This window comes from Nothobranchius furzeri, chromosome 5, assembly GCF_043380555.1.
Source record: "Nothobranchius furzeri strain GRZ-AD chromosome 5, NfurGRZ-RIMD1, whole genome shotgun sequence".
Classification (NCBI taxonomy): Eukaryota; Metazoa; Chordata; class Actinopteri; order Cyprinodontiformes; family Nothobranchiidae; genus Nothobranchius; species Nothobranchius furzeri.
The window spans coordinates 26752525-26896703 of NC_091745.1; the positions used below are offsets into that span (position 1 = coordinate 26752525).

A 144179-nucleotide genomic window follows, 5' to 3' on the forward strand; every position below is an offset into this window, starting at 1 on the left:
ATTCACAGTGAAGTCTGAAACCTTCTCTTCAGATACTGCCTCTCTAACATGCGGGGTCCCACAAGGTTCAGTTCTAGGGCCTCTACTATTCACATTCTATATTCTTCCCCTAGCTGGCATCATTCAGTCTTTCCCAGACATCTCCTACCACATCTATGCTGATGATATTCAGCTCTATATGTCCTTTATGCCACACCAGTTGGACAGGCTGGCCACACTTGTACTCTGCCTGACCCAGATCAGTAACTGGCTGTCCAGCAACTTTCTTGTCCTAAATGCTAACAAGACAGAGACCCTGATCGCTGCTCCCCCGGAACTTCAGCCAAAAATCGAGCAAGAAATTGCCTCTTTTTGCCCATCAGCCAAGGCCAACATTAGAAACCTAGGAGTTATTTTTGATCCAGCTTTAAGTTTAGACTCACACGTCAAAACCATCTCCCGCTCTTGTTTCTTTCAACTGAGAAACATTTCAAAAGTCCGTAAACTGGTTTCTACTGCAGATCTGGAAAAAATCATCCATGCCTTTGTGTCATCACGCTTAGACTACTGTAACACTCTTTTTACTGGTCTCAGCAAAACGTCCCTCTCACGCCTTCAAGCCATCCAAAATGCAGCAGCCAGACTCCTAACCAAATCCAGCAGACGAGCTCACATCACTCCAGTTTTACAGTCCCTCCACTGGCTCCCGGTAGAATATAGAATTCAGTTTAAAGTTTCAGTCCTGACCTATAGAGCTCTTAACAACCAGGCTCCAAGCTACCTATCTGAGCTTTTATCCCCACACACCACCTCTCGGAACCTCAGATCCACATCTGAAAACCTCCTGGCTGTTCCTCGAACCAGACTGAAAACCAAAGGGGACAGGGCCTTTCAGACGATTGCCCCCAGACTTTGGAACAGTCTACCTTCAAATCTCCATCTCTCTAACACTGTAGAGGTCTTTAAAAATCATCTAAAAACTCACCTTTTCATCTGGGCGTTCCCTCCCTAAATGTTTCAAAAAGATGGCTTTGTTCGGGTTCACACCTTCACTTTGTTTTTACTCATGATTTTATTTTCTACTTTATCACTGCTATTGTTTTTCTGATGTTTTTATTGGTTAGAGGTATTTGCCCTGATCTTTATCATGTTGTACAGCGCTTTGTGATTTATATCTGTGAAAGGCGCTATATAAGTAAACTTTTACTTACTTACTTACTTTCTCTTTTAGTACCGGGCAAGAACCTTGTCACTGAGTTCTGAACAAGTTGAATGCGGGCAAATGCACCTGAGCTCACACCAGCACACACAGCATTAGTCAAGGTGTGACAATATAAATGCATGTTAAACTGTTGTTGAAATGTCCTGCAAGAAAATCTTTGTATAAAAATGAATGAAAAAAGCACATCGTATCTGATTTATTACAAATTAATAAATGAAGTGGCCTCTTAATATTTTTCAACGGTCAGGAAGCAATTGGATCATTATTTTTTTTTTACTTTTGGTTTCTTCAAACCACCCACATAATAATAATAATAATAGCCTTTATTGTCATTGTACAGGATACAACGAAATTGGAGTGCCACTCCCTTGGTGCACAATACAATAATACTTCTAAATATAAAAGGTCCCCTAAAACAAAACAATAGTAAGTACAATATATACCGAATAGCACAATATATACAGAATAGCAGCTACAATATCATGTAAAAAATGGCATTAGAATAGCCGCATAATAGTTGACGGTGACCTGCACCCCATGCACCCCACAAGCACACCCCCCAAAACGAGATTTTGAGTTCTGGCCTTGATGTCGTCACAAAGGCAGGATATGCAGTACCGTTTAAGGACAGCGCAGAGCAACGCCCCTAAATTCAGTTGAGTGCCATTGTCGGTACAAGATCTGCTCGGGTGCAAAATTGGCTCGGGGTCCGTCGACTGCCGATGACGTCTAAGTAGTTGATTGGCTGAACATGAACCTTACCAATGGCGGTTTTAAACGGGGGCCCACAGGGGCATGGGCCCCTGTAGAACCGGCCCTGGCCCCTGTTATGGCCCCTTGCTGAAGAGATCGGAATTTTTTTTTCCCGCGCCGCCTCGGAGACGTGAACTAATGCGCTGCAGCGTTTCACACGGAGCCTTTAAAGCGCAGCACACTCTGTGGACAGAACTGTTTACCCGGTGGATTTTTGAATAAAAGATTAAAAATAGTTTAAATGGGACCCGAAGAAGTTCTTGAGCACGACTAACGGAAAAGACGCTAAGAGACGAAGGTAAGCAATACAGTTTATTTTCCTGACATCAGTGTTTTGATCGTAGTCGCGCGTTTCTGTCATTTACTGTTAAGTTCCTAACTGAGTCTATCCACAGTTAATACTGATGTGTTGTTCCTTTGTAACATTAACTGTAAAATAAACATGAAGTTGCTGCATTTAAGCCTTAGACACGTTGAGATTCACAGTATTCATTTATCTATGACTTTCTCGCAGCACTGACTGGAAGCATCAGCGGGACGTTTTGTCCTTTTTTACCGCTGTTAATAAAGAACAGCATAGACAGAGAGAGGATGAAAGTCACGAGGGAGCTGAGAAGCAGGATGAAAGAGAGGAGGAGGAGTTGGTTGGAGAGGAACCAGAGAGGTCAGAGGCTGTCCACCCTGAGAGTGAAGAGGAAGATGTAGGCTGTGAGGGAGAGAGTGAGGAGCAAAAAGAGGGACATCTTCTGTCATGTGCACCGTGTACACTACCGTCAGGTGTGTGGGTGTTGAACAACCCCTCTGTGATTGCAGCTCATATTGTGTGTAAAATGCATTTGAGGCATGCTGACACTGGACCAACATTTCTGTTGTTTATATTTAATAAATAGATAAAATAAAACTCTGAATTAACTTATTATGACTTTTATTCTCATGCTAACATTTATTTTCTTTCAGATATCAGCAAGTGCAAGGATGACCCACCTACTCAGCCTCGTTTGAGGACATTTCCAGGGACATTAATAGGAGACAGAAGACGCAGCTTTCAGCCAAGCTGGTATGAAAGTAATCCTTGGGTTGAATATTCTGTTACTATGGACTCTACTTATTGTCATGCATGCAGACATTTTAGCTCACCAAGTAGTGCAGGAAGTGTGTTTGACTCACCATGTGGATTTAGGAACTGGAAAAAAGCAACTGAGAGAGGAGGGGGGTTTTCAGTACACGCAAAGTCTGAAAGGCATAAGGATTCAATGATAGCGTGGAGGGACTACCAGAGGGCTGTGAAAGCTAACACAACATTGGCTAATATACTCGACAAGGACCACAGTAAAAAGGTTAAAGAAAATCGTGAGTATATCAAAACAATTGATGAAGTGATTTTGCTTACGCGCGCGCGCGCGCGCGTGTGTGTGTGTGTGTGTGTGTGTGTGTGTGTGTGTGTGTGTGTGTTGACTACAAAAAGCAAATTGTATTGTGCAGATATTTTATTTGTTTGAATGTTTATTCTTCATATGTACAGTTCATATAATCTTCAAATAAAGTCACAAACTATAATAATAAACTAGAATTATTTTTTTTACTCAAATCTCATGTTACTGTGAAGCATTCAGAATTGTTATCTGAGTACCATTAAAACATGCCAGTTTTACTTTCACAAGTAAACCATTACTACATTTGCCGTAATAGTTTACTTGTTCATTGTCTTTTTATTATGATATTTTTTTCTTGTGCCCCCATGAAAAAAATACTGGCCCCACTGTGGCCCCCCTGGAAAATTTGGTCTAGAACCCCCCCTGAACCTTACGGAATTACATAATCACGTTACGTTGGTCCAGGCAAATCTTTCTGTTGGAAACATGGACAACTTTTACAAAGAAATCCATCATTACCTCTTTGAAAATGCACTTTTAGCATAGAGCTGCATGTATATTAGGGCTGAACGATTAACTGCATGTGCAATTAAATTGCGATGTGACAAAAGGAGATTTTCTAATCGCAAAGGCAGCAAGTGGTTAGCGCAATGCTAATATACATGGAAAAACCCATAGGAATGCTACTGCTAATATCACCGATTACGTTCTTACAAATTATGAATTAGAAACGTGCCAAATGATTACATTTGGAGTCTAATAGAAAGTAAAACTACCATCAATCAAATAAGTACAGACGGGTATTTTAGTAAAGCCAGAAAACTTTTAACTCCAGAGTTTTGGCTAGCAGCTATGAACGTACCTGAACTACGCATGGACAAGACGTCAAAAACTCTAAACACAAAATACTTCAATAAACGGGACACACTTCTTTCCTGCAAATACAATTTCACAGGTGTTGCTAATACCTATGATTCTTCAAGGGACGTGCTCAAAGAGGAGTTCAACATTATGAATAAAATATAGTGTTTTATTTTACAAATACCATTATAAACACAAACTCACGTTTTAAGAAACATTATTTTAATAACGAAACTGCTAAATTCTTTCCAACAGTATAGATGTGTAGTGTATTTTGTCCGAGTGGGTTTGCCGTACTTTGACGTCATCGGCAGTCGAAGGACCCCGAGCCGATTTTGCACCCAAGCAGATCGTGTACCGACACAGTCATTACTGAAATCGGGAGAACAGAAAAAGGTCGAAGCGAGTTTCACATGTGAGCTGCTCAGTTGTTGACTGTCAAACTCCAAACATAAATGTGTCTGTTTTACCTAAATCGGATCAAGCTACCAGGGACCAGTAAATTCATTTTATTTTTATCGGTGATGTTCGCAAAACTCTCCCGACTAGTCTCGGTGTCTGTGCTAACCATTTGAAGCCACAATGCTTTATAAATTTGTGGTCGTTTCAACACTGAGACATTCTCCTGAATACTCTGCTGTGCATGCATGCCAGGACATTGTCCATCACAGGTGCGTGATTTTGAAAAGAGATACTAAAGCGAAACCCACGGTGTCAACACCTTTGCTTCCTTCCACCAATCAATGCTCCCCCATTTGCATTATTATAATGTCCGTCCGGCACAGCCGAACTATCACGTGTGCTCTCGCGGGAAATATGTCCTTTACAAAAAGGATCAGAAAAGCACTTTTTTATTTATTTTTCCAATACAAATTATTTGTATGGCCTAAAATATACATGTAGCTATCCATGGTAGTACTGGTGAGGAAAAGGAGACGGAGCAAACTTAACCTCTAAAATTGTTTCATGGAGTGTGCAATGGATCCAATTTCTATTTTATTCTTGAATCAACTCTAAACAACTTGAAAACTAATATAACTGCCTGCGTGCTCAACCGATTGGTAGAGCATTTCTAAAGCCCCTACATCACAAAAAAGCAATAAATGAACTTAAGAAAAAAAAACATAATTAAACTTAAAAATATGGAGTTAGTTTGAGGAAAAGGTGTCACATTGAGAGCAAGGAGGTGGGTAGGACCCAAGATGCAGATTACCCCAGATGACACAAGGCATTTTAAAAAGTAAATCCTTTTATTAGGATGATAAACAAAAATCCAAAAAGGGCAGGAAGCCAAAAACCAAAGTCCTGAACAACAGGAGAACAAAAGCTCACATAGAGCACAAAACCTGGAGAGGAGACGCCAAAGCTCACATAGAGCACAAAACAATGCTGACTACAACAATGGACCGACAACAGACAGAAATGCAGACAGGGTTAAATACACTGGGGCATGATGGGAGGCAGATAGGCTGCAGGTGTGTGGGGAGAGGATCCAAGTGAAAGCAATTAACTAATCAGGGAGGAACCTAACTTGACCTAAGAGTAAAAAAACCTAAAGACAAGATGAGCACGCAAAATTAATATTCTAGGGGGAAGGGAAACTACAAAAACCTGTGGGAAACATAGTAAAGAGACTATTAAAATGAGAAGCTGAACCTATAAAAAACTGCAGAGGGGTGACTGGGGAAGACTGAAGGAACACAGGACCTGGGAGGGATGATCTAGAGGGCTGCAAAACAGGAGACACATGAGGAACACAAAGAGACACAAAAGAGATAGAGACAAGGATACATGAAGGCGCTATAAGACACAAAAGGAGAACCTAGAGAGGGATGGAGACACAAGGAGACACATGAGGGGGGACGCAGACGCAGACCATGACAAAAGGCCCATCTTTTGGTATGCCTAAAAATTGTCAGATTATTCCAGCATAATCCTTCTTCACTACGTGCATAATCCTTAATTTACTCATGTTGTGATGTTTACAACTTTCACTTTAACTGCAAGACTAAATATAACCCAGAAGCAGGAATGTGTGGGCTGCTTCTGGGTTCATTACTCTCAGGAAGTCCACAGAATGTAGTTAAAAGTCTTCAGCTTGTCCAAAATGCTGCAGCTAGAGTTCTGATGAGAATTAAACAGAGAGATCATATCTCTCCTGTCTTAGCTTCCCTACATTGGCTACCTGTTAAATTCAGAATAGATATTAAGATCCTCCTTCTCACATATAAAGCTCTTAAGTATCAAGCTCCATCATGCATCAGTGATCTGATTGTTCCATACGTTCCTAACCAAGCACTTCATTCTCAGACTGCAGGTCTACTGGTGCTTCCCAGAATATCTGAAATTAGGATGGGATGCAGATCTTTTAGTTTTCAGGCTCCTCTCCTGCTTAACCAGCTCCCAGCTTTAGTCCGTGAGGCAGACACCTTGTCTACTTTCAAGACTAGGCTTAAAACATTTTTATTTGATAGGGCCTATGGTTAAAATCTGATGTTAGCCTAAATCTGGACGAGTGGGGGAGTAGAGGGAGGTGGAGTGTACAGTCGGTAAAGACGGCTCTCCCTTGCCCTGACTCCAACATGCCTCCATCTAAATAGGATAGATTATCCAGAGTTATCTCTGTAGTTACGCTGCTATAGGCTTAGACTGCTGGAGGATACACTGACCAATTTTCACACTCTACTACTTTCTTCTACAATCTGCTCTTTAACTGTATTATTTCCTGCTATTTCAGTTGTTAACTTTATTTTCTCTCTAAGTGTTTTTCTCCCCAGAAGAAGCTACAACGATGTTCTGCTGAGCTGTGGTGCCCTCATGGAGGGGGCCATCGTCTAGCACACTGCTGCTTAAACATTCTCCCTCTCCTGATAATAACTTTTTGCTTTCCTTGACGTTGGACGTGTTACTGCTAGTTTACCCGTTTAATTATAGATTCACTAGGATAAATACAATTAAGTTTATTTCTCACCAAATAGAATATTGACTAAGAAATTGCAATGTAACCATAGACACATTGCTTGGTGTGTGTGTGTGTGTGTGTGTGTGTGTGTGTGTGTGTGTGTGTGTGTGTGTGTGTGTGTGTGTGTGTGTGTGTGTGTGTGTGTGTGTGTGTGTGTGTGTGTGTGTGTGTGTGTGTGTGTGTGTGTGTGTGTGTGTGTGTGCTCTGTCTTCTTGATCCCCAGTGAGTCGTGGAGGATGGCTGCTTATACTGAGCCAGGATTCTCTGGAGGTTTCTTCCTGTTAAAAGGGACTTTTCCTCTCCACTGTCGCTGCATGCTTGCTTAGTATGAGGATTGCTGTAAAGCCACTGGGTTCCTTATATAGGAAACATTTTTTCTGATTGGCTTAATGAACTGACCTGGATTGGAATGTTTATTATGTGAAGTGCCTTGAGACGACTCTTGTGTTTTGGCGCTATATAAATAAACTTGAATTGAATTGAATTGCTCCCTGGTCTTTACTACCTCTTTTAAAAGTAAATAAAAACAGGATAATTCTGTGTAGGTTTGTGGGCAGGCAGAGATGTGCTGGTGCAATGATGATGATGATGATGATGGTGCTGGTGGTGGTGGTAGGAGGCAGGAAGAGGCAGCTGCTGTTCAAGAGGATGGCCACTCAGAGGATGAGTGGAACAAGGCCTTTCAGAGGATCTCTGAGTCAGAACAAATGGGGAGGCGTCGGATATTATTAGGAAGGTGTGCCTGCTGCCCTCCTGTTGGAGCTGAAATAAACGGCTCTGTTGTTTGGACTTAACACACACCTGCCCTGGGTTGTTTCACCAGCTAGTAGAGCAAAAGAGGATGTTTGATACAATTAACCCGGTAAGTCCACAAAAAAAGTCCCAACTCAGAAACATTCTGCGCACCACAGATGCAAATTCACAGCCAAGAAGAGAGAATCTGAACTAACTGCAGTTAATCATCCCATCACCTTGTCCTCAGGTACATTTTAAACACCTGAAACAGTGAAAATCTTTTGTTGAACAGAAAGCTGAAAACCTGCTTTGTTATTCTGAGGCTCCACACATTCCCTATTATCTCAAGTGAAACAGCCACACTGCATTTACTCTCCGGTTTGAATGCACTTAAATCAACGGCTGAATGTATAGCGCCTGAACGTAAATGTCACATTTTTGAAGCTTTGTGGAAAACAAAAAGGCAGAAAGAAAAATGTTAATGAATTGTCTGAGGAGCAGAAGATCAAAGAAGCCAAACGAATTTCATATCACACCTGAAGACCTGGCATTTAATTAAAGTGGCCTGAAAAATGGCTGCTTGCTTGGCTGACAACAGTTTCTCTTGAAGCAAATTAAAGAAATCAATTACTGCCGTGTGAAAGTGTAATGCCAGCACACTGTGGAGCCCCACAGCGCCACAATGAGACACCAGGCCAAGAGGAGAGAAGCGGCGGGGAGGAGGAGGGGGAGGGCTTCAATGTGCCACATCTGACGAGCTCGGCTGCAGAGTTTATCACGTCAACCTGTTACAGGCAACAGAGCCTGAAAGGGCCCACGCGCTGGAATGAAGCCGCAAATCAGCAAAGCTGCCTCCACAAGCCAGAGCCTCCTCCACCGCATTCCCAGCTTACTCATCCTCTCACCTTCTCCGAGTCTCACACGAATGCCCAGCTCACACATAGAGCACATATGCTGCAGTTAGACTGCTTTAATAGATAACTACATAATGAAGGTTGACTAAAAATGCATCATTCCTTCCAGCTATGTGAAGGAAAGGGACTCTGGAGACCAGTGACCATCAGAAACTTCAAATGTGTCGGAAACAAGAACCGTAAAAACCACCAGAATCTGTTTAGTGTTTGTTTTTATGACGCTGTTGTTCCGCTGCAGTGTGGTTGTTCTGCAGACTTACAAAAGGGGGCAGCATTTCATCCTGTATACATGACTCCAGAAAAACAACAAAGAAATGATCTCCTTACATAAAAATCAACAAAAAAAAACATGCTGATTTGTTCATTTCTGCTGTCAATAGGAGCATTTTAACATGATGACGTGAGCAGAAAGATGAGCTTTAAGAGCGGCTCAAGAAGCCACCTGCAGAACGACAGACTTTCAGATTCAGAAACCATTTAACTGATTATCTCTGAGAAAATAAATATCATAGGCATTTTAGATTGTTGTTTAGAGTTCACCCCTTCTAACTATTGTGCTGTTTTTAATCTTAATTTGTTTCTTATGTCAGAAGTCTTGCTTCCTTCTGAAGTCATCTTGCTATCTTGGATCCCTTCAGCACATCAACCACACATTTAAGGCAAGGCAAGGCAGCTTTATTTGTATAGCACAGTTCAAACACACAGGCAACTGCAGTGTATAGTGAGATTTTTACCATTAGAAAATCCCAAGAGTCTAATGTTTCAGTCATTTTGGACGAAAGGCTATATTGAAACATAATTCATGTCCAGCTGGCTGCGGGATTGTCTGTTTTTCTCCTTAAAAAAAAGTAAGGAGGGACGTAACTACTGTTTACCATCAGTGAGTTTAGGGTTGCCACTTCTCCTACGAGCTAATACTGTAACACCCATCCATCCATTTTGGGCCGCTTATCCTGGGTCAGGTCGCGGGGGCAGTAGCTTAAGCAGGGAGGCCCAGACTTCCCTCTCCCCAGCAACTTGGGCCAGCTCCACTGGGGGAATCCTAAGGCATTCCCTGGGCAGCTGAGAGACAGAGTCCCTCCAGCGTGTTCTGGGTTTTCCTTAAGGTCTCCTCCCGGTTGCACATGCCCGGAAAACCTCACCAGGGAGGCGTCCAGGAGGCATCCTAATGAGATGCCCGAGCCACTTCAACTGGCTCCTCCTGAAGTGGAGGAGCAGCGGGTTTACTCCGAGCCTCTCCCGGATGACTGAGCTTCTCACCCTATCGCTAAGGGAGGGCCCAGATATCCTGCTAAAAAAACTAATTTCAGTCGCTTGTATCCAAAATCCCATTCTGTCAGTCACTACCCAAAGCTTGTGACCATAGGTGAAAATGTGTTTGGTAAGCTCAGTGACCCTTGACCTCCATACACAGGTGAGTCTAATTATGAGAGAGTATTTAAGGACCGATTGTAACTTTCCCTCCTCTTTAATATTCTCTGAAGAGCAGCAACATGGGGTCTCACAACAACTCTCACATGAGCTGAAAACAAAGATGGTTCACCATCTAGGTTTAGGGGAAGGATCCAGAAAGCTGTCTCAGAGATTTCAGCTTCTGTTTCCACAATTAGGAACATATGGAGGAAATGGAAGACCACAGGCTCAGTTCAAGTTAAGGCTCCAAGTGGCAGAGCAAGAACAATCTGAGAGAAACAGAAGTGAAGAATGGTGAGACCAGTCAGAGTCAACCCACAGACCAGCACCAAAGACCTACAACATCATGTTGCTGCAGATGGAGTCACTGTGCATCGTTCACCTATTTGGTGCACTTTACACAAGGAGATGCTGCATATGAGAGTGATGAAGAGGAAGCCTTTTCTCCACCCACAGCACAAACAGAGCAGCTTGAGGTCTGCTAAAGCACATCTGGACAAGCCAGCTTCATCTGGAATAAGGTGCTGTGGACTGATGAAACTAAAACTGAGTTACTTGGCCATAACCGATCCTGAAACGAGCACACCTGGAATCCATAATTCATGCTTTTATCATCTCCCGACTGGATTACGCAAATTCCATTTTAATTGGTTAACCTGCCTCCGCTCTTAACAGGCTTTAGGTCGTACAGAACACGGCAGCCAGGCTTTTAACAAACACCCCTAGAAGAGACCATATCACACCTGTACTGGCACAGCTCCACTGGCTACCCGTAAACTTCAGAGTCAAGTTTAAAATCCTGACTTTTGTTTTTAAGGCCCTGAACTGGTCTGGCTCCGGATTACCTGTCTGATCTTGTCACTTGTTATGTGCCAAACCGGGCGTTGAGATGTGCTGATTGCCTGCTGCTTCGCGTTCCAACAATGAAATACAAAACGCGGGGGCAGCGTGCTTTTGTCTACGCTTCTCCGACACTCTGGAATGCTCTTCCTCTTTCAGTGAGGCTGGCACCATTCCTCCGCCATTTCAAGTCGCTACTTAAGGCTCACTTTTACAACCAGGCATTTTTAAATCCCTGACTTTTATTATTTTACTATGTGTCTTTTTATTGACCACGATTATCTGCTTTGTTGTGTATTGTATTGTTGACCGTGTATTGTTTTATATTGTGTTTTTACTTTTTATTCTGTACAGCACTTTGGTCGGCTGCCATGCCGTTTTTAAATGTGCTTTATAAATAAAGTTGGTATGGTACGGTATGGTAACAAGGAGCGTTACGCATGGAGGAAAAAGAAGTAAGTAAGTAAGTAAGTAAAAGTTTATTTATATAGCGCCTTTCACAGATATAAATCACAAAGCGCTGTACAACATGATAAAGATCAAGGCAAATACCTCTAACCAATAAAAACATCAGAAAAACAATAGCAGTGATAAACGTAGAAAATAAAATCATGAGTATAAACAAAAGAACACAGCATTCCAAGAGAAACACCTGCTACCTACAGTAAAACACGGTGGTGGTTCCATCATGCTGTGGGCTGTGTGGCCAGTACAGGGACCAGGAATCTTGTTAAAGTTGAGGGACAAATGGATTCCACTCATCAGCAGATTCTGGAGACCAATATCCAGGAATGAGTGACAAAGCTGAAGCTGCACCGGGGCTGGATCTTTCAACAAGACAACAACCCTAAACACTGCTCAACATCATGCAGAGGAACAAGTAGAACATTCTGGAATGGCCATCTCCGTCCCCATTTTTTTTATTGTAACAACAAACGATTTATAAAGGAAAATCATGAAGATTAACAAGTCTGCCCAAATTTTGGCATCCCAAAATTGTATTTGAAGAGGTTCAGGCCAGTAAACCTTGTGAGAGTGAGTGCTGTGACATATTCATGCTCACAAGGAGGCTGTGTTCTCCTTCAGTTAGCCACCAGGTAAGCTAAGCTAGCTGCTGGAAATTTACATCTGAAGATGAATCCCGCCAGCAATTCATACCTGGTTTTCTATTTCTATATTTTATCATAGTATTTGTAAGACAGCATGGTTCTGCCCAGAGTCGTGCAACACAGGTGGCCTGCAGTGTGGCTTATCATGCCAGGTAGGAAATGTCAGGACATTGAATTTTTTGAGAACCCTGGCCGGGAGACAGAAAACCTTTTGAGGGCAATGCGATTTTAGCTTACTCTTTCCAGAGGAACGTTCCACAATAGTCCACCAAATTCCCCTGGTTCTCCACTGCTCTCCCCTACTAACTCGTCCACTATCATTGGCCTCTCCTTCCATCATAAATGGCCTGTATTTGTATAGTTCCTTAGGGTTCTACAACCCCCGAAGGTGCTTCACAACACAATCAGTCATCCACCCATCCACATGCTGGTGGGGATGAGCTACAATGTAGCCACAGCTTCCCTGTGGCACACTGACAGGTGTGAGGCCTGCCACACACTGGCACCACTGGTCCCCTCTCACCATCACCAGCAGGGAAGGCAGGTTAAGTGTCTTGCCCAAGGACACAACAGCAGCATTCTCTGGTGGGATCCAGGCTTGAACCTGCAACCTTATGTTTATGTTTATGTTTATTTATTTGGCAGACACTTTTATCCAAAGCGACTTACAATTTATAATCTATAGGGGATGTTGTGATCTGTGGGGCAAACCGGAGTACCCGGAAGAAACCCACGCATGCATGGGGAGAACACGCAACTCCACGCAGAAAGGCCGCAGCCGAGTTTCGAACCGGCACCCTTCGTGCTGCGAGGCAACAGTGTTAGACTGCGCCACCAAGCAGCCCCGTAACCTTCAGATTACTGGACAATGCGCTTTACCTCCTGAGCTACTGCTGTCCCTAACTACTTAATTATCAAAAAGTTAATTATTCAAAAACTTCTACACCAGTTAGGTTTAAATAACTTTTTGCCAGCTGAAAGCTAGGCCCATGCAGTAGTTATCCATAGGAGGCTCGTATCTATTTGGCAGTTAAATCCAGATGGTGACTTTTTTTGGCCGGGCAATGTATTAAGCTTTGATTACAGCTAAAACACCCTTAGCTGTTATTCTGGTGAGCATTGATTTTATCGTAGGGGCATGCTACATGAAGGTTTTACAAGACAACACATTCATCAAAACCTGTAAACAAAACATTACGTTTTATTTAAGTCAGTGATTCAGCTGCTGAAGAAAAAGCTGTTGACCTTAAAACTGTCTGGAATAACTAATTGGTTTTCATTCAAACACAAATCCTATTCACCTCACATGAATAGTTAACATTTGAAAAAACAGTTAACCGTTCTGTTTTAAAAGTTTACTTGTTTTATATCGGTCCAGACAGTCAGATCATAACGGTAATATAAAACATTAAATACATTTGTTCAAAAGAGATGCACCAAAAAACAAACAGGAGAATCTGCCAAAATTTAACACAACTGGCTTTCTGGAATGTTCAAGTTGAAAACCAAACTAAGCTAGAACGGTTTTATAGTCGGCATCGGTTCAAAACTTCAACAATTTTTCATGTAATGTGTGTGTATGTGTGATTTTTCTCCATCTGTAAATGCATTATTTTGAGCAGCAATAAAATGCCCAAATTGTTTCCCGGTCTGTGAAATCACTTTTGATGTACATTAGTTTAATGACTGCAAGTCAAACTTTAAAGGTGCAACATGTAAGAATGAAGCAAGGTTGACAAAGTTAATTTCTCTACTCTGTTCCACAGGTTTCATGGCTGCTGTCAGTTGCAGATCAGCACCACAAGATCATAGATGGCAAGACAAGACGAGCCCTACACAGTAAATTGATAACTAGATAACTACAATGCCATATCTGGCGTCAAGCCGGGCGGACACTGCAACTTTTTCACTCGTAGCGTCCAGCTCCAGCTCAAACTGTAAGACTTCCTCGCAGAGCAAATCTCAGGAGTCATGTGCTCACACTGCATGAGTTCTCAGATGTGACCTGACTGCTCACACTGTATGTCTGGTAGCAACACGTCAGACCTACAAATTTGCTAAAAATAGCAGTGTTTACACAACATGCCAGACGTTTTTGTGTTGTTATTAGTGTCTGCTGTCCTACAGGAGTTCTGTAGGAGGACACACAGGGATTTATGGGGGTTTGAGGAGGAAAACAAAGGAAAGAAAGTTAATCAAGGTTTTATCGGTTTAGTTTGACAAAAACTTGACAAACATGCTTTCTTGACAACCCTTGTCATTGAGTGCAAAAAAAACGTGTATAAATAAAAACGATGACTTGTGTTAATTGGGAAATAGCTCGCGAGCCGTATTGGCGCATGTTTGCGTATGTGTCATGACAGGTTCTGGTACTTTTAGGGTCACAGCTGCTCTCAGCGCCGCTTCTTCAACAGTGCGATACCTTCAAGAGGGACGAGCAAAATATCCAACACGGCAAAAATTCATGCAAGCTTACGATTGCTGATCGGGAACTGGTCACGTGGTGTTAATCGCCTCTCGTAACCCCCTGTTTACTACACAGCGCTCAGCGCAAGGCTCACCTCGATCAAGTAGATTCTTGCACGAGGGAAAAATCGGCCGAAAAGAGTGAAAAAGTAGTACAGTGTATGCCCGGCTTTAGACCTCTTGGGCATTTTACAGTAGGGAGCACTTACTACCATTATTAAGGTAATATTTCTCCAGCATTAGAGGACATTTTGTTTGCCATCTTGTTGTTAGCTTGCTTGTTAGCTTGGCTCTGACGTGGCAACCTCATGGTCTCACTGATTGTTAAAAGAGACTACATCCCTCATTCGTTTCGTTGTTGTTGTTTTGTTGTTGTTTTTTTTTACGAGCTCTCAGCTGGCTGAGAATACAATTTGTTTCAGTGTAACACTCATTCCAACATGATTGAGACGTTTGATGATTTTCTTATTGTTTTATTGTCGGATTCTTACATAGTGCTCCTTTAATTTTCCAAACTGTAATTCTCAAGTTGATTAGAAATTTACTAAAGGGAATTCTGTTAATTGGTAAATGATTAGAAATCTGTTTTAGCCCTAAAAACCCAAACTGATGCATTTCAGAACCTCAACTTTTAATGATCTGAAATCACATGTATAGTTATGATCAGGCTGTCAAGTCCCTGTTAATGACCAGAACTCCTATTTTCTGATTACAGTTAAATAACTGCAGGTCACACAACCTGTGAGGGTAATGAATAAAGAATTATCACCTGATGGACTCTTGAAAGGTTGATAGATAATAATCACACGCTACAGCTGCGGTCCTTCGAAGGAAGAGCTACTATATTATGAAAATATTTGTTGTCACTTTCCCGCTGCTCCATTTTAATAATGTATGTCATGTGTGCTGTGCTGAGCAGTTCAGGTGGAAATGGCTGCAGCCTCTCTATATGTTAATCTCACTGTTATCAAATCAATGTCAACGCACATTACAGCAGCAGTATTCATACACCGGCTTTGCTCGACTCTACAGACTGAAACTCAAGGTCAGCATCAGTTTGACGAAGCGCTGACATCAACATTAATGCTACCAACAATCACACTGGCTTTGAAAGACAAGGAATGCTATTATTTATTTATTTGCTTTTTAAAAGGGAAGCTCGGTCTGTTTGTCTCTTTGCTGTCATCACGTTCACCACACTGATACAAACTTTAACATTAACACATAAATCAAAACTCCTTGGTTTCAGCCAGGCTTCCTTACAAGTGTAAAAAAATGTCTTGACTGCAAACATGATAAATATGTTCATATTTTAAATGTTTTGGGGTGTTGGATGTTGCTATATGAGACAATGTTTTGGTACTAACTTGACTTGTGTGTGTGTGATATTAATTGTCCAACTGCTATGGAAGCATTTTGCTGTAACCTCATCACATCTGCATCACAACATTTTTCTCCATCACAACACATCAATTAAAATCCGTTCTAACTTCATTTTGAGGTTATCAATTCACTCTGCTGTGTTTTGCTAATCTGTGATTGGCCGTCACTGCCAGGGGTGTGGCAAGCTTTTCTAAAGTGTGGGGGATGTTGAGATTACTCAGATATATAGTGCATTACTAATTGAAATAATTTTGAACGCAATTTTTAAGTTTGATCAATCAATCAATCAATCAATCAAAGATACTTTATTAATCCCAGAGGGAAATTAGAGTTTCAGTACACACAATTCAGAGATCAGACATACATGGGCAAGACACATGACAAGAATTGGTGACTGAATTGGTGATGTTTTTCGTCATTCATTTAAAAGCTTTAATTTACTTACTTTTTTTGTTGTTGCTTGTTTTGTACGAAGCTGAAGTCGGTTCCCCGTTTTTTTAGTTTCCAACTAATAAAGGTCAATTTCAACTGTTATTTGAAGGTTGATCAGTCTGAACTCTTGAAATAAATTTAGCCTACTATTAATAAACATCGACCTGTAGTGCTGAAAAAAATGTGCTGATAATATTATAATCCAAACTCATAAATAATTGAAGAAAGTTGCATTCTTAGAACAGTCACTTGTCAACTAAAGTTTTCACAAATTTCATGGATTTTGCTGTTAATGTGGAATAATGTGGACCTGGTTTGAAGAGTTTGTAGTTTTGAGCTGGATCCAATCTACGATATACCTGCGAGTTTAGAACATCGAGGCTTTCCTGATAAATCCCTGCTTGACAAAGCGCTCCTGTTATTCAATGACTTGTTGGCTCCATGCTCAGGTGGATTCAGTCCTCTCTAATTGAAGTGAGGAGTGGCAAGGGAGGCTCACGTGCATCTACAGACAGCCCCTGTTGACTAATGCTAGAGAAATGAGAATGGAAGAAAAGGATAGAGCCTCATTTTTCTCCCAGACGGAGCAAGAATTATTCATTCATGTCCACGAGGACTACAAAGATATCAGAACTAAAATAGAGGCCGCTAGTTGCTTAATTAAAGCCATGTAGCTGGCGCTATTTAGTTAGAACGCTCTGCATTTACCATGTTTTCATGGCAACACTGCAAGTCCACTTAAGCTCTTGTTTCTCCACATATTTTATTCAAGTTTACATAATTTATGTGTCGTTTTCTTGTTCTGTTCCAGAGTCTGGATGTTTGTAGACCAGAGGACTTTGTTTCTGCTGTGCAGCTGTGAGTTTAAAGCGTCGACATATATACTGGTGTAGGGTTTGGTAAATTCAGTGCTTTAAGAGCTCAATATATATATTACCTCTACTTTTGACCAATAAAGCTGTGATACTCTATCTAAATATAGAATAGCAACCCTGCTTGGTCTTTACGGTGTTTAATCAGAAGATTCTAGGATTCTTTATTTATTAGGGGATTGTCAACACTTCGTTTTGAGTCAGAAAAGAGTCAGGTTTATAAAAGTAAGAATTTATTTTACCAACAATTAAAACATGACAAGTTAACTAACATTTACTGTGACGGATGGAACTAGATGTGATGTATGAACCTATGTGTGAATGCGATGTTAGTCAGAACTTCCGTATCTAGGAGAGCGGAGATATAGATGCAGAAGAATTTGGGTTGCGTTAAGCTATGAAGTTGATTATTATCAAAAGCACATCAGACGCTATCTGTGTGTCTACTTCACCTGTTCTGGAGACCCTCTTAGTGGATCCGAAGGTCAGAGAGGTCGGATGACCTCTGACACCGAAGGTCCAGTAGATTGACCACAGCACCGACTTCTCCAGTCCAGAGATGTCTCAGGTCACGACAGATGGATGGAACCGCGCGTCTGGGACTCTGAAGGAGTCTAAACAATACCAGCTTGTTCTGCAGGAACTGTTTGGTTTATCAGCTTCGCAGATGCAAAAAGGTTTGACGACGTGTCAAAAGCTTTGATGGTTAAAGAGGGTTTCTGCATCAGATGGCCGGTCTGAAGCTTTCTCTAGAACTAAGGAATCACCAGAGTGATCTGGTTTTAATGTTTTCATGTTATGATCTGTGTAGCCAACCAGAGGTTGACAAGTTTGAGGAATATTACCAAGAGTCTCAGAAACATGGCTTCTTTGATACGGAGGCTCTGATCTGGGTAGAGGACTATTTATGTGTCAGAGTTTAACTTTACCTTACTTTGTTCTTGTGTGAGTGCAAATGGTGATGACCTTGTCATATTAACATGCTGAAACATATTTCAATCACTATAATCATAACATAACATTCATTTCAAACTTCAATCATTGAGCACAGATTAATGAAACATTTCATTATATTATAATTATTATAAGTAGCAATAAACAAACATTTATTTAATATTATCTAGCTTATAAATTGTAGAAGTTCATATCTGATTTAGGAAATCTGGGCTGCGAGTGTTCCTTATATGGAGGCATGAAGAGTCCTGAAAGACTGGACCTTGCAGAGAGAACATTATCGTTGAAATTTATCTGTGTTCAGAGCTGCAGGCTCTGAGCTCCAGCTGGTGGGATGAAGGCAGGCTGATTTAAAGGGGACACATGCAGTCTTGTGTCTCCTTTTTGACCAGATGTTGAATGGTCAAACTGTACCTAAAAACTGACCATTGCTGGATGTTACACTGGACTATGTCTTTCCATAAGCTTCAATTATAAGTTTTGGAGTCAAAATGGGAGGTGGCCGCCACCGCCATTTTGACCGTGCCAAAGGTTCCATCAAACCTAATTCCAAAAAAGAGAAAAGAGGTGGAGCTGAGGGTGGGCCTGTAAGACTGGGATCAAATGATGACACCCGTTGAACTGAAACAATGTAGCTACAAGCTAACTCAAAGCTAACGCGGAGGTGGGAGCTAAGGTAATGGAGGTAGCTACCTAGCAACAACCGGAGTTAACTGTGCACAACACCGGAGGTTCTAAGTCAGAGATACGCCGGGCTGGCCGCTGGGTAAAACCGGGTGGAACACAGAGGTCTCCTGAGAGCTCCACGAGCCGGCAGCCACGTAGCAGACAGGCACCGCTGCGATCAGAGATGCGCCGAGATGCCGCTGGGTAGAACCGGGTGGAGAACATCGGTTTCCATCCGAGAGCTCCATAAGCCGGCATCCGTGCAGCAGACAGGCGCCGCTGCAGTCAGAGATGCACCGAGCTGCAGCTGAGGTGAGGGGACCATACCGATAGTCAGAACCCAGCTCCACCAACATGTTATATTTCAACCCATTTTCAAAAATACAGCGTTATGTTAAATGCACTGGGTTTACCCTATTACGTTTCAATTTCATGGTTAAACAGCACATGTTAACATCTAAGCTCAGCTAGTGCAAGAGCAGCAGTGACCTAAAATACATTAATATAATTTTACCAAAAAAAATGAAGTGGAGACTCCTTGGACGTTCTATTTGCCATGAACTGAACTAGAGGACCCGTGATGACACCAAACACTGTAAGACATTTTAAACAGTCTTTATTAGCAGGAACAATGAGGAGGCGTTACCTGAGGAATACTCAGGTAAGAGCAGAGTCGAAAGCAGGCGTGGGTCGAAGCTAGATCAGAACTAAGCAGGTACAGGGAGCAGGCTGGAGACGTGATCGTAGACAGGCTAGGGTCGTGATGGCAGGTAGAGTTGTTGGTGATGCTCAGGCGTGGAAACGAGGTCAAGGAACTGTGATCAGGCAAGAAGGAAGGCTGGAAGATTTACTGGCAAAAGCGTTCAATAATCTGGCACTGAATGGTAGGATGGCTGGTTCTTAAGTAGCAGGGGAAGCAGGTGTGTGTGATGAGCTGAGGAGTCAGGAGCAGGTGCAGTGGATGAAACTGATGAGATGCAGGCTGGGATTGCTGTGGAAACAGGGTTTGGCTGGTGCTAGATGAGGGGACCACCTGTGAAGCATGCAGGCTGATGAGGTGAATGATGGTGCATGGAGGTCAAGACATGGCAGGATCACTACAGAACTCCCCCCACAAGAGCGGATCCCAGATGCCCACAGGAAACCAGAACAGGGCGGGAGGAGGGGGACCAGGAAGTTGGGCCAGAAAGGAGAACAGAAAGAAACCAAGAACATAAAAGAGGGCCCAGTAAAGGGCCCTCGACAAAGCAGAGTTCAGGAGGGTGGCGCTGAGGCGGGCGAATGATGATACATGGCTCTCTGGCTCGGCGACGAGGCAGGGGTCGGAGGACCCTTTGAGGTCGGCAGTGACGAACCAGGGACCAGGAGGCTCTGGAGGGCCGGCGGCGATGAGGCAGTGGTCAGAGGGCCCTTGGGGGCCGGCGACGACGGGCCAGGGACCAGGAGACCCTGGGGGGCCGGCGGCGACAAGGCAGTGGCCAGAGGGCCCTTGGGGGCCGGCGGTGATGAGGCAGGGACCAGAGGACTCTGGGAGGCCGGCGGCTAAGAAGCAGTGGTCAGAGGACCCTTGGGGGCCGGCGACGATGAACCAGGGACCAGGAGACTCTGGGAGTCCGGCATCGACGAGGCAAAAGCCGGACGGCCCTGGGAGGCCGGCATCGACAAGGCAGAAGCAGGAGGGTCCTTGGGGGCCGGCGGTGAAAGGCAAGGACAGGGCCGGAGACGCAGACTTGAGTGGAGGCGCTGGAGTTACCGGAGGCGCCAGAGGCAGGAGGCGCTGACATGGCTGGAGACTGGTCTGCCAACTGGACTGGAGGCGGAGCCGCTGCAGGAGGGGCCGCCGACCTGACTTGAGGCGCTACACTTGGCGCTGACTTGACTTGAGAAGCTAGACTTGGCGATGGCTTGACTGGAGGCACCGGCTTGGCTGGAGACGCTGATTTGAGTGGAGGTGCTGAAGGCCGGACCTGGCGCCGACGTTGTTAGGTATTTTTATTTATTCATCTTTGTTGTGAAATCTTTTCTTAAATGTGTTGGGAAAAAACCTGACCTTACTTGTTTTTATGTTTGGGTGTTTTCAGAAACTCCTTTCTGCTTTAGGCATTTTGATCCAGTATCTGAAGTTTTCTTTTGTCCTGTGCATTCTAAGACCAAAGTGTTTTCCATTAGTTAAAAAGCAAACTGGTCAGGTAGGAAAATTAGCTCAAATCTAGAAACTTCTCTTGTGATTGTGGAATTTGTGGGTGTGAACATTTTGGATTCAATAAAAACCCCTCCATGAGCTCCCGGCTCCTTTGTGAGAGGAAAATGGCTTCCGTGTTGTATGGTCTGATTCTCTCACCCTCTACAGAGTTTACACTTTGCAGAGTTTGTCTGTTTAATAGGTTTGTTACAGTTTACTAAATTTAAGAATCTAATCCCTCTGTGTGGGTGTTCTGACTTCCTTTAAGGTAATTTAAGTTTAAGGTAATATAAGAACAATGCTAAATTAAAATACGCAACATAATAGTGAATAATGCTAAAGTAAATTACCGAACATAGATTAAAATTACCTATCATGATAATAGTGAATAATGCTAAAGTAAATTACCGAACATAGATTAAAATGACCTATCATGATAATAGTGAATAATGCTAAAGTAAATTACCGAACATAGATTAAAATTACCTAACAAGTGGTGGAGGATGCAGGCACAGCAGAGCCTTTCGGTGGGAGATTGCCTCTGGAGAGCCGGCCAGCTGAATTGGACATTATCAACGCTCTTCCAGCTTGCTTTACTAGATCAGTAAACAAAATAACTTGGACAAAATGGGAAATTTTATATCTAACACCCGTTCTAGCAGTCAGAATAAAGATAAACCAAAAGCTTCTAAAACAGGCCCACAACTCGTCCTAGAAGTAATTGATAACATTGAGGAGGAAGTGGTCCTCATCGGGCCGCTCACAACCACCTGTTTGTTGGAGCTGCGGAGGTCAAGGTCATCTTTCATGTGACTGTCCATCCAATCTAAATAGCCCAGATAACAGATCAGGCCCACAAAGCACCCCAGCCAGGAAGGGAAATCGGAGGAAGATTTCTAAACAGAGGCAGAGGTGCAATTCACAGGCCCGATCACAACAGCCGATTTGCTGGACCTGTGAAGGTCGAGGTCACTTCTCACGCGATTGCCCCTCACATTAAACAATTTATTATTTTCCTGTTAAAAATAGATTTTCCAGGGTTTTTGAGGATTTGTGATTAACACTCACCATGTCACCAACCAGCTATTTAGCTCCGCAGGCGATCTTCTGCCTACGGCTCTCGCTTACCGGACTCAGGACGCCACGCAGAGGGAGAGTAAGTACCTGATTTAATAGCACCCTTTTACTATCAATCGGTTGACAGTGTGTTTCATGTTTGTGGAGTATTTGCCATTCTCGCACGAAAGACGTTTCTTGCCCCAGCATGAGGACTGGAACTGTAGAGTCGCTGGACCATAGCCTGCTAGATTTACCTCAAAATAACCAGCGCTGCGTTAAAGCGGCCTGCCGTTGGCACAGGCACACACTCCTTTTGCAGTTGCTGACAGGAAGGATTTGACAGATTCTGTTTAACGCTGTTTACTTTGAAGTGCGTTGAGTTATGCAACAAGGACATGTTGGACTCGCGACCCAACGCGTTTGTTGCTGCATCAAATAGGTACGTGAGATGTACGCTGATGTAGATAGATGATGGCAACTTGCCTGCTTGTGGCACTGCGATAGGAAGCGATGTGCAGCCACATTAAAGCGGATAGCAATATTAAACTGAGAGACAGAATTAAAAGAGGTAAAAAGCTAGAAAAGGGTTGTAATGTGAATACCCCCACAACGAATAGGTGGGTTGTAATTTGGTGGAATGTGCAAACCACTGCTGAAATCACACTGGGGTTTAGCTTCTACGCAGACTGTTATAGTTTAAGATCTGAGATACAAAAATGCAATAAAAACAGTTCTGTGCAGGACAACCACACGTTTTTTTAAATATTTCATGGTGCACAGAGGTTAAATCATCATTATAATTGGCTTAAAGAATCCAAACCGTTTTAAAATTCACTCCTTGTCATCCTGTGCGTCTGCTGACTCATTGTGTTTCTGTGTGTGTGAAAGCTGTCGTGTAGGTATGATGACTCAGAACTTCAAGGAATGTTGTGTGTGTGTGTGTGAGACAACTGCAGTTCTGAGCATCAGTGTGTGTGCATATCTGAGTTTTTGAATGTATGAAACCTGCAGGTTCTTCTAAGTGTGATTGTGTAGCTACAATTTTGACTGTTTGTCTGGTTATGTGTTGTACTGTTCTGTCTGTTTGTCTGTTTGTCTGTCTGTCTGTCTATCTGTTTTCTGTCTGTCTGTCTGTCTGTCTGTGCATGTATGAGAATGTCTGTCTGTGCATGTATGAGAATGTCTGTCTGTGCATGTATGAGAATGTCTGTCTGTGCATGTATGAGAATGTCTGTCTGTGCATGTATGAGAAAGTATGTATCTAAAGGTAATTCTGAAACAGTGTGTTCAGTTGTGTGTGTGTGTGTGAGTGTGTGTGTGTGTAAAAAAGAAAGCTGTTTATCACCAGCAGGGTAGCTACAGAGGGAAGTTTAATCCCCAGAGGGATGGACGTAACAGCAATCAGAGACAGTGGTCCTCACTAGACCACTCACAGCCACTCGTTTGTTGGATTTGTGGAGGTCAAGGTCACATGTCATGTGACTGTCCCTCCTAGTCAGATGGCCCAGATAACAAGAGCCCAAAGAGGCAGGGGTTTCCAAACATAGAGGAGCCGACCTAGCCATGAGCCTGTCAATCATCAGGCTGCCTATTAAATCTTCTAGGCAGAGACCTCATGTCAGCATTAAAAATCTCTATTTTCCCCATAAAGGATGACATGAGAACGGTTTGTGTGGCTAAAAGATTGCTGTCATCTCCATGGGTGTGTGACTGCTGATAGAATCTTTGAAGTGATAAACTGACTTTGTGGTGTTAGCGGATGAGTAAGAAGTTTAACTTAAACCAGATCCCTGCAATTTATTATTTTCCTGTTAGAAACTAGATTTTCCAGGGTTTGTGGTTGACACTAATAGATCACGTAGGATTTAGGCCTAAATAGTTCCCTAATGCCCCTTTGTATATTTCTCTTCTGTGATGAATGAGTTACAGAATTAGAAGGTGCCTTTATTATAAAGTATGATTTGGTATTAATGTGGTATAAAGCCCCATGAATAGTTTTTGCTTGGATTTTTCATATGATGTATAACTGTAAAGAAGGTGCCTTATTGCCATTTTAAAGTGATAAACTCTTTTCCTTTGTGCAAATTCTAACACAGATATGGTTTTACCAGATTCAAGTTCCTGTGAAGGCAGAGTAGCTGGGAGGCCTAATCTATGTCCACAGATGCCTTCTGCTACTGGATTTAATTTAAGAATGTGGTTTTGCTTCGGGATGGTCTCTGTTTTCAATTGGTAAGGTTCCTTCATGGATTGCAAACCTTAGCTCGGCAATCTGTTTTGTTTCATTGGTCAGACTAAGTAAATATGGTGTAATTGTAACATTTGTCATTTTCTTTGGAGAAGTGAGCTACTTTTATGAGACATATGAAAAGCTTGGTTTAAAGTACTCTGACTCCATCCTATGTTCTTTTATTTGCAGTTAATTGTATATTGGGTTTATCTTTACTTTTTACTTTCTGGGAGTGCGAATTTACCAGATTTCAGGGGGTGACAACCAAAAAACCCGGGTATTAAAAGGTTGTAGTGCCTGTTTGCATACAAAACTACAGTTTGGGCATTCCAAAAATAATGGTTGTCATCGTTTGAATCTCCCTGGTTCCCCGATATTCTGTTAAATCTTTATTTGATTTGTTTTTCAAAGTCTGCTGCTGCTGAAGTCAGTCCAGCTCAAGACTGGTTGAGCTGCTTGCTGAACAGTTAATCAGATAAGTGTTTTCTGGCTCTGAGCAAACAAAGGTTTGTCTCAGATCTTTATCAGTAAAGGACAAAAGATACAGAAATGTTCTGAGTTCTGACCCAGTCACTAAACTTCTGAGTAAGGACGTTTTGCTTGGTGTAAATTGTGTTTTAATACTGCTATAATAAGGGTGAGTTGCCATTTCTGTTTAACCTTTTGCTTGTTTGATAAGCTAGGCAGATATATGGTACTTCAAGGGTTAGTGAGTAGTTAGGTTTATTCTTTATTATTTTGGCCTCTGGCTTACCCTGAAGCAAAAGCAGTGATCTCAGCCTGGAATACATAGATTTCTTAGGGTTAATTGTTAAAGCTCTGTTCCTTTCTTTTGCTGAATAGTCTTTTCATTTTTAATGATTTTGTGTTATAATCAGTTACTGTTGTTTGAGTTTATTCATTTTGATTTTCTAACTCCTGGATTGATATATTTACATCTTTTCTTTTACTGTGACTGTTGTTTAAATGTTTTATTTTGCCTTTAAGTTGCCTGATCTGTGAACAAGTAAGAACATCCTGATGTAAGATTTTGCTTTTATTTCTTGGATTCTTGTCATAAGCAGAATCTTTGCCAAGGTGAGATATCTGGCTATAATGGTTTGACTTACTGTTTTTACAGAAAGGTGTTTGGCTTTTTCATAAACCTAAAAACTTCTTGTTAAATTAGTCTTATCAATCACTTATTGGGTTACATAAACTAATAGTGTGGGTTGTTTAATGCAGCATGGAACATGAATTGATGAATGTACTTTGCTGATGATTATATGAGTTGATTCCAGCTTAGAGATGATACCCGAATGGACTATGTTGGTAAATTTCAGGTGAATTTTGAGCCCCATTAAATTCAAACTGGACTGGACAAAAAGCTGAATGGTTGTTGTTGAAGATGTCAAAAAGCCACAATGACTCTTTTGCGCTTTCTCACTGCAGGCCATGGAACCAAGGACTTTGGGGTCCTGTTGCATGTGATACCACCACAAATGAGGCGTCAAGGTCACTCTTCTCATCCCTCCTACTGCTGCATACTGCTGAGAGGGCCACTACAACTGATCATCATCGGATGGGATGCATGCAGGCTCGCCAGGACGGCAGATAAGTAAACGATCTGCCTTCAGCTTGCAGGACCAATCCACCATGTCGCTGCTGATGATGGGGGATCGCACTTTGCTCTGAAACTGCCCCTCAGCATCTGATGGAACGAAGGAATAGCAGCAGTTGGGAGGAACAACGGAATCGACATCTGGTGTTTGAGACCCCTCCTGGGTCCGTCCACACGACACTGTGACCTGCCTCCAACGACGTATCCAGTACCCCAAATCTCCCGTCTGGTTTCATGGCTCTCTGTCCAAAAGACATCCCCTCACCATCTCTCAGAATGTCTCTCTCTCTCCTGTCACATCGCAGGTTGGCTCCCTGCCCCCACTTCACGTTGCGTGAAGATGGGCGTCCTTACGAGGACATTTGAGCTGAAGAAGGAGAGTCTGGGTCTGTGATGACTCGTCTGTCTCATATCGACGAAAGGGCAACACCATTCTATGGAAAACATTGTTTTAACATCAACTTTCCCCCTCTAGCAATTCCAAGGAATCGACTGAGTTTGCTGGTATCTGATAATTCATATGAACTCGTGTTCAAGTTTCTTGCATCTGTTATGGTTATCTTAATAAAGCTAGGCACACAGGATAAAGTAGATTTTGGTGTTTGGGTTATTGTTAAGCTAAAATCATTGTCTTGATTCATAATTCATGCTCATTGATTATTGGGTTAGTGACATCTTACTCTGATTTGTTATAACAACAAAAATGAACATCGGGAGGGATTGTTAGGTATTTTTATTTATTCATCTTTGTTGTGAAATCTTTTCTTAAATGTGTTGGGGAAAAACCTGACCTTACTTGTTTTTATGTTTGGGTGTTTTCAGAAACTCCTTTCTGCTTTAGGCATTTTGATCCAGTATCTGAAGTTTTCTTTTGTCCTGTGCATTCTAAGACCAAAGTGTTTTCCATTAGTTAAAAAGCAAACTGGTCAGGTAGGAAAATTAGCTCAAATCTAGAAACTTCTCTTGTGATTGTGGAATTTGTGGGTGTGAACATTTTGGATTCAATAAAAACCCCTCCATGAGCTCCCGGCTCCTTTGTGAGAGGAAAATGGCTTCCGTGTTGTATGGTCTGATTCTCTCACCTTCTACAGAGTTTACACTTTGCAGAGTTTGTCTGTTTAATAGGTTTGTTACAGTTTACTAAATTTAAGAATCTAATCCCTCTGTGTGGGTGTTCTGACTTCCTTTAAGGTAATTTAAGTTTAAGGTAATATAAGAACAATGCTAAATTAAAATATGCAACATAATAGTGAATAATGCTAAAGTAAATTACCGAACATAGATTAAAATTACCTATCATGATAATAGTGAATAATGCTAAAGTCAATTACCGAACATAGATTAAAATTACCTAACAGACGTGGCTGGAAGCGCTGACTTGGCTGGAGGCGCCAACTAGGCTGGAGGCGCCGGAGGTAGTGCCGACTTGGCTGGAGGAGTCAGGTACACTGGAGGCAAAGTCTCTGGAGTGGACGGGGACGCTGGAGGCAAAGTCTCTGGTGAAGACAGAGACGCGGGCAGAGCCTCTTGGACAGGCGGAGTCCCTTGGATGGGCAGCGCCGGGACCACCACTGGACCTGGATGCAGTGTGGCCTCTGGGACCACCGCTGGACCTGGATGCGGTGCGACTCCTGGGATCACCACTGGACGTTGATTTGGTGCATCTTCTGGGACCAACGCTGGATGTGGATGCGGTGCAACTCCTGGGATCACCACTGGACGTGGATGCGGTGCATCTTCTGGGACCACCGCTGGACCTGGATGCGGTGCAACCTCTGGAACCACCGCTGGACGTGGATGTGGTGCAACCTCTGAGACCACCGCTGGACGTGGATGCGGTGCAACGCTTTTTTCCTCCTCTCCTCCCTATCATATCCTTAAGGCTCTTTGTCTGTCCTTGGGTGTACGGAGCTTCTATATTTTTTCTGGAAACTGGAAATTATTAAAAATGGACCTGGTCAGCTGGTCTCTCAATGCGATTGACAAAATTTTCTCAACGATGACAATGGGAGAAGGGGCTCCCGGGTGCCGCTCTGGGACAGATCCAGCTGGGCACATCATGGACTTTTGGAAACAGTGGAACCTGAATTGCCTATCTCAGCTGTCTGTAGAGGATTCTGAAGACGTCTGGATATTTGTGGTGTTGGTGTCTGGTTTCCTGCTCTTTGGCCTTGAAGGTAACCTGACTTACCGGAAAATTAACGAGCTGGCGAGGAATATTGGCTCACTCCCGGAGCTCAGAGATGGATTGCACTGCTCTGTGAATTCACAGACTCCTAAAGTTGTCGAGATGAGTCATAAGCTTGGAACTTTGGCTGAGATTCATGCATTGGCACAAAAGATGGATTCCATCAAGGAGCGTGTGGACAAAGGATATAAATATTCAGCACTCATATTACACACCAAGGTAAAACCATTACGTATGTCATTTAAATCCAATATTACCATGACATGTGTGACCAGAATAAATAGATAGTCACCAATAAAGTATTTCCTTTTATTTAAGTATTATGATAAATGATAAATGGACCACACTTGTATAGCACCTTCCAAAGTAAGGACTCCAAAGCGCTTAACACTACAGTGTATCATTCACCCATTCACACACACATTCACACACTGATGGTGATGAGCTACGATGTTGCCACAGCTGCCCTGGGTCGCATTGACAGAGGCGAGGCTGCCAAGCACTGGCGCCACCGGTCCCTCCGACCACCACCAGCAGGCAAGGTGGGTTGAGTGTCTTGCTCAAGGACACAACAGCAGAATTCTCTGTCCGAATCCGGGATCGAACCTGCAACCTGTTGAGCTACTGCTGCCCCAATTATGTTATCAGCTGTAAGGTAGTTTAAGGCTATTAACAAAAGCTCACATATATTATACTTACTACCGTATTTTCCGGAATATAAGTCGCTCCGGAGTATAAGTCGCACCAGCCATAAAATGTATGATGAAGAAGAAAAAAACATATATAAGTCGCACTAGACTATAAGTCATATTTGGGGGGGGGGGGGGGGATTGTATTATTTTTCTTACAAAATCTGAGACCAAGACAAGTACCACTAACAATAACAGAATAAACAACCAGGGCGCAGCAGCGCACCATGGTCTCCAGCAGAGGATGGTGGTGTTTCAAACTCTCCTACCGGGCAGGGAGAGCTCATTCCTGGGTCGGAGCTGTCCGGCCCGCAGCAGCTCGCCACAGGCTCCAGCAGGTGATGGCGGGGCAGAGGAGCTTAGTCCTGTTCCAGAGTCGGCCTGCAGCAGCGCAGTACACATAATTTGGTATATAAGTTGCAGGACCAGCCAAACCATGACAAAATATGACTTATAGTCCGGAAAATACGGTAATAATAATTCTGACGTCAGGGGCAACATCAGTTGAATGAAACGCTCCTGGTGGCAAATGAAGTTTAAATACAAAAAAATGTTAAAATGTAAATCTAATTAGAACTCAATTTTAAAAGTTCAAACCGGTCCTGACATGTATGCTGCCAGGGAGAAGGCAGGAACATGCAGCAGTGCCTGGCCCAGGTTCAGGGGCCTCAGGTAGACCTTGGCTCCTCTGCTGTCCCATCACAGGGGAGGGGGAAGTCCAGGAGGGGGAGGACCCAACCTTACCTGGATGTCCTATGTCTTTTATTATCCGGAAGTTGTGCAAATGCAGGGATGGGCATAGATATTCTGCTGGGGTGGGCTGGGTTGGTGCCCTTGGACTCCGTGAGGCTCTGTGATGCTGCTGTTTTGGGCCCTGGCAGGATGAGCTGGGGTCTCCATGTCCTGGGTGGCATTTTGACAACGGAGGTGCCTATTGGGGCCAGTGGGGGAGCTGGCTCCCTGGAGGGCTAAGCCCAACCAGCTATTCCTCCCCATCCCTGCATATTTCTCTCCTCCTGCTCCCTCACATCATCACACAAACATGCACATAGGACCTCAGGGCGTGGACAAGTCAGGGAGTGCATGTTTGGACCCCATTTCCGCATTCCTGTGGCAACCTGTCCCCCAATTTTATTTGCACCTTATACACTTCCACCAACGACATTCCACGCAAACACACACTTAGGGCCTTGGGAGTGAGCACATCCAACGGCACTTGGCAGGGGGATTTCTCAGCCTCATCCCAAGTGCCGGTGCCCACTTCCAATTTTAAACTGCACTTAGACACTGAGGGCTGTGGGTGCATGTGGGGTGGTGCGGTGGCATCAGCTGGCATAAGCCGGACGATGCCCGCACTGCCCGCTCACCACAGCCATGGAATACACCTCATCAACACTCACTAACACCATATTGGAGCAGGCGGAGGGAGACTAGGGATCTTAGCACACTTCTGTTGTCGCTTGGCTTCCTGGGGCTGGAGGCTAGGAGGGAGATCCGGCCGTCTGGTTGGGGTCTGGGGTGGTGGGTTGCTGTGCTCAGCGTTGGGCGGGGGAGCCTGCTCATCAGCACCCCAGCAGAAAGGGTTGAACTCTGGGAAATGGTAATGGTTGTACCCCATGTGCAGCAGTACCGGGACCAGAATTAATGGGGTGTGTATGGGGAGCATGAGTGGGTGTCCGGCGTGCATTTTTGTAAGTCTTTGGTTGTATGTGTATGTGTGAGCATGAGGGAGGGAGTGTGTGACTGTGTTTGTGTATGACTGTATATGTCAGGTGGGACCTTTGACTCCTCCCCTCTCCTGGGACTTCTTTTGATGATATAGATCTTCGTCTCCCCTCCCCCTGCCACACCTGGTGTGGAATGCGGTGCCTTGGTCTGCCTGAGTGTTCGTGGCTCCCGGGTCAGGGGGTTTAAGATTTTGGCGTCTGCCTGACCAATCCCGGTCGCTGCCTGGTGGGGTCTGGGTCCCTGGGCTCTGCTGGGTCCCCGGCGTGGGTGGTCGCCCCTGGGTCCCGGGTCGCTGGGTCCCAGGCTCGGCCGGTTATGGGGTGGGAGGCTGCGGGCGGGCCAGTGGGCTTGCCGCTGATATCTCCCGGGACTCTGCCGGTTGCTGGTTGTGGCCCCCCGGGGCAATCCTCTACTCCTCTCGAGGGGCGCGGGGTTTTTTTGGTCACAGCTCCCTGGGGTTCCTGTGCTCTGGGGTAGCTCATGGATCTCTGGGACTTGGAGCTCCCTCCGTCTCCTGCACATCTTTAGGGGGCAGATCAGTTGACGCAGTGATAGCTTGATCTTGTTGTATTGTCGACGTGTCCCATTTTTTTGTTTGCTTTTTTTCTTCTTCTCTCTGTCTGCAGGTCTAGAAGCAGACTCTTGTTCATCATTAATAGTTTATTTCTGTCCCCCCCCCCCCCCCCTCCTTTTTTTTGTCCCTTCCTTTCTCTTTCACCTCTGACTCCGTGTCTGGTCGAAATTACAAAGCATTCAAAAACAATAACAATAAAGTTTTAAGTATCAGGCGTGGCATTAAAAGCAGAAGCTTTGATGCTCCACCTGAGAGTAAATCTGTAAGGCTTGTTACCAGCATTCAGACATCAATTCTGTTTGCTTCACAGCTAGACAGGACACGTGGAAAAAAAATTTAATAAAAAAAAATTTGCCATCAAAAGCAAAGCCGCAGCTGCTGTTACCGCTGTGGGCTAGCGGTGTTGCTAATTCACCTCTTCGTTGTTGCCAGCTACCAAACAGAAAAAGGTGCCGCAACATGCCTCGTCCAATCATATTTACAAAGCTTCACTAAACCTAGCTGTTAGCCATGCAGCAGGTCTGTTTTCCAGCATGTGAACAGATTTCCTTCTCAACCCGCTGGGAGGTTGTGAGTTCTTCCCCTTCATAATGGTCAAAGTCTTTATGATTTATAACAAATTAAATATTTCTTTAATTATTTTTAGCTTCTTTTGTAAATCATAATATGAAATACAAATTGCATATTGCACCTTTAATGCAATCATGCATCTGCTATTTTAAATAACAACAAAGTAAACATTTATGTAGAATGTGGAGGTTTAGGATACCCTTCACTTACCTTTTTTACCTCTACAACTCTTGAGTAAACAGATTAACTCGTCAGGTTTTAAAAGTTCTTTCAAGCTAATAAAAAATTCCATTAAACTGTAACAACAACACTGATTCCACTGTCTCTGTATTGCTTTACATCATCCCAGTCTTTACTAGAGTCATGATCCCATGATCAAAAATAAATTACAACTGAAACATCCACAAATATGTCAAAAAAAAACACCCATTTCTGCTTCAGAAAAATACTTTAGTGATGACTAAAAGTTGGACTTCAACACAACAAACAGATGAGATCACAGGGGTCATGGCCATTTGTTAGCCGGTTGTCCATCACCTTTTCTGAGATTCCTTGGCAGGAAACATAAGACTCTTGCAGCTGAGAGCAGGGAGAGTTTACTGATCCATAGCAAACAGTTTAACAATGAGGTAATTGGCTTGATAACGAAGATGGATGCTGTGAATCTGTTAATCTTCTGAAAGCTCATTCACTTTCACAATGTTGTATTGTTTTTATGTTGTCATCTGAAACAATTCTGGGTCTAATTTGAACTGTTTGTTTCTATGTTCTCTCAATAGTGACTCTCCGTGTTCTTCTATATTGAGACTTTAGAACAGTTGTTCCTAAGAAAGCACCCTGACAATCTTCATGAAGAAGGTATATGAACACAGGAAGTGTTTTTGGAGAAAAACAAGAAAATGCAAGAGATAATACTGCACAAGGACATTTCTTCAACTATTGTGTTCACCAGAAAAAATGAATTAAAAATTCTATAAATTTTTAATCATTTATTTATAAAAATTATATAAATGTTTGCCCCATCAATTCAAATCACTTTGCACCAAATCACGACAAGAGTCACAAGGTAAGCATTCCATACAGTTTGGCCCATTAAGCCTATCAGCCAAAGTCAGTCTTTACAGAAATTCTTATAATAAGCAAGCATGTAGCAACAGTGGAGAGGAAAACTCCCTTTTAACAGGAAGAAACCTCCAGATCCTGGCTCAGTATAAGCAGACACACACACACACACACACACACACACACACACACACACACACAATATATATATATATATATATATATATATATATATATATATATATATATATATATATACATACCAAGTGGTGTTTCTATTGTTACATTGTAATTTCTTAGTAGATACTCTATTTAGTAAGATAAACGATATTCATCTTAGAGAATCTATAATTAATTCAACAGGTGAACTAGTAGTAGCACATTCCATGTCCTCTTTGACCTCTGCACAAAGGTACTTCATGCACACCTGATTAGTGCTCACGACAAACTTTTTGGTGCACATAAACTTGTGAAAAACTTGGGGAAACTAGTGTGCATCAAATAATCGTAGCTGTAGAAAAACAAGTGAAATGTCACAAAACTCATACTATTACGGAGAATAGCTGCTAGGGAGTAAATAGCAAGTTCCTGAAAATTAAATATACAGGAGTGTTATCCAAAACCTCAAAAGTAAATGAAATTACTTCAGTCACTTTCTTCTGGTGGACTCAAGAAACCAATTTAGATGTATGTTTTCTCCTTGTCTCATCAGAGGCTTTTGAGAAAAGGGACTTTTAAGCTTCTGACCCACATAATTACCTCAATAGATACAACACAAATGTGCAGGATGAAAACACAAGCAGATTCAGCTCTCATGGCCTACATTCAACTATGACTCTTATTTTTGTATCTAAAGTTAAAGTTAAAGGCCCTTTAGTTGTCACACACACTGATGTGTGTGCGAATTTAGTTCTCCGCATTTGACAAATCCACTGGGGGAGCCGCAGACACAGCTGCGCTCAGGAACCATTTGGTGCTTTAACCCCCCAATCTAACACCATAATGCCAAGTGTCAAGCAGGGAGGCATTGAGTCCCATTTTGTAGTCTTTGGTATGACTCGACCAGAATTTGAGTCCCGATCTACCGGTCTCAGGGCAGACACGCATACCACTAAGCCACTGAGCCGGTCACTTAGATCACTTACATCTACGTCGCTTACAGTGAAAATCTTCTACTACGAATTATTTCACAGTTTTATGACTTCTGGTGATTCTCTGTTGATCTCAATCATAATAATTCATGACCCACAGTGGGGTACCAACCCAGACTTTGGGAACCATGGTGTGGAACAGGGATTTCCAAAGTGTGGTTTGCGCACCCCTGGGGGTGTGCGAGCTGCCGCTAGGGGGTGCACGAGGTGAAAAGTGTAATGGCTGCGGAGCTCAGAGAAGTCTGTCATATGTCACCATTAGCGTAGCCAGAAACTTATTTGTGGGTGGGCCTAAGAAAAAGTAAGTGGGCCCAATCAGTGTAATTGAAAACAAGTATATTTTTGCGCGCGTGTGTGTGTGTGTGTGTGTGTGTGTGTGTGTGTGTGTGTGTGTGTGTGTGTCCTCCACTGTGCCCTAGCTTCATAATAACAATGCGCCGAGCTTCAGCACTCTGGCCTGCGCACGCTGATATTTTCCGTATTTGATCATTTTTAACGGTGTTGGAGGAATCTGAAGGTGGTGAGTCATTCTGGCAGATTGTAATTAACACCTGTCTCATGCAGGTGTTCTGACATTGTAAACCTCACACACAGAACATTGTGGATGTAACAAAATAACAAGAAATTATTCCCATTCAGGCTATTACCAGCGCACTGAATGTCTGAAGTTCAGAGTGCGTCTGTCAGAGGTCAGACGCGTTCCAGCGGAACCACGGCTCATGGGTGCACAAGTGAGCACATCTGGGCTGGGCAGAAGTAATTTTACAACATTGGTTTGAATAGCGCCAATAATGAGACGCGGTGACTTGAGCGGCTCATGGAGCTGTGCCGCGCGCACGCACACACACACACACACACACACACACAGATTCAATAAGCGTGCACGCTGCGCAAACTCCGGCGCGCCGTCAGACTGAAGGCAGAGATGAGCGCTGCCGCCTCCGTGATAAAAACTTTTAAGAGGTTTTATAACATTTTTCATTCAAGGTCAAATTAAGATATTAGCTTCTATTTTGGGATGACGTATTAAAGTCGGGTCCGCTCCAGCCAGTGACTCCTCATGAACCTGACCACAAGTCCTGTTACTGCAGCATTTATTCCAGTCCGCGTGGCAGCGGATCGCAGATTCAGCCACACCATAAAACAGCAATAAGTCGGTCTGAGGCAAAAGTGAACCTCGTGGCTTTTCCATATTTTCCCCTATAGACAATTGATTACGCACAAGTAGGTGATCAGCTCAGGTTTACGCAGAGCAGAAGGAAGGAGAGCGCTCTGGCCGCACAGCTTAAACGTTCCTACTTTAAGAAAACCGTTAAATTGCATTGTTTATGTGCTACCTGGGCACCCTAAATATTTATTTAAAATTAAATCAAAGGAAATTCTAATGGTATCGAATGCTTATTAATTACTATTTAAAAAATGAAAGTGATGGGGAAAAAGGTCGATCATATTTTTTTAACCCTGTCTGTTTAGCTTGACGTCTGACATATATATATATATATATATATATATATATATATATATATATATATATATATATATATATATATATATATATATATATAGCCATGCCCTGATGTGGGGGCTGGGGGGTGCGTCGGCATGGTCGGGACATAGAAGGGGGTGCACAGCTAAATAAATTTGGGAACCATGGTGTAGAATGTTGATCAATGGTTGCAAGATTTATACTTATATTTTAAAAAATTGGTGCACCATTTCAGAGACACATTGGTATATAAGTTTATACATAAAATTTTCTGAAATAAACACACACACACACACACACATGCTCTGCTGTGTTTTGCTAATCTGTGATTGGCTACTCTTGTGTGTTTTCGACTTGTTTCTTTCTCACACTCCTTTCTATGTTCTATTGTTCGTGTGTTGAGTTGGCGTCCGGTTTCTCCTACGTATGTTTTATTGCAGAGTTTGCATGGGATTTCGTAAACGACTCCACATTTAAGTTCAGCTGATATTTTGTCTTTTGGGTGTACTAGTCTGTTTCTAACTGTTGTGTATGGTTTTGTTGGTGTGTTTATGTTGTGTTTTTTCATTGTTGCTGTTATTTTTTCTGTTATGCCTCTGATGTATGGTAGGGTTATCACTGGTTTTGGTTCTTGTCTTTCTGGGTTTCTGGTTCTTTGCTTTGGTTGTTCTTTGCTTTCTGTTGTTGTTTGTTGTTTTCCTTTGTTTATTGCCCATGCCGGGTATCCGCAGGTCTTTAAAGCGTGTTGTATGTGCTTGTCCTCTTGTTTACAGTCTCTTTCTTCTGTTATTATGTTTGTTCGGTGATATAATGTTCTGATTACTGACATTTTGTGTATGGTGGGGTGTTCTGATGTCCATAATAGATATTGGTCTGTGTGTGTTGGTTTCCTGTATGTGTTTATGTTTAGGGTCCCATCTGTCTGTCTGGTTATTTTCATGTCCATAAATGCTACTGCCTTCTGTTTCTGACTCATATGTGAACTTTATGCTGCCCGTGTCGTCAATGTTATTCAAGTGTTTTGTTAGTGTTTCTGTTTGTCCAAAACAAGAAGCAGAAAGCGCAATAAAGAAGTCAGCCGTAACAGATCACTGCATAAGAGAAAACCGTGTAATGGACTGGGACAACACAAGGATCATAAACACTCAACAACAGAAATACAAACGATGGATAAAAGAAGCTATCGAGATAAGGAGACGTGGATGTGGGACCATGAACAGAGATGATGTGGTTTACATATTGGATCGTGCATGGGACTGCATCATCGGCGAGGAGAGAGCGGGCAGCAGAGGAATAAACAGAGCAGGAAGTGACGCTACCATTAGCGTCAGCTCTGAGGAAGTTTGCAATCGGCAAATGAAACTGTCAGCAAGGTAAAAAAAATACATTGTCTGTGTTATAAAAAATAACTAAAAATGGAATTAGAAACTGGACATACAGTAGTAAGAACATACCAAAGAAATCAAGGCTATTTTTTTCCTGACTTTTCAATACATTTTATGTACCGTATTTTCCTGAGTAAGTCGCACCAGCCATGAAATGTATAATGAAGAAGAAAAAACATATATTAGTCACACTGACTTATAAGTCACATTTTGGGGGGAAATTTTATTATTTTTCCTACAAAATCTGAGACCAAGCATTTCACATTGCAAGACAAGTACCGGTAACAATAACAGAATGAACAACCAACTGTTGCATCAGCGGTATGCGCAGCAGCGGTATGCGCAGCAGCGTGCCACGGTCTCCTGCAGAGAATGCCGGTGTTTCAAACCCTCCCAGCGGGCGGGGAGAGTTCCTTCCTGGGCTGGAGCTGGCCCGCTGCAGGTGATGACGGTGTTTGAAACCCCCCCAGCGGGGCAGGACAGCTCATTCCTGGGTTGGACCCGGCCGGCAGCAGCTGGGTATACATAATTTGGTATATAAGTCGCAAGACCAACCAGCCTATGAAAAAACGTGCAACTTATAGTCATTATGTTTTCGAGGGCGCAATGACGGTGCATCATGGGCGTCGCACCCGTGGGGGATGTGGGGGATTCAACACCCACACTTTTCCAGCCGTTTTGCTCACCTCCACACCAGTCTGGTTTCTCTACGTCGCACTCACTCTGCTTGCCTCATCTCCTTCTTCCCCTCTCTCTTCTGACAGCCGATGTCGGGTTTCAATGAGAAACAGGAGAGGGAGGGACGGAAGAGCTCGACTGAATTCATAATTTTACATCTTGACATTAACTGTACAAACTCTCAGTTTGATACTGTGAAACACAATAATTTGCAGAGGTTTATGACAGACGTGGCGCCAGGTTTTCATTTTTGGGTGGGCCACGGTAATTCTGGACGGACCTTAATAAGCAGTGACTTAAGTGAAGGCAGGTCGCGCTAGAAAATTTCATTTAAAAAGACGTCATAAAAATTTTTCTCCCGTCATTTTTATTTCTAAAATATGAAGAAAAACCTCACAATTTAATTTTCATTCATTTTTCATTAATATGTAGTCTACACCTGTGCGTTAAGTGGACCATCTTCCAGTAAAAGCTAAGCATCCAGCCCACCTCTCCAAATGCGTAAAATGTGCATCAGTCGCTAGTTAGGCGCGCCGCGCGCACCGTCAGCTATGTCAGCCCAGACATGAGCAGAGCAACTAGAGAAAGAATAGAGGATGATTGTGTCTGGATGTGGATGGAGATTACATTTTACAGCAGCCTGATCATCATTTAAATACGTAAACCATCACCTGTCTTCTAGTCCACGCTATCAGTATTATTTTAATTGGTGTGTGTGTGTGTTTGTGTGTGTTTGTGTGTGTGTGTGTGTGTGTGTGTGTGTGTGTGTGTGTGTGTGTGTGTGTGTGTGTGTGTGTGTGTGTGTGTGTGTGTGTGTGTGTGTGTGTTTTCCACTTCAAACACTGGTCTAACCAACCAGACCAGCGTGTCCAGTAACATATTAATGTTACAATTAAACAGTTTCACTTCATGTAGGCTAGGAACATTTCACCTGCCGTGGCCCGACCGCTTCTGCTCCACATGAACTTTGTGCGTGATCAAATGTCTCTACAGGTGCTTTCTGAGCTGAAGAGGCTATTCTGCCTCAGACTGGATGCGTCATGCGTCTCCATATTAGAGACAGGAACAAGCACTGTTCAGCCAAAGTTTCATAATCAGAGAACATTTTTCCAAGTGACACATCCCTCAGAGACCGGCTTTCCAGACCACTTCAGTGGGAGGAAATCTTACCGCATGCGCCGTGGTTCTGCGCTGAGAACCCCTCTACAGATCTTCAGCTCACTGTCCACCATGTGCGCTCCGAGCCGCGCTGAGCACAGTGTCCATTATAAATCTCTGATGTTCTGATGGGAATCATTTCTTGATTGATTTAGTTACCTCCGCGATGTGCGTAACGATTAAAATGTCACCTCATCTGTGTGGCATCAGTGTGCGTCGGGGTAATTCTTTCAAAACAACCAACATCCTTGAATTTATCTGTCAAAATAAAAGTCAAATGGAAATATCTGTAACCTGCCATTTAACTGTTTTGCCTTCTTGTGAAGATTGTTGCAAAGAGAAACAATTAAACTTGATTAACCCCAGAGCCACGTGCACTGCACTGTACTTCCTGACTGTAAATGAGGGGAAAACGATTTAATCGGATCCTTTTCTTTTCAACATGGTTTAATGTAAAGTTTCATTCAGTACAAACTTTAGTTACACCAATCTAACGAGACAGAGCCTGGATTTGGATTCTGAACAGTTTAAACATGTTTAAAACGCGTGACACGTCTAAAATTCGCACCTGCTCAGCTATAATGGAAACTAAACTAACAAGATGAGTAACATGAAATTATTTTAGGTACAGACAACACCCCCCACACTTTTGAAAAGCTTGCAACGTGTCTGGCGGTGCTGTAGACAACAGCGGCGTCTTGACCAGTCACAAGCTTGCGTTCTCCGTCTCGATGGACGGATGTTTAGAAAAAAGGGCTTGACTACGTCCGTCCTGGTGAGCCTGTCGGAGAACACTTGAAAGGACGGATAATGGCGTTGCATGCGTCCGTTCCGACGCAGATTCGGAAGTATGAATTAAGCTTTAGCATTGAAGTTGAGATAAAATATCTGCACCCAAATGTACTTCAAAGTCTTCCTGAGAGTAAAAGATGTTTTCTGTCGTTGGCTGTTAAACTAATCCCCTTTAAGACCTCGCCGTCACAATCTACAGAATGTTCAACAGATAAAAAAGAAAAACACATGACTTTCTCTAGCCATGAATATCAGACACAGATTTAACAAAAGCAAAGAAAAAGATGGAAAAAATAAATAGTTGAAAAAACTTTGAAAGAATTTCATTGTCAGTGAAAATACAAAAAAAGTACAAAAATAATGTAGTTACAGTATTTTAAACATGTTGAGATGTGGAAAATATAAAAGTAAAAAAAAAAGCTGATGATCATGATGACTAGCATAATTCATGTCCTTTGTCTACTTTCAGATAGAAACAAAAACATCAACCAGCCAGTTTCGTCCCAACATGTCAGCTGGTAAATGACCATAATGATCATTTTGTTACTTAAACCCTTGAATTTTCAAATAGCAGATGGTTTGAATTTATTATTCTAACATCTTATTGTTTGAAGGTAACAAGGTGAAACTACTCAGCGAGCTCCTCCATCATGGCAGCGATTATCTGTGTTCAACAAGCTGTTAACATGCTTTTTCAGCAGCAGTTATTTACAACATCAGTGGAGACGGTGCACGGGAGTTTGGAGATTTACACTTGCACATAACCCGATAATAAACCATTCGTGCATTAAAAGTTTGTTTGCACACAATTCAAAACACATCGATTTCAGCGTGCTGGCACGACCCTGATGGTTTCCTTCCAGTCACAGCAGGGAGCAGAGCCGGCTCGATTCTAACTCCAGAGCGAGCAGAATACAGATGCAGCTGACGATTTATTCTCATCCCATAAAGGCGTGGTTTTGTTTATGCCTTTTACATTTAGACCTCTCTCGTCTTTCATCAGCGATTCTGATTTAAGACCCGACGTTTGGTGTGTGTTCTGGAAGTTTGCTGTTTCTCAGATGAATTAGAGAATGGTTTCCAGCCTGAAAACACCTACAAGATGTTTCTGATTTCAAATGTGGTGATTTATTTAAACTGCCTTGACGTCAGCGAGAAGCAAAGAGAGAAAATTGTTTCTTTTTTTTAAAGCATGATTTTAAATGTTTTCTTGGTGACATTTAGATTTTTTTTATACAAAGATTAAAACAAATCATTAAATAAAAGCAGCATTAGGATTCAACACGACAAACATAAAGAGGCTTTTTTTTATTTTGGATGCAGCAAAACAGCTTCACAGGTGAGTTCAAAGCTGCTTTTTGCTAAACCAATTAGGACTTAGCAGGATTTAAAAAAGGGTGTTTGTCTTTATTCAGATCTCAAAAGACTAATCTTTTAAATTGTCATCAAATAGTGAAAAATGCTTTAGTAAGCCTAAGGTGCTAAATGGTTATCATCCATTTTTTACATAATACACTCAGACGGCTAAGAAACGTTTATAAAATGTTTTCACTGCAGAAACAACAAAAAAATCCTGACTAACCTAAAGAACAACTTTGTGACACTTAAAATAACCACAAGAAAAAATAGCATCAAAAGCACAAGTTAAATGTTTAACGGACATAAGTTATTATTTGTGCTGCTATTATTGTCATTTTTTATTAAAACACCCCGCAGACCAGTTTAAAAGAAGTGTATTCAGACTTTTTTCACAAAATATCATTTTGATTGACGCAGTGATTTATGAACAGTCCAGGACCCAGTTCTGGGAGACTAACAGTGTTTAATACCATCAATCATTTAAAACCTCTCCAACATGAAATTAGGAGTTTTAAAAATGTGCTTTTTTAAACTGAAAATTTTATTGTCTAATGTTATTACAAATGCTATGTAATAATAAATGTTATCATGTAATTATGTAACAATTTAACAGTAATGAAGAAATAAAATGGAGTTCTGCACGGCTTCAAGGAGTTTCGGGTCCACCCTACCACGCCGCAGAAGAGGAGAGCAGTGTGCTACCAACCAGGGGCGGATTTAGCAATTTTGGGGCCCAAGGCAAGCAAAGACATAAGGCCCTCCACAGCTGTTGTTCTGATTTTTTTTTCTTACTACAAAAAGGTTGTATAACTTCTTCACTGGTCAAGTCTTGGATGGCACTGATGTCAAGAATCTCTGGAACTGCATCTGAATGGAAAAAAGAATGTGTTTAACAAATATATTTAGCATGAAATCATTTGATTTGTACAAAAATAATTATATTCATGTTTGTATTGATTTATTGCCCACCCACTTATTCTCTTCGTTTTCATTTTCTCTGGTGAAACACCGCTACCTCGTGCCTTAGTTGGCCTGCTTTCACTAAAGGAAGCAATAAAACATAAGACAAAATTGTTAAATATGGAGATACAGAAAAAAATTTCATAACCATGTCAAAGTTACCATCTTCTACCTTTGCTTTTATTTTCTTTCTCTCTCTCTTCTGAGTCTTGCCTTGAATGCTTTGTTTCTTCTCCTCTCCTCCTGCATCATCGCAACTTGAGCTTCCAGCAACAGACTCTTCCACTTTGCTAAAAGCGTTAGCATTGCTAGCGCTAATGCTAGAGGCAGCTTGTTTATTTGCCGCATTAAATTTGCGACTTTCATTGGTGTTACTCTGCTGTAGCACCGTAAAAAAAATCTGTGACCTTTGGCAGGGTTGACACAAACGTTTTGCTTTCTTCCTGCTTCTTAAGTTTTTCAGACCCACTTGGATAACTTCGCTTCATTTTCTTCTCAGACAACAAAAGTCCTCTTCTATTCATCGCTTCCGCAGCTCCGCTGATACGTGACACGTTGTGGATGGAATAGTCCATGGTAGCTGGGCAACGGGGGACATTGAAACACTCACAGAAAGCAGTCTCATGCCAATTCATTACAATGTTTTTTACAATGACAGGGTTCACTTATTTCAGAGCGAAAAATACCTTAAACATATTAGTTAAGTGTTCATCATGGGGCCCTTAAAGTTTTTGAGGCCCAAGGCAATCGCCTACCTTTGCCTAATGGTAACGCCGCCTCTGCTACCAACACTGTTGATCGTGGAGACGGTGTGCTGCTGACCTCGACTCGGGACGTTGTGGATCAGTGGGCGGTGTACTTTGAATAGCTCCTCAATCCCACCGGCACGTTTTCCAATGAGGAAGCAGAGTCTGGAGACTTTGGCTTGGTCTCCGATCTCTGGGGCTGAGGTCCCTGATGTGGTCAAAAAGCTCCTTGGTGGCAAGGCTCTGGCAGTAGATGAGATCGGCCCAGAGTTCCTTTAAGGCTCTGGAACATCGTGTGGACATCAGGGGCTGTTCCACTGCACTGGCAGACTGGGGTGTCTTGTCCTTAGGGGAGGCCTGTGAGGGGGCCTCCCGGAGTACGGGGTACCAGATCCTCTGATAAAGGCTGTTAGGTCCCTGTATGACTGGTATCAGATCTTGGTCCGCACTGCTAGCAGTTAATTGGGCTCGTTTCCAGTTTCAGTTGGTTTCCAACAAGGCTGCCCTTTATCACCGAGTCTGTTCATAACGTTTATGGACAGGATTTCTAGGCACAGCCAAGGTGTTGAGGGGATCTGTTTTGGTGGCCTGAGGATCAGGTCTCTGCTTTATGCAGATGATGTGGTCCTGTTGGCTTCATCAGAACGTGATCTCCAGCTGTCGCTGGAGCGGTTCACAGCCGAATGGAGCAGCTGGGATGAGAATCAGCTCCAAATCCAAGACCATGGTCTTGAGTTTGAGAAGGGTAGAATGTTTTCACCAGGTCCAAATAATGGATTCTGAATTCTGTAATAATGCCAATTTAAGTGATTTTAGATGCTCGTTTACATTCTAAAAGTTTGATTTATTTTCTCCAAAGAGAGCAGCTCTAGAAGCAGAGATCTGATTCTCTGGCTGCAGCAGCTGAAGCTGTTCGGCTGGCTCTTTGTGTGGGAAAGGTGTACCACAGCAGGGAGCGCTGAAGGCAAAAACCTCACTTTCTTTTTCAAGAAAATGTGAGAATCCCGCTGGAAATTCTGTTCAGGACTGAGCGGGTCAGATAAAGTTTGCTCGCCCCACAAGTTCAGAGTGTGTGTGTTTGATAAAGTTCTCATAGCAGAGATCTGAGACATTCCCTGGTCTCAGCAGTCTAAAACACTTCTCCAAATCTTGCTGACGTTGGACGACAAGTGGATAGAGTTAGTATAGGAACGCTGATGAATATGAATGAGGTAAATGAAAGCTGATGAATGCTATCCTTTATCTCCATAAAGATTAGACTATTCCCTTGAACTTCTGTCAAGGACACACACAATAAAGAGCAAATCTGAAGACTTGGCTTGTCTAGCAATTTGATGGACATTGATAACGTTACATCACAACGTGGTGATAGATAATGTTGGGATGAGAATGCTGAGTGTGATCTGAGACTCGTCGTGCTCACTGCAAAGGACGTTTTATGGGGATCCAAACAACAATCGGAGGAGAACTGGAGTTATTTAAACAAACATCAGGGTCTTTCATTCGCCTCCTCCTTCATGCGCCATCCCAGTTCAAGGTGAAACCTATCAATGTGTCATTCCCCCATTGTTGGTGATTCACAGGCAAGTCCAACGCACAGGCAGGCAGGCAGACAAACAGAAAGGCAGCACCAACAGCAGAGTTAGGGGAGAAACAGGCAAGATGCCCGGAGAGATTAATCAGCTTTACTGCCAGTACTCAAGACTGGAACGAGGGGGGGAAATTCACTGCGAACACAACTCCCAGCCCTAAAACCAGCTCATAAACCTCATCAGGCTGCATGCAGAAAGAGCTGAGATAAAGTCCATCCAGTCAATAAGATAAGATAAGTTGGAGAAACTTTGTTCGGAAGTTGTTGTGTTCTGAGGGCTCAGGTGAGATGAAAAGAGCTGGACTCCTCTGTGAGGGAGAGCTTCAGCTGAAGGACGGGGTGGGCGTTCGATCTGTGAGGTGTTCATCATGATGCGGGCCACGAGTCTCTTCCTCCTCTGGGTGTCCTGTGTCTTCGGCGCACCGGTGAGCAAAGACAGACAGAAGTTGTTGCTCATTTCCTTTGACGGTTTCCGGTGGGATTACGACCGCGATGTGGACACACCAAACCTTGACCAGATGGCCAAGGATGGAGTCAAAGCCCAGTATGTCACACCTCCATACCTGACCATCACCAGCCCATCACACTTCACCATCCTGACAGGTAAAGTGATTACTCCAGAAGTGTATTTGCTGTGTTTCATTTGAAAGAACAGGAAAAAGAGCAAAAGAAAGAGGAATTAGTTGTAATTGGATGTACCCGAGTCCGACGGCTTTCATAGCTGAGTAAAGTGATTATACTTGGATGACTGAGGGAAGAATTCTGTTCTCTTTTCTTAGTTTGACTCTCAAATCATCTGTGCCTTCCAAAGGAAATTTAACTTCCTTGAAATTAAATTCTTCTAATCTCCAAAGTTAGTTGTAAGACCTCATGCCGAAGCGTCATGCCACTCTGCCATTAAGTTGATAGAATTTTTTATGTGAATGGGTCACGCTGTGAATAATGAGTGCAGGCGGACTGACAGCGATTCTCTTCTGCAGGGCGCTACATAGAGAACCACGGGGTAATCCACAACATGTGGTTCAACACAACCACCACGGAGAAGAAGCCCTACTATCAGAGCCAGTTCGTGAATGAGTGGTGGGACAACGGCTCTCTGCCGATCTGGATCACAGCACAGAGACAGGTCTGAGCGGCACAATTTCCATCTTATCGCAGCGAGAGACTGTTTACCGATACACAAAACCGTTTCTGTTGACAAAACACCTCTGAAGCTCTGCTGAGTGATTTCAGATCCTTCAGCTGCAAATTATTCTGCAGGCATAGATGTTACGAGATAGAAGTGACAGCAAAAGGTTCTGCTGTGGGTGGAAAGAAATTAATTGAAATGCAGCAGTTGCTGATCTGGTTTCCTTCTGCGTTGACCCACAGTTTGAGCTGATGGAGTGTGCAGGTTCTTGTCATCAATTCCAGCACACGTGTCATATTTATGTAAATGCGGCCTGGTTTTTTTTTTTCCTTCCCTTCCAGGGCCTGAAAGCTGGCTCTCTTCACTTCCCTGGCACAGCTTCCAGTTACCAGGGACAGGTTGCTATGGTACAAGAAGTGGAGCCCCTGCTTTACAACTACAAGAACGAAACTGCTTGGAGAGAAAACTCGGATAAGGTGATGAGCTGGTTTAGAGATCGGGATCTGGACTTTGTTTCCTTGTATTTTGGTGAGCCAGATGGCGTGGGCCACAAATATGGCCCAGACTCACCTGAGCGCAGGGAGATGGTGAGGCAAGTGGACAGAACGGTGGGCTACATCCGACACTCGGCTGAGCACCACGGGCTGACCGACCAGCTCAACGTCATTATCACAGCAGACCACGGCATGAGCACGGTGTTCCGTAACGGCTTGGTGGAGGAGATCACCCTATCCAAGATCCCAGGCTTTTCATTCCGTGACCTGTCCTTCCACCTGTTGGACTACGGACCCTCTGGGATGCTGCTGCCCAAGCCTGGAAAGCTGGATGGCGTTTACAATACTCTGAAGGGGGCTCATCCTCACCTGCACGTTTACAAGAAAGAAGAGATGCCAGAACACCTCCACTACTCAAAAAATGACCGCATCCTCCCCATCATCCTGTGGGCTGACCCTGGATATGTCATCAATGGGGTGCGTTGGTACATAAAGTTATTTCAATTGTTCCAGACACTAAAAACACAACAATCAGGTGTCCCCACATCTACTGGTGACATCTAACATGCTGGCGCGTTTAAAGCCGGGGTGACAGCCACTGCAGCAGCTTTAGGCCCAGAGCAAGTCGTATTGATTTACCCTTTAAAGGGTAAAACAAACTGTCATTTGTGCTCATGCAAGTTGCCACATTTGTAACTGCAAACAGGTCTTGGTATCACAGCTTTGGTAACACATTAACACCTGTCGGTAAATTTATGCAATTATCATCTACTTTAATGGCCGTGGCTGTATGCACAGAGATCACGAGGCTGATATCTAATCAGATTAATTCCAGATATACACTCAGGTCTTGACCTCAGAAATAATTAAATTAGATAAACATTTGCTCTTTGGAAGTTGTGAAACTGAGCGCTTTTCAATCAGAAACAACGAGTTAAATTCTAATCTTAGGACATTACAATTTTAATCAAGTGCATTTGCACGGATAATCCAGGCCTGGCGGACGACACGCAGGGCTCTCAAACGCTTCATGGAGCCATTCATGCCTCAAAATTCTAAATTAGCATTTTCATTTGGCTCCACACTCACTCAGCCACTCCACTGCGCAGCCACTTTTCAGCCGAACATGTCAGTGGAAACTGGGAATTGTCACGTCACGACTTCAAAAAGAACAGAGCTAAAATCAGAGAACGTTTAAAGAAATGAGGCATTTCTGTCAATCGGATCATTGAGCAGGTTTGCTCAAGACTCTGGGTCATGGCCATTAGTGATCCTGACTCTGTTCTTCTCCTTTATGGCTTATTCACACTTTGGTTTGATCCTAAAGAGGGATAAAAGCCTCAAGACTGTTATGTCTTTTATTAAATAACTGAGTGTTCTACTTTATGATGTATATAAATTGTACTTTTAGCTATAATATACGACATTACATGAGAGTTTACTTTATATAAGTTTAAATTTTCTGGATGGACTAAAGAAATCAAACTGAAACTCAGCTGTTTGATAGCAGGCACAAAGAGAGGAAAGCCCCCCATCAGCTGGAACTGAATCCTCAGCTTAGCTGATGCCACCCTCTGCTGGTGAAAGGCCACCATGTTGGTAAAATCACTGCCCTGTTACTGTCTTCGCAGTATTTTCCAGTTCAGTTCAACAAGGGCGAGCACGGCTACGACAACCAGGAGATGGACATGAAGCCTTTCTTCAGGGCGGTGGGTCCAGCTTTCCAAAAGAACCTGGAGGTGGGCCCTTTTGAGACGGTGAACATCTACCCTCTGATGTGTCACATCTTGGGAATCCAGCCTGAGGTCAACGATGGACACCTGAGTGTCACCAAACACATGCTGGTTATCAGCGATTCCCGTGGGAGTGGAGGTAATTTAGAAATAACATTTCTAAAGTGTTTTACATATTTTTTTAAAGTGCATGATTTTTTTATATGTTTTTAGATTAATAAATTAAAAATCAGTCATCTTTGTCTAAAATGAGTCTACAAAACGTTAAGGTAAAACCAGTATTAGTAGTAAGTAAGTACATTTTATTTATAGAGCACTTATCACAGACAGAATGACAAAGTGCTTCACAAAGATCAAATCAAAATCATAAAATCATAAATAGATTAACATCATGAAATCAAAATGCTCTCAAATCAGAATCAGATTAACATCAGAAAAATTCAAGTCATAAAATTATAAAATTTCATATAAACAGATGAAAGATTAAAATTTTAAGTTAAAGATAAGAAAATAAAAGATTCAGGTAAAAGCAGCTTTAAAGTGGGGTCCTAACATTGTCCACACAGGCATTTATGCAAATAAATTTTACGACTGCAGTTCAGAATATTTGATCTGTTGGGGTTATTAGGAGCGAACAATTAGTAAGCGTTAACTTACTTTTGGATTCTTCAATAAATTCTGTAAATATGGGAATATTTACTGATTTATTAATTAATTAAGATATTCTTAGATATCTCCGGGGCACCACCCTTTAATTAGAAAGGGAAATGAATCCAAAACCTTATCAGTCTTTCTTGAAGTTCGTAGAATCCTTGGAGCAGAGACTTCTCTTCGACACAACAAAGCTACTGGAGACGAAAATCTGAATTTTATAACATTTAATTGAACAATTTGTCAAATGAATAAACAGTGGCATAAATGAATAATAACCATGTGATATAATAAAAGGATGTATATTCAAAATAATGTTCAAGGTGTTTTATGTGTATGTATGTGTGTGTGTGTTTCTAAAATGGAGTCTGTATACAAGATGGCTGACCCCTTTGTCTGGCTAAAGTGGGGGTGGCAACTTGCACTTTAACTTCCAAAGCACTTAGAATCAGTAGTAACTTAACCTTAAATCACTCAAAACATTTCAAAGGATCATGAAGCAACACAAAAGATTAATCACAAGTTAATATCTTTAAGTTTCACCACTTGGCCATAGTAGGAAACATTTAAAGATATTCAAGCAATGATAAATAAGCAGTTTATTCTTTCAAAATGACCCGACGGACGTATTGGGAGCGAAAGAGGAAAACACGAAGCTACTTTTGAGCAATAGCGCGGTTTTATTGCTTATTCTGGACTATAGAGGAAACGGGAGAAGAAGGAGAGAGAAGGAGATGAGTTTCTGATCACCAGAACAGTGAAGCGTCCCTCACTTATTGATTTGACGGTTCTCCGTGTTTCTCCGCAGCTTTCGGCGGCGTCCGTCGGTTTGATGCTTTCTCCGTTGTTTGGCGTTCTCCGTGAGTGTTTCTCCATGGGCTGGACACAAAGAGAACAAAGTTTCTTTTGTGCTGAGTTTGACAACTTACAGCGTCTCTGAGAGCTGGATGGAGCTCTGCTCGTTCCCAGTCAGGTCCCGATGGAGTTGGAGTGGCTTTCCAGCGGTTGCGTGGCTCAACTTGGGCACGTAGAGCTTCCGCGTGCTCAAGTTGTCGGAGCGTTCGACAAGCATGTCCTTACCGCCAGGTATCCTGGGCAAAAGAACGAGGTTCCTTTGTCTTTCCTGATGATTTATAGTCTGAGTTTGCGGGAAAGCTCCGTGACTCCCGCACATGCACAGAATGTGTTTCTGGTATTAGGCGGTGACGTCATCACAATGCTTCCGTGTGCAAAGCATCATGGGAAATGAAGTTTCTTGGCGCTGATGTGATTATTTGCTTTTCAGAGCAATTTAAGCACAGTCATTTTGGAGAAAATCACTGCATAGTAATTTCCTCATGAGGTCAGACCCTCAACATTCCCCCTTTTGGTTTCGGGGATCGCGCCCAAAGCTCGATCGTCGGAAGCACAGATGGGTGTGTCCCTCATGACGTTGTTCGACTTGATTGTCGGAAGCACAGATGGGTTTGTCCCTTAGGACGTTGGTCTCCTTGGACGCCTTTGTCTTTGGTCTTTGGTCTTTGTCTTGGATCCTGGCGCCTTTGGCCTTTGTCTTTGTCTTGGCTCCTGGTCAGGCACAAAACAAAAGAGGATAGGAAACGGGATAGTCCCCAACTCACATAACGAGAAGAAGCCACCCACGCAGGTGGTACGCAATGATGATGTCGTCCATGCGAAAGGTAGTAGTAGAAGAAGGAAGGTCGGTGGGCGGTTGACTCCACGAGGGGACACAAGGGCATCCGTCAGGGATAAAGGGGCATCTCACCGCCGGCCATACAGTTCAGTTCATGGAGCACGCGGTGATGTACGAGGTCCATGGTTCGCAAACGCGCATTGACCTATGTGGTCCCAAGATTCCCCCCTTTTTGGTCCAAAGGGTGGATCAGGACAGTCTTTGGGCTAAAACAAGGACCATAAAACTAAGAGGTACTACAATGTGCTGGTGCGGCAGACAGAGTCATTGACAGACTGAGCTGGGCCGGCACATAACCACTAGCTAAAATGTGACCAAGTAAGAAACAAAAATACAGAAAACCCAAAAACATATCATAACATCCAACAAAATTCATAGCAACCTTGAGGTCTCATAAAATACATTCTTAAGTAATACTTTCAGTGTGTAGCTTATAAAGAATGTGACATAATGCAACACTCAGATAAAAATGTGAGGTAACTAAAGTGAAACTACTCTTAGGGTTACAGAATAACAAAGAAAATGTTGCGCACCCCCTTTAGACTGGTGTGGTACATTCATGCTTGGAGTTTACCCGAACACGGTCACGAGGCACACCGTAGGTGAGCAGGTGCATCTTATCTTGGAGTTTATTAACACGCCTGTAGGCAGAATAAGCTATCACGGCCGTGACAAGCCCTCCCAGCCCCAGGGCGACCAATGTGCAGATTAAGGTGGTATAATCTGTGTCTATGTAGTGTCTTGGGTATCTATTCATGGGCGTCAGAGTAAGTTCACGCGGGGTTTGTGTGAACTTAATAAGTTTGGTTCCTTCAATCAGCAATTGTTGGTCAATTTCTAAATTGATGGTAAAGTTATAACCCTGGAAAGCGTCCATGATCTCAATCTCTGAATCATGCTGTTCGAGGTTGAGGTGATGGAGTGCCAGGTTTCTAGTTCAAGGTGGATTTGCGAAAGGTGTACTGTAGAGGGGTAGCAGTTGTCAAACTATCTTTGAGCAGGTCCAGTGGTACCAAGTACGTGGGAATGCAACCTTCAACCAGGCTGTCCAGAGTAGAACTCATTTCCCTGAGCAGGTCCTGCATCAAATCTCTCACCACTCGTGTGTACACAATATCCTGATGTATGGTTTCAGACAAAGTCTTGATTGCACGTAGAGATTCATTAATCAGAGCAGAATGTAGGTTGACAGGTACCAGAGTACCCTGTAAGGTTTTAGTAAGAGCTTCCTGTTAGAGGTCTAGGAGGAGGAGTTTCTCTTGGTTAGTGAAAGGGATGGCGGGGGCCTTGTTCTTTGTCGGTTAGTACATGTTAGTGGGTTAAACATGCACTTCCCCCCTTTCCATATCCATGCATAGAACTATGTGGAGACTACGTCCACCTCCTGCGGGGAGTCTGGTCTCTGTACCCGCGGGGACGGTTTGACGTAGGGTTTGATTTGGTTTGCATGCACCCATTTGTATACAGGCTCCTGTCTGGCTTTGGTGATGCGTAACCTGTATGCAACTGGAGAGAGTTTTGTTTGTTCAGTGCACGATAGTCTATGGTGAGACGACACTTCCCAGTCGATTTCAGAACCGGCCAGATGGGAGAGTTGTAAGTGGAGTTACACTCTCTGATGATGTTTTTCTCCTTCAGCTGATCGAGGATCTCCTGGATCGACTCATAAGCAGCGAGGGGAATCTTGTACTGATGTACGAAAGTAGGAGGGGCATTCGGGTTCGTTGGAATGTGAACCGTGTGCAGATTTGTGAGTCCACAGTCCAGGGATTCCCTGGATGAGATGGACTGAAACTCATAGAACAGGCTTCTAAGCTCTGCTCTCTGCTCCTCTGATTCCAGCGCATCCACTTTGTCAAGCTGCTGGCTGACTTCGGCCTCAAAGCCGTCATAAGGTTCAGAGGAGGAGGGTCTCTGGGGTTCCGGGCTTTCAACCGGTGACCCAGATGGTTGAGTGTTTATTGCAAAAACCGTTAGACACTGACCGGCGTCAGTATCTAAGGTCGCACTGCAAATGGGTTCCTCAGGAAGGGCTTCATGCCACTTGATGGTTATCATTTGTGAGGGGAAAGTACTGAATGTGTCTGCGCCAACCTGTCTGTCGTTCAAGAACAACGGAAGTTGTCCGATCACGGGGACTGAAAGTTCGAAGTCATGGAATGAGCTATCTATCAGCATGCCCAAGGGCTTTCCTGCCGGCATGTGGATAGGACTCCGGGTCAGATTTTCGACCAACAAGTAGGCAGAACGATTGTTCAGCTCCAAGAGTGGCATGCCACAGACGGCTAAGTTGAGCTCCAAGAAGTGTGGTGATGGCTGGAAGAAGGCCTGTGTGCCTGGCAGCTTCTGATTCTTCATCAGAGTCAGACGAACAGGCACTCCTTTGACCTGTGGGGGCAGAACCGTGCTGGCCTCAACCACTGCACGGCAGGCCTGTGGAATGGTCTGACCGGACAGCAAGTGTTCATGGCCTTCTGAGTGAGGCTCAGATGATGGTGTGGCCCGGGCCCAAAGGACTTGATTGCAAGTGTCCAGCTGGGCACCTAGTCGAACCAGCAGGTCTGCTCCAATGAGTGCAGATGGATCAAGCTGTGGTATGATGCTGCATGTATGTGTGAGCTGTCTTGCTCCAAGCTGGATAGTCAGAGAGTAGACTTCTGGAGCTTTCAGGAGCCTCTGCGGCCAAGTAGCTGACAAGAGCCGGTGGCTACGTGTCACACTGACCAGCAGGGGGTCCTTCTGACGCAAGTGTTCAAACGTCTGTTGGCTGATGGCTGACTTTTCTGACCAAAGAGCAAGGCGAGCATCTGAGATGTGGGTGCAGTTGATGGTGAGACCACCAACTATGTGTGGTGCATGTGGCTGCAGGCTGATGTTCTTCAGCGAGCAGAGAAAAGATGAATGCGTGCGGAGAGGAGTTCCAGGAGCATTTTCGCACCTTTGCAGGCGGACATTGTCTGTGGGAGCCGTAGGGAGGGGCATGACCTTGGAACAAGGGTTTTGCGGCTCACTTAGACTGACTTCAAGAATGGAGGATGGTCGGCTGCTATTTGGATTCCAGGGCTTAGGTGTGTCCAACTGGGCCCACAGTTGACCCTTCTGGCAGTCTATGAGGGGAGCTAGACGTTCAAGCAGGTCCTGACCAACGAGAAGTCGTTCAGTGTCTAGCTGGCAGACATAAAACGGGTGAACCAGAGTCATGTCTTGGAAGGTGATGTCCAGCCACGCCCGGTGAGTGATACACTCCCGGGTCTGGGTGTAGCTGGTGATTTTCAGGTCACAGGGTTCTACCTGGACTGGTTTCCCGAGCGACCGCATGGTGTCCGACACGCGATGGAACAGTGTGGAGCACATCAGGGTGATTTCTGAGCCGGTATCCAGCAGAGCATCAACTTGTATGCATCCACCTACGTTGGTGCTACAGTACAAACGGCGAGCATGATCATGGTTTGTTAAGTCACCAAGGAACTTCAGAAATTTAGTATCAGGTTTCTTTGGGGGGTAGATTTCAGGAGACTCCTGTGATCTACCAGTAGTGTTCCCCCAGCTGATCAGGTAGGTCCTGGCCACGCTGGGGGGTTGAGCCACGCCTAGTCATGCGGACGTTGGCTCTGGGTCTGGCTTCTTAGAAGCAGACTTTGGTGCAGGGGTCTCGTCTGCAGATCTCAGCTGTTCCTTCTGTTTAGCTAGGAACTGCTGAAACATTTCCTGGAGGTCGGATTTGGTCAAATACTCACCTGCGGACTCGCGTTCGGGACCTACCTGTGGGCGGCGCTCCTTACACCTTCCACTGTTCCGACCTGCCTGCCGTTGGTTTTGGTTGGGCCACTTCCTGTCTGATTGTCCAGACCTAGGTGGCTGCCAATTAGCACCCCCCTTCCCCTGTTGAGGGAATTGGGACTGCTCTCGTGGCTTAGCAGGTCTAGGTTTAGCAGATTTTGGCTTAGTGGGTGGAGCTTCTGTGCCTTCAAGCTCCAAACGCGGCTCGGCGTCGGGAGCTAGGTGCATGACGCGGTGATGTGCGTCAGGCTTTTGGGGATTTCCGCCGGCTTCCCAAGCCTGTTGAGCGTATCTCCTAATCTCCTGAGTTGTCAGTTTTTTTCATGCGACAATACATTAAGACTTCGGAGCGAACACACTCGTGTAGGTTGTGAATGAACAGGGATCTGAAGGCAGGGTCTTCCTCGAGCCCAGGGCCGTTTCGACCTTGGAAATAAGCACTTTTGAGTCGGCGATAATACTCTCTGGGGGGTTCGTTCCTCCCGTGTTTGATGGAGAAGGTCCCCATTGTAGCTGACGCAGAGTCTGCATACGTGGCGTATTCATCTCTCAACGCTCGGCAGAGCGAGGAGTACCGATCTCGAATGTCAGGTGGTAGAGTTTCCATAAAACCATGCACCGTTCTAGATGTGGTTTTCCAAATTAGCTTGAGCTTTTCCCTTGAAGAGGGTGCTGGAAGATCAAGCAGACAATGTTCTATCTCCCTGAGATAATCGTCGACGTTGGATTCATTGGTGTTAGGATCAAAGCGTTCTATGTCTTTAGCTAGCGATTCAATTTGACGTACACGGAGCCCTGACTCACGGTACGGCGCGTCATCCTCTGACTCTGACCCACGGTCTGTCTCAGAGGGCGCTGGATATCGCTGGTGTGCTCTGGGCTCCCAATGTTGACTCCTGGGGCCCAAATCGGGGTTCGGCATGTTGTGGCGGGCTGCTGGCACGTCACGTGGGTGTCTTGGGAGGTCCTCCTCCCGTGGCACGTCTGCGTAGTGCAGCCTGCGTCTTTCAACTGGGGCTTCTGCGTAATACACTCTGTCCGGGTACGGACTGGCATATGATGCTTTGTCCTGTAGCTGGTTATCGGCATGCCGAATACCGGAGTAGCTAGGATGGGTGGATGGTTGAGGTGCAGGTTGGGGTGCATAACCCCAATCGGCACCTTGCACCCTTCGTGGACTGGGGGAGCGGTCTAAATAGAGGTGCCGCTCAGCTGGTCGACTTCTCACTGATTGAGAAGGCCGTGAAGATGAGGGTGGTGGTCCAACCTGGGGTTCGAGGGCGAACTGCCCTCGGCCCCTAGGTGGTCCTGAATGCCCTAGAGTGTGTGTAGGGAACGGGCCCGAAGGTTGGGACAGATAAGCTTCATCTCTCCCCTGTGGCGTGCGTCCGTCCAGAGAGTCCCACACTACATACTGTTGATTATCGTATGGAGATGTATCAGGAGGTGGCCTACCTTTACGGCGGGACGACTGTCCCTCGCTTCCTCGGGTGGAGGAAACCAAATGCGGTTTGCCGGTCGTCCTGGGCGGACCCTGGTTGGCTTTGCCGGCTTGCTTTCGTACCGGTGTGGGAGAGGACTCTGGCTCAGCCTCAGCGTCGTGGTGTTTCCCCCCTTCCCACTGTCTGTTCTCATCAGCAGAGGGGGGCGGGGTCTCCTCCCCATCTTCCCCAGAATCGGTGCGGGTGTCGTCTTCCTCGATCAGCCTTCCTTTTCGCTGTTTTTCAGCTAGCATACTCTGGAGGTTCATGATCTCTCTATCATGTTGGAGTCCTCTCTGATAGAGGATCAGGGCTAACTTAGCTAAGTGAACCTGGATTGGTTTTGTACCATCCGGGTTTTCTATTTGATCAATTACAGCGTCCAGCTGTTCTTCAGTGAAATCCCTAGAAGGGTAGTCAGGTTCTCGAGCAACAGCGACCAGTTTGGACAATATTTGTCCAGAAAGTAGGCCAGGTTCATAGTCGTGGGCCGCAGCGCCACCTGGTTGCTGGGAGTTGGTCAGTTCACTACTCTGTCCCTCCATTTTTAACAACCGAACCAAAATAGCCTAGTAGAGCTTCTGCAGATAGCTCAAAACTGCACCTTTTGGGCAGCAACTGCTAGCTTTGTAGCAGAAAACACTAAATTAACCTTTGTGCGCACAGGTTTTAGCGTTTTTTTTAAATTGCACGGAATGCCGTGACTGACGCTTAAAATACTATTCCTTTCAGTATTTTAGCAAAAGCTGGTGCGTTGCCGTAGCAACGTCTTACAACACTTGCAGTGTTAAATGTGCTAGTTTTTCCTTCAGAATATTAGCAAACAGGGTGTTATCAGTCTTTGAGTGAAGGTTTCAGTTAGTTATAATAGCCACTGTGAGTTAAAGTCGCTAAATTAGCAGTTAATTTTAGCCTAAAAGGGTTAGACAGAATCACTTACATACTGCACCTTTAATAAGGAACTGAATTTTAACCTAAAAGGTTAGCCAGAAATTATTACACGTTGCACCTTTAAAGAAGCACTGAGTTACTGGTGAGAGTTCGATGCAGCTTCCTGCTCAGCGAAATCAGCACCACTCTGTTGCTGGTTCAAGGCTGAACAACTGATTATTTTTAATCCAAGCTAAAGATTTATTTGTTTGTTTGTGCCGGATAGAAAATCTCTGTGTATCCGCCTCACACGGGCTGCACCAATTATGTTGGGGTTATTAGGAGCGAACAATTAGTAAGCGTTAACTTACTTTTGGATTCTTCAATAAAATCTGTAAATATGGGAATATTTACTGATTTATTAATTAATTAAGATATTCTTAGATATCTCCGGGGCACCACCCTTTAATTAGAAAGGGAAATGAATCCAAAACCTTATCAGTCTTTCTTGAAGTTCGTAGAATCCCTGGAGCAGAGACTTCTCTTCGACACAACAAAGCTACTGGAGACGAAAATCTGAATTTTATAACATTTAATTGAACAATTTGTCAAATGAATAAACAGTGGCATAAATGAATAATAACCATGTGATATAATAAAAGGATGTATATTCAAAATAATGTTCAAGGTGTTTTATGTGTATGTATGTGTGTGTGTGTTTCTAAAATGGAGTCTGTATACAAGATGGCTGACCCCTTTGTCTGGCTAAAGTGGGGGTGGCAACTTGCACTTTAACTTCCAAAGCACTTACGCCGGGGACACACCGGCCGCGGAAGCGCTGCGAAGCGCCGAGAAGCGAATCGCTCACGAAATTCGGCCGCTGCTCGCCGCTTCTCAGTTCAGATCAGACGCGCCCCAGTCGAGGCGCGCCTCGGCTCAGCTGTAGTTTTTCTTTTAAACACTTGGTGTCCTCCATTTCCTCTCTGCCTTTTCTCAGCTCTTTTCCTACGTTTGAGTGTTTGTGCGCGTGCGCGCGTGCGCGTGTGTGTGTGAACCTATGGTATGAGTTGTTTCTGCCAGTTGAATCTCTTGGAACCCGCTCCAATTCTGCAGCTGTATCTTAGCAGTTTCTTCCGACATGGGTACGTAAACAATCATGTTTTTCGGGGGTCGTACAGCTCCTTGTGTTTCTCAACTTCCATAATTAATTTAAAGTCATCATCCTAACTGCTTGCCTCAGACTTTCTGCCTCTCTGTCCTGTTTGCTCCGGTGAAAAGACACCCAAAACCACTCCCCCCTTCACGTGGTCACACACGCACACAAGTTCGATGTGTGTGTATGTGTGTGCGTGTTCGTGTGGTTTTTCTGCAGTGTCTGTTTACGAACACATTTGACTATTGCGGAATTTTATTTTGAAATGCTTTATTTTGTTAACTTTACCGGCCTGCCTCTTACGTCTACGTTTGACTTCCTGCCAGAATTGACGCGATTCACCCGCGGCTCGCGAAAAAAATAGAGCCAACGCCGAAATGATCGCTGCACGGCGCGGGCTGGAGCGCCGGCGCGCGCCGGCGCGAGGCGATTCGCGGCGCTTCGGCGGCCCATGTGGTCTATAGAATAGCTTAACAAGGGCGCCGAATGAAGGCGGTCCCATTTTCGCGGCGCTTCGCGGCGCTTCCGCGGCCAGTGTGTCCCCGGCCTTAGAATCAGTAGTAACTTAATTAACCTTAAAGAGCAAGTAACGTCTAAATTAACTTTTTTTTTGCTGATGAACTGCATAAATGAGTGTCTAATAGTGTTTTAAATGTGTGCATTCTTTATTTTAGCATTTTGGTGCATTTTCTTTAAAAATTAAAAATTCTGTCTAAAAACCACAGTAATGCGCCACCTTCAGCTGAAAACATAGAATTTGAGTCATTTTGAATAAATTTTAGCCAATGGCTAAAGAGTAAAGTACTACGTAAACCAGTAGAGTACTACGTAGCAGCTCCGTGCCAAAGTTATAAAAGCAACGAGCGTCTCGGCCACGCCCTGTGGCGAGTGGGAGTTGGATTTGCAAGCGAGCGTAGGAGGTCAGCGGTAGTTCAGCATTAGCATATAGCATTAGCATATCCTAGTCTTTAGCATATCTTTTAGTGTTATAAATACTTATTTAGTGTTAGATTAGGCTGTTGGATATTGTAGTTTAGTTAGTGTTTGGCTGTTAGTGTAATTGGGAAAGTAGTTCGGGTTTAGTGCTCCATATCGTGTTAGTATTGGTGAGTAGGTGTAGTGTAGTATGGTTGCGGTGACTCTGTGGGCATTTTACCCGCGATTCTGCACGTCTCCGTTTGAAGAGGGAGGCTGCCCACCGTGGCTCTTCCGCGATTTAGATGCAGCCCACCGACTCTGCTCCCCCACCACGGTGGGCTCCAGTCTGAGGTGAGTAAGCTAAATAAACGTTTTAACATCTTCTAAAGACAATTCCCTACCTAAATGCAAAGTCTGAGAGACGTGGTTCACTTCCTTTAGCTAGTCAGTCGGCGATTCTTCAACAGTGGCTCTAACTAACAGCACTAGTTGACAGACAGCATTACAGCGTGAAATCCAGCACAGCGTGACCTGGTTCTGTAAGGAATTCTGTTCAGGAGGTCACATTTCAGGCTCTCCACATCATGTGTGACTGACTTTTACGTTATAACAACGATCACACACTAGGAATGTTATAAAGCGCCTATATAGGAGATTCTTTTGTATATTATCTGACTTTATAAACTCCCAACAACAGTGTGCTTTTTTTTTCAGGCTAAATCTACCCAAGACACTGGCTGTCAGACTGATTTAGCTGCAAGAATGCACTTGTCCAGGCAGATGTGAAGCCTTACCTGTAGCAAAGGTGAATTATTTTTAATAATCTTCTATGTAAACATTTTATTATTACCTTCTAGTTTTAATTTGTTTTACAGATTATTGTTACACGTGATTTTATGCTATTTTAAACATTTATAAATGTGCTGCTTCTTTGTTTTTACATAGCCAGCCAGAGTGGAGTTCACAGCCGCAGTGTGTCTGGTGACCCACGGGGACCATGATGAAAATTCATCTTCCAGAAGGTCCCGGCCACACCCCCTGAAAAGACCAAGGTGTGAGGTGTCTGCTGTTGATTCCAGCTTCCACCTCAGTGACAGTGCAAGCTTAGTGAACTGTTCAAGGTAAAAAAAAATTAAAACATTTCAGAATTTTTAAGATATTAACAATTAAATAAGTATGTGATTACATCATGACGGAGGCTACTGATTCTGCCCCTGTGACACTTGGTGGTGACGTGTGAGCTGATTCACCTGGAAAACAACTTTTACATTAAATATTTTGTTTTTGCTATCAAAAGTAAATTAACTAATAACCTGCATTATTGCAGGACACTCAGCAAAATATGGACTCTACACCATGAGGCAGGCACACGTTAATATTCTATAAAAGCACATAAGGTGAGCAACACCACATATTATTGTACACTGTCCTGAATTTGTTTTCTTTCTGCATCTCATTAGCCTGGCTGATCACCTGATAACTCCTGTCATCTGGTTATGACAGCATGAGGATGTCCTCACACACCTTTAACCTATCAGCTCATCTGGCAGAATAGAGAGAGAAGAGACAACACCACATCTCCTGTTCCTGAAAGCCTTCAGCCATCCTTCGATGACTGAGAACCTCCATCAGCTCTGTCTCCTGTCTGCCTACAATTATTATAATAAATATTGTGTTTGACAAGTTTTTTTGTGCTGCCAAATATCTCATATAGATTCCAGTTTTGATATTTTAATGGATATTTATAAATTACATTAATTGAATTATCACATTGCATGTTTAACTAGCTCTATTGTGATGAATTAAACTAGCACCTCACTGTTAAAAGCTCGTTTTAATTTCAAGCATGTTTAAGTATTTATGGACATGAAAAAAAACAGGAAATATGTAAATTGAGATTTATTTAATTAATATAACAAATAAGGGGGAAAGAGTCATTGAAAGGCACATTCTTCTGGAAGCTCCTGATCCTGACCACACCAGCAGAGGAGACCAGCTGCAGACACCAGAGACCAGCTGCAGACACCAGAGGACCTAGAACCAAGAGAGCAGCTGTTATTAGTAAATAAATAAATCAGGGCAGTTTTAGTGAGCTGAACACATTACAGAATAATTTTCTCATGGGGTATTTTCATAACTTTATGCAGCAGACTGTAACTTGAGCCCAGGGCTACCGGAGAGCTGCTATCCAGCACGTTTCAGTGGATTTTCCTGCTTTAAAAGGTTAGATTAACTGTTAAGCAGCTCAGCTATTTGTTGCTGATTAAAACCAGGTGTGCTGAAGCAGATAAACCTCTAAAACATGCTGAATACTAGCTCTCCAGGGCCGTGGAGACAAACCCTGCAGCTAATCTGATGCTATGGCTAATGGCTACTTACATTCAGAGGTGGTTCTGTTGGGTCGGTTCTGGGAGATACAGGCAACTCACAATCTCACAACAATAAGGCTCAGGTCCGCTTGTCTCCTCCAAATAGACTTGGTCCTTTTCTTCTCGAGTGTCTGAGTAAGGAGGGGGAGAAACGTCCTCCATTTCTAATAACTGCATAGAGTGAAGGGAGCTAGCATCGTCTAGTTAGCCGTCGTCTTCGTCACTGCCGCGGCTCCGCCCTCTCGGTCCTCCAGGCAACGCCTACTAATGTTGCATTTTTTTAAATTGATACGTGTGTGGAGTAAGACTCCGAGGCTCAATTGACCCGCTCTTTAAATCACTCAAAACATTTCAAAGGATCATGAAACAACACAAAAGATTGATCACAAGTTAATATCTTTTAGTTTCACCACTTGGCCATAGTAGGAAACATTTAAAGATATTCAAGCAATGATAAATAAGCAGTTTATTCTTTCAAAATGACCCGACGGACGTATTGGGAGCGAAAGAGGAAAACACGAAGCTACTTTTGAGCAATAGCGCGGTTTTATTGCTTATTCTGGACTATAGAGGAAACGGGAGAAGAAGGAGAGAGAAGGAGATGAGTTTCTGATCACCAGAACAGTGAAGCGTCCCTCACTTATTGATTTGACGGTTCTCCGTGTTTCTCCGCAGCTTTCGGCGTCGTCCGTCGGTTTGATGCTTTCTCCGTTGTTTGGCGTTCTCCGTGAGTGTTTCTCCATGGGCTGGACACAAAGAGAACGAAGTTTCTTTTGTGCTGAGTTTGACAACTTACAGCGTCTCTGAGAGCTGGATGGAGCTCCGCTCGTTCCCAGTCAGGTACCGATGGAGTTGGAGTGGCTTTCCAGCGGTTGCGTGGCTCAACTTGGGCACTTAGAGCTTCCGCGTGCTCAAGTTGTCGGAGCGTTCGACAAGCGTGTCCTTACCGCCAGGTATCCTGGGCAAAAGAACTAGGTTCCTTTGTCTTTCCTGATGATTTATAGTCTGAGTTCGCGGGAAAGCTCCGTGACTCCCGCACATGCACAGAATGTGTTTCTGGTATTAGGCGGTGACGTCATCACAATGCTTCCGTGTGCAAAGCATCATGGGAAATGAAGTTTCTTGGCGCTGATGTGATTATTTGCTTTTCAGAGCAATTTAAGCACAGTCATTTTGGAGAAAATCACTGCATAGTAATTTCCTCATGAGGTCAGACCCTCAACAGATCTTTAAGTTGCCAGGGGCCTCGTTCATCAAACGTTCGTAGAAATGTTGCTACATACATTAATACATACTAATTACAACCAATAAGATGAGATGATTCCATACAAATATGAAATATCAATCTGATTGATCTTTCAGTGTTTAATCAGAAGATTCTAGGGTTCTTTGCTTCTTCAGGGACCATGAACACACTTCGTATTAATTCAGACAGTCAAGTTTATAAAGTCAGTTTAATTATTTTTCCTAAACTAATGATTTTTACATGACAAGATATGAATAATGAGATGTGGTGCGGTGGATGTGAGGTGGTGTGATGGAAGCTAGGTGTTGTAGCAACCGTTCTTTGTATCTGAGAGAAATTGTGAAGTCTGGGTGTAAAAGAACGTGTTGTTTGTTATAAACTAGAGAGTTGTTTATTTATAAATCTCATCAGATACCAGTGTGCAGGCGTACAATACCCTGGTATGAGTTGCTCCCGGCGGTCCAGAGGGCTGCGGTCAGAGTGGTGAGGTCACCGGACGTCGAACCCACGACACTCAGAGATTAGTAACTTCCTCTGAGTTCCCCGGCCATGAGATGCAACCCGGGTCTGCAGGTTAGGTGTCCAAGGTGGATGTCTGAGTTGAAGTAGCTCTGAAAAGCTGTTCTGTCTTTAATCACTTGCAGTGTCGCCGAAAGGTTTTAACTTAAGGTCAAAGGAGACGGTCTCAAAAGAGGCTTCTTTCCCGGTTTGGCCGAACCGGGTTCGGCTGGAAACTGAACTACTCGGGAATTCTTGTTTTATTAAACAACTTTGTTATGATTTCTGGCCAAGTTTGGCAAATCAGATTTTGACTTGTTTCTGAGTATTTACCAACATCCCTCAGAAAGCCACGCCCTCCTTCAGATACAAAAATGTTTTAACCTTAATGAGTATCTTATTGTAATGTGTATGAGTGTAAACGATGATTCACTTGTTAAATCAAACACAGTGATTTGTGATATAAATGGATCATTGTAAGAACAATATCCATCTTAAATTCACTGATTTAAGCGCAGATTATTCAAACATTTAATTTAAACATCTTGTTCATTCATCACATATGATTATTTAACATCGTGGAGGTTTCACTTATTCAGAGAGAAGAGTGTTGATGTCTGGCGTTCACACTGTGAGGGCAAGAACCTTGGGAGAGTGTTTACTTGAATGTTTTGTCTTCGTGGAATGTCAACACGCGCTGAGCAGAACCTTCTGGATTTAGAAGGTCACCTAGAAAGTGGATGTATTTCTGTAGATGAAAGGTTATTATGCTGATCAATATATAGGAGAAAATTTACCCTTTTGGACGTTACATATTCCTTCCTATGAACAAAATATGGAATGTTTGTACAAATGGTAAAATTCCTGACTTATGAAACATGTGGTGGCCTCTCGTAAGCAAGTTCCTCACACAATCGTCTGATGATAAATCCTGTGCGTACCCAGGTGCTCGTGTTCGTTCACAGTCATTTACACACAGATACACCCTCAAGTAACCATATTTGGTCATGCTACGTTTCAGCTTGTGAGGGATTCCCAGTGTTCCTCTCCACTAAAACGAGATTGAGACACTCGCTGCCGAAGTGCAAGAGAACCAACCGAGGTGCAGAAGTTGTAAACGTGGTCGGAAAGAGAAGAGGTTCCTGTCTGGAATAAATGAAAATGGTTCCACATAAAATTGAATGTGAAAAACCATAGAGTAACGGCTTGTCATTAACATTTAAGGAGTTGTTCTGTTTAGAGTTGGTTTCATTTAGAAATGTTGTCTGAGAGTGCAGCCTCTTCTGAGCTGTCCCTCAGACCGGTTACCTTGGAATAAAGAGAATGCAATTAAATATGATGATGTGGCATTATGGAATAAATATCGCAAAGTGAGAAATTATGTTACCAAACTAAATAAAAGTAAGAAGATAATCTATTATCAAAATAAAATTAAAGAGGCAAAATGGATAATGCATGTGTATGGGGTACATTAAATGAACTATTGGGAAAGAAAGCTACAACAATTCCACCTTTTTTGGAATTCTATGGGGTCTTTATTACAAAACCAAAACATATCGCCACACATTTAAGCAAATTCTTTAAGGACAAAAATCAAACCTGGAAATCTTCCATGAATCAAAAACAAGATAATGACATTTCATGTAGAATGATAAAAAAAGATGATGGGGAGTAAAGGATGTACATTTAAATTTGAAAAAATTACTGATCAGACTGTTAAGAAGATTTTGCTAACTAGTAAAGATACACAATCAGGCACTGATAACACTGAGGTAAGGCTCTTGAAGTTAGCAGCAGACTTTATTGTTTCCCCGCTCTCATATATAATTAATTTAAGTTTGGAGCAAAGTGTATTTCCTTCACAATGGAAAAAGGCAAAACTTATTCCGCTGATTAAAAACAATAAAGAGCCCTTTTCAGGTCAAAATAGTAGACCAATCAGTCTATTACCTGCCGTGAGTAAAATCATGGAGAAGGTAGTTTACGAACAAATTCAGAGTTATTTCTTGGTGAATGGGTTAAATACAATATATCAACATGCATATAAAAGGGAGCACTCTACCACCCCAGCATTAACTCAGATCACAGATGATTGGTTGCAAGAAATTGACAATATAAAAACCTAGTTGGTAATGTGCTGCTTGATTTAAGGGCAGTTTTTGATGTTTTAGACCATAACATGCTTCTTAAAAAGTTGAGGTGTTATGGATTGGAACCTTCTTCTGTAAAATTGCTTGACAGTTATCTCTGTGATTGACAGTATACCGTTTATTTTAATGGGAGCTACTATGAGGCTGAAAGGATGTGTTGTGGAGTGCCCCAAGGTAGTTGTTTAGGACCTTTGTTGTTTTCCATTTTTATGAATGACTCTCCTATGGTGTTGGATTGTGCCACCATGGCAATTTATGCAGATGATATTACATTATACGCACCAGCGAAAACAGCATTGCAACTTAATATTGTTCCAAATAAGGAACTAGAATCTGTTAACAGATGGATCACAGCAAACAACTTGATAATAAACACAAATAAGACTAAATGCATGGTCATAGGATCTAGACACTCTTTAAAAACGAATTCACTCTTAAGCTTGACCTTAGATGGTACCATTGTTGAACAGGTTGATGAGTTATTGGGTGTTATTGTTGATAATAAACTATCCTGGGTGAATTAAATTAACTACCTGTTGAAAAAAATGGGAGGAAGTACGGCTATTATCAGACGTTGTAGGAAATTAATTCCATTTCACTTAATTAAGAAACTAGTTCAGTCACTGGTGCTTTCACACTTAGATTATGCCTCTGTGGTTTGGTCCAACACCAATGAAAATTGTCTAGACAAGTTATAAATTGGACAAAACAAGGCAGCGCGCATTGGGGAGTCCGTACAGAACCAGTGTAAATCTGTTACACATTAAGTTGTCCTGGCTAAAAGTAAGAGAGAGATTGGAGTTTTCATTAACAATGTTTATTAGAAATATCATTACGACAAAAACTCCAAATGTAATTTATTCCACCTTGTCTTTTTTTGTGGATAAACACGATTATTCCACAAGACAAAGTATGCCTGGACGATGTGTGTTACCTGCGTACAGAATAAATCAAATGCAGAAAACTGTGGTCTATCGTGCAATGGTGCGCAGTACCAGGATTTCTGTTGAGGGAAATTGATGAAAAATGTTTTCAGAAAAAACTCCAAATATTTTTATTTTCCCAAATAAAATGTCAAGCTAAACATCTTCTGAAGTGAGCTGCATTTCAAATTTTAAGAATGTATTTAGTTATGTTTGGGCTTTTGAGAATTGAATTGAGATTTTTCTACACTGCAATACTATGTTGAAATTAATTGTGTGTGTGTGTGTGTGTGTGTGTGTGTGTGTGTGTGTGTGTGTGTGTGTGTGTGTGTGTGTGTGTGTGTGTGTGTGTGTGTGTGTGTGTGTGTGTGTGTGTATAAAATGTAATGACTGTATGAGATGAGACCCCAGGAAGAATTACTGCTGCATGTCAGCAGCTAATGGGGATCTTAATAAACAAACGAACCTTGGAAACGTGACGTGTATGATCGAGGAGCAGAGGAAGTTCTGGGGGTTCTGGTATTGTAGAATAAAATATATACTGGAATTGGATTTCTGTTGCTCCACAAGTGTCCCAAATCACAGCACAGCTCCAAAAGGATCTCCTTCAGGAATCAGATCAGTCACGGAGGACACGTTCACTCCGGACTGAACACTCTGCCAAATCCACCAATAACACAAGATCAGCCATGATATAATGTCAGAAACACAAAAATAACATTAATAACGGGACCTTTTGTTTAAAAATGTTTAATAAAGCACTAATTAACATTAATAAAGGGGCCCTTATTGTTAAGTGTTATGCATGTATCTTAATTCATACATGCTTATTTTAATGCCTGGTGTATTTGTGACATTCACTAGTGTTTGATGGATTTGGTGCTTTTCAGGATGGGTTTTTTTTACACCCTGTGATTATCTCGTCCACAGATGTTTTATCCAATCAAGACCCATTCTTTTGATTGGTTGTTGATTTATGAATGTATTGAAAAGTCTGTTTGTTGCTAAGGATGGTTTCAGATCTAAATGTGTCCTTGTACCGTTAAGTCCAGATTCAAATAGAAGACTTCTACTGCAGCGAGGGCTGGTTTAGACCATTCAGCCATCGTTTTTATTTAGAATTTTCATATCACATTAGTTTGAATTGCTGTACTATAAAATAATCATATAGCGATGAAAAGAGCAAGGTATACAAACAGTTCTGATTTAAATTCTGTTGTTGTGTAATACTTAACATCTCAACAGTCTTTTATGAGTCTTTTTGGTTGTTTTTTCATGCTTTATATATGTTTATTGTTTTTGTTTCTGCTTTTGATCATCTTCACCTGCTTTTATTTAGTTATTTTATCATTATGTAAAAAAAAATTTTTTGGTTGAGAGTTGACAGTGATGCTCCAATGGCGGCACCATGTGACTGGTGAATGTTAGAGAGCTTGAGAATAAAGAATGTAAATTTATTTAAACATATCAGTGAATGGTTCCAAATAACATTAGAGCCTGATTAAAGCGCATTTCAGTGAAGAAAATTTAGAATGAACCACGAAAAGGGAAAGAATCAGATGTTAATTAATTTGTTTTGTTCTCTGTCTCCGCCTAGATGAAAAAAATCACCTGAAAAATGCTTTTACTGGACTGGCTGCAGTGGCAGGATTTCTTGTTGTAACTTTTATAGCAATAATGTCCCAGAAAATGCTCAAGAGAAAGCACAAAAATAAAAGGTAAAAACAAGAAAACACAAGGAGAAACTTTTTTGTAAACAATTTTCTAGTTTGTTTGGTTTGAAAAGTTTCTTCTTTGTCTCTCCTTGTATTTCTGTTTCAGATCAGACAGTTTCAGAGATGCTCAAAGTGAGCCAGTACAAAGCTCCTTTTGAGCAAACCAGTCACCCCCCAGTCCTCAGATGGAGAAACAGCTGTCAGAGGACAAGAAGTGGAAAATTCCTCTTTATTCCTACACATGGAACTAAGAAGCAGACATCAACGCAGTAGGGTGTTTAATAAAATTTTTAAACATAACAACCATTTAATAAAGGCTATGTGACAATGCATATTTGCAGCTGCTATTTAGTAAAATTTAAAATGAACTTTTTTCTTTTTTTTTCTTATTTTCTCTTGACCAAATTTAAAGTGAATAAGTGTGTTTTATAGGTTGTTGACATTTAAATAAACTGTCTTATTAAATTGTTACATGTATGCACAATGGATTGCAAATAAATGAAATAAAGAATATGTTATATAAAAACATTGTTTATAACATTTTTAATTGATTTGAAACAAGAAGCATGTATTAAGTGCACTTACAATAAAATATTACGTTTTGACTACGGGAGCTGCCGAGTGTCAAATTTCACGTTGCCCGGCTGTCTTCGAGGACCAGTGTCATGTTACACAAGCAAAAGGAACATTTCCTGTTAAGATTTTTCAAAACTAATCTTTGCAATGACATTATTTTGGTATCGTTTCGCACGTTTGTTAAATCAAAATAAGTAAGATAGCCTAAGATGAGTCTAAGGCAATATGTCTAATTTACTTGCTAATTTTATATTCTGTATAAACATTGTTGAATGAGTCAGTGCATTGCAAACATGATTGTGATTGTGATTGTAACGTCAATTAAAATGGATCATACGTATCTAACAAAAATCATTAGCATAATAAAAGAAAAGCAGTTGATATTATTAATTTTTGGCTGAAAGATGGAGTCTTCTTCAGTCTAATAGTTATTATTATTATTATTATTATTATTATTATTATTATTATTATTATTATTATTATTATTATTATTATTATAGTTGTTGTTGTTGTTGTTGCTTTGCTTTATCACCTAAACATTTGGTAATTATGTTTACCTTTATGTACTAAAATAGTGGTTCCAAATTACTGAACTAACCAAATGCTGGTTAAATATTGGTTACATGTGTACGAGTTTCTCAAAAAACAAAGTTTTCTTTAACTTAAAAAATGTTTTTTTCAACAGTTCATTTTGATTAAGCCTACAAAAAGGTTGTTTAGTTATTGTGTTGGTTCTTAGTAGCTCTTTTGAAGTCTTTTGAAGATGAACAGATATTCATGCTTTTAATTTGAAGGCGTCATTCACAATTTCCGGTTGCGAGCCATCGTGAATCTGATTGGCTGAACGCAGCTCGTGCCTTTTGATAAAGAATCGGTTTTCGGGGTGAAGGCAGACATGGAGGAGCTGAGCGCCGTGGGAGAGCAGGTTTTTGATGCGGAATGCATTTTGAACAAACGAACGAGAAAGGTTCGAGTTAGAAAAAAACTTTTATTGTTTTGTTTCCTCTCGTGGCGGCTTTTGACTAAAGTCCCTTGTGTTTCGCTGTTTTAGGGAAAGTTGGAGTTTCTTGTGAAGTGGAGGGGATGGTCATCCAAGTAAGTGCAAGTGGTGCTGCTGAGGCCGAAACAATGAAAACAACAACAACGTGTCGCCTGATGCGTTTAGCTAAACGCATCTTTTATTTACCACGGAACCGAATCTGACCCGTAATAACAGCAGGGACTTTTTATTAACGGATTAGCTCGTGGGAGCAGTTAGTTTTTAAATGTAGCTCACTAAGTGTTGCGTCTTTTGTTCATAACATCTGAATTCTCATTTAAAGTTGATGGATATTTTCTATGTAGCATTACACGAATTTATTTTGCGTTATTTAGATTTTTGCGATGATTTATTTTGAAACTTGTTTTTACCAAATTTGACTATGTAATGGTTAAAATATTAATGATCGTGAATTAACTTATGATCATAAAACTGAGATTTTAGTGATTTTATTAATTAGTTGTTGCATTCTGCAAGTCTACACTGTACATTTGAATATATATGACACTTTTTATACATCAGTGCTTTAATCCACCATCAAGCACACTGTTGCCATGGTTTTCTGTTAGAACCACATCCTTTGTGAGTGTGTGTGTGTGTGTGTGTAAGGGTGGGGGTTGATTACTTCTCTGATGGCTTCTGATCACTATGGGTCTTTCAAATCTATTGATGACGGAGCTAAATGTTTGTCTTGGTTTTACAAACGTGTGTAGGTAAACTTATGAAAGAGATAGATCTGTGAGGAACAGATGCTTTACAGGTGTGTTGAAAGTATTTGACCTTTAACTTTTTAAAGAAATGCCCAATAGTGTAGATTTGGAATAACAAGTGGACTTTGCGTCAGATAGTATTTTACAGGAATAATTCAAATCTTTTGAAATGTCTTTCTGTGAAAAGGTGAAAACATATTGTTTCCCCTGCTGAAGAAATAGCTTTACACAACTAAAATAAATGTTTCAATTCTGCCTTTAAATATATTAATCATTACTGTTAATCGCTGAATAAATGTTATATTAAAACAGCTCTAATCTCCAAAATTGTCTAAATTAACAAAAAATGTTAATCATCTTTTATTTCAGTGTAAATGAAAAATTGTCAATACATGCTATGCCTGATACATGCTCTACACATGTCAACAGCATCACCAGATGAACACTCATCAGATAGAGATCACACACTGGAATTTAAAATATCAAATGAAGTTATCATGTGACCACATGTTGGGTATAGAGGAATTAAAATGTATCGATTGGCTAGAGCTAAACTAGACGCCCAGGAACACATGTTGTTTGAACTGTTACAGAATATATGCCACCAATCTGATCTCAAGAGTAATAGCATCACACCGTGTCCTCCAGAAGAGTGATCCTAAAGTTTACTGACCATCAGGGTTTAGCATTTTACATTAAAAAAGTAAATAGGTATAGTTACAAATTACTTTTTCCAAATATTTTTGAGTTAGTTACTCAGTTGCCACATTGTAAAAGTAATTAGTTAGTTGGAATGCACGTTTTCCAAAATGTCTTTAACCGGTTATTGGCATTCCTTAATGATTAATAACGAGTTAACTGGAAACCAACCAACCACCCAACCAAATATATTACACCCCAGCGCAGCAGAAGGACTTGAAGCAGTTAACCGGGCAACTATTTTACCTGGTTATAACACTAACAACAATTAACCAGTTAACTATGTACATTACCTTCCTAGCAAAGTAACTGACATTACTTTAAGTTCTAGAACCCCGTTATGTTCTAAAATATCTTTAGTGTGAAAGATGTTTTCATCTGAATGATTCTGACCATCTTGGATGAGCATTGCGGAGATGGAGGAGTATGAGGGATACTTTTGTTTGTGTCAAAACAAGTCTCTGCAGAAAAAAAGTGTGTGTGTATATGTATATATATATATACATATATATAATATGACTAGGGCTGCACAATATATCGAAAAATTATCGTCATCGCGATAACAGGACGTGCGATAGGCCCATCGCAAAGCACGTCAAAAACGGCGATAAATGTTTGGTTCAAACATTTCCATCTGTGTCATACATCACTTTTTGTAAACCAGCTCTGTTTTTTACGCGGAAGTATTATTTGACCAATCAAATGTAGCCCTTCTGATATGTGGCCAATCAGATGAGTCTGTTCACGTAATACGCCCGCCCCCTACGTAGACCCTTAGAATGGGTGGAACGCAACACCTGAACTGAGTTAGCGGCGCCGTTCCCTTGTTCGTCATGCTGGCTCAGAGCAACGGACGCACTTTGTGCTGATGTTTCTGGATTCAGCGCTGCTTTCAAATGTGAACGTGACTCAGCTCGGTTTCGTTAAGCAGCTGATAATAACCGGGCTGACTCCGACACGTGCCGGTGAACCAACCCACCTTCATGTCGCTAGTGTTCCACCGGGTGGTGATGTTAGCCCCAGGCTCCGGTTAGCTTCCAGCTAAAAGGCTACAGCACTCTCGTCCCAGTCCCACCCTGCTAAAGAGGGCCTGGAAAAGTTCCCCCACACATCAAAGTCATTTTTCATTTATGAGCTTTTATAACCTTGTTAATCAGGATAGTTGATTTGCTGCTGCACATAAACTGTCAGTCAGAAGCTCTGCTAGCCGGTTAGCTCAGAGGAGCTAGCTCAATTTGTTAGCTTGTTACCAGAATCATAGTTGCAGTTTCATCATCTGAGCTGCTTTTTAAGATCTAGGTAAACTTGTTCAATTTGGGGTTAAAAACAAACGTTTTCACATATTTTACATGTAGTTTTTTGCCAGTTCCTCTTCTGAAAGGTAGACAATTGTTTTTCTCTTTCCCTCAGAAAATCTTAATATTCTCCTAGTTTGGCCCAGCACAGTTCACTTCCCAGTTACAGCAACGGCCTTATATCATAACCACATAAGTGGAGAAAATGCTCAGTAGCAATGAGAGAATTTGCTGTCGCATTTAAGTGATGTTAACTATTATTTAACATTTAAACGTATTTTCAGATATTTTTATTTATTCAAAAACCCTGGTAAGGGATGTTTTTCTGTATATGGAGCATCAGAAAAAGTTTTATGGTGGAGGTGATGTTTTAAAGTCACTGAGAAACTGCATGCATGCAGTTTGTTGTTTTGCTGCTAATACAGTAGCAGGTGCAGCTGCTAATACAGTAGCGGGTACAGCTACTAATACAGTAGCGGGTACAGCTGCTAATACAGTAGCGGGTACAGCTACTAATACAGTAGCAGGTGCAGCTGCTAATACAGTAGCAGGTGCAGCTGCTAACACAGTAGCAGGTGCAGCTGCATATTTTTGCAATAAAAATGTTATGCTGTAATGGAATTCATGCATTAGTTTTTGTTTGCTTTGAACCCAGAGCAGACGTCACACGCCAGATGACATCAACACTGCATACTTTAGTATTTGTTGATTTATCGCGAGTAATATCGATATCGCAATATTAAGCACTGTTATCAAATATCGTAGGTTTTCCTAATATCGTGCAGCCCTAATATAGACCCAATAGTAAATACATGATCTTGAACTGGATACGGAACTGTATTGAAAAAGGTGCTTGGATAAAACGGTCACTTGTTCACAGAAGCTGAGGAACAAATAGCCTGCATTCTTATGTAAAATAGGAAGGCCAACAGTGAGTACGTTTACATGCAGCCAATATCCGGGTTATGATCAGGTTAAGGTCGGGATTCAGGTTTCTGAGTTGATCAGAATAACCCGTTTACAAGCATAAATAGAAAGAGTTACCTCTAACTTGCATAACCCGATTTAACTGCAGCCGTTGGGTAGGGCTGGGCGATATGGCCAAAAAATAAAATCTCCGATTTTATTTGCTTTAATTCGATTTCCGATTTTTTCCGATTTTTTCCGAATCAAAAGCAAAATGTGTAATGCTCTTCAGGGATGAATAGTGAATAACTGAAAACCCTCTTGGAATCAAAGTGCCAGGTGTATTTTGAGTCATACTCTGTTGTCTAGACTGAAATGAGACAAACATTCCCATTAGAGTAACACCATTTACTCAAACATTAACAATACATTCAAATACAGGTAAAACTAAACCAACCCAAACAGTGCGACAACTAACAGGGATAAATGTATTTTACTTTTCAAATCCAAAAACAGAAAAAAAATTATCTGTCTTTAACTTGCATTTACGGTAAATGATTTACTTTGCATATAATTTTAAATAAAAACATAAGTGCAAAACTTCTTTCTTGGGTAAAATACTAATGTAAACAAAAACAAAAATTTCAAAATAAATAATAGTCAACTCCAACTGAAACTGATAAAGTGCCAACTTTGGTTAAAAAAAATAACTTTAACAAACGATTTGTGTCCCTGAATGTAGAAACCGGAGAGAAAAATCACATTTTGGTTGAGCTGCTGAACATGAGATCTGTGCTTAAGTTTTCGGTCAATAACATTTACACATTTTTGGCAAGGAAAATCAGCCTGTCCACTGCCTCTGGCTTGAGGCAAGCTCGGCTGCATGTGACAACTCCCCCTGCCACACTGAATAGCCTCTCAGATGGGGCACTTGTTGCAGGGATACTGAGGTATTTCTTGGCCAGGTGACTGAGCCTTGAGAAGTTTGATTTGTTGCTCTTCCACCATTGCAGTGGATCAGTGTCAGGATCTACCTCTGGCATAAGCAGATAAGTTGCAAGTTCAGTCTCTATTTTAGCCTCTTCCGACTGGTCAGGGCCAGGGGTTGGCACACTCTTCTTGAAGAAAGTTGCTAAGGTCTTTTTCCTCTTGGGATTTGGCTGAGGCCTTGCCTCTTGGTCCACCTGCACAACTGGACCAGGCTGTGGTGTGCTTTTGTCAGTGGGGAAAGACAGAAGTTCACTGACAGCTCTTCTTTTGATTTGCTCCACCTTGTCTGGGTCGATGTAGGATGTCCGGAATCTTGGATCCATCAGAGAGGCCATGTCCAGCAGTTCATCTTTGACAGGATCGCTGTATTTGTTAACAAGGTATCCCAGTATGTTGCTTTTGATTGTTTTGGTAAGCTCTGTGTCGTTGTCCTCAGGCTGCAAAAGACTTGTTTTGAACAGATGGATAACAGGCTTGATGTATGAGACACTAACATACATTTCCCCTGATAAAGCATCTGTAAAATCTTGGAGTGCTTTAACCGCCTTGTTTACTGACTCCAAAACCTCGATGTCTTGCCAAGAGGGCACGAGATGGCGGCTTTTAACTTCAGACCCCAGGACACGGGCAATAGCCTTCTCCTGTTCCAGGAATCGTTCGATCATCTTTTGGCGGGAGCCCCACCTGGTTGGAGGTTCTACTATAAGCTGATGAGAGGGGAGGCCCAGCTCTGACTGAGCTAAACCCAGCTCTCTTCTTTTCTTCCAACTGTAGGAAAAAGCAGCAACTAGCTTCTTGCAAACTCCAATGGCTCGGTCTATGCGGGGATCCTTAACACCATTCTCTGTATGATAAAGAATAAAACACAAAGACATGCATCACTACTGGGGACTTGAATAAACAACTACATCCACACTCTAAGAACTAAAACTGATAATTACTTAAATATTTTGGTGCAACACTTTTACACTCAAAAATAATAAGTAAATGCAAAAACAATCACATCTCTTAAATACACCTTATTAATAGATTAAATCCAACTAAAATGGAATAAGTTGTTATGAACAATTAAAGATGTTACAGTAACATTCAAAATTGAGTAAATACAATTGAAAATGTATGTTAAAACAACAGTAACAGAAAATTCAAACTACATAAAATATTAATTAGGAAATGCTGAAATGCTTGGCACATATAACCTACACCATTACAATTACTTGTTTTTAAATAATGGTTCAATTTACTCAATATTTTAAAGTTAACTTAAGCAACAACATTAATTAGAATTAAGCGTATGTGTGTGTATATATATATATATATATATATATATATATATATATATATATATATATATATATATATACACATACATACATACATACATACATACATACATATATATACACACACACACACACACACACACACACACACACAGGAAAAAAGAACCACGTCAGTTCAACATTGTTCACAATTATTTATTTTAACCAGCTTTTTTGTGAATCACATTTAGCAGATTCGTTCTCTGAACACAGTGAGCTGAAATCTGTTCTACATTCAGTGGATAAAACTTGGATAAAATTTCAGTCACAACAGTCTTATATAATAAAACTGCATCCAAATTGGCATGCTTGATAAAGCTGTAAAACTGGCATATTGATGCAAACAACAAGAAAAATGTACCTGTCATACAAAGAATAAAAGTGGCTCAAGTGAATGCAGTGCTTTACCTTTTTAGAAAAGTTCAAATGACAAAAATAAAATTAAGATCCCAAAAAAATTTAAATCCTGGAAAAAAAAACATTTGCACTGTGACAGTTTTTGAACATCTTATTTTGATTCCAAAAAATTGGTAAGATTATAACTAAAGAGTGACCAAAAAACATCCATAATTTAAATAAAAAGGTTTCAAAAAGGATTGTGCTAAAAAAAAAAAAAAAAAAAAAAACATACAGAAGATACTCTCCCATTTACACCTTAATGTGAATCTGGAAAGTTAATGCAAAACACAGTTTATGGTACAAACATTATTTATGAACAGGAATGTCAACGCTATGTAATGCCACAAGTGAACCTTTTGATGAGCATTACATGTCACTTAACAAGTCTAACACTTTAAGAACAGCCCCGTGTAATTTTGTCTACAATGAACAGAGGTCATTTTTCAGTCTTTGAACCTTGACAGAAAGGTTTCCTGTATCCAGCTCCGTGAACACTTTTTGAAATGCTTCAAATGTGCATTTGAGATACTTGGGATATTTCAGATCCAGAGCAGAGCACAGTCCCAAAAGATAGCAACAGGCTTTGCTCAGATTCCCAAGTTTGCCCAGAACAGTAATTCCTTCAATAACAATACCCACATCAGTAGGTTCGCCTGACCTGTCTTGATTCCGCAGCAGGTAAATCTTCATCACCTCCTCAGCCAAAGCCTCTTCAACAAAGACAGCATCAGCACTGTCCTTTAAAAAGAGAAACAACTGTTTTAAGCTCACATATTTCCAAACATTGAAACAAAAAGTTTCATTTGTATGACATCACTGGTACTCATAATATGTGGGCACTGTGCTCCAAAATCTTTGAGCAAATGCTATTCTTCTGTATGCTTTGATGTGTTTTTTTCTTTAGAACATTATCTTAAAACTTTTCTATGATCTCACAAGCTAAAACTACTAATATTCCTAAAACAGATTTATTGCACCAACCTCAAAGGTTTTGATTAAGGCACTTGGATCCTCTCCCAGATGGTCAATGAGACATCTGATGATGACTTCTCGTTTTTTCTCGATGGAATTTCCACTCTGTAAAACAGGAAGTCTCAACTGAGGCAAAATTTGCACATTTAAAACATGACTTACCATTTCTAGCTTAAACATAACTATTTTTTTCTGTTGTTGACCTGTTTTCACACCCACCATCAAGGTAAGAACACCTGTGGAGCTAAAATATTGAACAGAAACCTAAGAATAGCCATTTTTAGTGGAGGGCCTCTTCAGTGCTGTGTTGGAACGTTTTTGTGGTTAGAAAATGCAATCTTCCTTACCTGAAGCAGAAGGTTTAACTGTGCCCTGTGGCGTTGCCCAGCAGCACCTTTCTTGGCTTGAAACAAGGACAGGAGTTTGGATGAATACAAGTCCAATGATGACATGAACTTTGGTTCAAGGTTCAGGGTCGTGATCCTATGAAACTCTGCACTGACCTGGATGGGAGAGAACAAAGAACACAAAATCTGAAGGCCAAAATTATGATTCAATTTAAGAAAAAATTCTTTATCTGGAACTACCATTTTTTGCAACCTGGACCTTATTTTCTAACATGCAAAAGATTAATTTACTCATCCAGACATAAATCCATATAAGTGGAGTTGTTCAGTATGCAGACTAAAGCCTTAACATAAAGTATTATCTTCCACTAAGCTTCTAAATTTTATGTTATGAATTGCTTGCACTATTTCCCTGTGAGACTGTATAATCTTGGAGGGAAGAGGCAGAGCCAGGTTGCCCTCTGGCCCATCGTCTGCCAGGTAGCGATGCGAGAGGAACACACCGCTGAAGTGGCGCACATATTCATAATCGCGTCAGCGGCTTTACAGAGAAAGCCTTTCAGCTCCTCTGGCAGCTCTGCTTTCTCCACCTTCCTGGAGATGATGAACGCTAGCAAGGCAGTGTTGTTAGTCCCTGCAGCTGACTGAACAGTGCATTGATGTGCGCGATCAGTGAACCTTGCTATCAGCTGGTCAAGTTTGGCGGGATGGGCCGGTCGCTGTCCACGACCTTGGTCATTTTGGTGCTGAAAACTGAAGCGAGGCTCGGCTGTAGAGGGGGAACAGGCGGAAAACTCTGGTCTGTGAAGCCCTAGGTAGAGACCGGCGCTCTAATCTTCGCTGGCTCTGCTTCTGCCTCAGAGAGGTAGGTCATCACCGCTGGGAACTGAGGCCAGATGGGATCTGGGCAACGAGAGTGAGCGGAGCCATACCTTCCCGCCAGATCATCCGATGGGGGTGGAGCAGGCTGAGGGATGGGAAGTCCCTTCTCACCAGCTTCTTCCTGGATGATGCCAGGCAGATCCAGGAGCAGCACACCAACAACAGGGAGCAGCGTCCTCGCCGACATGTGAAGGCCAGGGGTGGATGAGCGTCAGCTCATTCGCCTCCCTTCTGTCGCCAGGCTGCCCAGCTGGGGGGCAGTGGAGCTGCCACCACTGCCGTTTTCCTCACGGTGGGTGGAATCATCCAATTCCGGCCCACCATCGAAGAACTCGATGGCTTCTTCCAGCGAGTACCTCTCTCTTAGCGGGAACGCCTCCTCAGCATCAGCCTTGAAAAAGGCTGACCTCCGCTGCTTTTCCTCTGGTGGGAGGAGCTAACAGGAGCGGCAATAGGATTAAGGTGTGAGGGCAAGGTTCGCATGGTGAGGACCGAGGCAGCCCACGCAGACGGCATGTCCGTCATACGACATGAAGTAGCCGGTCTGGCAGGATGGTCACAGACGGATGGTCTCCCTGGACATCTTCTGGCTGGCTGAAGAAAAACAGTAGAGCTGATTTCCTGGTCTCACCGTAACTTATACTAGACCAGGGTGAGGCCCATAAAGCAGGTGGGCGTGGACTAAATTACTTAAGTGCTGCGCGCACAAGGGGAATACCCACTTAAAGGGCTGCGCCTATACTCATAGAATCTGGGGTTACAAAACGTAACCAACGTTTAAAAATATTAAATTACTCTTCACTCTTCAGTAAAATCTAGTCTGTCGTTATGTGCTCCAGAGTTAGATAAGTGAGACAAAGGCGCTTTGCAATCTGCCCAGTCATTCTTCAGTCAGGCTACATTAGCTTAGCCTTTTACAAGTTAAGTGAATGGAAATTACTTGCATTTATTGTTCCCTAGGCTTGGGAATGGTTTCAATTAGAACCATTCTGGTTTTGATTCAGATTCCTCATTTTGATTCAAATTCCTAGCGATTCTACAGTCTTATGACAAATTAAAGCAACCTGGCTGCTGCAAGACCATCAAAATCACTAGGTTGGTAGCAACATGTTTTTCCTCACTTATCTTATGATGGGGGATGTAACAGACCAAATTTTATTTTCAAGTGGATATCTCTTTAAATGTTCACTTACTTGGGAGACGTCAAACAACGCCGGCCATCTGTCCTTGATGTTGCTGACACTCAGCTGTTGGCTGATAATATCATGTCATGAGCGTAAGGCACCCCATGTCTTAAAAGAGCAAGGACAATTCAAATGAAGACAGGGTATGGAATAGCCATGACCAAATGTACCATGTTTCACTTGATAATGTTTGAGTAGTGACACTTTTGATGACTCCTCATGTTTGCAGAGTTTACACTGCCATCTCATCACCTGTGACCTAAAAAAATTGTGAGAAAATATGTCTCACAGTATGAAGATGACAGAATGGTGTATAACCATATTTACACAGTTTTTGTATGATTAACTGATTGAATAACCAATACTCACTACCAATTCAGGTGGAGGATACAACTTACAAATAAGTCAACATGGAACAAAGTACAATGAAATAATATGAATCACATCACCACGCTGTATAAATAAAAAGATAGTATGGTGACACTAGATGACAGACCATGAACTCATCAATATATTTACCGAACTGAAAATTTCTCAAAATTTAGATTTGGCATTTGTATGACTAAAATAACCCACCACAAAACCAGTATAAATATTTAGGTGGTATCAACATCCACTACTCAGCTTGTATAAAACAACATCATATCATTCCAAAATTTAACACATCAAGTCCTCTGAGTAAAATTACCTGCTTTACTTTGTAGTTGATGCAGATTTTTTTTCTCCTGGTGGTGAAGATGGGGCTGAAAATATACAAATCAAAACTTTATCATTACAAAACATGCCACTGAGAATCTGCCATAACATCAATCTCTTATAAGAAATTTTAGCTTGGATTGAAATAAACATGTATTGATGTAAATTGGGAGTAACTATACTGGAAATGATGGTACATTTGGCTTGACCCAAAGGACCAAAGCTTTTTTTTTTTTCATTACTTTCTGGGATCTGAAAGGAAGTAGGGCCCCGAGTTTAAATTTACTTAAGGCCCCATAGTACTTAGGACCGGCCCTGGATGAGGTAATCTGCTGACCCGCGGTCCTCTCAGCGTTCTCTCAAAAACTGGCCCTGTTCGGAACAAAGCTGAAAGCAGCGTCTTATATGCTCTGAAAGACCCCACATAGAACAAGAAAGCTAAGCAGCATGGTTGCTGCTATGAACTGTTCCGCGGGCAGGTCTTCTTAGTTACCAAAGCCATTGAAGACGTCTGTTCATCTCCTCCTGAACAACCTGACAGAGTGAGTCAGGCCGCGTGACTACCGCAGCTCCCGCACCGCGACTCAACAGGGCCATTTTCTAGAAATGTCTGAGCACACCTGCTTTCACGTGGTTCCTAAAATGCCCCCGATTAAACGGTCAGGTCGCGGGTACCGGGACATTCCGGTAAAATCACCCGGAACGCAGATAGCGACTCAGAACGTAAAAGGATAAAAGGGCGCGGTTTCCAGCCGCCTTGACTGGAAGATGGGTTAAAAACTTAAATTAACGTGCACAAACACGCTGTGAAAAGTGAGCCACCATGACAAACGCTTTCTTCAGCACATGTTATAAAAGAACGGTGTGGATAAAGACAGCTAATGTAAGAATTGGTCAGTTACCTGAAAACGTTACCGGATGTGTGTCTGTCCCGTTCAACGTGCAGAAAATCTACCATGATGCCTTGCTCCTCGCGCGCGGTACATGCCAAAGGTCATTAGTCTTACTCAAAGTTAGAAGTTAGTATTGGGGGACAAAATTATATTGATTTTTGACCATTAATAATTAAAGTTCAAGACAATGATAAGTATGAATACCAGTGTCTCAGTTATTTTGAGTACTTTATATGAGATATATTGAGTAGATTTAAATAATGCACCCTGTGTTTCAAATACAGAATTATTTCTTTTAAATAAACTTGAACAAAAAAGCTCAGGTCAACTGAAAAACTGGTGTTGGAAATTTAAACATTCTTTTCAGTATTTTCAACTTAAGATAACACTTTTGTGATTTTCAAAGATTTAATCAAGGTCATATAACTTAGAATTATAATGATATTTACTAAGCCCCTGAATAATTTTTTAGGGTGCACCTAAAAATGATTTCTTCTGTATGTCTTATGTATGAACACAGTAACTCCTGCAGTTGTTACACTGAATATATATTTGGTGTATATTATTTTTATGTTTTAATCCATGGGCAGAACTTTGCAGCAGCACAGTGATAAATAAGCACAAATAATATTAACATATTTAGAAGAAAGAGTATTCAAAAGGACACATGATTAATATGAGCAGAATTCTGTGCCATTAGTAACTGAATTTGAATTACTCCAGGTTGAAATACAATTTTCAGTTTCAGAAGCAAATTTAAATAAGCTAAACTGAACCTGAGGGGAGGGGGGTGAAAGTGAGTGTTTGGAGGCTCAATTTGCAGTAGAATAAAATACATTTTTAAACCAAATTCATCCATTTTCAAAATACAAAACTCAATTTCAATTTAATGACAATCATTTCCAAACTGAACTTTGAACTTTACCCTCTCAACAGGAAATCTTTATTCAACTTTCCAGTGTCAAACTGGTAGCATTTATGTTTACCTGCTGCTCCTGCAGTGTCACACTCTAAAACCTCCGGGCGGAACACAAACAATATTGCAAGTTCCATTGCTACAGTAGTGAAAGACGAGCGTCATCCAGCTTGGCTGTGGTTTTGATGTGCTCTGTCGAAATGTAATATTTTATTTTACTTATTGTCAGACTTACCGATAGCGTTGTGTAGTTTGTGTCCAAAGCACTGGAGGTTTGGCCATCCGTTCACTTTCAGGGCTTTAATCACGTTGGTCCCGCTGTCAGTCGTCATGCAGGAGAGACGATTCTCAGACAGGTTCCAGCAGTCAAGAGCGTCTCTCAGTCCTTTGGCGATAAGTTCACCGGTGTGGTCCTCGGGAAAGTATGACGTTTGGAGGGAAATACTACGTAAATCCCACGCGTTGTTAATGAAATGCACCGTTAAACTCATATAAGGCTGCATTGTTCGACTGCTCCACATGTCGGTTGTTGCCGAAAAAAAGGACAGCTCCTCCAGTTCTCTGCCAACCTTTTTGCGTGTGTTTCTGTACAGCTGCGGCAAGACTACTTCACTGAAATACTTTCGGCTGGGTAGCTCATACCTGGGATCCAATGTTTTCATCAAATTTATAAACCCCGTCTTCTCCACGGTATATATGGGTACCATGTCTTTTGCTATGTACAAAGCGACCGCGTCGGTGATTGTAGTCCACCGGGCCCCTTTCTTGTCATATGCGGTCCCCTGTGCGAACGATTCGGCTACAGTTAGCTGTTTTTTAGCCACCGGTTCTTGGTCACTGCGGCTCTGTTCGTCTCGGAGGGACTGGCATTTTTCGTGTTCGGCTTGATGCCTCTGTTTAAGGTGTTGAAACAAGTTAGTGGTGCTGCTGCCTTTGACTGCGACGGGTTTTAGACAAAGGTTGCAGCGTGGGGTCTCTTGTTTTATGTCTGTTGCAGCAAACCCATACCAGTTCCAAACAACAGATGATTTTATCCCTTTCTTCGGAACAAACTTCCCACTCTCACCGCCTTCACCGGTCGCCATGTGGTCGCTTGCTGTCTGTTGTTTTGTGTGTTATCGCTCGCTCGTGGGTGAGGAACCTGATGCTACGGGACCTCCGGAGGGCCAAAAAGCGCCATTACAAAAAACTCTATTTACTTACTTTATGAATCGCCCGCAAAAAATAATTCGAATTAATTCATTTGATCGATTTTTCGCCCAGCCCTACCGTTGGGGTAGTGTCAGGACATATGGACTACGTCCAGACGCAATATGCGTCATTTCCGGTTCTTCTCGTTCCAGTATCCGTAAAAACAACAACATGTTTCCCAGTTCGGAAGAGATAGCGACCGCGTTTGTTTGTGCTTCCGTTTCCTCGTCACTCCAAGATTGTGGTGCTGTGCCGCGACTCGCCATTTTGCCCCCAACTTGGTGTTTACTTCCGGTGTTCTGGCGCATACAAGACGTCTCGCTACTCAAAAGACCAAGATTCCTTGCGAACAGAGCATGCGCAGAACACACGCTTTGATGGGGATATCCCGGTATGCGTTTACACGACCAAACATTCGGGTTAGAAAAGGGTTACTCCAGGTGTAGTAACCGGGTTTTTAAAAACCCGGTTATGAGCATATCCGGGTTTTGGGCGGTGTTTACATGGCCGTGCGGAACCGGGTTATTGTGAATATTCGGGTTTTAAAAGGGTTACTGGCTGCATGTAAACGCACTGAGTGTGTGGTCTACTTTAGAGATGTTTTTGGGTTGCATTACTCTTCTAATGTTTTATTGGTTAAACCATTCCAACAGGTTAGCTTAGCACCCCCGCTTGTTGAAACCCTGCTGTTGAAATATGTTAGGAATGTGGTTTGGAACCATCTTCCTAATAAAAGGGCAGAAGATTGCTCAGGAATTCTCATGGCTATGTTGTTTTTATGTATGGTAGCTGTCAACCTGCCTGTGTGTGTGTGTGTGTGTGTGTGTGTGTGTGTGTGTGTGTGTGTGTGTGTGTGTGTGTGTGTGTGTGTGTGTGTGTGTGTGTGTGTGTGTGTGTGTGTGTGTGTGTGTGTGTGTGTGTGTGTGTGTGTGTGTGTGTGTGTGTGTGGACTCTTGAACTAGTGTAAGAATTTGTATTCAGAACGTGAATTCGAATTTTGTCATGCCTGACCCCATCTTAGGTATCTGGTAACATATAGGTTAGTGTCCTCTTTTCTCTGTTAAAAAGCAATTTAATCAATTAGAGGCTGGTAATGACTCCCAACTAGTTTTAATCTGACTTTGTGTTTTTGGTACTTTTATGTGGTGATCCTTTCATGTTTATTTCAGACACAACAGCTGGGAGCCTCAAGAAAACATCCTTGACCCAAGACTGTTGGTTGCATTCAACAAAAAGTATGTGTGCTTCTATAGATCAGAAAGGATTTCTCCTCAACTTTACAGCTCCTATCTATCTATCTATCTATCTATCTATCTATCTATCTATCTATCTATCTATCTATCTATCTATCTATCTATCTATCTATCTATCTATCTATCTATCTATCTATCTATCTATCTATCTATCTATCTATCTATCTATCTATCTATCTATCTCTATATCTATCTCTATATCTATCTCTATATCTATCTCTATATCTATCTCTATATCTATCTCTATATCTATCTCTATATCTATCTATATCTATCTCTATATCTATCTATCTCTATCTCTATATCTATCTATCTCTATCTCTATATCTATCTCTCTCTATCTCTTTGTCTATAAATTTTTTATACATATTCATACATTTTCATTCATGCTTTTATTTATACATATATATGTATATGTATATATATATATATATATATATATATATGTATATATATATGTATATGTATGGTATATATATATATATATATATATATATATATATGTATATGTATGGTATATATATATGTATGTGTATATATATATATATATATATATATATATATATATATATATATATATCATACACACATATATATATACATATATAATGTGTGTGTATGTGTGTCATAAATGATAATTGAAATCTGGTTGGATTCCCGACATCCTCTGGCAATATAAAATTACTGTGCTCTTTGTTTTATTTATGAATAATAATGAACCACTTGAAGAGTGTGTGTAGACCATTGACTGAACTGTACTCCTTTTCTGTAATATTGGTTTCATTAGAGAGCAAGAAAAAGAGCTTCTGATGCTTAAAAGAGGCAAAAGGCCCAGAGGACGACCACGGAAGATCTTAGTGAGTTGACATCAAAACACAGCTTAAAGTTTCTCTTCAACTTTTTACAAAACATTCATTCTTTACACTTGAAATTTTAGGAAAATATTCCTGACCCTTCAAAGTCAAGCAGCTCTTCGTCTCCCTCTTCGTCGTCGTCCACTGATTCCTCGTCCTCATGCTCTTCTTCCTCATCATCAGATGATGATGACGATGACGACAATGACAGCCATGTTAAACAGTCAAGCCCAACTGTCAGAACAAGGGAGCTACATCCTGTCCCCCAGAAGAAGGCACAGATCGTCATGAAACAGGATTCCTCCAAGAAACGAAGCCGGAAACTTCTTTCTCCTGAAGTGAAAGAATTCCAACTGAACAAGAGCCCTCACAAAGTCCTGAAGACCATCAAAGACCTAGATCTTCCAGGGGCCATCAAGAAGCCCGTTCACCCATCAAGCTTTACCTTCATGGGTTTCCACCGTGGCACATTAGGTGCGCAGTATAGGAGCCCTCTGAACCAGGGTGGGGCAATTAAAACCCCCATGAGCTCAGCTGGACCTGGCAGGTTGACAGGCCAGACCTCATCCCTCCCCCTTAACAAATCCAACCAGAACAGAAATGTAACCGAGGGTAAACTGTCTGTCCCTAGCATGAATACTGGAGCAAGTCTTGATTTGAAAACAGCTGCTAGTAAATCAAAAGGGGTGGCAGCATTTAATTTGAATACATCCAAACATCCCATTCAAGGAACCCCTCAGCACACGCTAAGTCCTCCCAACGGACAAAAGAAACCCCAGGCCCCTGTGTCAACAATGCAGCGGATACCCAGTTCTAAAGCTGGAGCTTCCCTACCGTCAAAGAACAATCCCTCTGTTCAGCAGCCCAGTCCTCAGCCTCTCAACCTTCAGAACAAACATTCTCAAGTCAGTGATTCTCCTGGAAATGGGTCTACACCAGGGTCAGGTGTGAGAAATCCACCAAACCCAACAAGGAAGTCCACCGTCGCACAGAATCAGGAAGCAAACCTCCCCAAAAGCCCAGTGACCTCTGGAAGACCACCAGTCAGAAAGCCCCAGCCTGGTGCAGACCGGGCCAGAGAGGTAAACGAAATCCAGACTGCCAAAGTCCAAGGCAGGCTGGACAAATCCTGTACGGAGATCCACAACCAGCAGGAGAGAATAGCCACAAAAGGCAGCAAGAAAGCCAAAATGACAGAAATGAGCACAGGTGAGGAAGAAAGTAGCTCGGACTCTGATCCAGATTCCTCCTATCCTGGACATTGTCACTCTGTTGTTAGCCAGAACCAGGACTGGAAGCCCACACGCAGCCTGATTGAACATGTGTTTGTAACCGACGTCACTGCTAATCTAGTCACTGTCACAGTCAAAGAGTCACCGACTAGCGTGGGCTTCTTCAGCATCCGCAACTACTGATGGTGCTCTGTACACTAGACCGCCTGTGAAGCATTTAGGAGCTGTTAGGCATGGTCTGGGTCCTGGTGGTGGACACCCACAAGGGAATGAATTACAGGGTTCATCTTATTGTAGTAAAGAAAGATTTTAGAAAAATACAGAAAGCTAGTTATTGATTCTATTTTACTTATGAATAAAAACCACGTTGGCCTCACCTGACATTTCCTCAGGATCCTAACTTTACCAAGTGCTCTAATTACTGGAGGAGAGAAGGAAGTTAGTAAACATTATTACGTCAGCTAAGTACGTCTCCTGGACTTTGAAGGGTTTATTCTTCCAGACTGATTTAGTCTGGTGTTATTTGGATGGGACAATCTGTTTATCACCACCACAGACCGAAAACCAGATGGACTTTTATAGACTACCATTTCTAAAGCCTGCTGCACACGAGATCAAACTGCTGAACAAACGGCGCACTACGCGAGCTGCTGGCTGAGCTGAAATATTCTAGTGGCCAATCACAGCACGTTCTCTGTTCACATGATTCCACGATGTATTCAGAAGCAGCCCCCTGCCCCGTCTGCGTGTCCGAAAAATAAACTAAACGGTACCCTGCGGGTCGATGGTCCCACTGTTTCCACTACCCTTTCGAAGGATTCAGGATCCAGGCGGCGGTACTGTCACAAGCATTCTGGGTTTTCAAGGAGCATTTCTTGGAGTAGGTTGGCATAAACTCCTTACCTGGCCCTTTGCAGCCACCGTACCCAAACTTTCCTAACCTTGAAGTGACGGTGGCAGCAACACCTAATCAACAAAGTAGTAGAGGCATTTCCTCCGTTTTCAGCTCTGTCTCCGTTCTATTTTCTGACATGCAGACAGGGGGCTGCCATCTTGAGGTCATGTGAGCAAAGAATGCGCTTTGATTGGCCACTAGAATATTTCAGCTCAGCCAGCAGCTCACATAGTGCACACACAGTGAGTTTTTAACCCCCCCGTGAGGCGGAAAGTATCAAACCGGTCAGATATTCACCTCAGCGTCTTGTGAGGTGCAAAAATCAGCCGTACACAGCGAGGTATCTGCTGGGCTCTTGTGTGTGGCAGGCTTTAGCTTCAGCTCAGCCTTTTGTCCCCTAAAACTGGAAATTAAAAATCAGCTGACTATGAACAGCTACGTGACATGAAAAGTACTTCATTTTACCTTCATTTTTTAATGATTTATATATTCAGAAAAGTTTTTATCGCATTATAAATCAAGTGAGAAAATAACGTGTGTTTCTCCCCCTGCTGGCTGTTAGATGCAATGTGATTTGACATTTTGTTAGTATCATCTTTAGTTTACAAACAGCTCAATGACAAAACATCTCAAACTGGAACATTAGCATTATGGAACCTGTCATTTATGAAAAGCCACCATTAATATCATGATTACTAGAGATTCGCTGACTGGTTTTCAGGGCTGATGCTGAGTTCTGATTCTTGTACCAGCTGATTTTGATTGATCTTGAATTACAGTACGTTTTTTCAACATGACTGATTAACTCAAGATGTTGGAAGTACGCAATTACACAAATACTGTTTTATTGCCAGGGCAAATAAGTACTTGTGCAGGGTCAGTTCGTAGACAAGAAAAATAGGGCCGGGACTTTTAACGCGTTAATTACGATTAATTAACTAGAAAAAAAACGCGTTAAAAAAATTACGCATTTAATCGCAGCTTGCATTTCAAGCACGGCTGAACCTTTGTCATTGAACGATTTCCTCGTAGACTGAATATCACTGACGCACACAACAAAGCACAGTGCTACTGGCTACTAAAACGGAATAAAAACAGAAAGAAGTTGCCTTGCTTGGACTGATGCAGGATTTAGGAAACACGTCCGCCTCTTTTCTTAACTTGGAAAAAAAAAATTCCAGACAACAACGGAGTCCGTGTCGCGGACATTTTTCAGAGATCGTCTCTGCTGCGGCTGCCCGGTGGCAACGGGAACTTTACAAAAGTTGCGGTAAGCTATATTTTTAACATTTGCGTAACATCTGTGCAGCGCTGAAAGCACCAGACAGAATAATTCTGTGTCCTAACAGTAGTTTATGAAAGTAGTCAGACAAACGAGAGGCACCTGGCTGCCGCTGGGAGAACGCTTCGTGTTCTCACTACTCTAAACAATCACAAACAACGTGTCTTAAAGTTGAAAACAGAAGTTTAAGTTAAAACAGAAACACTCTGAAACTTTTCTGATGATTTTCTAGACAATTCTGTCGGGGAATTCTATGTTTCTGAGACGAGTCTCTGTCTAACATCACATGTATTACTATCATTAAGCAGCAGGTGTGTTGAAGCTGTCATCAGCTAAGGGGCGGATGCTTAAGTGCATCAGGGCAGCGAGGAACGAGGAAGTTGTGATCAGGCTGGAGATCACACCAGATTCGCTGCTGCAGGCGTGAATCTGCGGGTCTGCAGCATCCCCTTATTAACGTGACAGCAGGACTTCCCATGTAAGGAAGGTCCGCTCACCTGTTCGTCAGATCATTATTTCCTCGCCATGATCATCCCATCATCCTCCAGTCATCCAGATGGAACCAGTTAGTGTTCCTGTTCATTCTCAGAATATGTCACGCCTGCTCTGGTGTTAAAAGTTAGTACATTTAAGTCCTAGATCATATTTGTGCCTGTTCTACTGTCATTTTGAAGGATTATTATTTATGTGTTTTTACTACATTATGAGTAGAAATGCTAATAAAAACTCCCAATTATACAAACAAGTGAAACTGGAAAAATTAGAATCTGGTGCAAAGTCAAATTTATTTCAGTCATTCAACTAGACTGAGAGACTATTTAAAGGCTCAGGAACCCTTTGCAGGTGTTTTCTATTTGTAATTATAAATTTTAGTTGATTTGGGTTTTGTTTCATATCACACAGTGACATTTGAATAATTAAAATGCATTTTTATTAAAAACTTTAGTTTACAGTAATAACCATGTCTAATGTTTGATTCTCTGTCTCATAATTTTAATTAAAAGTTTTACTTTGAGTGCACATTTTCCTGAATGTTTAAAAATGCGATTAATTGAGATTAATTAATTACAAAGCCTGTAATTAATTAGATTAAAATTTAATCAAGTCCCAGCCCTAAAGAAAAAATACGACAAACATTGATTGCTTCTTTGCGGTGGCTTTGCTTAGAGGTTTTTTGACCATTTTGCCGTTAAGGTTGGCCTTGGAAAGTTGGTAACTTTCATTTATAAATAGTAGAATCGTAACATGTCATTGATAGTATTATTTTAGTACTTCATAAATAGCTACCTCTGTTTGTTTCAGTGTGTGTGTGTTTCTTTAGGGATTGTATCACCTTTCCATGCAGGGTATTTTGTCTGATCTCTCTATAACTGTAAATATGTTAGACTTTTATTGTTTCTGATGGAGGAGCAAATGAGAGTTTTCACACTTTGTTGCACTCTCAGAAAGCATTTCTTCATCCAGCGTAGATGGTAGATTGTTGAACGCTGCCGTTTTCCAATTGTGCTGCAGCGTGCAGGACGTCATCTATACAGCGTCTGGTACATTCAGATAAGACACACTGTTGCTCTTGTGTCTTTGCATTCTGACACAGGATTTAGAAGTAGAAAAAGTTGTTTTGACACGTTGGTACACCTGATGACGCCTCTCCCCGCCACCCCCATTTTTCCATAAACCTTTGCAATCGCAGCTTTAAAACCAGGCGAGGCTGGGGTTGCAGCGATGCTGACCACAGAACAGATTTTAATCACATCTGCCTGAATATGTCGAAGTTTCTTGGTAGTAGATTAGAATTTCACAAGTTTTTCACCTCAAAGCTTGCAGCTTTGGACCCTCCCATCCCCGCATGGGTTCAGGAGCTGCTAGCTCAACCAGAGGAAAGAAATAGATCTTTATCTGATGTAAAGGAAAAGAAACCACAACAATGTGTGCTACTTCCTGCTCCCCTAAGAGGAGTTCAGCAACAAAGCACTTTGACTGAACTCCTATCTAATCCTGCTCTGGAGACTGTGCCTTTCTTCCTCAAGTCTCAGCACAAAGGCATTACCCCAAAGATAGCTAGGATTTCAGGTTGCTCAATGAAGGAAGTACTACAGGATCTTCACATGGAGTTTGTATGTGATTTCTGAGATGGAGACTCCTGTTGAGAGGCATCACAAATGTATGGAACAAACAAAAACAGAATTCTAGATGGAAACCGTTTGAATGGTTTTGGTCCATCTTATAGAAATAACTTGTTTTAGGTTTTAAAAAGTAACATGCATTCAAAGATGTCTCCTAGCTGAGAAATGTACCAGGTTGTCGGGTAATGCTACGTGTTTACTTGTTTTTTCTTTTCTGCTGTGTGCTTCATTTTAACTGATGGAACATTTTGGCATGAACGTTTTTCTATTTGTTGACTTTTGTAGATCTACTAATCATCTCAGTTTAAAATGTATTTTCCTTTTGTAAACTATTTATTTCAAATAAAAAGTCTTAGAACATGCCTGTATAGTGAGTCATTCGTCATATCTCCTAATACATATTAAAACATATTTTGGGTTTTAAAGGGTACAAAACCAGGAAATCCCATTTGTTTCAATGTTCAATTTTCTTTTCATGAATTTGATTTGTGATGTGTGAATATTTGAAAAACTATAACCAATGCAAAAGAGTTCTAGAACATCAATATTGTACATTCATTAAACATATATGAAACTTTTCAATTAATTTTTAAAATGCCATAATTATACCACAGATTTTATTATGGTATGGGCAGGCGTATGTTATGCACAGTGAACACAGGTGCATGTGCGTTTTGAATGCACAATGGTGCCGTGATCAGATCCTGAGGACCATTGTACCATTCGTCTACGACCATCACCAATGATAACACACGGCTCCATTTTACAAGGATCTGGACACAATTCCTGGAAACTGAAAACATCCCACTTCTTGCATGGCCAGCATACTCACCAGACATGTCACCTATTGAGCGTGTTTGGGATGCTCTGGATCGGCGTATATGACGGCGTGTTCCAGTTCCCGTCAATATTCAGCAACCTCACACAGCTATTGAAGAGTGAGAGGGTGTTTTGGGGCAGCAGTAGTTCAACAGGTAGAGCGGGTTGTCCAGTAATCGGAAGGTTGCAGGTTCGATCCCGGTTCTGGACAGCGAATCCTGCTGTTGCGTCCTTGGGCAAGACACTCAACCCACCTTGCCTGCTGGCAGTGGTTGGAGGGGCCGGTGGCGCCTGTGCTTGGCAGCCTCGCCTCTGTCAGTGCGCCCAAAGAAAATAATATGGGTCAGACTTTCTTCACTAATGTTTGCTGTATGAATGTTGCACACAAGCTTGCTTTTTATTAGTTTTTTGTTTTGTTTATTTTTTTATTTTCTGTATTTTTTAAATATCTGTTTAGCATGAAATTAAATAAAAAATAAGTGCTTAATGAAAGACAAAACATTGGAAATTTTTGATTGCTCTGTATTTTTGTGAGGTCTCATCTGTCTCGTGCTGGTGTCATTTTTCCACACTGCATTAAATAAAGTCAATTTTCATTGTAAGTTAAAGGTTTAAAATTAAAGCCTAATTAAAATAGAAGCTTATCATTCAAGTTAAAAGGAAGAAACAGTCAAGGGCTCTGGTTGACTTTGCTCATTAAATACAAGGTGTGCTGAAAGTAAAATGACCATAGATGGCGTTGCTGCACTTGATGGTACGGTGTCAGTTCTTCACTAGCTGTATGCATGTTTACATACATGTGTACAGAGTTAAAAGCATAATATACAAGAAAATCTTAATGTTTGAAACATGTTTCCATTAACTGTTAAAACAATATAAATAAAAGGTAAAGAAGGAAGCACATTTTTAATCCAGAGATGATTCAGTTAACGTCAGATTCTTTCATTTGAGTTGCTTTTGTCGGGATAAATGTGGATCTATTTCTGATGACCAACACAGCACTAAAAACATTAAGAGGCCTAGAACAAGCCAAAACTTCATTTCATGTGATTTGGATCTAGGCATTGGCTGAGATTACAGCTTGGCTGTGCAGAGCCTTCTGACCCTAAAAGGGCCGTGCTGGAGTTAACCGCCAAATAATTCAGCTTTTGTTTTGGCATTGAGTCATTAAGACTTAAATAAACTCTCAGTAACCGCAAAATGCTCCTTAAAAGCCGGGGGTGGGGGGGGTGGGGGGGGGGGGTGTCAAGTTTAAGTAGTTTAATATATTTCTATCATTTCTTGACTGCTGAGGGCTGCCAGCAAAGTCCATTTTCTTGTCATGTTTCCTAGCAGCTATTATAAAACACGTTTGACAAGCATGCTGGACACATAATGGAAAAAAGAACTGCTTCAAAAGGATAAAAACCTAAACTCTGTCTCTTTGTTTTACGAAACAACAACAAAACCAGACTTTGACTCGACTATAACCTGCACAGTGTTAAAGCTTTCTGTCTCTATCTTCCTCTGTCCGGGTGCGCAGAACACACAGAATACAGGCCACCACACTGCTCATGCATAACATCAATTAAAGCTGCTGTGTTTATGATCAAGTAATATTTGTGGTTTTATTGGTTTGAATATGGATTCAACGCTGTAGGATGCTCTTATTTTATGTCAGCAAACCTTGGTTTGCTCTTTCAATTCACATTCAAGTTCCTGTGTTGTTGCATGCTTTGGAAATGGTAATTGGCCTGTATTTGAATAGCGCTTCATAACACAATCAGTCATCCACCCTGGCTGTTATGTGCTACATAATGTAGCCACAGCTGCCCTAGAACTCACTGACAGAAGCGAGACTGCCGAGCCCTGGCGCCACCATAAGCATATGACCAGTTGCCTAAAACGCTAACAGCTAACTGCTACTACCGTGTGTAAGGGAAAACTGTCCTAAAATGGTTGCAGGTTCAACTCCCAACTAAGACCTTTCTGTATTGACCTTGAATGTTTCCCACCTGCATGTGAGTATTTTTCTCTAAATTCCACTTTTTCCTTCCTAAAACACCCAACATCATGCACATGAAGGCACTGCCCCCTTGTGTTGTTTGTGTTGATGAGGATCTGTGATAGACAGGGTTAGGGTTAGGGTTAGGTTTAGGGTTGACTGTTGGAAAACAATAGTTATAATAATACTAACTATAATAATAATGCACATATAATCAGAACTGAAAACTGGTGTCAGTAAAACTTCATTTTAAATCCGTGATGCTTAAAAGAGGCAAGCTTTTATGCTAATGAACCAGGAAAAGAAATAAAGTTTCCAACAAAGCGATGATGTTGCGTTGCCGTGGAAAGAGTTGCATGTTGTGGTTAGCCTGAAGAAAAAAGATGTTGAAGCACAACTAACTGGTACAGCTTTAAAGAGTTAGCTTCAAACCTGTTGACTCATTTATTTAATTGATTCTTGATCCATTTTAGTTTTGAAAATGGCTGCAGATAGATGTCAGACAGCTACACTTTGCTCACAGAATTACTATTAGTGTAATCGTTTCAGATCACCTACAATTCAATTCAATTCAAGTTTATTTATATAGCGCCAAATCACGACAAGTCGTCTCAAGGCACTTCACATAATAAACATTCCAATTCAGGTCAGTTCATTAAGCCAGTCAGTAATAATTTTTCCTATATAAGGAACCCAGCAAATTGCATCAAGTCACTGATTAGATCCTCATACTAAGCAAGCATGCAGCGACAGTGGAGAGGAAAACTCCCTTTTAACAGGAAGAAACCTCCAGAGGATCCTGGCTCAGTATAAGCAGCCATCCTCCATGACTCACTGACAGAGCTGACAGCCTGAATGTCAAATGTCCGCCAGACTGGGGGCAGTTTTATTTAATTAAAATAACATTGGAAGACCATTTCCATTAAAATCTTAAAGTCTCACCATGACTGTTATTGACTGATAACTGACTGACTTACTTGATTGGTTTCTTATTCAGACTGATTCCATGCATGTTTTCACTGGGAAAACAGAATGTTTCCAAACTTTTGAGCAGTACTGTATGCCAAAATAACTGATATCCTATGAATGATTAAAACCAACATGAATCCAAACAAACTCAAGAGTGCAAAAGCAGTGTGTAGATATGTAGCCGCACAAAGAACAACAGCATTGTTGGTGCTGTGCTCAGGAGGAAAGTGTGCAGCACCTTTCAGCACAGACGCCCCTCGCCCTCTTTCACCACCGCTGTATTTACAAACTCCTAAAAACACTGTCACACAGCCCGACTAACTGACACAAGTTATCATTACACAAAGCGCTCAATTCCATAATTTAAAGAGATCCCTGTCCCAGTCATGTGGAATTCTCCCAAAATAAATTCAAGTAAACACTTATGCGACAAAGAGGCACTCACAGTGGCCTGGTATGCATAAACAGTATGAACAGTGTGACAGTGTAATCCCAACCTTACCCCCTACTCCACACACACACACACACACACACACACACGCACGCACACACGCGCGCACACACACACGCACGCACACACACGCACGCACACACATACACACATGCACACACACACACACACACACACACACACACGCACGCACGCACACGCACACACAGACACACACACACATACACACACGCACACACACACACACATACACGCACGCACGCACACACACACGCATGCACACACACACACACGCACCCACACACACACACAAACACGCACGCACACATACACACACGCGCGCACACACACACACACACACACACACACACACACACACACACACACACACACACACACACACACACACACACACACACACACACAGAAGCCCAGCTCTAACTTTAAGCGGTCTGAAAACGAGCCTAACCCCTCTACTTATCCCCCACTGAGCCCACCCCCACACCCACCCCACACCACACACCTGACTCCAGACTCACTGAGCAGGACTCAGACCTATCTCCCATCATAACAACACACACTCCAGAAGCCAGTTGGCTGCTGGATTGTTTATTTCTCTGGGATGTTTCTGTATTTTTTTCCTAAAGATGCTCTTTGTTTTAGTAACACATTGTTATATATCAGTCAGTCCTCTGTTTAAGGGTGAGAAACAGTGCAACGACAAACAACAAAGACTGCAGAAGCCATAGCGCTCTGTCCTGCTTCCTCACTGATCACAATCCCTGGCTCATATTTCAGACTTGAGGGAAACCCTGATTGATATTTATGTTGCGTTTGTGTTTGGACTCCCCTCCATTTGGAGGATTGTAACCAAACTGGACTAGTTGGGTTTAAGCGTCTTGGATAGTTGCTATTCAATTTCAAAGGGAGTGTTTAGAAACCTGACCCGACCCTCCAGTGAACATACCTACACCCACGTCTCCCTCACCCCTCCGTCTAAATCACTCCACTGGAGCAGTGCAAAACAAACTTCAGTTTGCTCTCTGATATTGAGAGGTTAAGACAAGCGGCAGTCCTCCACGGCCTCAGACAGACGATGTCATCTGTCTTACCTCACTCTCCATCCATCACCGTGCCGGAGTCAACATGTCTGACAGTCCCACTCTCACTTTTCTGGTGGGCACAGGCCTCCACATCTGTCACATTTTCCTCCTAGCTTTCTTTTATTGCACCAACTCAACTCCGCCTCCTTCACTCTGAATTCATGGACACCTGAAGAGCAAAAGGTTGGGAGAGGTCCTGCTGATTGGTCATAGTGTCTGATGTCATCCATCGACTCTTGTTACTAACCAGCTACCCGTGAAATATCACAAGTAGAATTCATTCAAATCTCCCACATGGCTAAGTAAAAACGAATGAAGCAAATATCTTCAGTTTGCTATCAAGTTAATCAAATTCAGCTCTCGTTGACCCTGCACAGAGGTCAGGCGGTTGGTGAGGAGCGTCTGTTATGATTGTTTTAATAAATAAAGATGGAGGGGTGTGTGTGTGTGCATGTATGTGTGTGTGCACGTAAGACACTTGCACACACATGCATACGGATGTGTGTCAGATAGACTTTGAAGGGAGAAGGACTTGTGAGGGAGTCTAAAACTGCAACTTGAAATAAGGTAATTTTACTCACTAATCTCAATTTAATAGACACATTTTTATTTGTTTCATATAAAACATTGATGGATTTTATTATTTACAATGATTAGGAAGACATTTATCTAAATTCTCGAATATTTTAGAAATTCATGTTGGGAAAAACAAACTAAACATGTCAGTAAAGTCTTCAAGATGCCAGGACTTATTTCAAAACTGTCTAAAATGTGAAAAGATGAAGAAAACCTCCGATACTAAACAGTTACCTAAAGAATCCATTAAGTTCAATTATTCTTTGTCCTAAATGAGCCGATGTGATCCAATTTAGGGCTTCACACAATCTGCAGCAGCTTCAGAGACACTGGAATAAAATGCAGGATTAATAAATGGTGACCCACCCCCTCCTGAAAATGTAAAGTTTGAACTCATGAATGTTGCTGAAGCCCCAAACAACACTTTTTCTTTATTACATGTTTTTAACTGTAGTTTTTGCTTTACTTACTTTTTAAATATTTTTGCTTTTCTCCTCTTTCCTATTTTTTGACTCTTTTTTTTTTATTTTTATTTACAGAAACTCTTTCTGGTTCATGCTTCAAATTAAGACCTAAAGTTAGTGCAAGGGATCATTTTTGGTCATGGTCCATATGGGGGTGTATGTGCAAACCTTAAACAGTTCAATAGGGATGTACCTAGAAGACAAGTTAATGGTTTGGATCAACGGTTCCAAAGGCTGGGGCCGGGACCCCACTATGGGACATGACATTCTGAGTCTGGGATCATGAGATGATCTCCAGAAATCAAATAAATTGGACAAATGCGTCCTATTAAAATGATGTTCACTATCATTTTGGACACGCTAACAATTAAAGGCATAGATGCTAAGATGTGCAACAGCGTTGAAGCTGTTTGTGTTGTCAGCTGTTTAACTAAAGTTGCACCTCTGGGGTCAGAAGACGTTGTTGTTTGGTGTTACAGGAGCTACGATGCTTGGGAACCGCACGTCCGGATGAAACTATTGATTTTGTTTGCTGAAAGTTTAACTGAACAGAAAACTCTAAATCCACTTCACCAGTGTCACCGATGAAGCTGATGAAGTCATCTCAACAGAGTTCAACCGAAGCTGTGACTCTGCCTCATATACTGAAGAGAAACCTAATTAATATCAGCAGTTTGAGCTTTGCAGAGAACTTTTCACAATCTGTTTCCACTTCAAGTGCAGTCTTTATGCATTTGTGAATGTCAGTTTTAGAGAAAGAAGCTCCAAATGAAACCAAAGAGCCAGACTCCTCTGGCTGATTGCTCCTCACTTTGTCAAGAGTTAGCGAGGAAATTAGGTTTAGATTGCTTCCTTATGTTGTTCTGATGTGTTTTCAAAGTTAGAAGGCTTTCTTTGACACTTTTATCCACTTATTCATCCAATTTCTTCCTTTAATCCCAGGTCAGCTAGCAGAAGCACCAAGCCAAGGATGTACCTCCCACTCTACAGGGCGACTCTCCAGCTCCCCCTGGAGGATCCCAAGGTGTTCCAGAAGACCTGCATCGATGCCCGGAGCACCTCAGCTGACTCTTTTTGATTAGGAGCAGCAGCTCTACACCTGAGCTCCCCCTACTCATCTTATCTCTAAGGAGTCCGACCACCCTATCGTTTTAGGATCTAGTACAAATGATCCAGATCCTAATCTAATGGCCACAGGTGGTCATTATGTTCCTACCTTCTTCACCATGACAGACAAGCTCAAAGCTCATTGGACAAACCCTGATGCAAAGATTGTGTCTCCATGTGATTCTAGCAGAAGTCATCTCTTCTTCTGCCTTTGAATAAGTGGAAGTCTCGTATTTGTAGAGAGAGGTTGTGCGAAAACACCACAAGCATCTAGCTAGCATAACTGTAGATGACCTTCGTGCACACGGGCTTTAACCTGACTTAACATTTTAAACTCAGACCAGAGGCTTTTTTAATGCTTAAGACAAAATTCTTTAGTGATTTTCAAAGGTTTTGGATTTTATCCTATGACTATTTCTTGTTTTTTATTAATTTTTTGCTGAAAAAGACACAAACTGTGAATGAGTCAGATTCATTTGATCCGTTTATGCACCCAAAACAAGACATAATTAAAGAGCTCCTCATGCACCGTATTAACAAGTGATTAAGTCCTCTAAAATATTAAAGACTGATGTGAAGCAGACATCTAAGCTCATCAGGCTTGTTGCTTATTAACGTGTTTATTTCCAGGTTACAACACATTATTACCCAAAAATGATCTTTAAAATAGCGGTAAAAGCAAGAGCCAGTCGTGACAAAGAGTTATTGAACAACATGAAACCCATTCCCTCTCCCACTGAGGAGTTTCTTTTGACACCCACGGAGCAGGAACAAGGAGGAATCTCCCTCCACTGCGAAGCTGAGGTAACAGAGTCAGACTGTATCTAGCAGACTTAAGAGGCCAGCGGGAAGTTTGGCCTTCTGATCCTTGTATAATCTGCTCTGGGGAGGACACAGCTACTTTCCTTACCACCATCAAAGGCGCCCACACTTAACTTTCAGCCTCACATCCTGATCTGATTGAGGTGGAGAGAAAATATTGACTATTTCATGAAACAAAGCAGAGTAAATATTTGAAACCACTGCTATGATGCTTCACAGCAGGGAAAGAGGTATGTGGCTCAAACTGAATTCAAATCTTTTCAACACATTATAAACCCACCAAGGTTCATCTAACTGTATCTGTGGAAGATTAAAAAGTCCGTTTCGCTGAGATGTTAGCTCAGTAGAAGCTTAATTCTCCTCCTGAATACATTTTCTTTAAACTGAACTGGTATAAAAGCCCGTTAAGCTAGCTGCACCAGGAGTGGCGCTCTGATAAATCAGCAGCAGGCTGCAAACGCGGCCCGGAGCCGGAGGACTTGTGTGCAACAGGACGACTCTATCGCTGAATTTCACAGGTCATTACTCTGGCTCCAGCCATCGCTGCCTCCAGTGGCTCTGGAGACGGCCAGCTTTTTCTCAGAGACAACAGCTTACTGGGCTTTGTGCTAGCTAAACAAGCGTGTCTGTCTCACAGCAGCAGATTAATGTCTAGATAGAGATTCTGCTCCTCAGGGAGGCCTGTGCAGGAGCCATTCATCAACCTTTGGAAACCGTTACACAACAACAAGACAACAAAATGCAAGAGAGGGGGTCCGTTGACCGGACCACGTCCTCAGGGGCTACAGTGAGACGTGGACGAAGGAGGAAGTTTCTCAATTACGTCTTAACAACGCAAGGAAGGTTGGATTTCCTGAAAAAAAAAAAAAAACTCAAGCAAGAACCCAACGAGTCCTCGCTGGGATCCTGTTTCATTCAACCCAAAGTCACTGAAAACAAAGAGAAGCAGCAAATGTAGGTCCTGAGATGATTCAGAGCATTATTTTACAGAAAAATAAAAGTGCAACAATGAAACCAAACATGTCACCTGTACACAAAAGGTAAGCTCTTTTATTTTGTAAAATAATACATATATTTTTGTAGTTTCAATATTTAAAAGAACTCCCGAGCAGTAGGTCATGTTTTCTGTCAACTCTGACGCAGCTTTTTACGTTTAGAAACCAAAGATGCTTAAACATTCTGCATTTTACAATCGTCAAATTCAGCACTGCAGCTTCACTTCAGAGACTGGCTCTCTGCACTGAAACTGTGGGTTGCCTCCCGTTTTTGGTGCCGGCACAACTCAGACATGCTGATGCTGCCTGGCAATGATTTCAGATTAGCTGGCTGGGGACTGAGCTGAGAAAGCTGCATAATGGCTGATTTTGATCCTCTATCAACGTTTCTAAAGCATAAATCATCTCTGATACTTTGCTTTTTTTAACAACGATGTTTTTGTTTATTGTTTGTTTGCTTTATAAATAACTTTTTAATTCTTCCAAGTACACTCACGGATTTTGATTTAAAACTGTGAAATAAGTAGTTCTTTTTTTACTTTAATCCCTTCTTCTTTATTTTAGACCCTGACTAATCAGGTCTGCGTAGGTCGTCATGTGCCTCCAGGAGCCCCTCCAGTGTGATAAGTTGTGTTTGTACTAAACACACAAACCCTCGGATCTCCACACAAATGACAGTAAACACCACAGGATCTCTGGTCTCTCCCCCCATGCCCATTGCTCCCACCCCCGAGCAGAGAGGGGTCACACAAACACAGCATCTGACTGGCTCCTAATTTGTTTAAAGCAGCCCATTCAAACAGGATCCCCAACAGAGAGAAAATCTCGTTTCCAAGGCTGTCGCCGTGGTTTGAGTTGTGTTGTTTAGGAGGGAGATCAGGACACTGCTGACGACTCCGCTGACTTCTAGCACACACAGCTTCACACAGGCGCCAGGTGTAATTAACACATTGGAGATTACGTTTACAGGACCAACACGGTCTGCCTGAATTTTATTACTGCTGGGATTGTAGCTCTGCCCTCCGGGGAAACAAAACCCTCTCTGTTTGACGTTGCTGTGTCGTGCGTGAGAACGTTTGGCAGGACTGGATTGTAGAAAGTGTCAGCATTCAGATAGTGAGAATCTCCTCTTACTTCCTGCAGCTTTCCAGCGATGAGCGGTTCAAGAGGCATGCTGCAGCCTGACAATTATAATCTATTTCGGTCCTTGCTATCTGCAGCATTCACTCATTTGTTTGAGCTCACGCTGCTGATCTAACGTCTTATTAGGCGAGCAGCGAAGGTAATCTATTTGTTGGCAGCAGGCGGCAGACAGCTGGGCAGAGAGGGGTCGTTCACGCTGGATGGTGTAACTGCGCTCTAATCATTTTCATGGAGTTCCCTGACTTTTTCTCCCACGCCGGAAATGACATGAGCACTTCAGATTTAGATGCTAAGGTAATAAAACAAACAATAACATATTTCACCTAATGAGGTCCAACTTAAAAAAACACATGCATGAATTAAAACAAACAACACAAAAAAAAATTAACAATTCCTCAACATTGATCCCGTCCAATCACGTCCAAACCTTTTGAGATGTGCGCCAAAGTGTCCAAGTGAGGAGTTTCTAGCCATAAACGTTAGCTTTTCCAAATGAGAAAAGTTAGTTTATTATTTACTTTACTTGCTCATCGCTGCATAAACTCACAGTATGTTGAAGGTTTGGGACACTTGTTTCATCAATGCATTTGCAGTGATCTCTAGTAGGAAGGAACGCCTGGGAGGAAGAAAAGCTCAAACAGAACTAGCAGAATAACAAATAACGCAAGCATAGAGGTGTTCTGCTGTGTGGTGGAGTTGCTAATGCTAATGGCTAGCTTCTACTAGCCATGACATTCTCTGCGGTTTCCTGTATGCTAAACCAACAACAGCCTTCCCCGTCGGTAGTCAAGATGGGTGACTTCATGAATGTTAAGTGACAATGTGATGTAGATCTGTCAGGATTTTCAAATCCTAGAGTTTCACCGTCTTCTAACCCTAGTTCTACACTTTTAATGAAAAAGATCACAGTCTAAAAATGAGTGTGGAGGTTTAGGACAAACCTCCACAACTAGACAAACTCTGGATGAACTGCATTCAAATACCTTCAGGAGGAGTTGATTATAGATCAGGTGTCAGATCAGTGGAAAATGGGTTCCCATCTCTCCAAACCTGTGTGTCTTAAACACTTCACGCTGCATTAGGCTGAAGTAGAAACCTCTCTCCAGACTCGCAGCACTTCTTTCCTCCACGGCCGGGTGATGAATCTCTGTTTCTCTGTTTCATCGGCCTTCTGCTGCTCACGCTGCTTGGGTGGGTAACAGTATCAGAAAGGCTTCAGCTGCTTTTATTAGCTACAAATCAAATGCCAAGTCAAGTGGAGATGCTGAAGATTTCTATGTACATAAAACATTGATGTATTTTTTCTTTAGGTGTTTGTGCCTTTAATCAAAAGCTGCATGTTTTATGAGCCCAACATAAAGAATGAAAGCAGTGTAACAACGCTAAACTCATGCATCTTCTTTTTAATCCAAACATAAAAGTAAAACCAACAATCTGTGGTTTTAGGTGGAGCAGCAGCTATTCTGTCAAACAACATCTGGATTAAAGCATCAAAATGAAGTTAAAGACCCTTTCGCTGGGTTTTTGTTTTGAATACATGCAAAACTGTCAGGCAGACTCTCACTTCTCTAATAGCTGGGATTATTATGCTCCATGTAGGTTTTCCTCTGTATTTATGCTGCATGTTTGTGCAGCACTTTGACAGAAACCCACAGGTGTGGTAATGACGGTGCTCAAGTGATCTGGATGGAGATGCCGGCTTGGGTTGGTCCCTGATGCTGGAGGGCTTTGGTTCCTGATTAGCTGTTATATTGAACTTCTGGTAATGCTGATTGAATAATCCACCTTTATGAAAGAAACAACCTGCCGGAGTTCAACACTCCATCTTTGAATTATTGCAACTGAAATTCCTGCTCAGAGTAGATCAGTAACTCTGCACACCACAGATCACTCAACACAAAGAAGCAGCGCTATTAAAGGAGTATTTTGAAATGGTAATAATTACTTTTGAGAAATATTGATCATTTAAATCAGCTAATGAACCCAGAGCACCTGTAAAGGGTTCCCGAAACTTTAGATGGTCTCTCAGTCTAATAGGAATTGCTGAATTATGCACCATAATCTCATTTTTATAGTTTCATATGTGGTTCATAGTTTGCTGTTATGTGACCAGCTACTAGTGGAGAGTCAGTAGTACTGCAACACGTTACTGTTTCACCGAAACGGCCTTTTGGGTTTTACCCATGTTTGTGTTTCTATCTCATAGTTCTACCTCATAATAAAGGTGGCTAATCAGACTTTCTAACAAGACTTTTAACTAAGAGTTGATGCTACAAGAAAGAAGCAATCAAGCAAACTCTAGTTTCATCATTTTTGTATGAGTTCATATTGGTCTACATGAATGATGGCTGCTGTTCCAGAGTGAGTTTAGAGATCTACAAAGTCACCTCCACGATCCAGGGCACTCTGTTGTCTGGAGAAGGGTCTCCCATGACTCACATGCTCAAAGACCCTGTTGGAACTTCACCTGAAGCCGTGTCCAGGATGGCAGCTTGTTTGTAGAAGCATCCTGGCTCTAATAGATTACAGAGAGAGGAGTCACGGTTGGGTGCCGCAGGCGATCTGCTCCTCGATGCTGTTAACTGGCTTTCAGGTTTGTATCACTAAATGCCTTCTTTCTATCTGAGCTTCCTTTAGACATCCTTTTGGTTCCCAGCAGACGCTCAGTGGTATTTAAGGAGATTGGCAGCACAGTGCTTTTTGTTTTTTACTTTCTGAAGTTACAATAAAAAGTCAAAGGAAGTGGGTCTGGAAACTACAGATTTCTGATGACACATCATAGAATCTAACAAGCCTCACAAAACAATGTCTGATTCTCCTGATCGGATCACAGCCCGACCAAGAGTGAAGCGAGTGGACTCATAGATGTTCTCAGGCAGCTTGTTTAGTTGTTTGGGACGACAGGATGATAGCAACGAGCCAAAGCTGATGAACTCAATCACAGACTGAGACGTGCCAGCCGGGTGATTTACTTTGGGGAGAAGAGTGATGGATGGTTCACACCAGTTACTGTGAAGGGAAATACAGCTTCATGCTGCCAACCTAGGCAGCGTGGCGGCCGGCCAAAGCCGAGGAAGAACAAAGGCCCGGGGTATCAGTGTGAGAGCGCCGGCCAGCCATACGGGCCTCAAAGCTCCATATTTACATGTGATGTTCAGGAGTTAATTGCAGTGAATTCTTGTAGCGGGTGTAAAGTAGAGGCAGTTTCTTTATTTTACACAACAAACACACTGATCCTCACTCAGTCATCTCTGTTTCAAAGGATCTTCACCCAAGGATGCAGCAGGATTTGAGCTCTGGCACGTGAAAACAAACAGCTTAATTCCTGCTTGTTTTCAGGGTTCCAACATCTCAGAGAGATGAAATAAATGAAGCTGAAGCAAACACACACATAATGATACTTTATAGGCAATAATCGGTTGTTATTTTGTTTTCGACACTAAAGGAAACAAAAATATTTCACACATTTTTTCAATTATCCCAAATTTTTGGGAAAGGATTTATGTTTTATTCAGCTTCTCTGTAAATGTTCACATGTTTACTTTTGGCCATGGGGGGAAGCCCCCCTCCCCAGCGCACCACCTTTTCCAGTAGTTGATGGAAACATCTAAATGTGTCGGGGTTACTCTGAATCCTGACCGTTCATAACCGAACGGCGCTCTCTGCGCCCTTCTTACCTGGCAGATCAAAGGGAGGTCTGACCTGGCATACCTGATTAGGCTTCGATTAATGAGCACTGGACATCAAACACCAATATCAACACACACACACACACACACACACACACACACACACACAAATCATTAAACGCACCAAGAACAAATTTGCAGCCCCGCCATGCATCGGTTTGAAAATCATGATGGGAGTAGAGAAAAATTCAAAGGGTTCCAATTATCGGATGTGTGGGGGAATCGCAACATGCTCGGCCGCATTCCAAACCTTTCCCAAACAAATAAAACTTCTGACACGATGAGGTCTTTCAGGCAACAAAAAACACACTCACAACTTTTAATCAGTAAGTTTAAAAAAACTAAAATACAATGTGAGTAAAATTAGTGAAATCTGATCCAACACAGCAGAGAAAATCCAGTTTAATCGAGATAAAATAATATAAGATGTTATTTAATGTCCAGGCCTGAATGCTAAAATGTCATCAGTTAAATGTGTCAGATTTTAAAATGAAAAGGATTCCTTGGAGTTATTAAAATTATGAAGAAGAAGATTCCTTTCTGACACTGGAATGAGGTGGGAGGAGATGGTTCCAGAAGCTTCACACAGAGAGGATTTAAATCAGGAGGTTTTAGTTTAGTGGGCTGCCCTGCTTCTCTTACTAACACATTCAGTTTTTATTTAAATTAAAGAAGGACACGTATGTTTTTAATTCACAAAACCCCAAAAGAACTAATAAAACTCAAAACAACAAGACGAACATCATGTCAAGGCAACTGAAACAAGATGAGGGACATTTCTGCTCAATGACTTCATGAATGTTCTGAAATAAATCCATAAAGCTTTTAAAGTTTCTCCATAGATGTTTCTGGATGACAGATTTACATAAGTTTGTATTTCACCAAAACTACGATCACACAGACAAAAGTAGTTTTCTTTCACATTCAACCCTAATTTAAAAATGTTGTATTTTGAACAACTAAATGATGAAAAACTGAGAATTAACTGCTGAATTTGGCTAAACTGTTTGTAATGCATTGCTTTGTTGTTATTACAGATGCTGGTGTATGACAATTGGGTCTCCATTTAAAGAGCAAGTCACTAAAGTGCATGCGTGTGTGTGTGTGTCTGCCAGGCAACAGCATTTGTTGCCATTTTCAAAAAGGAAGTGGGAGTGAAGTAAAGATCTAGTAATAATAATAATGCATTGAACTTATATAGCGCTTTTCTAGACACCCAAAGACGCTTTCACACACTCTCACATTCACACATTGCTAGTGATGGTAAGCTACTTGTAGCCACAGCCACCCTGGGGTGGGTCTGACAGAGGCGAGGTTGCCATTTGGCGCCGTCGGCCCCTCTGACCACCACTAACACAGGCAAGTTGGGTGAAGTGTCTTGCCCAAGGACACAACAGCAGGATACCCCTGGCGGGAGCTGGAATCGAACCCATGACCCTCCGATCATGAGGCAACCCGCTCTACCACCTGAGCTACTGCTGCCCCAAGTAGTAGGGGGTGACTTGGTCTTTAAGTGTTTCTAGTAAGTTATTATTATTCCCTTTTATTGGATTCCCACATGGTCCCACTTTGGAATCCTTAATGAAATGGAAGCAGACACATATAAAATATTCATATTTTGCTATTAAAAATGCATTATTTTTTTTTAAAGTATACAAAATGAAACAAGCATTAGAGACATGGAAGGATGTATAAAACTAAATCCGTTCGAACCAGATTAGAACCCAAACACTATCACGTGAGTTCTCAACACATTTTAACTGGAATCGAAAAATCTCTGAGGGCTGATTTAGTTTTAAAGGTTTAAAGAGGCATCAATGGAAAAATTAGGCCAGTAAATAAAAGACTAAAGAAAGCAGTTGGTTTCTCGTACTACTATAAAAAATCATGCATTTACTCCAGGGTTACTTGTGGAGTACCACAAGGTTCAGTGCTTCGACCAATTCTTTTTACTATGTATATGCTCCCAATTGGTAAAATCATTAGACAGCATGGGATAAACTTCCACTGTTATGCTGACGATACTCAGTTACATTTATCCATTAACCCTGATGAACCTAATCGGTTGGGTAGATTACAGGCTTGTCTTGAGGACATAAAAAATTGGATGACTCTAAACTTTTTGCTTTTAAATCAAGACAAGATGCAAGTTCTCATCTTTGGACCAGAAATCCAGAAAAGGAAATTGCTTAGTTAATCACCTGACCTGAATGGCATTACATTAATCTCCGAGAACAAAGCAAGGAACCTTGGTGTTATCTTTGACCAGGACATGTCATTCAAATCCCAGGTTTCACAAGTTTGTCGGATTTCCTTTTTCCACCTTAGGAATATTGCTAAGATTAGAAGCATCCTTTCCAGGAGTGATGCTGAAAAACTAGTTCATGCATTTATTACATCAAGACTGGATTACTGTAATTCATTACTCTCAGGAAGTCTACAGAATGTAGTTAAAAGTCTTCAGCTTGTCCAAAATGCTGCAGCTAGAGTTCTGATGAGAATTAAAAAGGGAGATTATATCTCTCCTGTCTTAGCTTCCTTACATTGGCTACCTGTTAAATTCAGAATAGATTTTAAGATCCTTCTTCTCACATATAAAGCTCTTAATAATCAAGCTCCATCATACATCAGTGATCTGATTGTTCCATACGTTCCTAACCGAGTACTTCGCTCTCAGACTGCAGGTCTACTGGTGGTTCCCAGAATATCTAAACTTAGGATGGGAGGCAGATCTTTTAGTTATTAGGCTCCTCTCCTGTGGAACCAGCTCCCAGTATTAGTCCGTGAGGCAGACACTTTGTCTACTTTTTAGACTACGCTTAAAACATTTTTATTTGATAGGGCCTATGGTTAAAATCTGATGTTAGCCTAAATCTGGACAAGTGGGGGAGTAGAGGGAGGTGGCGTGTGCAGTTGGTAAAGACGTCTCTCCCTTGCACTGCCTCCAACATGTCTCCATCTAAATAGGATAGAATATCCAGATTTATCTCTGTAGTTATGCTGCTATAGGCTTAGACTGCAGGAGGATACACTGACCACTTTCCACACTCTACTACTTTCTTCTGCAATCTGCTCTTTAACTGTATTATTTCCTGCTATTTCAGCTGTTAACATTTTATTTTTTCTCTAAGTGTTTTTCTCCCCAGAAGAAGCTACAACGATGTTCTGCTGAGCTGTGGTGGCCTCATGGAGGGAGCCATCGTCTAGCACACTGCTGCTAACCACTAAAACATTCTCTCTCTCCTGATAATAACTTTTTGTTTCCTTGATGTTGGATGTGCTACTACTAGTTTACCCATTTAATTATAGATTCACTAGGATAAATACAATAAAGTTTATCTCTCACCAAATAGAATATTTACTAAGCAATCACGGTGTAACCATGGACACATTGCTTGGTGTGTGTGTGTGTGTGTGTGTGTGTGTGTGTGTGTGTGTGTGTGTGTGTGTGTGTGTGTGTGTGTGTGTGTGTGTGTGTGTGTGTGTGCGTGTGTGTGTGTGTGTGTGTGTGTGTGTGTGTGTGTCTGCTCTGTCTTCTCGATCCCCAGTGAGTCGTGAAGGATGGCTGCTTATACTGAGCCAGGATTCTCTGGAGGTTTCTTCCTGTTAAAAGGGAGTTTTCCTCTCCACTGTCGCTATTTGCTTGCTTAGTATGAGGATTGCTGTAAAGTCACTGACACGAATCAGTGACTTGATGCAATTTGCTGGGTTCCTTATGTAGGAAACATATTTTTTTCTGATTGGCTTAATGAACTGACCTGAATTGGAATGTTGATTATGTGAAGTGCCTTGAGATGACTCTTGTCGTGATTTGGCGCTATATAAATAAAATTTAATTGAATTGAATTGAATTTCCAAAAATTAACAGTTACTGCTGTTCAAGCTCAGTAACTGTTGCAGGGTTGAAATGAAAAGCAGGTGTTTATACCACAGCAAACAGTGAAGCTGATGAATGGTGAGCTCACAATGCATCCGTCTTTCCATTTTTTAGCTCAAAATTTAAAGAAAATTTTCAATTTTTTTTTAAAACACCAAAGATTGTGTTCAATGATTTTGCTGTTGGGCAAGTTCAATTTTTTATTTTAATTTTTTGGGATATCCAACCAGCAAAAAATTTCATTTGTACTCAAACTGAGACGTAATTAAGACAACAATTGTGAGAAGAAAATGTGTCGGTATGTTTGCAATTACATCTCACGCTTAATGGAATCCAACCAGATATGAAGCGTTAAACAACACACCCTACATACTAATTCAGTGTTATTTTATTTATTTATTGTATTTTTGTGTCCTGATCTAATCATCAACTCACATTGTAGTTTTACACACAAAAACAAAACAGTTGTTTTGAAACAGAAGACCCATTTGCAGGAAAGCTGCAGGAAGTTTTCTGAGCAAATAGTACAATAATGAACTAAACAAAGACCCCAACAGCTGTTCAGAATTTGTGGCTCAGGACTAAAATGACTCATGTAAAATCTCAAACACAAGGAGAGTGAGTAAACTTTGTGTTTGACAGTAAAACAGTAAAATAAAAAAAGCTGCTGTAATGAGAGACAGGTTCATTTCTGAAACAGCTGCTAACTGAGTGAACACCTGCCGTCATTCAGACCTGGGGCTTTCTTAGAAGCCTCAGCAGCAGCTGGACATCTGGACAACCAATGAAAGAAACTTCTTTAGATTTCCTCAGATTTAATCATACTGACAGACACGTTCATCAGGTCATTAAAGGAGGGCTTGTTTCCGCTGGCATGCTATGAAATATTGAACTAAACCAGAAAAATGGGCCTAGTAGGTTTACGGCAGATTAGTGTTTATTGAAAGGTGGGTTGTAATGTCTGCGGGATTAGAAAAATACCGCATGAAGGATTAGAATCAAACTTTCATAATTGAATCACACAAACGTCTACAGCACGTGGAGATTTCCTAATTCAAGATGGCCACCACAGCCAAATGATCGTAGAATGCAGAGAGATGGCAAAAACTCAGTCAAAGGGTGTTTCTCTTGCCTTGATAACTTGTTCCCGCCCCAGTTGCCCAGGAGATGCGTCATCAGGAGCCACCAAGGCGTGTTCCAATGTTCATGTGCTTCCACAGCGTCTGTTCTGCGTTTGTTAGCCGTTTTGCTAGCTGAGCAATTATGTTTATGTTTATTTATGTTTATTTATTTAGCAGACGCTTTTATCAAAAGCGACTTACAATTTATAACCTGTAGGGCGTGTTGTGATCTGTGGGGGAAACCGGAGTACCCGGAGGAAACCCACGCATGCATGGGGAGAACACGCAACTCCACGCAGAAAGGCCACAGTCGAGCCGAGTTTCGAATCTGCAACCTTCGTGCTGCGAGGCAACAGTGCTAACCACTGCGCCACCATGCAGCCAATTATACATGGGAGGTGCCTTTTAGCCTGGCCTTGGTCAAAAATTTCCCAGAATAAAGCACTTTTTTTTTTTAAAGGATGGTGGCTCAGGAGCCGGCAGCTACTTTGGGGGCAAATTTCCAGTTTAAATGTAAGTAAACTAATTGTAGCTATCGGGTTGATATCTAAATTTTTTGTTTTATATCCAAAGCCATATTCTATGGTTGGTTAGTTATAATAATAATAATAATAATAATAATAATAATAATAATAATAATAGTACATTGAACTTATATAGTGCTTTTTGGGACACTCAAAGACGCTGTCATGCACTCTCACATTCACACACTGCTAGTGATGGTAAGCAACTATGTAGCCACAGCTGCCCTGGTGTCATGGCCTGTGCTGAGTTCAATTCTGTTTTTTGCTGAGTCCTTCTGTGTGCAGGTGGGTGTGCCAAGAGAGCAGCTGCTGTAGATCTGCTCATCAGTGGTCAGGGGATTTAAGGAGTGTCGGGACAACTCATCAGTGCCGGATGATACTCAGTATTGGGTAGTATTCTCGCCAGTACTTTGCCTGTCTCTAGCTCGTTTTGTTCTCCTGTGTACCTCGCTTCCCTCATACTGATCTGCCCTGTTTCCTCCGACCTCCTCAGGTACCTCTCGTCCACCAGTCTACTTCCATCATCAAAGTAATAGACTCATCAGATCAACCCTGCCTGCCAGCCCCGTCGCTCTCCAACCCTCACCTGCCAACCTGGACACCTTGGACTCCGGTGCTCAGCTCCCAGCCATTGCCTCTCCCCTTCACCCAACCAGCTCAGTCAGCCTTGACTTACCTTCCTCTCAAACTCCCCCAACAACCAGGAAACCGTAAGCCAACTCTCATTACGCTTTGTGCCCGCTGATCTGCAACTACTCACTCTTGTTTCTGCTTCAGAACCCCTTCGGAACCACCCGAGCCCCGACCTTCATCTACACCTCCACCGAACAAAATAAATATTTTTTTTACTTACCTTCTGCCTCTCATGTGATTCTGCATGTCGTGGGTCAAAAAACTACAACCCAACATGACAGAATCATGCGGCCATAAATCTGGCCCACTCGCCAAATCACTTCCGCCTGCCCTCGCCACAACCTTGTCCAAACACGAAAACTCCATCCAGTCCCTCGACTATCAGTCAAATACTAACTAGCATTTATTCCAGCTTGAATCCATGATCCGGCAGTTAAACGACAAGCTTACTGTGTCCACCCCTTCCATCCCTCCGCCTGCTGCTCAAGAACTTCCGGTCCAAGCTGTTTCATCACCCCGTTTGCACTTCCGGGTCCCAGAGTCCTCTCCATCGGACACCTACCGGGGTGAGTTCGGCCAGGTACGGGGATTTCTTCTTCAATGTATCTTAACATTCGAAACATTTCCAGAGACTTACAGCAGTGATCCTGTTAAAATCTCCTACATCTTTGGTCTGCTCCGCGCCCACGCCTTACAGTGGACGGAAGCAAAAAGCCAAGATCCCAATTTTCTTAAGGGTTCTCTGCACAATTTCCTCGCTGATTTTAAAAGCACCTTTGACCATACGGAGACCCCCGCGGAGATATCTAGAACCATTTGGAACCTGAAGCAAGGAAAGCAAACGGTGTTGGACTTTGCCATTGATTTTAGAACACTCGCTACCACCTCAAGTATGGACCCAGAGTTCCTGAAGGGAGCTTTTACCCAAGCTCTTAATGACAAGATACAGGATCAGCTAGCTTTCTGCCCTGAGTCAGAGACGTTGGAGGACCTAATCAGTCTCACCGTTCGCATAGAAAAGAGGCTAAGAAACCGCACAAAACCTGCTCAGCCATGTTTTCAGCCAGCTCTGCCAAACCAGTTGGTGCGTTCCACATCACCCCCTAGTTCAGTTCATGTTTCAGCCCCCCCGGACGAGCCTATGCAGATAGGCCGGGCCAGCCTAACCCCTGAGGAAAGACAACATCGGTTCTCCTCCTGGCTTTGCCTGTATTGCGGTAAGCCCAGTCACTTCCTGTCTTGTTGCCCGGTTCACCCAAAAGGGAGAGCCCGCCAATAATTCCGGGAGTATTGGTGAGTGGTAGTCTGGACGATAAATCCTCCCAGTGTGCTCAAACTTGCTCTGTCTCTTTCAATCAGGACTGTTTTCCCACTAAGGCTTTGGTGGATTCCGGTTGTGAAAGGAATCTTCTGGACCAGACTATTGTGGACCAACTCCATATACAAACCACTCCGCTCTCCTCCCCTATCAGGGCATCGTTGCTGGATGGTAACTCATTAACAACCATCACCCACCAGACAGGGCCCGTCAAATTACAGGTTTCAGGCAACCATCATGAAACTGTAACATTCTTTGTGCTCCCTTCTCCCCAATTACCGGTTGTTCTAGGACATGACTGGCTAGTCACCCATAATCCCCACATTGATTGGAGAACTAGTCAGATTTCATCCTGGAGCCCGTATTGTTTGTCTCATTGCCTCCTGTCTGCTAACCTCTCTGCTCCGGTTTCAGTTTCCAGTTCACCGACTCCTCCCGACCTGTCTCTGATTCCATCCGAATACCATGACCTTCAAGCCGTGTTTTGTAAGGACCAAGCCGCGTCTCTGCCACCCCATCGTCCTTACGACTGCTGTATTGATCTTCTACAGGGAGCCACACTGCCCTCCAGCAGGTTGTACAGTTTATCTAAACCTGAACGTGACAGCATGGCTACATACATTTCTGAATCATTAGCTGCTGGTATAATTCGTCCATCCACCTCCCCTCTGGGGGCAGGATTTTTTTTTGGTCTCTAAAAAAGACGGTTCCCTGCACCCTTGCATTGATTACAGAGGGTTTAATCAAATCACAGTAAAGCACAAGTATCCTCTGCCTCTGTTGTCTTCAACTTTTGATACTGTTCAGAAAGCTACCATCTTCACCGAGCTGGATCTCCATAATGCCTACCACCTTGTCAGAATCCGGGAGGGTGACGAGTGGAAAACGGCTTTCAAGACCCCCCTGGGCAATTACGAATATCTTGTCATGCCCTTCGGCCTCATCAACGCCCCTGCTGTCTTCCAGTCACTGGTAAACTCAGTACTCAAGGATTACACAGATAAGTTTGTTACTGTTTACCTCAATGACATTCTAATATTCTCCAGTACCCTCTCAGAAATCCGCCATCATGTCCGTGCAGTCCTGCAGCGTCTTCTGGAAAACCGCCTCTTTGTGAAAGCCGAGAAATGCGAATGCCATGCTTCATCAGTGAAGTTCCTTGGATTCGTCTTGGGGAGCGGGCGGTTGAAGACAGACCCTGATTAAATAGAAGCAGTTTGCGACTGCATCCCAACTACACGTAAACAGTTACAACGGTTACTGGGTTTTGCTAACTTCTACGGACGATTAATCCGCAATTACAGTCAAGTAGCGTCACCCCTCACACAGTTAACTTCCACTAAGAAACCTTTTGTATGGACTACTGAGGCAGACACGGCATTCTTGTAACTAAAGTCTCGTTTTTCCCAAGCTCTGATCCTGTCTCGCCCCGATTCCTCCCTTCAATTTACTGTTGATGTGGACACCTCGGATTCCGGGGTGGGTGCTGTCCTCTCCCAGAGATCTCGCCGGCAGAACAAAATTATGATGTGGGTGACCGGGAGTTGCTGACTGTGAAATTGGCCTTGGAGGAATGGTGCCATTGGCTGGAGGGAGCTGAGCACCCCATCATAATCTGGACTGATCACAAGAATCTTGCCTACCTAAAGGAAACCAAGAGACTCAACTCCAGACAATCCTGTTGGTCCCTATTTTTCACTCGTTTCAACTTCATCATCTCTTTCAGACCCAGAACCAAGAACATTAAGCCCGACACTCTGTCCCGCCAGTATTCATCAGACAAAGACCAGGAACCTGCTACCATCCTCCCCCCGTTCTGTGTTCTGGGATCTATTACCTGGGACATCTCGGAAAGGGTCCTGGATGCACTACGAACTGACCCTGACCTAGGTAACGGTCCTCCCTGTAAATTGTATGTACCTCAACAGGTCCGAGGGTCAGTCATTCACTGGGCACATACGGCCAGGTTCTCGATACATCCGGGAGTTGGTCGTACCCTCGCTCTGGTCCACAAGTCCTTCTGATGGCCCTCTATGTTTAAAGACATCAAATAATACATCAGTGCCTGTCAGGTTTGTGCTCATAACAAATGTACTAATCCACCTCCCGCTGGATTACTAAGACCTCTTCCCATTCCCTCTCGTACATGGTCCCACATAGCACTTGATTTTGTTAGCGGTTTACCTCCCGCAAAGGGTTGCTCTGTTATACTCTCTATCATCAACAGATTCTCTAAGGCCTGCCATTTTGTCCCCTTAAAGTCCCTTCCTTCCTCTGCTGTGACTGCTGAGCTGCTGGTAAAACACGTCTTTCAACTTCATGGCATTCCTGACAAGATCCTGTCTGACCATGGTCCCCAATTCCTCTCTAAGGTCTGGAAAGAGTTTGCTGTCTCTCCAGGAGCCAACGTTTCCCTGAGCTCCGGCTATCACCCCCAGACAAATGGCCAATGTGAGCGACTCAACCAGGAGTTGGAGGCCATGCTTTGTTGCGTGTGCTCTTCTAATTCTACCAGCTGGAGCACCCAACTTCCCTGGATTGAGTAGACTCACAACACCCATGTTTCATCTGCTCCTGGTCAGTCTCCATTTGAATCATCTTTGGGCTATAAACCTCCACTTTTTCCATCAGATCTCCCTACCGCCACCACAGTACCACAGTTCATCCGCAGAGCCAAGAGGACATGGATCCAGACTCATGCTGCTCTGAAACGAATGGCTGAGCGCAATCGAAGGTTGGCGGACCACCGCCGTCGTCCTGCCCCACCTTATGCCTGTGGGCAACAGGTCTGGCTCTCCACCAGGGACATCAAACTAAAGGACACCAGCAGGAAACTCTCCCCCGGTTCATTGGCCCCTACACCATCAGTGAGGTTGTCAGCCCCTGGTCACTTTGTCTCTCATTGTCCCCCTCACTCAAGATCCACCCTGTTTTCCATGTCTCGCTCATCAAGCCTGTTTCGTCCAGTATGTTGTGTCCTGCCCCTGTCTCCGATCCTCCTCCGCCTGTCCGTCTTGCTGGGTGTGCGTTGTCTCCTGGATGCCAGACCCCGTGGTCGGGGTCGCCAGTTCTTGGTGGACTGGGTGGTTTACAGACCAGAACATCGGCAATGGATCCCCAGCTCCTGGATCAATGACCCGTCCCTCATCAGGGAGTTTGATGTGTCACGTACCTCCTCCTCCACCTCTCCCTTGCCGCCGGGTGGCGTCCCTTGAGGGGGGGCACTGTCATGGCCTGTGCTGAGTTGACTTCTGTGTTGTGCTGCATCCTTCTGTGTGCAGGTGGGTGTGCCCGGAGAGCAGCTGCTGTAGATCTGCTCATCAGTGGTCAGGGGATTTAAGGAGTGTCGGGACAACTCATCAGTGCCGGATGATACTCAGTATTGGGTAGTATTCTCGCCAGTACTTTGCCTGTCTCTAGCTCGTTTTGGTCTCCTGTGTACCTCGCTTCCCTCATACTGATCTGCCCTGTTTCCTCCGACCTCCTCAGGTACCTCTCGTCCACCAGTCTACTTCCATCATCAAAGTAATAGACTCATCAGATCAACCCTGCCTGCCAGCCCCGTCGCTCTCCAACCCTCACCTGCCAACCTGGACACCTTGGACTCTGGTGCTCAGCTCCCAGCCATTGCCTCTGCCTCTCACCCAACCAGCTCAGCCAGCCTTGACCTACCCTTCTCTCAAACTCCCCCAACAAACAGGAAACCGTAAGCCAACTCTCATTACGCTTTGTGCCCGCTGATCTGCAACTACGATAAATGACCCACACTTGTATAGCGCCTCTCAGAGTGAGGACTCCAAAGCGCTTTACACTACAGTGTATCATTCATCCATTCACACACACATTCACACACTGATGGTGATGAGCTACAATGTAGCAATGCACACTGACAGAGGCGAGGCTGCCGAGCACAGGCGCCACCGGTCCCTCCGACCACCACCAGCAGGCAAGGTGGGTTAAGTGTGTTGCCCAGGGACACAACAGCAGAATTATCTGTCCGGAGCCAGGATCTAACCTGCAGCCTTCCGATTACTGGAAAACCCGCTCAACCTGTTGAGCTACTACTGCCCCAACTACTCACTCGTGTTTCTGCTTCAGAACTCCATCGGAACCACCCGAACCCCGACCTTCATCTACACCTCCACCGAACAAAAATAAATAATTTTTTACTCACCTTCTGCCTCTCGTGTGATTCTGCATGTCGTGGGTCAAAAAATTACAACCCAACATGACACCTGGGGAGGTCTGATAGAGGCAAGGCTGCCATTTGGTGCCGTCGGCCCCTCTGACTGCCACCAACACAGGCAAATTGGGTGAAGTGTCTTGCCCAAGGACACATCAGCAGAATACCCCTAGCGGCAGCTGGAATCTCACCCATGACCCTCCGATCATGAGGCAACCCACTCTACCTCCTGAGCTACTGCTTAGTAGTTGAAGCTTCGGTGGCTAGAAAGTACTAACACTCACATAATTAATGTAACCAGTACATACACAATTTTCAAAGTAAATGGCTCGTTATACATTTATATTAAAACATATGTATAAAATATAACTATACCTCACGTGTTGTTGCGTGAGGGGACGTGACTGCCGCGGAAGCCACTGTCACGTGATGTAAGTCTCTTGCATTTAACCGTTTTCTTTGACCAAGGTAGGACAGTGTCCTCGTAAGCAAGGCACCTGGCCTAGCAAGGCGCCTTGCTAGGCCAGATGACTTGACATTGAGAAGCATCAAAGGTTTCAGAGTTTGAGCAAAATTTTGGTGTTGGGGCTACAGGTGCATCCCAACATACAGATTCTGGCTCTGGGCTCTATCAATCCAATTTGTGTATTGGCACCCAATAAACCACTGCATGGAAACTCAGAAATTAATTATTTGATGCACATCTACAGCTGATACACATTTGGAGTCTAGAGCGGTGTTACTCATTCCTGGTCCTGGAGAAGCAGTATCCAGCATGTTATATTTTTAACACAGTTCCCAGCTCTTCTACAGACTACTGTTATAGTAATCTAAGTCTTGGACTCGTCTTGGCCTAGACCTCTAAAAATATTGGTCTCATCTGGGTCTAGACTTTTAAAAGTTTTGATCCCACCTTGATCTAACTTCTTAAAGTTTTGGTCTTGTCTTTGTCTAAACATCTAAAAGTGTTGATCTTGTTTTGGTCTAGGTCTCTAAAAGTCTTGGTCTTGTCTTCGTCCAGATTTCTAAAAGTCCTGGTCGATGACACACTCTGTTCATGGCAATGTCTTGGGCTTGAATGGTGCAGTCTTGACTACAGGTCTACTTCAGATCATATAAATATTAAATAACATATGTATGCATTTACTCCAGTTTTCATTTAATTGATTACACATTTAAAAATGTTATTAAATTCTTTATCTTAACGGCAATCTGTGACTATTATTGCCCTCAGTAGAAAAGCAGAATTTACATAAATGGAAGGAATGATAAAAGTGTAACTATTTAAAAGACAAAGCAAGAATTTGAATCAGAAGATCAAAGATGTAAATCATTTTAATTTAAACTCCCTTGGTTTCATTTACAGCCAACACTAACAGAAAAAGGTTGGAATAGGAGGTGATAGATGTTGACCAAGACCAGTGCTGAACTGGTAACTGTAAGCTCCAAAAAGAGTCAGATTTTTTTCGTAAAGCTAAAGTTCTTTGTTATGATTCCCAAGCTGAGCTACTGAGAGTAAATTCACATCTTCACTCAGTTGAAATGTCTCCCAGTTCTGGATTTTATTATTTCATTTTTGGTTTAGGGATATATTTTATATGAAACGTGTCTCATGAAGGAAGAGATTCTGCTGCCAGTCCAAGCAGTCTCTGAGCTAGCAGCTTTATCAAGATCAAAGAGCACTTCTCTTTCATCACTGCATGAAAGCTCAAAACTCAGTCTGATTTTATTACAGAGCTGTGGTCCAAGTAGGGGCGAGTGTGTTTGGAGCCTTCAAACCTGATCATTACAGAACATCCTTTCATCTACTCCTTAAGAGTATTATTTGAAATTTGTCATTTTGGCTGAATAAACACCATGTTTCTGTTTTATTTTGACAAACAAAGCTTCGTGATGATGGTCAAACAAACCTCTGACTTATTAATGAGCTGGTTGGAGTTGTTTAAACTAATTTTATTATCCAAACAGAAAAATTAATGCCCAGCGTTTCATGTTATTGGCTAAACTAACGAGGAGAGGTTTGCTTTGATCAAGAAAATTTCTGAACTTTGTGGAAGAATTTAATCAGAAACTCTGCTTCAGAACGTCTGAAAAAAAGAGGTTAATTAGGATAAAGGGAGGAGGGAGTGGAGCTGCTGTAAAAACAGGCTCAAACTCAGCGAGATTATTAACATAATGGATCTCTGGTGACTTCAAGCATTATATTGTTTTATTTTAGATCTATGGACAAGTAAGGCAGTTCCTCATCCTTGCATCTGCAGAAGGTATTGTCTGGTACAAAAGCTTCCATCAACTCTAAGGAGTCCACTCATGAATATGACTGGCATCTGAACATCCACTGAGCATCATGGAATCAGGTCTGCTACATTTACACACCAGTCTTTGTAGCTAGCTTGTCACTTGAAGCATAGATCGGTCTTTTTTACAACAAAAGAGACATTTCCCAATCACTCCCATTGGATGAAGGATTTTATGGTGACACAAATCATAAAAGATGCTTAAAATGAAGTAAATTAATAAAGTTTCATCATGTACATGTAATGTTGCTTTTCATTTTCTGGGGTGTTACACCCGTCTGTCCCATTGGCCTGTCTGTGTGCAGTCCTTGATTGTGCTGAGTGGCTGCACCTGCGTGTTAAGGAAAAGAGTCTGCTTTTTGCAGCTTCCAGAAGGTCACCTCGGGTGCTCCCGCCTGGGGAGCCCTTTGGTGAGGCCACACTTAAAAACTCTAAAATGTCTTCTGACTTCTGAACTGGTAATCTAGAGTCTAGAGCCAAATTAGAGGAAGATGTGTTGAATTACTTCATAGCATTTCCTCACAAGTCTATGTTGCCTGATTATTTAATGACCTTTGACTTTGAGTACACTTTTAAGAGTTTGATGCCCCCCCCCCCCCCCCCCCCGGATATGTAAACACTTAACCATCTAAAGACAGGAGCAGGTTCAAAGAGAAGCTTAAAATCTGTGCTGAAGACAAAGTTGGATTTATTAAAAGCTTGCATGAACTCTTGGATGACGAAAAACAGTCCGATTCGCTCGTTGTTTCTTTTAAAAACAAATCGGAAGGGGGGGGGCATTTATTCTTATTTATTAGAATGCTCTGGACCCTTCATTCATTAATCATTAAAGGATTTCAAATGCCTGGAGACCTATGAGTATTTTATTTCAAGGAAAGTTGGGTTGATCTCTTCTGAAAAACAGAAAGTCGTGGTTGTGCCGAGAGCAACAGTTAGCTCTGACGAGCAGAGTTACAGCTCACCACCTGTGGGTGATGGCCAAAGAAAACAGATAAATCCTCACTGCTACTGCAAAGCCAGGTAATCTGTTAGCTTATTCATTTGTTCTTTTTATAACAATCGCGGGTTGAGACACTTGAATCAGAATGCAAAAGCAACGTGACTCAGTGGGTTTGAAAATACACAAAGATGAATGTTTTTAAATACATCTCTAATTAACAAATACTTATCACAAGGACTTACTATGAACAAAATTAGCCCCACTGTCTCTTACTGCAGTAATCCAGGCTTTCTTCAGAGAGTCTGAGTCGCTCACAATTATATCTTTCATACTTTGCAGTCGTTTACGGAGGAAATTCAAATAAAACTTTTTATCAAGCCGGACAATCTACCGTATGGGTAGAATGATCCATCTGCTTCGCTAAATCCTCCTCCAAACGTGCAAAACTACCAAATTATATAGCATAGCATAGCATAGTTTATTTATATAGCACATTTAAAATGCAGCATGGGAGCTGCCCAAAGTGCTGCACAGGCTAAAACAAAACACACCCATTACAAGGAGCTAAAACAAAGGATAAAAATCTCAATTAAAAGCAGAGAAAACATGAATAATAAGAGCACATTAAAACAATGACACAATAAAACACTAAAACGAGTCACTGTCTAAAAGCCAATGCATTGTTTCTTGTAATCACAAAAGACCGTCCTATCTAGTCCACCAAGACTCAGTAGAAAGAGTGAGCAGGAGTTATTGCGGGAGATTTGCTTTTGGGACACGTTAGCTGTGCTGTTCTTTCCACAGAGCTGTGATCATTATAGCTCTACCTCGTAGTAAATTTAAAAACAACATATACACACATTTCCTTTGTGTGTGTGTGTGTGTGTGTGTGTGTGTGTGTGTGTGTGTGTGTGTGTGTGTGTGTGTGTGTGTGTGTGTGTGTTTACCTCCTAGGTCAGGGGTGTCAAACTCAAACTCACACGGGGCCGAAATGAAACTCTGGGACGGAGTCGAGGGCCAAACTTAATCTTTTTTGAAAAAGTGACGGCAAATTTGCACATTTTCTTTATCAACATTTATGCAATTTTGAACCTTTAAATTTGGAAACAAACTTATTTCTGCATTAACACTGAATGTGGAATAACCAAATTACACACGAGCAAGTCAGTTTTAAATAAAACACATCAGTGGTATTCATTACTTGTGGTATAATCAGCGTTTTTAAAATCTATTCAGGATTTATGTTTTCTTGTTTATTCATTTTTCTTATTTTTTATTCTCCTTTTTTTCTCCTGTAATACGCGTCATCGCTTCTGTGACGTCTAGCTTTCCCCACTGAGGAACAATAAAGGGATTTTCTATTCTATTCATCTATCTGCAGCCTTTCCACTTCCTGTTTACTGTAGGTTAAATCTTTTCTCACGTGCCAACACCAAAATAAAAATATCATTTTATCTTAAATGAAAATGCAACATCTCACCTGGTAACTTTCATGTTTTGGAGCAGAAAAAGAGCATAAAACCAACATATTTAAAGCTCAGTTTGCTCCACTGGTTTACTGTGATGCTCACCTGTTCCAGCCAGATACCTGCATCATGGGGTTGATCTGAGCTGAGGAGGAGACTCCTGTTGTTTTGTTCATCTTCATCATAATAATGACAACATTAGATGACAACAGGTGCTCACATAGGTTTGTACTGCTGAACATGTCTGAGCAGCTTGATCACGTTGTTGTGTGTCGGGGAGGAAACACAACCACAGAGCCGTGCTGGTTTGAGCGTGTCGCTGTTCGCTGGAGTTATATCAGCTCTGTCTGGACGTTAGTTGGAAAACTTCCTCTTTAAGTCGTGAACACATTACTGAGCGGCTAGAATCTCTGTTTCTGGGCTTCAACGTCAGAAAACAGCTGAGTGAACTCGGCGCTGAGTGAGAGGAGTGTAGTTTGTCAGATACAGCGGAGCTGCAGACACCCAACTACCTCTGACTGCCTCGGCGCTGAAAAAACACAAAGGAGGGGGTGCGTCGGCTCCGCGCTGACGCCGCAAAGCATCATGGGAGTTGTAGTCTTTGCGGTAAAATCGGCCAGCGGGCCAGTTTTAATATATTTTTGATATTTATCTTGCGGGCCACATAAAAATGCTCCGCGGGCCGCATCTGGCCCGCGGGCCTTGACTCTGACATATGTGTCCTAGGTCCTGTCAGATTTTGTGTTGTCTAGACCACAACATAAAGTTTTGCTCTACAAAGGCCTGATATCCACTTATGAGGGCATTACACTGCCACCAAAAGAGTATTTCTCTGTACACCTTAGATCACATATGTCAGAGTCAAGGCCCGCGGGCCAGATGCGGCCCGCGGAGCATTTTTATGTGGCCCGTAGGGTTGTCACGGTAACCGGTATAACGGTAAACCCCGGTAAAAAAGTTGACAATAAAAATAACTGGCCAGTTTTTAAAAAACTATATTATCTCGGTGGGTTTACCGTGGCCGCGGTTTCAGCGCGGTGACCCTTACCAGCCACCGTCGCTTCAGCTGAAGTTCCCGCGGCGCGCACACGCACTTTTTAGTTTGCAACGGCACCAAAACTTTGAAGCTGAAATAATGGCCGAAGGAGGAGACGGCAGCGCCCAGGACATCCATCAGCCCTCAAAGAAGACTAAATCGGAAGTATGGGCATATTTTGGATTTCTGAAAAATGCTGAGGGACAGTTAATAGAAGACTGGTATCCCGTTTGCAGAACGTGCAGGAAACAAGTGTCTGCAAAAGGCAGCAACACTTCGAATCTCATGGCACATCTGCGTGACCATCACCCACGTCTCCACAGCCAGTGCAAGGTAAGTTAACATTAGCATTTTAGCTGAAATGCATGACGTGAGGACTTCTGGTTGAGGGAGAATGCAACGAGTCACTATATACTGCAGCCGCAGCGTCCTCTGCCAGCATTTAAACCGTGTCACGGACACCCTGTTGCTGGATGAAGCATCTATTTGTTGATGATGAAGAGAAATATACAATTAGTTCCTTGTCATTGATTTGTTTACTTGTTCAATGCCATTTATACTTGAACATTTGGATTTGATTACATAGTGTAGTAGTTATTTTAGTAATTTGTTTAAAGTGGCTATTTATTTTAAATACATATTTTTTAATGTTGACTTGTACAGTGCTCAAGTCAAGTGTGGACTGGAGTTTTAGATTTTCATTTTGATAATGAAGAAAACAAGTATATGAGAAAACAAGTGGTGTTTCTTTGATTTGTTTACATATTGTTTATGTTTCGAATGTTTGGATTTGTATAATTTAAACCTGCACTGACTACTGTAACATGTTCCAGAAAAAGAAGATATTTGTTCCTTTACTTGTGAAAAGTTGCACTTTTGCTAAGGCTTTATGTTATTTTAGGTTTAATAAACACTGTTAAACCTTTTCAAAACTATTTCAGTTTGTGTAGAACAGGACTATCAATGCTTTCTGAACATATGCAACACCGTTTAAAAAATACCGCGATAATACCGAAAACCGTGATAATTTTAGTCACAATAACCGTGAGGTTAAATTTTCATACCGTGACAACCCTAGTGGCCCGCAAGATAAATATCAAAAATATATTAAAACTGGCCCGCTGGCCGATTTTACCGCAAAGACCACAACTCCCATGATGCTTTGCGGCGTCAGCGCAGAGCCGACGCGCCCCCTCCTTTGTGTTTTTTCAGCGCCGAGGCAGTCAGAGGTAGTTGGGTGTCTGCAACTCCGCTGTCTCGGACAAACTACACTCCTCTCACTCAGCGCCGAGTTCACTCAGCTGTTTTCTGACGTTGAAGCCCAGAAACGGAGATTCTAGCCGCTCAGTAATGTGTTCACGACTGAAAGAGAAAGTTTTCAAACTAACGTCCAGACAGAGCTGATATAACTCCAGCGAGCAGCGACACGCTCAAACCAGCATGACTCTGTGGCTGCTGTAGTTGTTATTTTTCCTCCCCGACACACAACAACACGGTCAAGCTGCTCAGACATGTTCAGCAGTACAAACCTATGTGAGCACCTGTTGTCATCTAATGTTGTCATTATTATGATGAAGATGAACAAAACAACAGGAGTCTCCTCCTCAGCTCAGATCAACCCCATGATGCAGGTATCTGGCTGGAACAGGTGAGCATCACAGTAAACCAGTGGAGCAAACTGAGCTTTAAATATGTTGGTTTTATGCTCTTTTTCTGCTCCAAAACATGAAAGTTAACAGGTGAGATGTTGCATTTTCATTTAAGATAAAATGATATTTTTATTTTGGTGTTGGCACGTGAGAAAAGATTTAACCTACAGTAAACAGGAAGTGGAAAGGCTGCAGATAGATGAATAGAATAGAAAATCCCTTTATTGTTCCTCAGTGGGGAAAGCTAGACGTCACAGCAGCGATGACACGTATTACAGGAGAAAAAAGGAGAATAAAAAATAAGAAAAATGAATAAACAAGAAAACATAAATCCTGAATAGATTTTAAAAATGCTGAATATACCACAAGTAATGAATACCACTGATGCCTTTTATTTAAAACTGACTTGCTCGTGTGTAATTTGGTTATTCCACATTCAGTGTTAATGCAGAAATAAGTTTGTTTCCAAATTTAAAGGTTCAAAATTGCATAAATGTTGATAAAGAAAATGTGCAAATTTACCGTCACTTTTTCAAAAAATATTAAGTTTGGCCCTCGACTCCGTCCCAGAGTTTCATTTCGGCCCCGTGTGAGTTTGAGTTTGACACCCCTGCCTTAGATTAAAGATGGCTGACAACACACCCAGAAATTTAGATAGCAACTCTCAAACTAAACTTTGACCAGGTAAAAAATCCAGTCACATTTCATGGCTGATTCGTGTTTAGTGTTCAATATTTTTTGGAAGTCAAATTTTACAAAGTTAGTAACCATAGTGATGTACCGCACCACTTATGAATTACTATACGGGGGGGGGGGGGGGGGGGGGGGGGGGGGGGTTAATACTTCAGCTTGTCCAAAATGCTGCAGCTAGAGTTCTGATGAGAATTAAAAAGAGAGATCATATCTCTCCTGTCTTAGCTTCCCTACATTGGCTACCTGTTAAATTCAATTCAGAATAGATTTTAAGATCCTTCTTCTCACATATAAAGCTCTTAATAATCAAGCTCCATCATACATCAGTGATCTGATTGTTCCATATGTTCCTAACCGAGCACTTCGCTCTCAGACTGCAGGTCTACTGGTGGTTCCCAGATGATCTAAAATAGAATATTTACAAAGACATCACAATAGAACTGTAGACACATTATTGTGTGTGTTTGTGTGTGTGTGTGCGTGCGTGCGTGCGTGCGTGTGTGTGTGTGTGTGTGTGTGTGTGTGTGTGTGTGTGTGTGTGTGTGTGTGTGTGTGTGTGTGTGTCTGCTCTGTCTTCTCGATCCCCAGTGAGTCGTGGAGGATGGCTGCTTATACTGAGCCAGGATTCTCTGGAGGTTTCTTCCTGTTAAAAGGGAGTTTTCCTCTCCACTGCCGCTGCATGCTTGCTTAGTATGAGGATTGCTGTATAGTCACTGACACTAGTCAGTGACTTGATGCAATTTGCTGGGTTCCTTATATAGGAAACATTTTTTCTGATTGGCTTAATAAACTGACCTGAATTGGAATGTTTATTATGTGAAGTGCCTTGAGACGACTCTTGTCGTGATTTGGCACTTTATAAATAAACTTGAATTGAATTGAATAGTAACAAATAGAAATTACTATTATGTCAATTCATGGAAATGTTGAATTTGAATGTTCAGTTCACCAAGGACATATTATTTATTCTGATTATTATTTAGTGATATGAGACAGTATTTTCTGATTTGAAATTAGTTAAGAAAATCAGTATTGTGTAACCTTTAAAAACTTCATTACCCATGAGACTTAGCGTGTCTCATGGGTAATGTAGAGCTGTTGAGCTACAATACCACTAAATACGTGGTTTGCTATGTGGACAGATGGACTTAGTTTGTTAGCTTTGTTGACAGTGTGCACAAATGTGGACATGTCAATAAACATGCTATAACATGTAATTGCAAAATGTGATAATGAAATTGTAGTTTTCAATGATTTAGGTTGAAAACAATAGTTTACTACAGTACAAGCACTTATAGCATGTTTTATGAATAAATATCCATAGATTTGATTTGATTTCTCTCATGGTGTTTTCCAGAACATTATTCTCTCACAAGAGCAACGAAGTTACCAGGCCTAATTGGTGGAGACAACTCAGAGGTGGAAGATTTATCAGACATTGACTATCTTGTGGGGGATGCTGAATATCAACCCCTAGTGGTGAGTGTGGGGACAGATGGAGTTGAGCGTGTCAATAAATCAGTTACTACTGCATGAATGACAGTACAAAGACGTGGACACTGAGGATGCTAATTCACTTTACGGATCTGGCTTTAGCCAACAGCTGGCTACTGTACTGCAAAGACCTTACTGTATTTGGCACACCAAATATCAGTTACTTGAATTTGGCATGGAAGTGGCCATGACCTTGGCTCAGCATGCCAATGACAGCTCTGCCTTTTCAGTGCAGAAAGAAGACCCAGACGTGTTAGTCCAAGGGAAAAGGCGTCCAGTGCACCATGTCTCATTTCTCAGAAGGACTAATGCACATCTGCCGGAGGTGGCAAAAGTGAAGAATATAGTGCGCTCCATAGCACAACGCTGCTCAGGGAAAACTCCAGTGAACTGTGATACATGGAAGGTGGTCCTCTGCTTAGAGACAGATGGAAAATGACACACTGCTTGATTTTTCTTATCCATTATCTGCATGGGCTGCGCAGTGGCGCAGTGGTTAGAGCTGTTGCCTTGCAGCAAGTTCCTGGGTTTGCTTCCTGGCCTGGGATCTTTCTGCATGGAGTTTGCATGTTCTCCCTGCGCATGTGTGGGTTCTCTCCAGGTACTCTGGCCCAAAAACTTGACTGTTAGGTTGATTGGTCTGTCTAAATTGTCCTTAGGTGAGAGAGAGAGAGAGAGAGAGAGAGAGAGAGAGAGAGAGAGAGAGAGAGAGAGAGAGAGAGAGAGAGAGAGAGAGAGAGAGAGAGAGAGAGAGAGAGTGTGTGTTTGTGTGTGTGTGTGTGTGTGTGTGTGTGTGTGTGTGTGTGTGTGTGTGTGTGTGTGTGTGTGCGTGATTGTTTGTCCTGTGTGTCTCTGTGTTGCCCTGCGATGGACTGTCACTCTGTCCAGGGTGTACCCCGCCTGATTGCCCGCTGACTGCTGAAGATAGGCACCAGCGCCCCCCCCCCCCCCCCCCCCCCCGCGACCCTACGTGGTCAAAGCAGGTTTGGACAATGGATGAATGGATTATCTGCATTATTTTTGTAAAATTATTGTATTAGTGCCTTGCTGTGTATTTTTTCCTCGTCTTTTATTTTTTTTTCCTTTGGAAATATTATGACCAAACTATGGAGATAAAAAGTATGTCTGACACAAATATCCACCAACAGGAAACCAAATCATGTGCTTGAAAGCAAAAATCCTAAATGAAAATCTTTAGCTTATTTTAAACAAGTGTAGAAATCATTTCAACCAACATTTTATGGTTATTTGAACTTTTATACAAATGTAGACCCATTGTTTGTTTGTTTCTTATTTATTGAAGAAAAAAACATAAATCTGGAGCAAATGGTTGTATTTATCTGGAGTAAATTGACATTAGCTCTTTTATTTGACCTAATCTAAGTTGGTCAGCAAGCTCCATATTAATAGTTTATACAGACCAAACACATTTTGATGTTTTTCTGTTGCTGATGCTTTTTGCACATGTCCACATGCATCAGTTATCTGTCCTGTCATTTTACCTTTTTTGGTTGAATAAAAAACCTAATTTCCTCCTGAGTTGTAGCTGATCTGACTTGATTGAGTCTATAATGAATGTGTTTGTAGCTCAGTTCATCTCTTTTATAAATACGTGATCTGCATTGTTTTTATATGATTGAGTTAAAAATCGTGTTTCGCTCCTTGAATGAAATACAGTCTTCAGAAACTGATGCAGAAAATAAAGCTGGTAAAATTTCAGGAAGCATTTTTTAAACAGTCAAAGAGACAGAGGAATACATTTCTAATGATCAAAAGTTGTCTGTAAACGTGTAATAACAAACACAACCAAAACCAAAAAGACTTCTTTCCCAACATTTAATATCCAGCATATTAAATGACAGCAGTCATAATGTATTGCTGATGAAACACTGAAGCCATGATGTGTGGAGGGACACCCAGAGTGTTATAAAACACAGTTTCAAGGCTTTGAAATCTGATATCATCTGGAAATAGGCAAAAACTTAAAGAAAGATCAACGTTTTAAATAACTTTATTTTCAAAGTTTGGGCCGTACACCGTGATTGAAGTCAGGACTGCGTGAAACGAAAGAGTGTGAAATGTTTTAGTTCAGATGATGAAACTTGTGGTTTTCGTTACATGAGCTGCTGATCCTGTTACGTTTGCCTATGTGAACATTTTAAATTGGTTTATCTTGGTTTGCATAGTTAATAATATGCTTATGCAGAGTAAGTAATTGGGAACAGAAAACATTCAGCGTGGCTCCAGTTTTGTATCATTTTACCCAAATATGTTTGCTATTTAGTTTTGTTGTTTTATTACTTTTATTAAGTTGCTTTTGAAGGTTTTTTGGTTTAAATGAAGTAGGTATTAAAGCAAACACACTGTTAACAAAAGTCTGAATCATGAGTAAGTGTTTAATGTGTTGGAGACTTCCGGATGTGCAGCATCAGCCTGCTGCTCCTGCTGTGCTGCTAATGAGGAGGAGGGATGGGTGTGTGAGCAGCTGCTGAGTCTTTTCACCACTTCATTAACACACTGATGCTCTGAACACTCCTGGGTAAGATATTCAAACAGAAGAAAATCAAGGACATTCGGATAATTTGAGTTATTTTTATTGTGCGAATATAAAGAATGGTACAAGTGGTACATTTCCTAAATTTACAGGATAAAACTCATCACTGACACATGACTGTATCCATAATAGTTCCAACTCTGAGGTTAATCTGCTTCATCCAGAAAACACCGCGTGGCATCTCCATAAATACTAAATATATAACAGAAAATTCTCCACAAATAATACTGACTGTACAGGAAATTACAGGAACACAAAAATACATTCTGACACTTTGTAGTGCACGAGGGAAAGAATAAAAAAGTAATTATTGAACTGTTGAGCTTATAATTTAGGTTTATTGTCTGTTTTAATTCGAACAAGAGCACTTGCAGTCCGTGATGACCGGGTACTGGACCGGGATCCAGGCGCACTTCAGCCCCCCTTTCCTCTGCACGCACCTCCACCTCAGCAGCGTCAGGTGGGTCGAGTTCGAAGGTTTACACAACATTCCTTCCGGGACGGAACACGACCTTTTGCTCAGACAGCTTCCCACCCGCACGTACCGCGGCCAGAACCGGGCCCCCAGGTCGGTCCAGCTGTACACAACCGGACAGAAGGTGTACGCCCACAGCCACTGCTGCAGCCGCCGCTTCAGCTTCTTACTGGGTTTGTGCTTCTTGCCGATCTGAACCTCAAAGTCCACCGCTCGGATTTCTTTGGGCATGATCCCGCCCGCCTTTGGGCCGTCCAAGTCCAGTTCATCGTTCCCCAGGTATTTGTCCTCAAAGGGCAGCGACACGGACAGATAGCGGAGGTCAACGTCTCCCAGGATGCTTCTGAGCTCGGTCTCGTTTAGGTCCCGCTCCTTGGGGTCAAAGGCAGGATCCGGGTCCTCTTTTAAATCCACAAGTGGCAGGCTGTCGCTCGGGATGGGCCGGAGGACGTAGAAGTGCTGACAGAACCCCCGGTGTACCAGGAGTCCCACGGACAGCAGCAGGAGATACACGCACTGATGAGAATGATCCATGTCCAGCGGGGTGGTCGGCGCGCGCGGAGCTGCTTCAAGGCCACTTCACTGTGCGCAATTACGCGCAAGCCGTTTCCAAACCAACCAGTCTTTTAGTTCTTCAAAATTCAGTTTTCCATTCTGAAAACCGGTCACGGTGGTAAAGCGGACCCCGGTAGCTTCAGACGGATCTCTGTTGAATGTCTGAGATCAGACGTGTCCCGGTGCCCAGCACGCTCCACATGATGCTCCGGTTGTCTCGTGCTGCTGAAAAGCTCCAAGAAGAACCCGGGAGCTCCGTTTTTATCCTCGGCACGCAGCGTGATGTCATCCGCGTGCCCCTCTTTCAATGTGGGTTTGTTGTCTAGAAGGAGATCCCCTACACCTCCTCCTTCCACTGCGATGGGGTGGGAGATGGGGGGAGTCGGGGGCAGAAGGAGACGCCCCCTGTTGGTTTTCCACACTACAATAAATCAGTCTTTCATTCTTCACGGCTACTGGTCCAGTTCTGCAGAATCCTGCTGGGAGTCTCTACAAAACCTCCAAAACCACAAACCCAGTCTGAAACTTTAGCTAACCCAGTAGAATTGGGAGACTTTGCACAAAACTCTTTAAGCAATAAACAGCCACAAAAGAAATCGGAGTTTAAGAAAATGTCCAAACATGCTTTTGATTCACTTTAACTATCTCATAATGAGGATGTATTGACATTATTTGAATCAAAATACATCAAATTCCTTTTTAAGAGGGTCTCCTGAAGTCACTGGTGCCCCCCAAGAAATTTCAGAGGCATAGATGGGGCCAGCAAAAACTTTGGGGTCGCTGTGGTACCTCTGGGAGAATGCTACCCCTGTCTGTGTGTGTTGCATTGCTTTTGCAATTATTTATATTAAAAATCAAAAGACCTATGCACCCAACACATTTAATTCAAATTTGAGAAACATAGATAAGAAATACATTTCAGTCGTTTGTTTGAATAATTCTTTCAACATTTTTTATGTATTGGTTAAAAAGGATGAGTTTATGATTTACGCAAACATGAATATTATTTGAGAAAACAGGGGAGTATTCCCGGGGGGCAGTGGGGTGGCCAGCAATTTCTTGGAGGCGCTATTGCCAAATGCCAACCAACTCTTGCACCTTTAAAGCCATAAAAACACAAATAATCTGAACTATTTCTGTTTACTAAGTAGATTTTTTAGGAAACAGATCTATGTACCCTTTCCATTCAATTCATCCATCCATCCATCCATTTTCAGCCGCTTGTCCAAAGTCAGGTTGCGGGGGCAGCAGCCTAAGCAGGGACAACTTCCCTCTCCCCAGCTACTTGGGCCAGCTCCTCCAGGGGAATCCCAAGGCGTTCCCTGGCCAGCTGAGAGACATTGTCTGTCCAACATGTTCTGGGTCGTGTTTTAGGTCTCCTCCCAATTGGACGTGCCCAGTAAACCTCACCAGGGAGGATTTGGAGAAGGCATCTGACTGTGTTCCTCGGGGGGGCCCTGTTGGGGGTATGCCAGGAGTATGGGGTACCAGACCCTCTGATACAGACTGTTAGTATAGAGCTGGTCCAGTGTTCCAAGGCCAGGACAAAAGACACATTGTTCCTCCTGAATCTGTTCTGATGGAACCTCTTTGCTATTATATGCATATATGTATATATATATATATATATATATATATATATATATATATATATATATATATATATATATATATATATATATATATATATATATACATATATATATGTATATACATATATACACATATGTATATAATATATGTAAATATATATACTTATATGTATATATATATATATATATATATATATATATATATATATATATATATATATACATATATACATATATGTTTATACATACATCTACAGTATATCTATCTATCTATCTATCTATCTATCTATCTATATATATATATATATATATATATATATATATATATATATATATGACGCATAATGAGGGTCTGCTGGGAACGCCTGGCAGAAGAACCTGTCAAGATGGTCTTCAACTCCCACCTCCGGCAGAGCTTTGACAGAGTCCTGAGAGCAGTGGGGGACATTGACTCCTTGTTCCACTCTGCGATTGTTGAGGCGGTTGTTGCTAGCTGTGGTCGCAAGGTGGCCAGTGCCAGTTGTGGTGGCAACCCCCGTACCCGCTGGTGGACACCAGAGGTTTGGGGAGCCGTCAGGCTGAAGAAGGAGGCCTACAGGGCGTTGCTGGTCTGTGAGTCTCCGGAGGCAGCAGAAAGGTACCGGATAGCCAAGCGGGGTGCAGCAGTGGCAGTTGCCGAGGCAAAATCTCGGGCATGGGAGGAGTTTGGTGAGGCCATGGAGAAAGACTATTGATCAGCTCCAAAGAGGTTCTGGCAAACTGTCCGGCGCCTCAGGAGAGGAAGGCAGCAACTCGCTCACACTGTTTACAGTGGGGATGGGGAGCTGCTGACGTCAACTGGGGCTATAGTTGGACGGTGGAAGGAATACTTTGAGGAGCTCCTCAATCCCACCTACGCGCATTCCGAGGAGGAACCAGAGCCAGGAGACCTGGGGATGCACTGTCCAATCTCTGGGGCAGAAGTTGCCGAGATAGTCAAACTACACAGCGGCAGAGCCACTCCTCAGCCTCCCTGGAAAGGTCTACTCCAAGGTACTGGAGAGGAGGGTCCGATCGATAGTTGAATCTCAGATTGAGGAGGAGGAATGTGGTTTTCGTCCTGGCCGTGGAACTGTGGACCAGCTCTATACCCTTGCAAGGGTGATGGAGGGGGCATGGGAGTTTGCCCAACCAATCCACATGTGTTTTGTGGATTTGGAGAAGGCTTATGACCGTGACCCCAGGAGCACCCTGTGGGGGACGCTCCAGGAGTATGGGGTGGGTGGCTTTCTGTTAAGGGCCATTCAGTCCCTTTTCTAGAGGAGAGTGAGTTTGGTCCGCATAGCCGGTAGTAAGTCGGACCTATTCCCAGTGAGGGTTGGACTCCGCCAGGGCTGCCCTTTGTCACCGGTTCTGTTCATTACCTTTATGGACAGAATTTCTAGGCGCAGCCGTGGGGTGGAGTGTGTCGAGTTTGGTGGCAGGAGAATCTCGTCTCTGCTTTTTGCGGATGATGTGGTCCTCCTAGCTTCATCCAGCTCTGACCTTCAGCTCTTGCTGGGTAGGTTCACGGCCGAGTGTGAAGCGGCTGGGATGAGGATCAGCACCTCCAAATCTGAGATCATGGTTCTCGATCGGAAAAGGGTGGCTTGCCAACTCCGGGTCGGGAGAGAGGTCCTACCTCAAGTGGAGGAGTTTAAGTATCTCGGGGTCTTGTTCACGAGTGAGGGTAGGAGGGATCGGGAGATCGACAGGCAGATTGGTTTGGCATCTTCAGTGATGCGGACGCTGAGCCGATCTGTCGTGGTGAAGAGGGAGCTGAGCCAGAAAGCCAGGCTCTCGATTTACCGGTCGATCTACGTCCCAATCCTTACCTATGGTCATGAGCTTTGGGTAATGACCAAAAGAACGAGATTGCGGATACAAGTGGCCAAAATGAGTTTCCTCCGTAGAGTGGCCGGGCTCAGCCTTAGAGATAGGGCGAGGAGCTTGGACATTTGGGAGGGACTCGGAGTAGAAATGCTGCTCTTCCGGACCGAAAGGAGTCAGTTGAGGTGGTTTGGGCAGCTGGTCACGATGCCTCCTGGACGCCTCCCTGGGGAGGTGTTTCGGGCATGTCCTGCCGGCAGGAGGCCCCCGGGTCGACCCAGGACATGTTGGAGAGGTTACATCTCCAATCTGGTCCGGGAACGCCTTGGGGTCCTGCCGGAGGAATTGGTGGAAGTTGCCGGGAAGAGGACGGTCTGGAGCTCCCTATCTGGGATGCTGCCCCCGTGACCCCGTGGGATAAGCGGAGGAAGACGACAACGACCATTTTCTAAATTATTTTTTATATTTTTACATTTTTTGATTTTGTGAAGCACCTCGTGATTTTTATCTTGAGAGGCGCTATAGCAATTCTTCTTCTTCTTCTTCTTCTTCTTCTTCTTCTTCTTCTTCTTCTTCTTCTTCTTCTTCTTCTTCTTCCAAAACATTTTTGCTTCACACTAAGAATTTCCTCTCGTAGTATCTGGATGAAGGAGTGATTGACTGAGGTATTTTGGTAATGCATTTAATTTAGTCAAATTTTGATTTGTCTAAATTTGTTAACAGTAGCTAATAAAATTAGAAATCACTTCCTCAACTAACAAGTTCTTAGCCAGCTTACTCGGTTAGGCCAACCGGGTGAGCAAAGCACTTGGAACCATCGTCTCTTTTGACCTCAAGGTCAAAGCCTCTTTGCAATGCTTGCGAGTGGTATGAGATGCTGCATCTCCTCAGACGTGGAACGTCTGACTAACAGACCCTGGTAGCATCATGGCCGGTGATATCAGAATTCAAAGGGAGCGACTCTTTGAGATTCCAGGAGCCACTGCTCCAAACAGTCCAACTGATTTTACAACCCAGACATCACAAGACCTCTCAGATGCTTAATAAGGTTTTGCTACAAAACATCTAAGCTTACATCCCATCATTTCATTCTGTTCTGTAATCGTGTCCAAACATCATTCATTATAATTTGTTCTGTGTCATCATTAGTTTAGAAATTTAGAATCAAAATTCATTTTTATAAACTATATTCTGACTCTGTCTGAATTAATGTGAAGTGTGTGTTCCCTGAAAAGTCCAAAGAGCCTAAGGGAATATTAAATCAAATATCCAAAGACCAATCAGATTGATAATTTATATTTCTATGGAATATCACATCTTATTGATAATTTAGAAAATATGTAGCAACATCCATCACACTACAATATGCTTGAAAAGGTTAAGTAACTGTATTACAATATTAGCCTAGCTAGCTACTGTAGCACTTGTGGGTGGAGTTTCACATGAATCCAAACAGAAAAAGTAATAAAAAACTTACATTTATGGCTCTATAAAAATGATAGAAAAACATTTGAACAGAATAAACATTTGCAACTGAAATCATTTTAGGACGTTGGTAAGATGTTAAAATGAGGGTCCCTGTATTAAAGTTTCTTGGTGCATTATTAAGCATTATATAAACAATTAACTAAAGTAATAACAACAGCTTGATATTAATGTTAATATTAGGTAATGCATCAATAAACAGACCCCCCACCCCGTCCTAAGCCTAAAGACACTTAACAGTTAAAAATATTGTGAACGTTAATAAAGAGACCCTTTGTTTATTATTGCTTAATAATGCACTAAGTACTGTTAATGAAGGGACCCTTAAGTGTTACCAAGACATTTTGTAACTAGGCTAATTATGGCTGGATGTTAGCTCACCCTTCTACCAAACTAATCTGTTTCTCCAAGCCGAGACCATTCAAAAGCTGTCTGCTAGGTAAGGAATTCAGTTGAGCTTTCTGGGCTCTGCATGTTTTAAACGATAAATTGTTTGATGGAAACGAACATCAGAATAAAATGAATTTTATATAAAACTGCAACTGATCATGTAGACTGACTTCATTTAAAATATGATAAAAAATGACATGGAGGGTGACAAATGCGTTGATTGACGCGTAGGGAGTCTCACACGCCCCACATTAAACCAGAGAAGGATTTACAGCTTGAGCTTGAGATGAAATGACCTGCTAACTGCACTTTTTGCAGAGTATTTACTGTTTGTGTCCAGCTCAAGTGGGACAACATTTCTGCCTGTGCCGCTGCCGCAGCTCACCTCTCAATGAAGCTGGCCAAATTAACTCCCAAATAAACAAAACTCACCAAGCAGCAGCCATGGAAAGTATCACAATTTGTGAAGCTGTCTAAACTCAGAGAATCATTCTTTGAAAAATAATTTAATGGAAGAACTTAGCTAGCTGCTGCATCAGCCATAAAGCGAACTCTGAAGATAAATGCATCTCTGTTTCTTTTTGAATGAGCTAATTCACACAAGCATCTGAGCAACACGACTCATTTAGTTTACGGTCAAATGATGGTGAGAATCTGGAAAATGTCAGCCTTATATTTTTCATCTGACCAGCACGTATCATAAACCATCACTCCTGAAAACGCTTGACAGATAGGCTCAATCCAGCGCATTCACAGAGTCAACAAGTCCCACTGCACAGAGCCAGGCCTCAGAAATCACTGATTTTAAGGCTTTTCTTCTTAATTAAATCTAAGATTTCCCTTTGAGGAATTGACATCATATAAACTAATAACTTAATCAGATTTCCTGGAGGTTTTAAAGATTATTTATCTTAACAATTCTTATTTCACACGTTGGAAAAGGCTGTTTCTGATGGAGCTGCATGGGAAACGTCAGAATATGGTTTTCATTAAATGTCATCAGCTCTGCCAGGCTCATTTAACGCCAAGTTGTTTTGGTTTCTCCTAATCCCTTCCTACTGTTTAACCACAGGAACATTTTGATAGGGAGCTATCCCAAACTTGAGACAGACGCCTGTCTAATTGAGGATTTTTTTTTTCATCTTAAGTTAACCAAACACACTTCTCCTTGGCTAATAAAGTGCCTGGAGTAATGACCTCTACTCTAAATGAAGGTTCTGGTTCCTGCAGACTTTTAAAGCGGCGCTTTAGGACACACATTTAGATTAATCTCCACGTCTGAGCCGTGCGCGGGTCACTGCTGCCCTCGCTGCTGATTTCTCTTCTAATGATGCAAAGCATGCAGATCTCTGTCCTGGCAGCCATCTTCAACAGGATGGAATCAAAATAAAATCCTACTCGGGTTGAGACTCAACTCTTTAGCTTCCCGAAGAAACAAAAACCTGAACCCTGAAGCAAATATTTTATACTGTTTCCCTTATTTAATACTCTGAGTGGGGCAACTCCTTTAGATCTTGGAACAGGCACCATTTCACACGCTTTATCTCCCAGAGTGCATTGCTTCACACCTTGTGCTGATTGAGGCAGCATGCTGAATACACACTGACCTGAAGTGGGTGCAACTCTGTTTACTCTGGCAAATTGCAAGTTAGTTTTGCACACTTTTCCATTCGTCTGCAATCCAAAAGCACACAATCGCAATAATCGCTCTCACTGTGAGCTTAATTAAAATGAATTACTACGAGTGACAACCAGCATGAGTCAGATGACAGATCGACGTTTTGCATGTCACACTCCTCTTCTGCTATGAAGAGCTTAAGGCCAGACTTAAATCATCACTCACTGTTTAATTTTGTTCAGTTCAACACAGAAAACCATGAAAAACAAACACGCACTTTGCTGTCACAGGCTGTTTGAGTTTGAGTAAACTCAAAGAATGAACAGCTACAAGTTTGTTTTTCCATTAAGGTTTAGTTTTATAAAACTAACAGTTTCTATTTAAAGCTGTTTTAAATTAATTTAAAGTATCTTTCCGGAGTTTCCCCCTTTCAGAAATTATGTACGACTTTTCAGAAATCCGTAAAAGTGATTATCTTATCGTGTACTGTGATATAATCTAAGCAATATGTCTTTATTTATTTATTTATTTATTTATTTATTTTGCTAAGCACGCCCCCTGCCCCGCAGAGCTCCGTGCAATAGGAAACTGAGCGCCGACCAGAACTAACCAATAGCATTAGACTACCGCTTACTTGCTTCAAATTTAAGGAACACCTAGGCTGATGCAGAGTTGATGAACTTTTCAAGGACAAGTAAGTCTCTAAAACATAAATATATGAAAACACAACATGACATGAGAATAATACACGTAAAACAACTTGTTTGTCGGCTACAGAAGCACATTAACAAACAAGAAACGTGAAGTCACCATCTTTAAAAAAAACGGAAGGAGAATTTATTTGTGTGACATGCCAGTCAGCCACTAGATGGTGCCATTGGAAAAGAGAAAATTTCCGGAAAGGGACTTTAAGTAAACAATCCAAACTTAAACAGTTATTGGATAGTTTGACTTTAAAAATGAGAATGATTTGGGTTTAATTTTCAGTTTCCTTTCTGAGAGCAGAGCAACTGTGACCATGGTCAAAAGATAGGATGGCTTCAAGTGCTTGCTCACCTGATCGGCCTAATCGGGGCTGCTGGAGAACTAAGGAATCAGAAAGTGATTTCTGTATATATTTACTTTAGTTTTCATACATGTAGACAAATCAGAATTTTAAAGTTTAAAGGCGTTACCTTCACTCAGACACTTAGTTTTCTCCTAGTGTGAAGTGAAAATGTTATTAAAGTTATGTGGGTCAAAAATGTTAAACATAATAATAATATTATGATATTATTGTGTTCGTACTGATAGATTAAATTACTAGAATCAACAAACACTGATCTGGTGTAGTTTAAGATCTGAAAGATATCACTACAGGAAAAACATTCATTTTAACCCATAATTGAATAATGCACACATTATTTAAACACTTTGGATTTAAACATCTTGTTCATTCAACACATTTAATTATATCAACCTATAAAGTTGTAAAGTTATTTATGATTATAAAGATAAACTTTATTCAGAGAGTGAAAGTCTCATCTTCTGCATGATACCTTGGGTTCCAGTGAAGATAAGGGAGCTAGTAGAAGGACTTATTATGGCTCTCTTATTCAGTAACAAGGTCATTGAGCAGTACAGATATGATGTGGCCCAGGATGTGTGACGGAGTTTGTGCCTGCAAGTTAGACGTCAACTTCTGGCCATTTTAATGAAATACTTGACCTTTTGGTACGCTACCTGACTAATGATTAAGATCATTTACACCCAATGGCTGATGTCTGAAACTGTGCTTAGACTGGTGATATAAACATCTTATAGAATTGCTGCTGTGATAGCAACAGCCAGCTTGTGTTATTGCTAAAAAAAAAAAAAAAAGGTGTTAACCCTCCCACTGTCCTCATGGGTGATCCCGCCAGGAAAGTTGACTATTGAGCAGAGTTACCCCAAAATTTCACTATCTCCGCTCCGCTCCGCCCCCGCCCTCCGCTGCCGCTCGCTTCCGAACTCAAATTATACTGTACCCGCTCTACAACGGCTCCGCTCCGGTACGGAGACCTGAGGTGCGAACGGGTTTATGACGTTAAAGCTCCAGATCTCTATGGAGCTAAAGCCTAGCTAAATCAATCTTTTAACCATAGAGTTTATTGAAATTAGAAACCACAAATGCGGCCACCACAGGCAGGCATTAGCAGTCGGTGCGATGTCTACTCTTCACTGCCTGTGCTGTGTGGAGGACGAACGTCAAGATGCGTTCATTTTACCTCCGAAAATATACAACTGTACATAACATCAATTTTAGATGCATCCTTAAAAGTTTATCTTGTAAAATACACACGTTTCCACCACAGCTACTATTGTTATTACAAGGAGCTGCTATATTGAACCTTGAAGTTGAACCAAAAAAACATTCTCTGACTTTCGGGGTTCCAGGTCATTATTTCTACTCAGAAGATCAAACTTCTGAGTATAGAATAAACTAGAAAAAACAAACAAAAACATAACCTGAAACACCAGTCACAGAGTCATACGGTTTGTTTTGTTTATTAATTTATTTGCTTTTTTTTTAACCGTGTCCTGTCTGTCTGTGAAGCAAGCAGAATTGATGTCTGAATGCTGGTAACAAGCATTAAAGATTTACTCTCAGGTGGAGCATCAAAGCATCTGCTTTTAATGTCACGCCTGATACTTAAAACTTTATTGTTATTGTTTTTGAATGCTTTGTAATTTCGACCAGACACGGAGTCAGAGGTGAAAGAGAAAGGAAAAGACAAAAGGTGAAGAGAGAGAGAGAGGGGGGGGGGGGGGTTCCACAAAAATAAACAATAATGAACAAGAGTCTGCTTCTAGACCTGCAGAAAGAGAAAGAGCAGAAAAAAGGGACACACAACAATACATCAGGAGCAAGCTATCACTGCGTCAACTTGATGATGAAATATAAAATCAACAATGTTTAACTGAACAATCACACGATAATAAATCATAGTGCATTTAGTGGCAACGACAGCCTTAAGACAAGTGTTGAACGTGCCCAAGCCAATACTTTTGAGAGCACCATGTGAGCACCTGTGTGTGTACACGCGCTTGTTTATGTAAGGTTTCTCTATAGGAGCGTCCAATAGAGAGTGTGAAGGACCACAGATCCGCCCCCCAAAGATGTGTAGGAGACGGGGGGAGCTCCAAGTCCCAGAGATCCAGGCGCTGCCCCAGAACACAGGAACCCCAAGGAGACTGCAACCAGAAAGTCCCCCGCCCCCCTCGAGAGGCACAGAGGATCGCCCCGTGGGGCCACAACCAGCAGCCGGCAGAGTCCCTGGAGATATCAGCGGCAAGCCCACAGGCCCGTCCGCAGCCTCCCACCCCCTAGCCGGCCAAGCCCGGGACCCAACGACCCGGGATCCAGGGGCGACCACCCCCGCCGGGGACCCAGCAGAGCCCAGGGACCCAGACCCCACCAGGCAGCAACCGGGATTGATCAAGCAGACGCCAAAAATCTTAAACCACCTGACCCGGGAGCCACGAACACTCAGGCAGACCAAGGCACCACACCCACACCAGGTGTGGCAGGGGGAGGGGAGACAAAGATCTATATCATCAAAAGAAGTCCCAGGAGAGTGGAGGATTCAATGGCCCCACCTGACATATACAGTCATACACAAACACAGTCATACACTTCCTCCCTCATGCTCACACATGCACATACAACAAAAGACTTACAAAAATGCACGCCGGACACCCACTCATGCTCCCCATACACACCCTATTAACTCTGGTCCAAGTACTGCTGCACATTGGGTACAACCATCAACGGTTACCAGAGTTTGACCCTTTCTGCTGGGGTGCTGATGAGCAGGCTCCCCCGCACAACGCTGAGCATAGTGTCAGGTTCGTTGGCAGAGCTGAAGCGTGGCTTAGAGGATCTGTTGCCCAGATGCGGGGTGATGGAAATAACCAGCGGGGTTATCTCCTGTAGGTCAGGATTGAAGGTTTGAGGGCTGGTAAGCCTGGAAATTCGATACAAAGTCTGGTGAGAACGATGACTGAGTAATGAATGAAACGCAGGCACTTCCTTAAGTAGTGTCGGCGTGATGACGTCAGCCGCCACTTTGGTGGCAGGAATGATGGGAAGTGGTGGCGAGAATGCTGGGAAATGAAGTCAACGGGAGGAGTTCGTGACAGGACCCCCCCCCCTCTAGGGACGGCTCCCGAAGTCCCAGGAAGGCGGGCCCAGAAGTCAGTCAGCAGGGTAGGGTCGACAAACGAGCTCGTGGGCTCCCAAGAGCGTTCCTCAGGCCCGTACCCCTCCCAGTCCACGAGGTACTGCCAACCTCATCCCTGGCGGTGAGCATCCAGAATCCTGTGGACCGTGTAGGTGCGATCCTCCTCTACACCGCGGGGCGGAGGCACCCGGGTCGGCGGAGGGTGGAGAGGAGATCACCAGCTTCAGCTGGGAGACGTGAAAGACCGGGTGGATCCGGAGAGTAGCCGGGAGGCGCAGACGGTAAGTGACTGGATTGATTACCCTGAGGACAGGGAATGGACCAAGGAAGCGAGGAGTGAGCTTCCGGGAGCCAGCTGGCATCCTCAGGTTAGCGGAGGAGAGCCACACCTGGTCGCCAGACCGGAAGACGGAGCCAGGCCGGTGGAGGCGGCAATGTTGACGGGCATACTCCGTGTTGGTCTGGGTGATGGCCGCACGGGCCCGGATCCAGGCGATCCGACAGCGGCGGACCAGCGTCTGGGCAGCAGGGACCTCCACCTCGGGCACCTGATGGTCGAACAGAGGAGGCTGGTACCCATCACAGGTCTCGAAGGGAGACAGACTCGTGGCAGAGGAGGTCTTGAGGTTGTGTGACAGCTCCGCCCACAGGAGGAAGCGGGGCCAGGTGGTCGGCTGGGACGAAGCGAAGCAGCGCAAGTAGCGGCCAAGTTGCTGGTTAGCTCTCTCCATCTGACCGTTTGTCTGCGGATGGTACCAAGAGGACAGGCTGGTGGAAGCACCGACAAGGCAACAGAACACTTTCCAGAAGTGTGAGACGAACTGGGGTTCTCGGTCGGAAACCACGTCCTGAGGGAAACCATGGAGCCCCACCACCGGTTCTAGGAGCAGTTTGGCCGTTCTCTTGGCAGTGGGGAGACCGGCCAGGGCCACTAAGTGCACGGCCTTGGAGAAACTGTCCGTGATAGTCAATATGGTGTCCAGGTGGTCGACAGCCGGCAGTCACGTGACAAAGTCCAGCCCGATGTGTGACCACGGCTGCTTGAGCTCAGGGAGAGGCTGTAACTCTCCAGCGCCGGGTCGGTTGGAGGACTTGGAGCGAGCACACCCATCACATGCAGCAGTGAACTCATGGACATCCTTCCTCATGGACGGCCACCAGAGAGCCCGACGGAGGAACTGGAGGGTACGGGCTTGTCCTTGATGTCCCGCGAGCCGTGAACAATGCCCCCACGTGAGTGCCTCTTGTCGGCAGGAGGCGGGAATGTAGAGACGGTTCGGTGGAGTCTCCGGCGGCGCCGGATCGCCAGGAAGTGCTGCCCGTATGGACTGCTCCAACGGCCATTGGAGGGAGGCCAGGAAGCATTGAGTCGGCAGAATGGTCCAAGGCTCCGGGGGGGCTTGACTCTGGTGCGAAATGCAGAGAGAGAGCATCCGCCTTGAGGTTCTTGGAGCCGGGCCGGTAGGCGATATGGAAGTGGTATGGCTCGAAAAAGAGGGCCCGCCGAGCTTGACGAGGGTTGAGTTGGTGGGCAGTCTGTAGATGAATGAGGTTCTGTTGGTCGGTCCAGATCAGAAAGGGATCGGTGGTCCCCAAGAGCCACTGCCTCCATTCCTCCAGAGCCCATTTTATAGCCAGCAGCTCTCTGTCACCGACCCCATAGTTCTGCTGTGTGGGGGAAAACTTCCGGGAGAAGTAGGCGCATGGGTGGAGCTTAGAGTCTTGACTCCGTTGCGAGAGAACGGCCCCCGCTCCCACATCAGAGGCGTCCACCTCCACGACAAAGGGCCGGGTCTGGTCCGGGTGGAGGAGGATGGGTTCTTTAGTAAAACGTCCGACCAGCTCATGGAAAGCACGGATAGCCTCTGGAGTAAGGCGAAAAGGGCGAGGCTGATTGATGGTTTTTGTGAGTGAGGTCAGAGGCGCTGCGAGGGAACTGAAGTTGCGTATAAACCTCCGATAAAAGTTCGAGAAACCCAGGAAGCTTTGCAGCTGCTTCAGGGTCGTGGGTAGAGGCCACTGAGCTACTGCCTGAACCTTCTGAGGGTCCATCTTCAGGCCCCGGGAGGAGATGGTAAAACCCAGGAAGGAGGTGGAATCCTGGTGAAACGCACACTTCTCCAGTTTGCAGTACAGTCCATGATCCAGGAGGCGGGACAGAACAGCTCGAACATGCCGGATGTGCTCTTCGGCCGTGCGGGAGTAGATGAGGATGTCATCTAGATAAACAAAGACCCAGCGGCCCAACATGTCTCTCAGCACATCTGTAATGAACCGCTGGAAGACGGCGGGGCTGTTGCAGAGGCCTAAAGGCATCGCTAAATATTCATAGTGGCCAGTGGGCATGATAAACGCGGTCTTCCCCTCCTCACCTTCCTTAATACGGATGAGGTTATAAGCACTGCGCAGGTCCAGTTTAGTAAACACAGCAGCTTGTGTGATGGCGTCCAGGGCGGTGCCCATGAGAGGGAGAGGGTGACGGTCCCGGATCGTTATTTTATTTAACCCTCGATAGTCTATACAGGGCCGGAGATCTCCCTCCTTCTTCTTTACAAAGAAAAACCCCGTAGCCCCGGGGGATGTTGAGGGACGGATGAATCCCATCTGGAGGGCATCAGTTATATAATTGTCCATTGCCCGGGTCTCCGCCGGAGAGAGGGAGAACAGGCGACCCCGAGGGTGGGGGTGGGGGTGGGTGGGTGCCAGGCTGGAGCCTGATCTCCAGGTCATAGGGTCGATGAGGAGGTAACCTGGTAGTGGGTTCTTTAGCGAAGACCTGAGTGAGGTTGTGGTATTGAGGAGGGACGAGCGTCAGGTCTACGTTTGTGGGAGGGGCTGCTCCAGTCCAAGGTTTAGGGGAGCCCCGGTGGTTATGGCAACCCGTGCCCCAGGCCAGGACCTTACTGGTGGACCAGGAGATGTGAGGCTCATGACGGCAGAACCAGGAATCCAATCCAATCCAATTTTATTTATAAAGCACATTCACAAGGCATTACAACCAAACAAGGCGCTGTACACTAAAAATGTAAGTTAATTAAACCAGCGTTATACAAACATGTCGAACACAGATAGAAGATAAAAAGGAAATACAACAAAATTCCCATAACAAACAGCTAAAAATCAATAAGACACAGGGAGAAAAAAAAATTAGAAAAACATTTTAAAAAAGAACCTCAATAATACGGAAGTTGATATAGTGAAGTCCATTTTTAAACAGTGAAGATGTGAGTGAGGTTCATAATTATGTGGTATAAGCTAGGTTGAAGTAGTGAGTTTTCAAGCGTGATTTAAAAATGGTAGCTGTTGGTGCTTGCCTCACTAGCAGTGGTAATGCGTTCCACAGCTTCGGTGCACAGACAGAGAAAGCCCTTTCTCCACGGCTTTTTAAACGTGCATTCGGAACAGCTAGGAGGAGCTTATCTTCAGACCTGAGAGCATGCGGCGGGTTGTAGTAATGGACAAGTTCACACAGATATGGAGGAGCTTGATGGTTCAAGGATTTGTAAGTCAGAAGCATAATTTTGAAATTTATCCTGAACTGCACGGCAACCAGTGGAGAGATTTCAGAATTGGTGAAATGTGTTGTCTTCTGTCAGCTCCAGTCAGGAACCTAGCTGCTGAATTCTGAACCAGCTGAAGTCTAGAAAGAGCTGCTTTACTGATGCCATGTAAGCAGGAGTTAGAGTAATCCAGCCTTGAAGTGATGAAAGTGTGGACCAGGAATGACCCAGGATGAGTGGTGTAGCTGGAGCCTGGATTACCAGGAAGTGGAGGGTCTCCAGGTGTTGGTCAATAGTCATGTGGAGACCCTGGGTTCGGTGGGTGAGAGGGTACGGCATGATGGGTCGGCCGTCCACTGAGGTCACGGGAATGGGTCGGTCGAGGGCGGTGAGGGGTATCTTGAGCTGAGTAACCAGTCCGTGATTGATAAAACACTCCGCAGCCCCAGTGTCTAAAAGAGCCTCCAGTCTGGTCGGGCCTTGGTCCAGGTGGAGGGAGACCGGGAGAGTGGTTTGGTGTGGAGCCGGAAAAGTGGAGACTTCGGGTGGGACAGCCCCTACTCCGACCTGGTCGTTTTGGGCACGTGCCATGATGGTGACCCAAATCCCCACAGTACGCGCATCTTCCCTCCTGATAGCGCCGTGCCCGTTCCTCAGGGGGGAGATGTCCGAGCTGCATCGGCCCCTATGTCGGTTGGTGAGCCGGACGGCGGGGTGACGTCCTGGTGTGTACGGGAGCTGACATGGTGCTCGGCCAGTTCAGGATACAGTGGTCCAGTTGGAGAGCCAGATCCACTGCCAGGTCCAGGGAGGTTGGGGCCTCGTGCCCGATCATGCCCTCCCGGAATCTAGGTGACAATCCCTCCAGGTAAACGGCCGTTAGGGCGGCGTCATCCCACCTCAACCGAGCAGCTGTCGTCCGGAAGCGAGAGGTGTACTGAGCCGCCGTCTGGGAGCCCTGGCGAAGCTGAAGCAGCCGAGTCTCGTCCGAGACCTCGCTGCTGGGGTGCACAAATGTCTTTTTCA

General features: G+C 42.8%; 3 protein-coding genes and 1 long non-coding RNA gene across 8 annotated transcripts; 3 read left to right on the top strand and 1 right to left on the bottom strand.

The window, feature by feature from the left end:
- The first annotated feature begins 44358 nt into the window (after positions 1 to 44358).
- On the top strand, positions 44359 to 97644 carry LOC139061477 (ectonucleotide pyrophosphatase/phosphodiesterase family member 7-like). 4 transcript variants are annotated; one of them, XM_054740292.2, is made up of 6 exons: positions 44361 to 44725; positions 45103 to 45248; positions 45593 to 46222; positions 47377 to 47617; positions 68553 to 68596; positions 96890 to 97644. In XM_054740292.2, exons 1-6 carry the CDS (start codon positions 44491 to 44493, stop codon positions 96896 to 96898), a joined length of 1305 nt encoding a protein of 434 aa, XP_054596267.1. In that variant the 5' UTR covers positions 44361 to 44490; the 3' UTR covers positions 96899 to 97644. The 4 variants fall into 4 exon arrangements, with proteins under 4 accessions (XP_054596261.1, XP_054596267.1, XP_054596265.1 ...); XM_015977146.3 differs by lacking the exons at positions 68553 to 68596; positions 96890 to 97644 and adding exons at positions 66808 to 66928; positions 67032 to 67453 and having other exon boundaries at positions 44365 to 44725; XM_054740286.2 differs by lacking the exon at positions 96890 to 97644 and having other exon boundaries at positions 44359 to 44725; positions 68553 to 68840.
- On the top strand, positions 57655 to 65559 carry LOC139069998 (uncharacterized). Of its 2 annotated transcripts, XR_011520661.1 has the most exons (3): positions 57655 to 58829; positions 58970 to 59145; positions 59485 to 65559. It is a non-coding gene; the product is annotated as an uncharacterized lncRNA (long non-coding RNA). The 2 variants fall into 2 exon arrangements; XR_011520662.1 differs by lacking the exons at positions 57655 to 58829; positions 58970 to 59145 and adding an exon at positions 59152 to 59385.
- On the top strand, positions 67991 to 89943 carry cbx2 (chromobox homolog 2 (Drosophila Pc class)). The gene is made up of 5 exons (XM_054740284.2): positions 67991 to 68468; positions 68553 to 68596; positions 83112 to 83177; positions 83983 to 84052; positions 84133 to 89943. The coding sequence occupies exons 1-5, from the start codon at positions 68397 to 68399 to the stop codon at positions 85462 to 85464; spliced, it is 1584 nt and encodes a 527-aa protein (XP_054596259.2). The 5' UTR covers positions 67991 to 68396; the 3' UTR covers positions 85465 to 89943.
- A 29868-nt stretch (positions 97645 to 127512) lies between the features above and the next one.
- On the bottom strand, positions 127513 to 128867 carry LOC107397220 (noggin). Its single transcript, XM_015977148.3, has one exon. The coding sequence runs from the start codon at positions 128495 to 128497 to the stop codon at positions 127838 to 127840; it is 660 nt and encodes a 219-aa protein (XP_015832634.3). The 5' UTR covers positions 128498 to 128867; the 3' UTR covers positions 127513 to 127837.
- Positions 128868 to 144179: the final 15312 nt, after the last annotated feature.

Excerpts from the sequence above, each read along its gene's own strand:
- LOC107397220 (XM_015977148.3), bottom strand. The coding sequence starts at position 128,497 with ATGGATCATTCTCATCAGTGCGTGTATCTCCTGCTGCTGTCCGTGGGA.
- LOC139061477 (XM_015977146.3), top strand. The coding sequence starts at position 44,491 with ATGATGCGGGCCACGAGTCTCTTCCTCCTCTGGGTGTCCTGTGTCTTC. Across the intron at positions 45,249-45,592 it reads GGATCACAGCACAGAGACAG|GGCCTGAAAGCTGGCTCTCT; the intron begins GTCTGAGCGGCA and ends CTTCCCTTCCAG. Across the intron at positions 46,223-47,376 it reads CTGGATATGTCATCAATGGG|TATTTTCCAGTTCAGTTCAA; the intron begins GTGCGTTGGTAC and ends CTGTCTTCGCAG.
- cbx2 (XM_054740284.2), top strand. The coding sequence starts at position 68,397 with ATGGAGGAGCTGAGCGCCGTGGGAGAGCAGGTTTTTGATGCGGAATGC. Across the intron at positions 68,597-83,111 it reads TGGAGGGGATGGTCATCCAA|ACACAACAGCTGGGAGCCTC; the intron begins GTAAGTGCAAGT and ends TGTTTATTTCAG. Across the intron at positions 83,178-83,982 it reads TTGGTTGCATTCAACAAAAA|AGAGCAAGAAAAAGAGCTTC; the intron begins GTATGTGTGCTT and ends TGGTTTCATTAG.